This window comes from Mus musculus, chromosome 1 (genome assembly GCF_000001635.26).
Source record: "Mus musculus strain C57BL/6J chromosome 1, GRCm38.p6 C57BL/6J".
NCBI classification, from domain to species: Eukaryota; Metazoa; Chordata; class Mammalia; order Rodentia; family Muridae; genus Mus; species Mus musculus.
Genome location: NC_000067.6, coordinates 131,971,371 through 132,113,644, shown reverse-complemented (window position 1 = coordinate 132,113,644; position 142,274 = coordinate 131,971,371). Strand labels below are relative to the sequence as shown.

Sequence of the window (142,274 nt, the reverse complement as noted above, 5' to 3'; positions counted from 1 at the left end):
AGTCTCATTCAGAAAAGGAGACTGATAGGACAATGCCAGAGACAGAGGACTCTGGGTGTCTGGGTTTGCTGACACATACATACGACCCATTAAAGAGAGTCTGGTCTCTGCACATCTCTGCACCGGCCCTGGGCTGGGGCTAAGGGGATCCTGGTACCCTCCATGCTATACCTGAGGTCATATCAACTCTGGTAAAGGGTACCCAGGGTCATGGGTAAAACAGAAAATGCCTGGGCATCTGTGTCCTGCCCTTGGACCAGGGTGTGTCTGTGGTGACCAATGAGGATAACCCAGAGAGAATCCTGAGGAGGGGCGTGGGTTCTGGTCTCCATGAATCACTCTGCTTTGCTGCCAAAACCACGTGGCTCCTTGGCTCCTTGGGGTGGGAGGGGCACAGAGATACAGAGAGGGCTGGGCCAGGTTTAGTGATGTACACCTTTAATCTCAGCACAAAGGAAGCAGACACCGGTGGGGTTCTCTCTCTCTCTGTCTGTCTCTTTCTCTCTCTCTCCCTCTATCCTGCCTATCTGTCTCTATGTGTGTTTGTGTGTGTCTGTGTCTGTCTCTGTCTCTGTCTCTGTCTCTGCCTCTCTCTGCGTGTTTGTATGTGTGCATGTATGTGTGTCTGTCTCTGTCTTTCTCTCTGGGTGTTTGTGTCTCTGCATGTTTGTGTGTATGTATGTGTGTCTGTCTGTCTTCTATCTTTCTGTCTCTGTGTCTGTCTCTGTATGTGTTTCTCTGTCTCTCTCTGTTTCCCTCTCTGGGGTGGGGGCAAGGGTGGGGATAAGTTGTAAGTTGGTATTGAGGTGGCCATGGCTGGCACAGTGGCGATCGAGCGCAGACCTAACTGGTTCTCGATCACCTCCTGCTGCTCACAGAACACCTCCCTTGTACCTGGCTGTGCCTCCAGCCACAGCTCTTAGAGTGCTGAGAATCCAGCTGTCTCCCAGTGCCCTGCTCACATTTGTTCCGAGACCACACAGACTGCCAAGCCCTCAGGCATGCCTCCTGGACTTACCTGTTCTGTGACCCTGGTACTTGAGGGCGCTCCTGCTTCCTCGACAAAGCAGTGGAAGCTGGAGTGAGCCAGGGCTTGGTCCTTGGCCTCATAGCATTTCCTCATCAAAGCATCAAAGTGTGGAGCCTCTCAGGCAACAACTAGTGATTTCTATAAGGGAAAGGAAACGCACAGGCTGGGATCCAATGAGAAGATGACTGCATGCAGCCTGGACACTAAGTGCCTCCCCTCTGCCCTCTGCCCCTGCCCCCTGCCCCTTGCCCCCTCCCCTCTGCCCAGTGCCCCCTGCCCCTTGCCCTCTGCCTACCTGCAAGGTCTGTACCCATCGCATCAAATCTCCACCACAACCTCTTTCTCCCCGATCTCATGTATAAACACTGGCATCCCCAAGGGCTGAAGTGACTGGTCACATAACAAATTAGAATCCCATGTCTGTTAAGACCTGGGGACATGGCTTGGTGGCATAGGCCTTGCCTACCATCTACAAGTCCCTGAGTTCTGTGAGCCCCAAGTTCCATTCTTAGCACCAGGAAAAAAACAAATCAACAACGACAAAAAACCTTCCCAGAATTCCAGAGCCGTGGGTCTGTGTGCAGCCCAGCCCTCCTTGGCCATTAGGGAGGAGAGGGTAGAGGGAAGGGAACATGTCAGCAGCGAGACCAGGGAAGCAGGAAGGGAGCACAGAGTAGTTTGAAGCTTCCTGCGGGAGCACTGTGAAGGCCAACATTTATTATTAGACTGCGGGCCCACTATGTGCGGACGCTGCTGCATCTTCAGAACCTTGCCGTGCTGCTGTCCTTGTGCTTTGACCTTGGTTGTAGGGATACAGGGAGAGGTGCCTGGGTCACCACTCCACTTAGAATGCCGGTGGCCTGCAGGGGGTGGGTGGGGCAGGGGTTTAGACCCTGAAGGACAGGCTTACTCTGGACTTGCCTGGACCCAGGAGACATGATGGCTCTGGAGAGGAGAGCTGGATGTGGGAGTGAGGCAGGGCTGAGCAACCAGCTATGAGCTGCCAGGGCTGATGAGCTGCAGGAGCCTCTGCTAGTGCCCTAGGGACCAAGCTGAGCCAAAACCCCTGCCTGAGCCCTGGAGCCCTGTTTCCTGGGTACCCAGAAGTCATTTCCTGATAGTGTGCCACTCTCCTAAACAGAAGCCTTTCTGCTGGAGTCCCTGGTGAGCCATTGTCCCCTCTGGCATAACATTTACTGTCCTTGGTGCTGGGTCAGGAGTGCCCAGGGCCCCATCTGACCTTCCTCCATGTCCACTTACAGCTACTGACCAGAAGGCCCTGTTTGTTGATTGCTGCAGAGCAGGGCCCACGCTTCCAGGTACCTAGGGGTTGGTTGGCGCTCCCTGTCCCACTCTTTCAGGTATGGTAGGCTTCTCCTACAGAATCCATCCCCAGGCCCTGTCAGCCTTCAAAGCTAGAAGTTCCTTGGACCTGATGGCTCCTCACAGACTCAGACACCCTTCATATCTCCACGGCCACAGCCCCGGGAAGGTTCTGGAAGGTGCAGGGCCTTCTATACTTTGCCCTGAAGTATGGAGCTGGGGTCAGAGCTGATGCCTGACAAACTCCTTTCTCCCTCCCTCAGAGCAGTTTGGCTGCTTGTGGTCCATTTTTCTTCACCTTTGTTTGGACACTTGCTTCCAATTTGGGACTCCAGAACCCCCCCTCTGAACCCCTCTGTATAGACCAAATCATCAACTTAGACATTGGTCACAGCCTTTGTGCCTGGCCCTGTGCAGGGAGCCAGGACAGGTCAGGTACAAGACACTCCTTCTTGCTTCTGAAAGCTCAGGCCTTCAGGTCAAGGTGGCCTTCTTCAAACAGATTTTTGTCAGGTACTGTGTGCTTGGCTCTCTATACTGCAGAAAGCTAGAAGGGAAACAAATGAGCTTTGCCCAGCTGAACACAGGGCCAGAAGTTCAAGAAGATGAGCTAAGGCTGCACCAGGAGATGTGAAGGCAGGGGTGGGCATGCTGGTTTGGTCAGAGGTCTCTGATAGAGTCAGGGTAAGTAGGTAGGTAAGGGGAGAGCTGGATGGAAGCCAGGAGTAGAATATTCCAGCAGAAGTCCTGAAGACCATGGGCCTGAAACTGCGCATGACACAGAGGCTGGAGCCGAACAAGCCCAACAGTGCCAGAAGGCCACTGTCCCCTGCTCCAACAAGTGGCTCCATCCATCCCTCCCTTCTCTTCCCAACCCTACCACCCCTCACCAGCCTAAAGGGGCAGCAGGACCTGCTCCTGCTCCACCTGTTATGACAGTAGCTGGTGACATTGCTGGTGCTCCTCGCTGGCTAGCTCTAGATGAGTGCGCCAACTTTCCTCATCAGACAGACAGGCCAGGGTGCACTGGTACAGTGATGAGATGTGACACCACTGGCCACTTCCCTCCATATTAGATCTGTTCTTGCCTTCTCTTTGGCCTTCTTCCCCTGCCACTCTGTGGCATCGCACACCCTGTTTTAGCTCCTTTTCCTGTCGCTATAATAAAATATCCTGACAGAAGTAACTCAGGGGAGACACAGCAACAGCTCACAGAGGTACAGTCCCTCACAGCAGGAAAACCGAGGTGGTGGGAGGTTGAGGTGACTGGTCATGTCACATCCCCAAGCAGGAAGCAGAGCTTGATGAGTGCTTGCACCCCTCCCAAACTCGCTTTCTTATCCGGTTCAGCACCCACTTTTAGGATGGCTCCCCCCTCCTTAATTAGTTAACCCATCAGTCACTCTCAGGCCGGCCCAGAGGCTAAGCAGGCATTGCAGGTGTGCCTGGAGGTTTGTCTCCCAGGTCATGCCAGGCTCACCATACCACCACAAGCCTGCCCTTTGTCAAGTTGGCACTCAGACACATCACTTATGTCATAACCTTCCATAATCTCAGGACCATTTTATAATATAACGTCTCCCCCACCACTTAATCCAACTTCAAAAGACCCTAGTCTTTAATAATTTTAACATTTTTTAAATATATGTGCCCTATCTGCATGTACACTTAAATGCCAGAAGAGGGCATCATATTTCTTTCTTTTAAAAAAATTTTTATTCAACCTTTTTTTTTTTTTAAATCCCCTTCCTGGTTCACCCTCTGGTTCCACATCCCATACCTCCTCCCCACCCGACTAGACCTCCCCACTCCCTGGGGCCTCCAGTCTCTTGAGAGTTAGGTGCATCTTCTCTGACTGAACCCAGACAAGGCAGTCCTCTACTGTATATGTGTTGGGGGCCTCATATCAGTTGGTGTTTGCTGCCTGGTTGGTGGTCCAGTGTCTGAGAGATCTAGGGGGTACAGGTTAATTGAGACTGCTGGTCTTCCTACAGGGTCGCCCCCCTCCTCAGCTTCTTCCAGCCTTTCCCTAATTCAACCACAGGGGTCACCAGCTTCTGTCCATTGGTTGGGTGTAAATATCTGCATCTGACAGGTTTCTTTATAGATGGTCTTGGGCCACCATGTGGTTGCTGGAAATTAAACTTAGGACCTCTGGAAGAGCAGTCAGTGTTCCTAACCTATGAGTCGTCTCTCCTTTTAAAAGTTCAAACTTCACTGAGACCCAAGCAATCTCTTATATATGAGTTCTTATAAAATAAAAGTTTCATGCCAGGGACCAGGCTCAGCTTAGAGAGGGGTTCTGAGAAAAGGGATGTCTGGGAGCAGCAGAAACAAATCATGGGTCTGAGCTGGAGGTCTATGTTCTGCTCCAGACAGCTTTCCAGGCCGCTTTTTCTCTGATCTGCGTTCTCTCTGGTGGTCTCCAGATGGCTCTCCCTCTCTGTTTTCTTCTTGAGACAGTTCTGCAAGCAATTCTCTCTTGCTATTCTAAAAAATAAATAAATAAATGTTCTGGATAACTCATCTTTTGCAGACCATAACCCCAGTCCTTTATTTTACATATCAATCCAGTCATTTACTCCAGGTCCCCTTTTTGATCATCCTATGAATCAGCATCCCATGACCCAGCCCCTTCATTCTTAGGAGACAGCAAGCATTTTTTTTTAAGATTTATTTATTAGTACACTGTATCTGTCTTCAGATGCACCAGAAGAGGGCGTCAGATCTCATTACAGATGGTTGTAAGCCACCATGTGGTTGTTGGGATTTGAACTCAAGAACTTTGTTCAAAGATCAGTCGGTGCTCTTAACCACTGAGCCATCTCTCCAACCCACTTTTTTTTTTTTTTAAACATTGCAAAAGAATTCAGAGCTCTGCCTGCCTCAGTTAAGCACAGAGGATAAACTGGCTGAGTGGGACCCTGCCCTGAAATTACCATTTCTACCTTGCCTGTGCCTACCCTTGCTCTGTCCCGGGTCAACCTTGAACTCAAGAATCTGCCTGCCTTTGTAAGCATAAAAAACTTAGCTAGGTGGGATCTCCTGGGACCATCACTCCCTAAATCTCTTTATCTCCTTCCTCGGTATCTTTCTGACAACATGGTTCACAGTGCAGCTGCCTCTGTTCCTTTAGCTCCATGAAACTCCTCATACAATTTATATTACAGCCTTATGTTTTACATAGTTAAGAAATTATATATTTTTGAACTCATGTTTTTAGAGCTCTTTTCCACAGCCTTAAGGGCTGTCCTAAAGGTCTCAGTGTTTACCATTTTGCTAAAACATTATCCACACTCATGCTGTCTCTGATTATCATGGAGTCCTTAACGTTAACAGGGAGGACATTCCTTGAAGGAAGAATGTAAAATATGTACACTATTATACAAGCAAGCCTTATGCCCACAGCAAGCCTTATACCCACAGCAGCCATCGACGCTCGTGGAGGCCCATGCCCTGTCCCAGGGTTGGGAGCCATGTTATACTACCCCTACCAAGTCTATGCCAGACCCTGCAGTTACATACTTCTAATACATGATGGCACAGAATTAATATTCCTATTCCAAAAGAGAAGACCCAGGGAAAATCAAGGAATGATCAGAACAAAGAAAGACCCAAACAATAAACTCTCATTCTATGGGTTTGTGTCTGGGACTTGGGGCTCCTAATCAAATCAGCTGAGCTCCTAAGGGGCTGGGTAGCCCTCCATCCCTCCATATCTGATGCCTGTAGCATAGAATTCTCTCTTGAGTCAGCCCAACTCTGCATCTAGCTTTCCTCAGTGGAAAGTCCACAGTTCTGGCATCTCCAATATTCTGTGATCTCCATAGCAACTTAGGCATCACCTTCACAATTTCACAGCTGACTAGCAGGGACCTGGACTCTGCTACACGTCTCCTGGCCACAGCTGCTCTCTGTAATGATGGAGCAAGATTCCATGGCTTCCCTGATCTTGTACCTTTTGTATTCAAGTTGGGCACAGACCCCTCCATGATTAAGGTTAAGGTTTTTACTGTAGATAAAAGAAGGGAAATAGCCAAAGGCAACTGGAGAATCCAGAGCAGAGAATGACTTAACACAGCCAGCAGACTGGACATGGCCAGGGCTAGGGAAACAAGAAACAATAGTGAAGAGAGCAAGAGAGAACGGGGCATAGCAAGAGAGAATAAGGGGAGAGCGAGCGGGAGACTATAGTAAGAATAGCCTGGCTATAAGAATGAGTAGCTGAGCGTAGAGAAGCCTATGAGCGGGAGGGAGTTTAGGGGACAGGAGGGGGCATGAGAAGGGCTGGGAAGATACACTACACAATGCTACATCATAGCTAGTGTAGACTTTGAAACATGTTAACCTGTACTTGTGAGACTGAGGGAGCCTGGGGCCAGCATGGACTTTGATGTGATCAGCACCACAGGTAGCCAGCCATGTGTCCGAAGTAAGGGCAATGGCTCCTAGTGGCCGGTGGGAACTGGTCCCACAAGTTCCTGAGGAATTCTGGCTTTTATCTAAATGCCAGAAGCTCTGTAGTCCAGCCTGAGCTCATTGCTGGATATACCCGCTGCCTTTTGGAGTTTGGGGAACTGCCCTCAGGACACCTTCCATATTGTCCCATGCAGTACCGAGAAGGTTGCTCTTCAGTAGTTCTGACCTCTAGCGATTATAGCTGCTATCTCTGCACCAGCCTGAGAACTCTCCTGCCTTGAGTTTCTCTGTCAAACATATTGGTCCATCTTTAAATTCAATTTTATTCAAGTTCTCGGGAAACAGGTAAACTGACACCAGATTCTGGGCCAAATATAACTGGATCCTCAGCCCAGCACCTGTTAGTCTTTGACCCTCAGAAACCTCATGAGCCAGGCCTCAATGGCCAGGATTTCTGTTGTCATTCTAGTCTTCCAAGATCCCACAAGAATCACCCAGAAGTTCTGCTTCCTCTGTGCGAGGTCTTTATTAGCCTGAACTTTCAGATGGTTCCACATTCCCTCCACAAACAATTCCAGAGGCTTAAGATCCACACAGGCTCAGGCTGGCTCATCACAGCGTGAGCTCACCTCTCTGGATCAATTTTCTGTCTTAGTTTCTATTTCCATTGCAGTAATAAGATACACACAAGTGCACATCCCACACACCTCTCTCACACAACAACAACAACAATAATAATAACAATTAATAATAACAAATAATAATGATAACAATAATAACAATGATGATAATAAGTACTAATACTTATTTGAAGTACCCTGACAAAGGAAAATCAATGAAGAAAGGATTTAATTCAGACCACAGTTCAATATACAATTCACAATAGTTAATAGTAATCAATCAGTGCTTGTTTAAAGTACCACGACAAAGGAAAATCAACAAAGAAAGAATTTACATGAGCTCACAGTTCAGGGACTGGTCTGACAGAGCAGAAGCCAGAATCAGGTAGGCACACCACAGCCACATGATGAGGGATGCAGCTGATGAGGGATGCAGCTGATGAGGGATGCAGCTGATGAGGGATGCAGCTGATGATGAGGGATGCAGCTGATGAGGGATGTTTATGTTCAGCACGTTTTCTCCCTTACTCAATCCAGGACCCAAGCTCACTTTCAGGCTGGGTCTCCACACCTCGGTCTAATGACAGGCTAAATAATCCCTTGCACATGCACCTGGAGGCGTGTCTCCCTGGTGATTCTAGAACAGTGGTTGTCAACCTTCCTAATGACGCGACCCTTTAATGCAGTTGTGGTGACCCCCAACCATAAAAGTCATTTTTGTTGCTACTTCAAAACTGTAATTTTGCTAATATTGTGAATCATAACTGTTTGGTTTCAGACCCGGGACAAGAAACTGAGGTGCATATTTTAACATTAAAGCAGACCTGGCCTCCAGGATCTCTCAGAATCCCTTGGTCCCTACCTAGCACACTCTGCCCCCATACCCTGAATTTGCAGCCCAGAGGCTGGGCTGCTCTTCTCCCAGAGGCTCTTCAATATATAAGCCAGAAATCATTTTGGTCTCCTTCTCCCTTCAAATCCTCACTTCTTTTCTTTTTCTTCTCCCCCCTCTCCTTCTTTCTCTCCCTCTTTCCATTTTTCTCTTTCTCTCCCTTTCTCCCTCTCTCCTCCCTCTCTGTCTCTGTTTCTCTCTCTACCTTCCCATGGTGACCCTGGCTTCCTTCCTTGGGGCCAGTGAACTCACCCACCCGAGAGCAGCTTCCCAATAAACCTGCATTTAATATATTCTAATCTGTCTTGAGTTGGTTCATTTTTACCGGCGAAGAAATAGTTTAGCAGTAATGTAAATATTTGTGTTTTCAGACAGTCTTAGGTGACCCAGTGAAAGGGTTGTTAGTCCCCCCTGGAAGGGGTCATGACCCACAGGTGGTGAACTGCTGTTCTAGAGGGTGTCAAGATGACAACACCAACCTTCCCAGTGGCAATGTGGCAGCTGGTGCAGTGGCACCTGTTACGGTGCCAACTACTTGACAATTGCAGAGGCAAAATTCAGAGCCAGCCTGGACAACATAGGCCTTGTCGCTAAAATAAATAAATAAATAGCCCAACTCAGGGTCTTCCCCAAGGAAGGAGCCAATAGCCGTACCTCTATTCATCCTGCCTCAAATCCCCAAACCTCAAATGTCAAGTATTTCAGCACCGTGTCCACTTCCTGGTGACGTCAGCAGATGACCTAGTAGGCGCGGGCTGCACGGCCAGAGCCAAGCAGAACACCTGCCCCTGCTCCCCGCTGGACTGGAGATTTAGCATCCAGTGCCTCCTCCTCCCGCAGTGTCTCCCTAGTTCCCTCCTGGTTACCTGCCATGCTGTCCTCTGTGCCACGTGTAATGTAAATGTGACTGACTTAGCCCGGCCTGCTCTCGAGCTCCTCAGTCTGTGGCTTTAGGATGCACCCCGCCTGCTCTCGGGAGCGTCTCCATTCAGTGGCTTTAGGATGCACCCCACCTGTTCTCAGGAGCTTCTCCGTTCAGTGGCTCCATTCTCTGTTCAGTGGCTTTAGGATGCTTTGGCCTCTCCTGAGGTTTCGGTTCTTAGGCGATGAGGCGCTGCCCATTAGTTTTTTTTTCCGAGTCCCTGGCCCAGATGTAGATCACGGATGGAGCAGTTGCTGAGCATGTGTAAAACCCTGGGCTCTACCCCGATCCCACATCCTCTCAGATGCAGTAGTAATTTTTGGTGACGCCTGTATGTTCCCTTGAGGAGGACTTATGGGACACGGAATTGCAAATCTAGGGGGGGTACAACAGATTCAAATCCCCATCCCTGTCTGCAGCTGAGTCACCGTGGGCATGTCACGTGACCTCTCCAGGCCTTCCTTTCTCTCTCTGTGGAACACCTAGTGATGGTGGCGCTCTTCACAGGGTGTCCCCAAGGGGCCTGACACATCCAGGACTCCATGAAGTAGCGGCTTGCTATGGTCTCTATGTATGTTGCTGCCCCTCTCTACACTAGGAACTCCAGCTTGCTCCCTTGCCGGGGATCCCAGCCTAGGAATTAAAATTAGAAACCATGTTTAGTTTTCTTTCATTCTTCACCTGTATGATCTCAGCAAAAAGGTATTAAGTAGAATCGATTGAAAATATCTAGCGAGGCTTTAAAAGACTATGAGCTGAGAGGCTTTCTTTCATTTAAATTTTACTTGATGTGTATGAATGAGTGTTTTGCCTGCATGTATGTCAAGTGCATGTGAAAGTCAGAAGAGGGTACCAGGTCCCCTGGAACTAGAGCTGCCATGTAGGTATCAGGAATGGAACTTGGATCCTATAGAAGGACAGCCATGGTCTTAACCAATGAGCCATCTCGCCAGCCCTGGGGGGCTTGCTTGTTTGTTTGTTTGTCTTGCTTTGTTTCCCCAGCACTTTAAATGTGGCTGAAGTAAACATAGAAAAGGAATTCATGACAAATAGCATCGGGTCAGTGCGGCCTGTCTACCTTCTGAGGGAGTGAACTCCCCATCCGAGCAGGATTGGGGGCCAGTGAAGAGAGAGAGAATTCTGCAGGCACCACTGGCTCCAACAAGTCACAACAGGTTCCTGAGGAAGGCAGCCAGATCCACTCCTAGCCTGACTCTACCTGCCGTGACCCCTTCAGTCACCTGTCCTATGGTAGATGCCCTACTTGGTGAGGGAATCCACAGGCCAGAGTCCCAGCCTGTCTGGATCTGCCAACATGAGGCCTGTACCTCACAAATGCTAGAATTACTCATGGATATTCACCTGTCTCTGCCTTCTGAGTGCTGGGATTAAAGGCGTGGGCCTCCATACTTGCTCATTTTTATTAAAACAAGTGTGTTCCTCATTTCAGGGCTGGGCGTGATGGCACATACCCTTGTCCCAGCATTTGGGAGGCAGAGGCAGGCAGATCTCTCTGAGTTTGAGGCCCGTCTAGACTATAAAGCAGGTTCCAGGACAGCCAGGGCTGGTACACAGAGAAACTCTGTCTGGAAAAAGAAAACAGAAAAAGAGAGCGGATAGGGAGATAGGGAAAGAGAGGGGAAGAGAGGGGGAAAGAGGGAGGGAGGAAGAGAGAGAGAGAGAGAAATCTTTTTACCTGGGCACCTTGCCATTGTCCCAAGTTGAGTTGGGTGGGTCACTTGAACCCAGGGGCTAGCTTGGGCAACACAGTGAGCACTTATCTGAAAAAGGAAAACAAAGAAGAAAAATAACACTCTGAAGAAAAACAAAGCTCTCTGTAAAACACTAGAAGTTAAAAAAAAAAAAAATAAGTACAGGACTCTCTCCTTCTAGAGCCCTGTCTAAGCAGGGGGAAAGCAGCCATTTCAGAAATGCCAAGCACGGCTCAAGTGAGTGTTGCATGTGTGCTTCACAGATGTGAGCAGAGATGTTCACAGAGGGAACCACTATTACAGGGCGTTCAGTCCTGCACGCAGGACCTGCAGGTGTTTCCAGTTTCCCAAACTGAATGGGACTTCCACCTCTAGGCTCAACGGTGCCTGAAAGTCTAAACTAATTAACATAAACAGGAAGCACCTGCTATACTGGGACCCTGTTAGAACCCACCTGCCAGCCAGGCCTCCTCCCAAGTGGCATGCTGGGGCCCCACTCCCATAACTCAGCCTTGGGTCCTGTTTCCCACTCTATACCCACAGGTATTCCTCGCCACAGAGAGGCTCTGGGGAGCTTCAGCACAGGCTGCTGGCTGGCCTGCTGACATCAGTAAGGAGCTGTGCCCACTCCTCAGCTAGGTGCCCTTGGCCTGCCCTTCTTTGCCATGCCCCTCAGGCTTACTAACTAATGGCCCACTTACCCCGAAGGGGCCCCCTTAAGCCTTGCACCCCTTGCTTGGATGCCCTTTCTACCCCTCTGCAACAGCATCTCTATCCCTGGGGCCACTCAATGAGTCTTGCTCAGGCCCCTCATGCTAGAACTCAGTGCTCACATCCCTACCATGAACATGGACGCTAGATGCCTGATGGTTCAGGAAGTGCTAGGGATGGGACCCAAGGCCTTGTTCATGTTGAACATCTGCCCTACCACTAACACAGCATAGAACCCTAGTTCCTGAAACAGGCCCCAGATACTTTCAGAATGCCCCCTTGTCTTGCATATCATACCAACCTATCCCTATACTGGACATGAACCCAGGGACTTGCGGGTGCTAGGTAAGTGTCCTACCACTGTGCCAGTCCCACTTTAATGCTTTTAATTTAATTAGCATGCAAAGTAACAGATTTCCTCATGATATATTCTTTGCATGCATGTGTGGTGTATGCACACGCACGCGTTTGTTTGTGTATGGTGCACGTGTGCTCACCAGATGTCAACAGTGTCTTTGTCTCAATTGATCGCACCTTATGTTTTTGAAGCAGGGTCTCTCCCTGGAGGTGGATGTCTCTGATTGGCTACACTGCCTGGTTAATACACTAGGGATTAGAGTCGCCTGTGGTGGGTGCCTCCCTTACCTTGCTGTCCCCCTCACCTTGTGCCAAGTCACCTTGCGCCAAGTGCTGATCATGGCTTTTTACCTAAGTGCCAGGGATCCCAACTTAGCCTGCATGCTGATGTGGTTGGGGCATCTCTCAAGTCTTCTGTTGTTCTTTTTTAATATTATTTTTGTTTTATGTATATGGTTGTCTAACCTACATGTATGTCTGTGTACCATGCTCATGCAGTGTCTGCAGAGACCAGCAGAAGGCATCAGATTCCCGGGAACTGGAGTCACAGACAGTTGTTAACCGCCATGTGGGTGCTGGGAATCAAACCTAGGTCCTCTGGAAGAGCAGCCAGTGCTCTTACCCGCTGAGCCATCTCTCCGCCCCAAGCCCCTTGGCATTCTCACACACACTTTGTATTAGGTGTTCCCTCCACTTCCTCTCCCCACCTCCCAGCGTCTACCATTCCATCCCCCAGAAGTCTCCCTTTACAGCGCATGTCTTGTATGACTCTCCCCTACCTTAAAGCCTCCCCATACCCTTCATGCCATCTGTTTAGACTTACCTCTACAGAAATACACACACACACACACAGACACACACACACACACACACAGACACACACACACACACACACACACAAAAGAAAATGTGAGTGCTTCACGAGTTCAATGTGTTCATGTGTCATCCTTGCACGAGGGCAGTGCTAATCTTCTCTGTCTCCATCCCCATGTTCACCACAGGGGCTGTCCATCTGAGCACTCAATGTTTTATGAGCTATTTTCCTCTCTTTCTCTCAAACATGTCTCAAACTCTCCTCTACCAGAAAGCCCTCCTTGGTGTTACATCCTCCAGCAATGCTGGCACAAAGGGCATGAGGCCCACTCACTGCCACAAAGACCATCCAAATCTACACAAGTTAAGCACCACAGAGCTTAGGGGAGGGCCCGGGAATCCAGGTTATCTAGAAATTCTATATCTATTGTGGTCTGCCTCTGGTCCTCAGAGTGTCAACATCTGTTGGGTCCCTCTTGGACTGAAGAGGGCACGCTCTTTACTTGGCTGTGAGCTTCCTTGGGTAACCTTTCCCCTGAGGCCTTTATTAGGACAGTAATACTATTTGAGGACCAAGTATCTCCGTTGTAAGTACTGAGGTGTTTTCATGCACGGTAGCCCAGATTTGCATTCCAAGGGCAGAGAAGGCAGATATAATGTCTCCTTTCGGTGAATGTGGAAAGGAACCTGAAGCATGAGCTTCCTGCACGTGGTGAATTAAGACTCCCAGGAACATCCACCAATAGAGACCTGTTCTCCTCACTCATATACTTGCAACTGTTTTGTCTGCCAGCTTAGGTTTTAATCCCATCCAGTGTTGCAACTGTGAGCAGTGGCCCCGGGACTGGCAGGGGAGCCAGAATAAGCAGATTTGACTTCTAATCTGACTCACACATCTGTTCAGAGTGCTGTCAAGTTGGGGAAGTGTAGCTATGTGTCCAGCCTGTGCCTCTCCTGCTTGCTGCCACAAATGCCTCTAGCCCCCGGGTGCACCCCTCCCTTCTCTGGGACCCAAAGTTGGCCACATGGTGAGGGGTATCCCAGGAGGATGGCAGCCTATCGACAGACAGATGTTCTCTCTCCTCCACATTGTTCTGACCCAAGTCTATTGTGTGTGCCAAGAGCAGGCTGTCACCAAGTCTCCTGGCAGGCTCTCGGTAGAGTTGGGGACCATTTCTGGAGAGGCATGGCCCATAATGAATATTGAGGCTTTCAAAAGCTCTGCCATTCTTTCAGGTTGGCTGAGCTTCAAGAGTCCAGAAGGACAGTAATGGGGACTCTGGAATTCCTGGAGGCCAGCTTCCAAGTTGAAGGTTCCAAGGACCTTGACAGACCAAGAATTTCCCCAAAGGGGTCTCCCAGGCTGGGCCTGAAGCCCACGAGGGGCTTGGGAATGGGAAGTGGAGGAGATCTGGCAGGGAGTTGGTGGACAGATAGTGTACAGCTGGGGACACTGGGAGAGCCAGAATTGCATTGTGTTTTACTCACAGTTCCTGACCCCTAACCTGAGGATGGGAAAGGACCTGTCACCTTCAAAAACTCCACCGAACCCATCCCAGAGGAAATGGAAATTCAGAATTGTTTTGGAGCAGCTCGGTGTTTGCCAGTGGGTGAGTAATGCACACTGCTGCTAACTGGCTCATGCTCTCCTCCACCCCCCACCCCCACAAGCAGAGAAAGAAGAATTTATGTCTGTATAACTCTTTCTCATGCTAAGCTGAGGTATGCACTCGAGACAAACAAGGGTGTGTGTGTGTGTCTGTGTGTGTCCGTGTGTCTCTGTGTCTGTGTGTCTCTGTGTCTGTGTGTGTCTGTGTCTGTGTGTGTCTGTGTGTCTCGGTGTCTGTGTGTCTCTGTGTGTCTCTGTGTGTCTGTGTGTCTGTGTGTCTGTGTGTCTGTGTCTGTCTGTGTATCTGTGTGATTAGTCCCACTGTAAGGATTAGCTCACAGCAAGACCAAAAATTGGGAAGTACCCGTTTCTTATAAAAGAGACACACACACACACACACAGAGAGAGAGAGAGAGAGAGAGAGAGAGAGAGAGAGTCCCATTGGAGGTTAAGAATCAATCCAAACCACACAACTACTTTGTGGCAGAGCAGAGATTTGAACCCAAGTCTGCGATCAACACTCCAAAGGGTATGTCCTAAGCAAAGTTATTCAAAGTTCCAGTTTGAAGACACAATTTGATGTCAGCAGAGTATGCAAGGCTTCTGGGCTCTGTTCCCTTGCCCTGGGTCAGGAGAGATCTCTGTTCTCAAGGATGCTGCTGAAGTGATCGCATCACAAGGTAAGAAACTGCTTGGGGGCTCTGTTTCCAGACTTCAGCCGGAAAGCCCATCCTGGTCAGAGAACATGAGAACCCCAGACTGCTGCTAGGTTTCAGACAGGACCTTTGCCCAGAGAGGGTGACCCAGGAGAAACATTTGGTCCTCTGTGCCAGTTTTTTTGTTTTGTTGTCAATTTGACACAAATCTAGACATATCTAGGAACAGGAAATCTCAATTGAAGAACTTCCCCCTCCCCCATGACAGATTGACCTGCAGAAAGCCATGAGGCTTTTTTTTTTTTTTTTTTTTTTTTTGGTTGATGATTGACGTGGAAGGGCCCAGCCCACTGAGGTGGTGCCATATCTGGGCAAGTTGTCCTAGGATGTATAAGAAAGCAAACTGAGTAAACCAATCAATACATTTTCTTGTGGTTTCTGCTTTGGTTCCTGCCCTGACTTCCCTCAGTGCTGGGGTGTGACTTAAGTTGTAAGCTGAAATAAACCCTTTCCTTCCCGAGTTGCTTTTGGTCACAGTGTTTCATCACAGCAGTACAAACCTTAAGACATTCTCAGGACACACATAAGACTGATCATTTCAGCCCCCACCCCCAAGAGAGATGCCTGCACAACAAAATCAAGACTAAAGGGGTGTTCACTCATGAGGAGACTTCTGTTGTGCTGACTGGCTCTCCGCCGTGAGGGAGAACTTGGGACAGAGCCTCTGCAAAGCCCAGGAACAGATTCTTCAGAACCAAGTGTGCAAGACATTCCTACCTCACAGTGTCTGAGGGTATGCTACAAATTTACAGCCCTGGGTCTCACCTTGGGCTCCCAGTGACAGAACCACAGGGAGGGGGGTCTGTAATGCTTTTTTTAAAAAAAGATTTCTCTCCTGGTAATTACAAAATAAATGGAAGCTTGAGAAGAAGAAGAAGCAGGGATGGAATAGCTTTGGGATGTTGTTGAGGATTAAGCATCTCCATAGACCCCAGACGTTCACAGTCCCAGGGAACTCTGTAACCACAGAGTTATCGAAAGCCAACGTGAGAATTCTGTATCCGAGTTCTGCTTGGACACTCGGCAATTCTGGATGACTGAGCCTTACTGGGCCCCAATCCTTCCCACCTTTAATGGGATAAGTTTGCCACCCATATGCATCATTGTGGAATTCTGCAAAGTGGGCAGGCAGTAGTCTCTGAATGAACTAGAAGAGCCTTCTCATGTTTTGAGAAATACCACCAGAGGGCTTCCAGTAGGCTCAATATGGGGAGTTGAGAGCCAGGTGTTTCGTGAGTGGTCAGGTCTCAGAGTCACGACCTGGGATACAGATAGGATGACATGAGCAGAGACAAGGTCAGATGTTAGGTTGTTTTCAGAACTCCGAAGTAGACAGCATAACCCTAGCAGGACAGCTTCATGGGTTAAGGACATAGAGTTCATATCCTTACTGGACAACTAGCTAACTGAGCCACCCTGGTCCTCAGTATCCTATGTGCAAAATATAATAAACGTACTCACTTCCCAACACAGAAAAGGCTTGGCACACATTAAGGGATCAGTAAATGTTAGTCACGATTGCCTATTGACGGAAGATTTTGAGTGTAGGGGGAATCTAAATTAGTCCGGAGTCTCTGTTTGTGTCCTTGCCACATCCAAGGTTAGTCCTTACCACCCAGGCTGCAAGTGAAGGTGATAAAGAAAGCCAGGGATCAGAGTTCCCAGGTTGGGCTTTCTCCTCTTGCTAAACCTCTCTGTGAATACGGGCCAGGAGGAGGCAGCACTGGCTGGATAGGAGGGTATGTCCACCAGTGTCTCTTAAGCCAGGCCTCTGCCTCCTTAGGCTCAGCTTCCAGTGCTGAGTGGTGGGGTATGGGAAGGAGACAGACATGCAGATTGTGGATCCCTGGATCTTTGCATCTGAGGATCTAGGGAAGAAATGGAATTCTCTGCCTGCTCTGTCCTGTGTAAATCTAAGAGGCAGTCATAGTCACCCTCCTCCACGGAAATGCTCCGCTTGGGTGGGACTCCACTCAGATCTCCTTCCTGCTGCTCTGCAGGGACTGGGAAGGTTCCTGGGAAGGTACAGAAGATTCTGGGTCAAGCATCATGACTTAGTCACTTAACACTACAAGAGGCCACATACCCCTGCTCCCCAGCGGACCTGCCATTTTTGGAGAGCCTCTCCCCTCAGCTTTGGCCATGGGAAGAAGAGCGGCATTGACTGTGGAGCCTGAAAGGATCTGACATCCATCTCTGGAAGAAAGAGGGTGGGAAGGAGGGATGGGTGGAAGAAGGAGAGAAGGGAGGAGAGGGAAAGGGAGAAGAAGGAAAAGAGAGATGCCTTCCAGGCAGCAAGGCATCATAGTGAGTGCCTGAAATCCTAGCATTTGGGAAGTGGAACTTGAGGATCAGGAGTTCAAGGCCTGCCTAGGCTACTAGAAACTCTGGAGAGAAGGAGGAGGAGAGGAAGGGAAGAGAAAAAGGCTGTCTTTTTAAAATCAGTATTTACAGGAAGAATTGGGATAACCCAGGGGTAGATGGCTTCCAACACAAAAAAAGGTCTTAGATTCACACCACCACCACCAATAAGAAAATGTCACCAGGTAGAGAGCCCTAGCAATTGGTGAATACAGACTGTAACCACATTAGGCAGAACACCAAGACTGCGCCCTAGACACCAACAGAAAGGAGACACGGAAGTGTGTGAGGACTTCCGGCCAGCTCCACCACTCGCCTGTCTGCTGGTCTGCCAGAAGGTAGAGGCAGCAGTGGGGTCTGGAGTCACGCCCGCTATGGGAATGCTTATCTACATTGTGAGCCAGGGCCTGGCTTGCACAGATGACTCACACTAGCAGAGGAATCCAGGCCAGCAGGAAACAGGTGGCTACCCTGACACAAAGGAGATACTGACTCTGTTGGACGGTGGTACCATTGGAGCCGGACCCTAGGGCTGAGTGCATTTCTGCAGAACCAGGACAAGCACCAAGGTCTCTGCCCAGAAATCGCAAGATCTCCCTGGTGGAGATAAAAGGGAGGACTGGGAAGCAAGCAGGGGTTTCTATTGCACGTGGTTGAGGCCCTGTGTAGCAGTGCAGGCTGAGGGGCGTGACCATTACCTGACTGTTAGAAGCAATACATGTACATTTTTTAAAAAATGGAGCAAAACACAAGCTTGGGTTGCAGCTCAGTTGGTAGAGTTACTGGATAGTGAGAGTAAAGACCTGGGTTTGGGGTTGGTGAGATGGCTCAGCAGGTAAGAGCACTGGCTGCTCTTCCAAAGGGCCCAAGTTCAAATCCCAGCAGCCACATGGTGACATCACAACCACCAGTAATGAGATCTGACTCCCTCTTCTGTGTGTGTCTGAAGATAGCTACAGTGTATCTATTATCTATAGCTACAGTGTATCTATTTATAATAATAAATAAATTTTTGGGCCAGAGTGAATGGTGTTGACCAGAGTGAGCAGAGGTCCTAAAATTCAATTCCCAACAACCACATGAAGGCTCACAACCATCTATACAGCTACAGTGTACTCACATACATAAAATAAATAAATCTTAAAAAATAAAAAAGACCTGGGTTTGACCCCTGGATCACATGAGAGTGTGACCGTGGGCTGTGCACAGATTATACAAGTATGTATCTCTACAGATACCACACATACGCACACATATATAACACATGCATGGAATCAAAACAATATGTCCTATATAGGCAGTATGTATTTTTACTTGTTGTGTTTTGCAGTGCTGGTGATGAACCCAGGACCTCCCACACGAGAGGCCAGTGTTCTATTACTGAGCTGAAACCCCTGATCCTATAGGCATATTAGTGTAACAAAATCCATATTTTATTTATATTCAAGAGTATGCTATACCAGTTGAGCATCCCTAAATTGGTATCCTCAAAATACTTAACAGTCTGGAACTTTGGGAGCATTGATATGACATCACAAATGTATCCACACCTGCCCTCACGTGCCAGGTTGCAGATAAAATGCAAGTGCAATAAAAATGGGCTGGAGAGATGGTTCTGTGGTTAAGAGCACCAACTGAGGGCTGGAGAGATGGCTCAGTAAATGTATCCACACCTGCCCTCACGTGCCAGGTTGCAGATAAAATGCAAGTGCAATAAAAATGGGCTGGAGAGATGGTTCTGTGGTTAAGAGCACCAACTGAGGGCTGGAGAGATGGCTCAGTGGTTAAGAGCACCGACTGCTCTTCCGAAGGTCCTGAGTTCAAATCCCAGCAACCACATGGTGGCTAACAACCATCCGTAATGAGACCTGACGCCCTCTTCTGTGCATCTGAAGACAGCTACAGTGTACTTAGATTTAATAATAAATAAATCTTTAAAAAAAAAAAAAAGCACTGACTGTTCTTCCAGAGGTCCTAAATTCAATTCCTAGCAACCACATGGTGGCTCACAATCAACAGTGATGGGCTCTGATGTCCTCTTCTTGTGTGTCTGAAGACAGCGACAGTGTACTCATATACATTAAATAAATAATATTTTTAAAAAGTTGTGCAAAATTACCTTTAGGCTAGGAATACAGCTCAGTGGTGGAATGTGTGCTCATTGTGTGCAATGCTTTGGGCTCATAATAAATAATAATGATAATAATAGCAATAATGCCGGGCGTGGTGGCACACACCTTTAATCCCAGCACTTGGGAGGCAGAGGCAGGCAAATTTCTGAGTTCGAGGCCAGCCTGGTCTACAGAGTGAGTTCCAGGACAGCCAGGGCTATACAGAGACACCCTGTCTCGGAAAAAGAAAAAATATAATAGCAATAATAATAATAGGAGGAGGAGGATAAAGAGCAACAGCCACCACTGCCTTTAGGCAATGTGTGTAAAGTGTACATTAAACAGAAGTAAGGCAGTAAGTAAGGCCCACCTGCTACCACATATGGATGCGTCATAGACACAGACAGGCCTACTTTCAGCCACACAATGCAGGTTACCCAGAGGCCCTCCAGCCATGTGGTTGGCTCACAGTGGGAGCCACTATAATATGCAAGTATGTGGTGGACAGATGGGAGAGAAAAAGAAGTAGAAAGTTTGAACACTATGAAGAGAGGTGGAACTGCAGATGCAAGTCTGTTAGTTATGAGTAGCCAGCCCCACCACCTGAGGCCATGGTGAAATCCCAGCTGGTGCTGCCACTAAGTGCCATGTTTGGGTCCTTGGTCATGCCGCAGCAGGTGTTGGTGTTGATGTCTGTGGCTCACATTATCGCTAGAGACCATGAGGACACCCCTAGTCTGGTCAGCTGCCTGAGACCGCATAGCTGTCCAAGTGCTGTGCAGAACTGGTGCTATCCCACACTGCCTGAGGTCCTCTGGAGAACTGGCCCCACCTCTCACCGGCTGCAGCACTCAGAAGAGTGGGCCCTGTACCTTGCCTGGGCAGCACAGCAGAGCTGGCCCTGGTATTGAGGGTGCAGGTGAGCTACTCCAACCAAGGGCTAGAGCATAGGATTGCTGGCCCTGCCACTCCTCTGCTGTGACACAGGGCAACAACAGGATAGCCAGGAGAAGTTCTAGTGAGGACTCAGTATTGATGGTGTGGCAGAAGCCAGAGGCCTCGAACCAGACCAATGACTCATTGCAGTGAACATTTGCAAGTAAAGATGTATAGACATGGGGCTGGTGAGATGGCTCAGCTGTTAAGAGCACTGACTGCTCCTCCAAAGGTCCTGAGTTCAAATCCCAGCAACCACATGGTGACTCATAACCATATGTAATGAGATCTGACTCCCTCTTCTGGAGTGTCTGAGGACAGCTACAGTGTACTTACAGATAAATAAATAAATCTAAAAAAAAAAAAAAAAGATGTGTGGCTAAAAGGGTATACTGTGTGATACACTATAGCTTCCATGATGAGATGTTTTCTGTTATTTTCTTGTTCATTTTTTATTTTCTTTTGGGTGGGGAGGTTGCTAAGGCAGAAGTCAGATAGGAGGGCACAGGGAGATGAATGGGACTGGGGTACATGGTGTGAAACTCACAAAGAATCAATATAAGGTTAAAAAAACATAAGCAAGCTGTGATCTCATTTGTAAGACATCTCCTTAGATAGTATGTTGATATTCACATATATCTTAATTTGAAACTCTTCTGGTTCCAAGCATTACCTTTAAGGCATATATTCAACCTGTATTAAAATAGTTTCTGAATTCAGAGCATATGTAGTTTAACACATAAATTATTTAAACATAGTATACTTAGCGGAATATTGTGCTTTTAAATAGTAACTCAGGAAGGGCTGGAGAGGTGGCTCAGCACTGACTCCTTGAAGTGGAAATTTTTGGTTGCATCACGTGATGTTTGGCTGAAGCAGACCCGTGTGAGAACACATGATGTTTAGAGAGAGTGTAAGTAAGGCCCAACAGATAGTGACATGGCGCATACATAGCTAGCTGTGCAATGCTTGTTGGTCTCAGGTCTTTACTGATCTTTACTTCATAGAGAGGCACGGCAGAGACCTTCTTCTGGTGTCCCAGCTGGTTCTGATCGCTTCTGATGCCTCATGCCAATTCGGTGGAGGCCTGGCTATTTCTGCTGGATCATGCAGCTGCTGCTGACTCCTGTGCAGTGACATTTTAAGACTGGACTGTTGATATCTTGACACTAACAAACTGAACTGCTGGTATCCTGACAAGGAAGAGTGAAATCACTTCAAAGAAGTGCTTCTAAAAAGATCTACCTCCCCATTTCCTACTACACATCTTTCTCCCCTACCTTTGGATGGTGTGTTAGAAGGGGGGGGGGGTGAAACAGTTGAAAACCCTTCTTAAAGTAGGTTTTGAAAAATCTAAGCCTTCAAATCCTCTTCCAGAGGACCCCAAGTTCAGTTACCAGCAACATAGGGGTGACTCACAACTCTCTGTGTGATGGTTTGTATATGTTCTGCCCAAGGAGTAGAGTAGTACTATTAGGAGGTATGGCCTTGTTGTGAGTAGGTGTGTCACTGTGGGTGTGGGCTTTAAAACCCTCATCCTAGCTGCCTGGAAGCCAGTATTCTGCTAGCAGCCTTCAGATGAAGATGTAGAAATCTCAGCTCCACCTGCTCCTTGCCTACTTGGACGCTACCATGTTCCCTCCTTGATGATAATGGACTGAACCTCTGAACCCATAAGCCAGCCCCAATTAAATGTTGTCCTTCTAAGAGTTGCCTTGGTCATGGTGTCTGTTCATAGCAGAAAACCCTAACTAAGGCACTCTGTAACTCTAGTTCTAGGGTATCTGATGACCTATTCAGGCCTCCTCAGGCACTGCATGTGTGTGGTACACAGACATATCTGCAAGCAAAACTCACATAGACACATTAAAAAACAACAACTTGGTCCCAGGGTTCTCATTAGAAAGGGCCAGAAAAATGCCTTCAGCATGCTATGAGAGCAGCTGTTTTAAACCAAAGGTATTCAGATGTCCAAATTACCATACAGGCTGGGTCTGGTGACACATACCTATAATCAGCATTCTGGAGGCTGTGCCAGCCAGGCAGCAGCAGTGATATTCAACCTGTGGGCCGCAACCCCTTTGGGGGCTGAATGGCCTTTACACAGGAATTGCACATCAGATATACTGCATACCAGACAGTCACATTATGATTCCTAATAGTAGCAACAAAAATAATTTTATGGTTGGGGGGGGTCACCACAACATGAGAATTAAAGGGTCGAGAACCATTCACTGAGCCAGGGCCATGTGGTGGGTGTGACTGTCAAAAATGAAAGTTAAATTTAAAGATTGCCATTTAGGTGTGAGGGAAAGAGCAACATCGCTTTGAGACAAAATGGACTCAGAAAACCTGCAGACGGCTCAGCCTAAAGATGGCTTGGCAACATGAGATCACGGACAAGATGGACAGAGAAAGAGAGAGAAGGAAGGGGAAGAAGGGGAGCTGGGCCTGAGCATCCGAGAGTGGGGATGTCTCAGCCAAAGTCCAGGGCAGCATTCAGCCTGGAGGAAGCAGAAGGGTGGGGCACTCACTGAGTGATGGGTCAGGAGAGAGGAGCCTGGCTCAGTCCTTAGGCTTAAGTAGCTTGCCTGTGTGGGTGGGACATCTCAGAAGTACTTAGGGCTTCATTCTTGAAAGGATTAATCCAATCACTGAATTAATGGATTAAGGGATTGTCTTAGTCACTCTTCTATTGCTGTGAAGAGACACCACGACCAAGGCAACTCTTATGAAGGAAAGCATTCAATTGGAGGCTTGCTTACAGTTTCAGAGGTTTGGCCCATTATCGTCATGGTAGGGAGCAAAGCAGCATGCAGGCAGGTGCTGGAGCAGTAGCTGCGAGTTATGTCCTGAACCATAGACAGAGAGCAAGACTGAGGTTTTGAAATCTCAAAGCCCACCTCCCAGTGACACACTTCCTCCAACAAGGCCACACCTCCTAATCCTTCTAATCCTATCAGTTTCACTCCCTGGTGACCAAGCATTCAAATATATGATCCTATGGGGACCCTTCTCATTCAAACCTCCACAGGGGCCAATGGGTTAATAGGAAGGGCATCTGATGAGGAAGTCTCCTGTAAGACCTTGTCCAGACGCGTCATGTGCCCTTGTCTTGCCTCACTCTGCACTCTGTTACCTGAGGACTTAGCAGTAGACCACAAACAGGCGCAGCCCTGACCTTGAGCCAGACTGGGAGCCAAAGAAAACTCTTCTATTGTGTGTATAGTCTGTTATTACCAATAAAAATTGCTCTAAGACACGGAGCGAATGGCGGAGGTACACAGTGAAAAGAATAGAAAGGGGCAGGCAAGGATGCTGATTTGGAACTGTGAAACACTGAGGAAACAGAAGAAAGGAAATGGGTGCTAGGCCTACTGGGTGACTTTGCGGGAGTCAATATTTACATAAATACTCAAAAATGTAGCTGATCTGCTGGGTTTAAACTTCTAGAACCAACCCATTAGCAAAGCATGGAAGACCCGATTACGGATAGAAAATTAAAATACAAATGTTACTTAAAAAAAAAATACAGGGAAGGTGGGATGGCTCAGTGGGTACAGAAACTTGTCTGCAAGCCTGACAGTTTAGACAGATCCCAGTGGAGTCTGGGGAACCCAAAAGCAAGAACTGGCTCTTGAAAGTCTCTCTCTCTGTCTCTCTCTGTCTCTCCCTTCCCTGCCCACCTCTCACAAATACATGACATATATAAATTAAAAATGTAAATGTAATTAAAAAATAGGAGTTCACACCTATAGTCCCAGAACCTGAGGGGTGGAGGCAAGTGAATAGCAAGTTCAAAGTTATCCTCAGCTACATAGTGAATTTGAAGCCAGCCTGCACTCTAAGGACCACCCTGTCTCAAAAGAACAAAAAAGAAAAAGAAAGGAAAGGAAAGGAAAGGAAAGGAAAGGAAAAGAGAAGAGAAGAAAAGAAAAGAAAAGAAAAGAAAAGAAAAGAAAAGAAAGAGAATCAAGTGTGTTGCTTGAATCGACAAAAATAATTAACACATATATTTTAATTTTGTTTAGAGTAACTAAATAAAGCAGTTATCTAGTCATATCGGGAGTGGGGCTGCTGTTTGGATGGTGTGTGCAAGCTCACCCTTCAGTTTCCACAGTCATAAGTCAATGCAGAATGTTTAAATTCGAGAAGCCAAGGAACAACAGCAACAGGGGTGTGTTTTAGAGACCTGCAAGTTGCCCCTGGGCAGTGGTTCTCAACCTCCCTAATGCTGCAACTGTTTAATGCAATTCTTCATGCTGTGCTGAACCCAACCATATTATTGTTGCTGTTGCTGCTTCATAACTGTGATTTTTTGCTACTGTTTGAATTATGACACAAAGATCTATGTTTTCTGATGGTCTTAGGAGACCTCGGTGAAAGGGTCATTTGATCCCAAAGGGGTCACGACCCATAAGTTGAGAACCACCACCCTGGAGCAAGTCCCAGGAGTTGAGAGCAGTTGGGTAACAGGGATGGGTGGTGGGCAGAATGGGCATGACTTGTTGTGTGAGCTCTTCTGTTCTGATGTATTTTTAACCAAGTGCATACATGACGTTGATATTGAAATGAAGGAACACTATGAGACAGAGGAGAAGGCGGAGGTGAGAGCTTGGGGCTGTAGCTGAGCCCGGGGGCCAGAATCGGATGCATCACACACCAGACACAGAAAGACCAGGTCAGGCGGAAAAGCAGCTCAAGAGGCCATTAGCCAAGCAAACACTCTGATGAGGACACTGGCCAAGCAAATGCTGTGATTTTTTTTTTTTTTTTAACAAGGAGACAGAAGATATTTCTGGAAACTATAGACCAAGTGGCTCAATATAGAATCCTGGCAAAACTCTTGCACAGATTATTAAACAGATGGCTTGGGAGTGTTTTGGGTTTATTTTTATTTATACTCTGCCTCATTCCAAAAAGAGGGTTTTGCAGTACTTTATAGAGATATGTACAGTACAACAAGACAGAAAAATTAGCAAGGACAGGGGCTCAAAAAAGCTAAACACATGCCTGTGATTATAGCACTGGGGAGGTGAGGCAGGAGGATAGTCATGAGTTCAAATGTGGTCTAGGCTACACAGTGAGAACCTGTATCAAAGAAGGAAAATGGGGGAAGGAAGGAAAGAAGAAAGGAAGGGAGAGAGGGAAGAAGGGAGAGAGGGAGGGAGAGAGGGAAGAAGGGAGGGAGGGAAGAAGGGAGAGAGGGAAGAAGGGAGAGAGGGAAGAAGGGAGAGGGGGAAGAAGGGAGGGAAGAAGGGAGAGAGGGAAGAAGGGAGGGAGGGAGGGAGGGAGGGAGGGAGGGAGGGAGGGAGTGAGGAAGGAAGGAAGGAAGGAAGGAAGGAAGGAAGGAAGGAAGGAAGGAAGAAAGGAAGGAAGGAAGGGTCAAGTGTGGTGTTATATGCCTATAACCAACAGATCATGAGTTCAAAATCATCCTTGGCTAGTGAGTTAGAGGCCAACCTAGGCTACATGAGGCCCTATTTCCAAAAGTTTAAAAAAAATAAGCTGAGCAAGATAAACTGATCCCATTTATGTGAAATTCTCAGAACAGGGAGTGGGAAATGGCTCAGTCAATAAAATGATTTCATCTCAAGCATGAGGCCCTGAGTTCAAATCCCCAGTACCCATGTAGAAAGCCAGATGCTGTAATGCTTACCTGTAATGTCAGCACAGGGACTTATTTGTCAGCCAAGCCTTGCAAATATAATAAAATTCATACTAGATACTTTAAAAGGTGAAGTTTGTGACATGTGAATTATAAAGTCAAAACAAACAAACAAACAAACAAACCTACCACTACAATGGAGGGTGGAGAAGGACAGAAAATAAAGAGGACTAAATTGATAGACAACACATAAATCCTAAACTTCTCTGCTAGTAATAAAGTAACCACGCACAGTTCCTACAAGCTTGGAAAATAGCTTGAGTTAAATAACACACTAACTGGTTGCTCAGAGAATCACAGACTTCTCTGCTCCCAATGCCCAATAGATATCTTTCCATGCACTTTCTTTTATTTTCTTTTTTTTTAGAATTAATGAATTTTTTTATTACGTATTTTCCTCAATTACATTTCCAATGCTATCCCAAAAGTCCCCCCCCCTCCCCTCCCCACCCATTCCCATTTTTTGGCCCTGGCGTGCCCCTGTACTGGGGCATATAAAGTTTGCCTGACCAATGGGCCTCTCTTTCCATTGAAACGACGCATTACAGTAGCATCCTTAGAACTTCAGGCCTCACACAGCTCTGTCCTGGGGACACTCGAGTTAGACATAAATCCCAAGAAGTATAATTCACTGAACACATTTAATAAGGGACTTGCCTCAATGATGTGAGATCCACAAGCAGGTCTCATGACAGGGTCAGAGGCTTAGGTCTATAACCCTAGCAGTGTCTTCTACCAGGGATTCTAGCCTGTGGGTTTCCACCCCTTTGGTGGGTTCTATATCAGATACCCTGCATATCAGATATTTACATTATGATTCATAACAGTAGCAAGATTACAGTTGTGAAGTAGCAATGAAATAATCTTATGGTTGGGGGTCACCACAACATGAGGAACTGTATTAAAGGGTTGCAGCCTTGGAAAGCTGAGAGGCACAGGACCTCAGCCCTTGCGAAGGAGCCTCACAAAGTCTCAAAAGTAACTCCCAAGGAGCCTCCACTGACCGTCACAGTAGAAAGGAAAAGGGTGACTTAGGGCCACTTACTCAGTCTTGAACACTCTCAGGGAAAATGCTGGTGTCATACACAGAAGAGGAGCCATAGTGTCTCTGAGAGAGCTCTAAAGGCCACGCCAGCTGTCAAAGGATCTATTCAGAAAGGAAGGAACAACTGACAAGTTCCCGCAGCTTTCTGCCACAGCTGTGACTTAACCTGCAGCCAGGAGAAGCCTTGATCCAGCATTCCCGGCTCCTCCAGAATGGCTCCCCACAGAACGTGCTATCACGTTGCCATGAGGCTGCTATGTTGAACATTCAATAACACAGATCTGTGAGCAGAGATTTGGCTTCTTATGGAGGTCTACCCATAGGATATAAATGTCAATGTAAGTGTTCTAGACCCCAAACATTGTTATTTTTAAACTGAAGACCATCTGGCATCTTCTCAAACCTTATACATTGTTTTTCCTTAAAGCCAGTCAGCATTGTGAAGATCTCTAGGTGTCCCAAGTCAAGGCCAGATGCCAGGTCCTGGGCGCCATAATAATAAGGCTCCAGCACAATGCCTATACAGTTCAATAGCCAGACAGTCACACAAAGAAAGACAGCGTCATCCAGTTTCCTGTCAAACTGGATATGTGCCTATCCTCCGCAGTATAGTTTATAATACCTCTCCTTATTCTAGGATTAAATGTCTGGCCTCTTTTAAAGTTGTTGTTTTTATATAAATACCAGTGAAGCAATAAAACAAGGAGCCCACAGGCTCTTACAAATACAAGCTAACTCCAAGATAAGAGCAAACTGCCCCACCCGAGGGCACTAGAGCCCCAGAGACAATCAACTTCCTCTATCCCTGGGCTAACTTCACTAACTGTACGGTGGCATTAAAAGCCATAACTGAGGTCCCTGAAGGAAATGAGAATTAAACAAGGCACTGAGTCACTGGCTGGCCTACAGCTCATTAAATCCCTTGGCCCATGTCTAATTTCATTGACAAAACAGAGAAGGTCTGTCTGCTCCTTTTAACTTCCACCTGTTACGACTGGCTGAACACCTCAGGCAGGCAAAGGTTAAAACTGAGGAGAAACACAATGTGCACATAACCACAATGAATCCCACGGAAGCTCTGTGCCAAACAGTGCCCAATTGCTCCTTGTGTCTGCTACTCTGAGAACCATTAGTTCCTGTTCACTAAATAATTTTGCTTCCTGTAAGTTTGGTTGATTTGTGTGTGCATGGTGTATGTGTTTGCATGTGTTAGTGTGTGTGTGTGTGTGTGTGTGTGTGTGTGTGTGTGTGTGTGTGTGTGTGTGTGTGTAGAGGTAGATAGAGGACAGAGGTGCTTTCCTTTTGCCTTTTAAGACAAGGCTAGGGAAACTGAGGCAAGAACTGAAGTAGAGACCATGAAGGAGTGCTGTTTACTGGCTTGCTTCCTTTGGCTTGCTCAGCTTGCCTAGACAGTACAGCCCCACCTGTCTAGGTATGGCACACCCACAGTGCGCTGGGTCCTCATACAGCCATTCATTAGTAATGAAGAAAGTGTCCTCCAGACATGCCCTCAGGCCAATCTGATGGAAGCAATTTCTCACTTTCCAGATGTGTAGGGTTGACAACCAACATTAACCATCACGGGGACCTCTGAGCCCTTAATTCATATTCTCTGATAGGAAGATATGTCCCTCACCTCTCCTGGCCACAATATATGAAACTTCTTCTCTTATCTCAAGGACTAAAGCCTTCCAGAAACAGTATGACGTCATTAGGCATTGGACACTGGGCTGTGTCTTACACAAGAAAACCTTAAAATATAAAGACAGAAATGTCTTAAGATGTCATTCTCATTATTACTAGAAAATGCACAGGACTCCAGACCATCCCAGCAACCCGACACTGGGTCCTGTCTCTTCTGCTGATATGGAGCAGATAGAGGCCTCTCTGACAGACCTGTACTCAAGCCTCTCACACACTCAGAAAAGAAAGAAAAGTGTGATAGGGTCACACTCTGTAGCCTAGGCTAGCCTAGAACTCACTAGGCCTAAAACTTGCAGTGATCCTCCTGCCTCAGCCTGCTGAGCATTGAACCCCCATGTCAAGCCTCCATTTTCATTCCTACTATTACCAGGTTAGAAGGTTCCCTGCCTCCCTGTATCACCAGGGACTTTCAAAACTCCAACACTGGGTCTCACCAAGAGATTGTAGCTAAGTTCTGAGACTCCCAGGCCATAGACAAATGGAGCTCACTCATTAAATCCTCAATAGTGAATGTGGGGCCCATCCTTACTCTGATATGGACAAGGCAGCTGGTCATCACATGGAAGGGCAGTGAGGGAATGGAGGGAACATAGGCAGGCACCAAGGCAGCACTGTGCTGAGGTAGGGGGTCTCAGCTCTTCTGTATCCAAAAATTGGAATTAGGACTATGGTGGTTTGAATATGCTTAGCCCAAGGAGTGGCATTATTAGGAAGTGTGGCCTTGTTGGAGTAGGGGTGGCCTTGTTGTAGGGATGAGCTTTGAGACACTCCTCCTAACTGCCTATAAGACAGTCTGTTCCTGGTTTCCCTTTGATGAAGAGTTAGAACTCTTGGCTCCTCCAGCACCATGTCTGCTCGCACACTGCCATGCTTCTTGCCATGCTGATAATGGACTGAACCTCTGAGAGCCAGCCCCAATTAAATGTTATCTTTTATAAGAGTTGCCTTAGTCACGGTGTTTCTTCACAGCAATGGAAACACTAAGACAGAAGTTGGTACCAGGTATTAACTAGGGTATTGGTGTGATAGGCCTAACCATGTTTTTGTTTGGAAGAATGTGGATTTGGGGACTTTGGATTTGGAAAACAGTAGAATGCTTTAAGTAGGGCTTAATGGGCCATCCTAGTAGGACAGTGGAAGACATTGGTGCTGAGGGTGATTTCAACTGTGGGGGCCTGGCTCAAGAGGTTTCTAAGGAGAAGAATCTTAGTATGTGACCTAAAAACTGTTTGTGGGATATTTTGGTGAAGAATGTGGCTGCTTTTTGCCCTTGTTTGAAAAGTCTACCTGAGGCTAAAGTAAAAAGATTCAGATTAATTGTACTGAAAAGGGAATTCTTTAAAAAGCCTAGTTTAGACTTTATCCTGTGGTACAGACTTACGAAGAACATTTTAATCAAGCATAGCAAGCATAAGAACAAAAAGTACAAAATGTATGGTTCACGTAATAAAGTGCACCAGGAAGTGAAATAGAGCAGAATCCTGTGTTCGAGAAGATAAACAGATTAAGGGAGTGGTGCGCTATGGGCAAGATCCCACTCGGCTAAGCTTATTGTTTGTGTTTACTGTTGAACAATGGTAGTTATATTATTATGACCTGTTTTTTTACTTTTATTTGGGCATACGGAGATATGATTGTGCGTCAAATTACGTGGGATGACACAAGCTTTTGATCTGGATCTTGAAGCATTATCACCATGAATAGCTTAGGTCCAGGCATGGTGATACATGCCTTTGATGCCAGGAGACAGGCAAGCAGATCTTTGAGTTCAAGGCCAGCCTGGTACAGAACAGGTTCCAAGAGAAAAGCTTAAATCCAGGCATGGTGAACCATGCCTTTAATCCCAGCATTCAGGGGACACAGCCATGCAGATCTGCTGAGTTTAAGGTCAGTCTACAGAGCAAGTTCCATGATAGCCAAGCTTAGAGAATGAAGGAGTTGAAAAACAGAAAGCTGATTAATAATGGAATAGAATATGGAGGTTGTGTTCCAGCTCCAACAAGCACCAGAACTCAGAAGCTTCAACCATGTGTCTCTGGCTTTAGAGTTAAGAATAGGAGGGACTACTGGGACACTTGATACTGGCTAGCTGGAGCAAAGAAATTAGAAATGATTAAGATGAGATCAGCATCACTGAGGTAAAATATTCTGGGAAGTATTTTCTGAGAGCAGAACAAAATTGTGTTCCACAAATAGCCAAGGTTGTACCTCACGCTGCAGCTGAATTTGGTAATGTGTAAGAATGACCCAAGTGGTATCGGTTTTGAAAGTATGAAGGGGAAATGGAGAGCATCTGAGGCTTGGTACTGTGAGAGGCCAGGGAAGGCCATTGGTTAAGGTACAGCCTCAGTTGCAGTTGAAGGCCCAGGACTGAAGGGGTCATTGCAAAGGAGTTGAGGCTTGGCACCATGAAGAAAGCCTATGAAAGGCTATTGGTAAAGCCTAGTTGCAGTGGGAGACCCCAGTGTACTGGAGATGCCACTACCATGGGATGACCATGAAGAGCAGCAGTAACAGTGGAGTGGAGTCAGCTAGAACCTAGAGTGCTACAGAGGGCAGAGCTGGAGAAGTGATCCAAGTCCTTTGGAAGAGCCTAGAAGATAGTGTGTGGATCCCAGAGGATGGAACAAGAAGCTAGGAAGTTGAAGTTGCCTTGGAGACCCCAAGATGTTAAAGATGCCAGAGCCATGGGATACCTGTAGAGGAAAACTGCTAACTAGGAGTGGAACCAGCCAAGGAGAAAGAATTGTGTTGCAGTCATCAAAGATGAATGGAGTTGGACATCAGACATGGAGATACAGAGTTTCAAGTTTGCCCAGCTGATGTTTGGTCTTGCTTTGGTCCACTTTGGTCCAATATTTCCTCACTATGACATTTTGGAATGATAATGTATATTCTGTAATGTTGGAAGTATGTGATCTGCTTTTTAATTTTGATTTTATAAGGGATTGCAGCTAAGTGATTAGATGACCACCAAAAGAGACTTTGAACTTTTAACACTGTTGAGACTGTTATAGACAATTGGACTTTTGAAGTTGGACTAAATGTCTTGGCATTATGCTATGGCTAGGTATAGGCCTCATATATCAATAGACTCATTTGTTTGAACAAGCCTATGGGCGGCCAGGGAACGGAATGTAGTGGTTTGAATATGCTTGGCCCAGGGAGTAGCACTGTTAGCAGGTGTGGCCTTCTTGGAGTAGAGGTAGCCTTACTGGAGAAAATGTGTCACTGTAGGGGTGGACTTTGAGACCCTTTTCCTAGCTGCCTATGAGACAGTCTGTTCCTGGCTTCCTTACAATGAAGATGTAGAACTTTTGGCTCCTCCAGCGCCATGTCTGCCTGTACACTACCATGCTTCCTGCCATGATGATAATGGACTGGACCTCTGAAAGTGTAAGCCAGCCCCAATTAAATGTCCCTTATCAGAGTTGCCCTGGTCATGGTGTCTCTTTACAGCCATGGAAACCGTAAGAAAGACAAGGACCAAAGGCAGAGAGAGCAGAGAATGGTATGCTCTGTTCTTTATTTCCTCTCAATTTGGATGAGTAGCAGTTACATCCCCCAGGACTGTAAGGTACCACCCTCACTCCACAGCAACTGGAAGGAACCTGCTGCATGGCTGAACTAGAATCTAGGACACACAGATTATAGATACAAGAAGGTATCTGTAATATGTGTGTCCTGTGAGTTTTAACTGTCAATTTCACAACCTTGAATCACCTGGCAAGGTCCTTAGTGAGGCATTATCTAGATCAGTTGGCCTGTATGCACGTCTTCAGAAAACGGTCTTGATTGTTAATTGATATGGGAAGGCCCAGCCCATTGTGAGTGGCACTATTTCCTAGGCAGGGGTTCCTGAACAGCAAGAGAGGAGAAGACAGCTAAGAGCAAGCAAGCCAGCAGCATTCATAGCTCTAGTTCTCTCTGTTCATGACCGTCAGGGTGCAAATTAGGTTCCTCCTGCTTTGACTTCCCCACATTCAAGGACTTAGAAGCCAATTACACTCCTTCTTGTCTAAGTTGCTTTTTCTCAGAGTATAGTATCACAGTAACAGAAATGAAACTGGAGCAGGTCATTGCTCAGCCCAAGAATGTATCAAAAACTAAATCCTAAGTAGCTGTCAAAGAGACTGGTATTGTTATGATGTGTTTCCTGAAGGTTCATGTATTAAAGGCAGTGTTCAGAGGTGGGGCTTGGGGAAGTGGTTGGATCTCGAGGGCTCTGCCTTTATCAAGGTATTAATCAGTTGATGGACTCAAGATTGAACAGACAGTTGCAAGTGTTGGAAATGTGGAAAATGGCTCACTTCCTGCTCCGATGAGGGGAGCAGCTTCGCTCCTCACAACCTTCAGCCACGATGCTCAGCCACACCAGAGGCTTAGAGCACCAGATCCAGCTGACCACAGGCAGACAGAGATAGACAGACATACAGACAGACAGACACATCCAAATCATGAGCCAGCTGATCACAAAGACCTCCCAAACCGTGAACCAAGAAAAACACTTTCTCTTTGAGATTGTTCTCTTAAATGTTTATCACAGCAACAAAACTACAACTGACACAGATGGTCTAATTTAAAAACTAAGCAAAAATCCCAGCATGGCACTGCACACTGTAATCTGAGTACTTGGATGAGACAGGAGGCTCATGAGTTCAAAGCCACCCAGGGCTACAATGCAAAACCCTGGTTTTTTAATTGGTTTGTTTAAAAAAAATAAACAAAAGTAATTTCTATAAAAATACCAATGATAGTCTTCATATATATGAAAAAAGAAACTCCAAAAATTCATATAACACCACAAAGCCCCCCACCCCCCGATGCTAAACCAGTCCTTAGCAAAGAAAATAAAGGGGAGGGAATCACAAGCCTGGTTTCAAATCATACAACCAAGGACATACCTTTAATAGGAGCATTTAGAAGCTGAAATAGGAGGATGGTTAGTTTGAGGCTATAAAGCAAGACCCTCTTTCAAACACCAAACATCACAAAACAAATTACAAGACTGTAAAACCCAAACAATGTGACCTTGACATAAAAACAGATCTTTCAGTGGGGTGTGGGAGCTCCCACACTCTTATAATCCTGGCCCTTGGGAGGCAGAGACAAGAGGCTTGCCACAAATTCAAGGTGTCTATGGATTACATAGTAGTAAATTCCAGGCTGGCTGGCCAGTGCTACAAAGATAAATGAGACAATGTATCTCAAAATAAAGAAATAAGTTTTTAAAGGTCATGCACAAAAAGAGACAAAGGCACTCCATGGTTTTATACGTAATTGGAGAGCAAAACTGTGCCCCCAGGGCTAGTGGTGACATTCAGTGGTGATGTAGGTCACCTAGGATGGATCCCTAGCAATACAAAAACAAAAGTTAATGTAAAACTACAGAGCAGGACCAGCAAGATGGCTCATGTGGTAAGGACATTGGTGCCCTGGACTTATGTGCTGGAGGGAAATTTGAATGTGATGTAGTATATAATACTTGTAATAGAATTAAACAAGCTCAGAGATAGTATTTAGAGAATAGATTGTTAGCATCTATCAAAAAAAATTTTTTTTTAAAAAATGAACAGAATAGAGAGCTTATAGTCCCTCATGAGGAAAAGCTAGTACCGGAGCTCAACACAGGAGAGTGGAGGTGGGACCTGAAGCAGAGCCATGCAGAACACTGCTTTTGGCTTTCTCAGCCTGCTTGGCTGGCTTGGACCAAGCTGGTCTCAAACTCACCTCTAGATGCCTGCTGCTGCCTCCTAAATGCTGGGATAAAGATATGTATACCTGTGCACAGCCTTCAGCTTGCTTTTGCATCCGACCCAGGACCACCTGCCCAGGGGTGGCATCACCCATAGACTGTCCCCTCGCACAACCTTCATCAGTTAAGAAAATGTCTCGTAGACTTGCCTGCAGACCAGTCTGGTGGAGGGATTTTCTCAGCTGAGGTTCCCTCTTCCCAGATGATCTTAGCTTGTGACAAATAGACCAAAAAAAAAAAAAAATACGGAACACAGTATGTGTGTATTGAAATATCACAGCATATGGCATGGATGTGACAGTTGTGCAGAAGTTGAAGTTGTTCACATGCAGAGATAAAGTCCTTCAGAAGTCATTCAGGAGCACCTCCTAAGAGATAATAAGCATAGAAGGCACTGAGCCATACAGAACACAAGGCAGATGAACATGAAAAGCCCTGAGATACCACTGTTCCCCAATAGGATAGTTAACATTAACATGACCCTAAAGGACAAATGTTGAGAAGGCTGTGGGAACATTAGTAAACCAGGACAATCTTCCCACTAGCACAGCCACTGTGAAAAGGCATGGTGGCATCTGCATAGCATTCTGACCTAGCAACTCCATTTCTGGGCATAGAGTCAAAAAAAATGAGAGCCACCACCCACCAAAAGACAAAACATGGGTGTTCAGAAGAACCTATTTGTTGTGGATTCTATTTGAAAATAGTCTGAATATCTATCAAACTGGGGGCAGGGAACCTCACTCTGAAGACCAGGCTGGCCTTGAACTCTCAGAGATCAGCTCTACATGGTGCGTCCACAGAAGAAGCTATTCCTTGGCAATGAAAAGGAACCAGACACAGACACTCTCTCACAGACATCATTGAACAGGTGTTCTGGTGCTTTTTGGGTGGTCTCTAGAAATATCCTAGACCTTGATCTGATCAGAGGTCACAGGGATGTGTCCACATGTCAAAATTCACAATGTTGGGCTTTTTTTTTTTTTTAATACTTACACATTAAAATGTATGCAAGTTTAACTTCCTTTAAAAAGTAAATAAGCTTAAGTGTGTAACTCTGTGGAAGAGAGCTTGCCAAGTACATACAAGACCCTGGGATCACTGGGTGATGGTCGCACACACCTTTAATCTCAGCACGTAGGAGTCAGAGGCAGGTGGATCTCTGTAAGTTCAGGGCCAGCCTAGTATACAGAATGATTTCCAGGACATCCAGGGCTACACAGAGAAATCCTATCTTGAAAAACAAAACAAAAAACAAGAACAAGTTTTTAGAACAGAATAAGCTTGCTTGTCAGGTGTCTTAGTTAGGGTTTTACTGCTGTGAACAGACACCAAGACAACTCTTATAAAGGACAACATTTAATTGTGGCTGGCTTACAGTTTCAGAGGTTCAGTCCATTATCATCAAGGTGGGAGCACAGCAGCATCCAGGCAGGCATGGAGCAGGAGGAGCTGAGAGTTCTACATCTTGTTCAGAAGGCAGCAAGGAGAAGACTGATTTCCAGGCAGCGAGGAGGAGGGTCTCTCAAAGCCCATCCCCTCTAACAAGGCTGCACCTCCTAATAGTGCCACTCCCTGGGCCAAGCATCTTCAAATCACCACATCAGAATTTCCAGAATAAAGGTAGGAATGGTGATATATGCCTATAATCCCACGACTCTGGAGGCTGAAGCAGGAGGATCTTGAGTTTGAGGCAGTTCTGGGCTACACTACAAAATCTCATCTCAAAAACAAATGAACAAAACCAAAGCCCAGGGGTGGAGATGTCGCTCAGTTGGTCAGTACTGGCCTAGTATGCATGAAACCCTGAATTCCATTCCCAGCACCTTATAACCCCACACACCTATAACCCCAAAACTGGGATCCAGGCCTCTTGCTCAAACAAACAAGCCAAACAAAATAACCATGACAAAACCACCTACACACTAGACTTTCCAGAATAAAAGAGACCATTGTTAGGAGCCCTGAGAGCATCATTTTAGAAGTCACTGGCCATCAGAGCACCCCTCAGAGGTTAGGTGATACAGGACTCTACGGTAAATGAACGGCTGCAGGGTGTGAGAGCTGCCTGAGAATCAGAATCTCTGGTGTTTTCAAAGAGCAATGGGTACTGTTGAGAAGTCTATGGGAGGCAAACTTCCTCCTCATAGCTGCAAACCACTGACTATAAACCCCAGCCACCCCCCAAGCCTCTGAAGGCTGCTTAGACACTGCCACTGAGTCTCATCTTGTTTCTCTCCCAGCAAGACTTAGCATCTACATTTCTAGCAAGTTCTTCAGACATATTTTCGCTGCTAGGCCTCGCTTGTGTTTTGCCAAGCCAGGAGGGCTGTTTGTGTATGGTTGAATTCACGGGGGATTGCTGGAGATTGCTGGGGATGTAGTAGGGCAGAGTGCTAGCCTAGCACACACAAAGCCTTAGGTTCAGTCCTCAGCATTGTTTACACCAAGTTTGGTGGCGCATGCCTGCAACTCTAGTGTTCAGGAGGTGGAAGCCAGAAGGTCAGAAGTTCAAAGTCATTCTCTGTTACCTGTTGGGGAGAAGTGGGAGGGGGAGATAAACACAAACTAGAAGGACTGGCTTCTCACATCCCATCCGAGAAAGGATTTCTGTTCCCTAATGAATGAATATATATATATATTTTTTCTTCATCCCCTCCCCCCCAAAACGAATTTATGGGGACTGGCGCCTATGCTGCCTTCTGTTGACATTTTCTCTCTGTAGGAGTCACAACTCTCGCCATTTTAGGACACTGGGTCTCCATTCCTGCAGATGAGACCCCTCTGGCCACAATCCTGGACACATTCAGGCTGTGACTGCAGGGCTTGGGGTGGAATTCTGCTTTCCAATGGGAGATCACATGGGACAATGTCAGAAGTCCTTTGGACTCTCCAAGCTGGGCTGGCTGCTGCTGGTTTTCACACTGGCACATACTAAGCACCAGTGAAACGCCAGGTCCCGTACAAAGGCTCTCCAGGGTGGTTTCCTTTTCTCTAAGGTAGTTTCCCACTCATCTCTCCTCTTCCCACCCCTCCTGTCCTCCTTGGCACCCGTGGTGACTACACCCTCCCCTTTGCAGGCAGGCTGGGCACGTGGACCTCACGTGGATGTTTTGTAACAGAGGCTCTCTGCGCACGCACCTGTGCAAAGGACCTGCCTCTGCTCTATTCGAGCTCATGTGTGGGAAGGTGGCCCAGCTATCAAGGTAATGCTCTTGGCAAACAAGCTATTTCACCTGCCCTGTGCCAACCCCAACCACCCCTCCCCCCCACAGCCTACCAAAGCTCCACACTGCTGCCACAAGGGCAGTGACGTGGCCGTGGCGATGGCTGTACTGAAGGCGGTGGAGGGGTGACATCATGCTTCAGGTTGCCCACAGGAATGGCAGAGTGTTCTGACTGACCTTGAACTGCAGACTTCTTAGTGCTGTTCCAGGCAGACCTGAGACTCTGCAGGGCTTCGGAGTTGCTTAGGTGATCCCGCCAAGCATAATGGCAGGCCCAAGCCCAGTGACAACCCCCTAAGCTGGGGGCATCAGTTGGTTTCTCCTAGTATATTATTTTACCTTGGAGGTTTTCAATTCTAACCAGATCAAGCTGGACAGTGTGGATTTACACACTAAGGAATCTGGAAGCAATGAGGGGCATAAAGGAGAGTGACAAGGGTGTGGTCAGTTTTCCCCCTCCCACTGACCTCTCCCACCCCTGTGTAAAGGACTGCAGGTTGAAGAAAAACGTTCGGTTATGCTCAGAATTTCAGTATGGTGAAGAACTGGGAGATCCAGGCACTCAGCAAGAACCAAACTCCATGTCCTTGTCCTTGAAGAGCATCAGTGAACAAGAATGATGATAGACCACCAGCCCTGGATAGTCAGGATAGTCAGAGGAGCTTCGGAATCGGTGGCTATTGGAAAAGAACAGGCTAAGCTCCAAGCTAGAACCCCTTCATTCCTGTGTAATATTTTCTCCCAGGTTTTTTACATTTTGGGGAGAGGAATGCCCCAAATACCTCCTTAGAACTTGTAAGAGATGGGAGAGGGTGGCAACTCTCTTCCAATTTTTAAGAAGAAAATCATAGGTGAGGTCTTTAATGAGACCTTTGATGAGACTACAGATGAAACCCGAGACCTTACCCACTTTAGGCACTGCTCTATCAATGAGCTACACCCACTAGTCTTAAGAATGGACATTTAAATACACAACAGAACTGGTGCAGTGGTTTAGCAGGTAAAGGTGCTTGCTGACAAGTCTGAAGACCCGGGTTCTATCCCTGTAGCCCACATGGCAGAAGAAGAAAATTGATCCTTGTTAGTTGTCCCCTGACTTTCGCACATGCACAGCGGCATGTGGCATCCTTCCCCCCTAATCAATTAATATGTTTAAACATACGACATAATGAAAATGTGCAAGTGCTTCTAATCCTCATACTTGAGATGCTGATACAGAACAATTGCTATGAGTTCCATAGCCTCTGAGTCTATCAAAAGAAACCCAGACCTGTCTTAAACAAAACGAGAAAAAGAAGGAAACCCAGAACAGCCTCTGTTCCTAGAGAACTAGTTTTAGTTGAGAGATAAGGTATAGAAATATAAAACCAAAGTTGTAAAGAAGTTGTGCAAATAGCAGCTCCTGGGTGTTTATACAGTTCTCACGGTCCTGTGCACAGGCGCGGCATCCTGGGAAGGGAGGCAGAGAGTCGGGCCAGGAAACTAGAACTTGGGTTACTGCCCTGGAGCCCAAGAACTCAGGGGACAGTTCTGAAGGCTGGAAGCTGCTTGCTCCCTGTGGAGGCCACCGGCAGCAGCAGGACCAGCCCTGGATGAGAGTAGACTCAGAAGATGTGCAGGGCGCAGGGGGAGCTGGCAAAATTTATTTGGGGAAAGTCGCCCGAAGGAGTCTGAGGTTGAAATTACCATGAGACTAGCTTTGGTAGGGCTGCAGGGAGGGCCATTTTGTTTGATGATTTCTATTTAATTTCCCATTTTGTGTAGTTATTTTAGTGTGTTGGGAGTGTGGTCACGTATGTGCCTCTTACAGGAGTCAGTTCTCTTCTCCCACCACCTGTGTCCCAAAACCAACTTCTCAGGCTTGGCAGTAAGTGCCCTCACCCACTGAGCCGTCTCTCCAGCTCCCCAGTTTCTTTCTTTCTTTCTTTCTTTCTTTCTTTCTTTTTTTTTCTTTTTTTTTTTTTTTTTTTTTTTTTTTTTTTTTTTTGGTTTCTTCGAGACAGGGTTTCTCTGTGTAGCCCTGGCTGTCCTGGAACTCACTTTGTTGACCAGGCTGGCCTCGAACTCAGAAATCTCTCTGCCTCCCGAGTGCTGGGATTAAAGGCCTGTGCCACCATGCCCAGCTTGTTTTTCGAGACAGGGTTTCTCTGTATAGCCCTGGCTGTCCTGATACTCACTTTGTAGACCAGGCTGGCCTCGAACTCAGAAATCCGCCTGCCTCTGCCTCCCCGGTGCTGGGATTAAAGGCTTGCGCCACCACACCCGGCGGCTTGTTTCTTTTTTAAAAGACTTTTTAAAATTATTATTTGGTTTTTCAAGACAGGGTTTCTCTGTAAACAGCCCTGGCTCTCCTGGAACTAGCTCTGTAGACCAGGCTGGCCTCGTCGAACTCAAAGGATCCCCAGTGCTGGGACTAAAAGGCATGCACCACCATGCCTGGGTTAATTTATATTGTAGTGTACGGATGTTTTGACTGTATATATGTCTGCACAATGCTTGTGTGCCCACTGTCTGCTGAGGCCAGAAGAGAGGGTGAAACTGGTCCCAGATGGTGGTGAGCTGCCATGTGAGTGCTGGAAAACAAACCCTAGGTCCTCTGGAAGAGCGGCCAGTGCTCTTAACCACTGAACCATCTCTCCAGCACCCCCTCCCCCAAGGGTTTTTATTTTAAATGCACAAAAGGGCACACCTTGACATTCTAAGTGACCATCTCAGCCTAAAACATTTATTATCTTCTTTTTGGAAAAAAAAAGTATTACCATACATTAGTTATATATGATAACGGGCTTCATGATTACATTTTTATAGCTGTACATGATGTGATTTGATCATATTCAGCCTCCATATTATCCTCTCTTGCCCTCCTCTCACTTCCACAGACCCCTTTCTTCTTCCCAATCAGACTTCCGTGTACTTTCATATTGTGTGTGTATATGTGTGCGCGTGTCTGTGTGTGAGTGAGTGCATATGTGTGTGTGTGTGTCTGTGAGTGTGTGTGTATATGTGTGTAAGTGTATCTGTCTGTGTGTGAGTATGTCTGTTTGGGTCTGAGTGTGTGTGTCTGTGTGTGTATTTGTTTATCTGTGAGTGTGTGTCTCTGTGTGTATATGTGTGTGAATGTGCGTGAGTGTATCTGTGAGTGTGTACTTGTGTGTGTATATGTGTGTATGTGAGTGTGTGTCTGTATGTGTATATGTGTGTATGTGAGTATGTGTCTGTGTGTGTGTCTGTGTGTGTCTGTATGTGTATATGTGTGTGTATGTATGTATGTGTGTATGAGTGTGTCTGTGAGTGTATTCTGTGTGTGTATATGTGTGTATGTGTGTATATGAGTATGTGTGTCTCTGTGTGTATATATGTGTGTGTCTATGAGTGTGTGTGTGCATTTGTGTGTCTATGAGTGTGGGACTGAGAGCCTTGAGCTAAGCCAAGACCTCAGAAAGCATTAATGTCTTTTCTTAGATACAGCAGCTATAACTATCTCACAAATGACTAATGAACTTTACACCTGCAAACGGCTCAAGCAAACATGTTGTGTGTGTGTGTGAATGTGTACATATGTGTGTGTGAGTGTGTATGTATATGTGAGTATGTGTGTCTGTGTGTGTATATGAGAATATGTGTGTATGTGTGTGAGTGTGTGTATATGTATATACGTGTATGTATGTGTGTGAGTATGTGTATGTGTGTCTGTGAGTATGTGTATGTATATGTGAGTGTGTGTATCTGTGTGTGTGTGTATCTGTGTATGTGTGTGAATGTGTGTCTGTGTGGGTATGTTAATCCTGTGAATTTAACTAGAGTTTCTTGCAGGACCCCAGGATGAGGGTTATTTATAGGAACATGGGTGACTTACCAAATACCACATCACTGAAGAAAATGTCTCTCTTCCTCCTCCAGCAACCATTAGGGCCTTGTGAGCCTCCTTTCCTCATAAAAACTGGCATTTGAGGAGATTTTAAAATAAAATTGGAGCTGTAAGATGGTTGTGGTGGTACATGTCTTTGATTCTAACTCTTGAGAGGCCTCAAGGCAGGAGGCTCTGATTTGGAGGCCAGCTTGGTCTACAGAACAAATTCTAGGACAGCCAGGGCTGCACAGAGAAGTCCTGTCTCAAAAAAAAAAAAAAAAAGTAAATAAAAAATAAAATGGAGTGAGGGAACTTTAAGGAACTAGTGATCTATGCAAACATTAGGCTGCTGCATAGAAATGTACTGCTTATTTTTTTTAGGTAGGGTTTCATGTAGCATAGCCAACTCTCTATATAGCTGTGGTGACCCGGAACTCCTCCCCCTACCTCTTAAGTGCTGAGACTGTAGGCATGGAACCTCCTGGCTAGGAAGGTAGAAATCTTAAACTGGCCATGAAAATATCATGGGACTGAGAGCCCTGAACTGGGCCAAGACCTCAGAAAAAATTAACGTCTTTAATTGGATACGGCAACTGTAACAATCTCGCAAATGACTAACAAACTTTATACTGCAAACGGCTCAACCAACCGTGTTCAGCCCAGGAGCAGCAGCTTGTCTTTCTGACACTCACCCTCTTCCTAGGGAACTGTGGGGCTCCCTTGTCCTTCGGATCTGTGTGATGGATCTTATTAGTGCACTCACTCATAAGCTGAAGTTCTTAAATCCCCTGCCCCCAAATAAAGTCATCTGGCTTTTACAGCTTCTGAGCTTGAATCCTTCAAAAGGAAGTGGAGAATGTGAGGCTGGCAGACAGAAGCTGTGAAGGAGAGAAGATGAATCTAACCTTCCTATACACCTCTCACCTTCCACATCTGCTTCCCACATCCCCTGTCCTAGATCATCTTGCCAGGCAGAAGCTCCCTCTGGCTTTTCAAGTTGTCCCCTTTGCAGAGTCTACCACATGGCTGTTCCTCTCTCCTCACCTGATGTTTCCACCCAAAACCCCACCCAGTACAGCACCCAACAGTCTCCCTCTGTAAGGGGGCTGAGTACAGATTTGGGGAGCGGGAAGTATTCACCTCATTCTTGCTTGCTTTCCTTTATTACGACTTTATTACGGTATAACCTATACATGATAAAATGCCTACAGCTTAAGTGTGCAGCCCAGTAAACTTTTACAGATGTTTCTAACTGGGTGATGTAGGGGGTCAAGGGAGATTTCCCTCTGTCCTTTGGAAGTTTGTTAGAATAAACCAAGGGGCATTAAATAGGATAAAAGGCTGAACCCCTGTGTGAGTGAAATCACAGGGGTGTGATTACTTACCCAACCAAATGTTACTTGGAAACTTAGGTGTCTCTTTTTCTGTCGAGGAGGAGAGAAAAGATATGTTTACACAATCTTAAGAGCTTTTAAGTGGTTGTCAGGAAGTGACCGGTTCTGGAGACAGTCTCGGAGTCCAAATGAGGGGACAGTTGTTATCTCACATAGAAGTACAACCAGGTGTGTTCTGGTCCCCACTCTTCCTTTATGAGGTGGGTGATGGCTCCTTTTGTAATCTGGCCTTATTGCTGCTAAGGGATTTGCACAGAATCCTCTCCCCATGCTGAGACGAGAAGGGAAAGACAGGGTTCAGGGAAGGCTGGGGATTTAGCTCAGTGACAACATGCATGTAGCATGGAATAGATAATGCCCTGAGTTTGGTCTTTAGAACCAAATGGGAAAACAGACAAACAAACAAACAAAATGGAAAGAAAAAAGGAAGAGAAAGGGAAGGGGTGGAGAGGTAGGGAGAAGAGGGCAAAATACAGATTACTGGGTCTTTATTTTAAACATTTTAAAGCTTTTGGCTTTTATTTAGCACAAATTGCTCAGCTTGCCAAAAAAAAAAGCAATATATTGGAAGTGTCAGTCTCTGAAAGTCAACTATTCAGATCAAACTAGAAACGATTCCCAGGCCAGACTGGGGCTGCATCACTGTTACCAGGCTCATCGCCATTGTGGCCGAGAAGCCAGACAGTAGGGCGATGTTGCTGGTATGCATCATCTAGAAAAATCACAAAGGTTCCAGGTACTCTACCTGGAGACATAAAATCCCTGTGTCCAGATGGCATTGTGAAGTCCCTGCATGCAGATCATGTGGCGGAGGGAGGAGCTAACAGGTGCCGAGTGGGAAGCTCTGGGGAACAGTTACAAGGAGGAACATTTCAGTTTAGTGCAAGACTCATCCTCCCCACAGCTGATGCACAATGGGAGTGGGCCAAGCAGGAGCTGCGGAGATGGCTCAGCAGTTAAAAGCACTGGCTGCTCTTGCAGAGGACACACATTCGATTCCCAGCACCCACATGGTGGCTCACGAATATTTGTAATTCCAGTTTCAGGCAATCTAACCCCATCTTCTGACCTCCATAGGCTCCAGGCATGCCCATGGTGCACAGACATAAATACGGACAGGTGAAGCATACATAAAATAGACAAATCTAAAAACGATGTTTTAAGAAATGAAAAGTAAACGGCAAGCAAGTCTCCATCAACAGAAGAAAGCTATCAAGCTACCTACCACAGGGATAATTGGGAGGAGATAAGGGTCTGAGCCCCAGGTCACCCTTCCCATCTCTGAGCTGCTGTTCCTCTAGAACTTCACAGCAGTGGCTAATGATTATATTTTTTTCAGGTGATAACTTTGTACCTTATTTCATGTACTATAAATCCCACCTTTACTGCCATTAAATTAGTCTATGCCATCACCCATGGAGTAAATGAGCCAGAGGGACTCTTAAACTGGAGCCTTCCTCTGATGCACAGTCCAGGACAGGTATGGGGTAGCACTCTGAGGTAGTGTCCCTGCTCAGGAAATTGATTATCTCCACTTCACGCCAAGGTATCATGGGGTCACCCAGCCAAACACTTCTGTGGGCACGATGTCACAACCTCCAGCACTATTAAGACACTTGGCAAAGGAGACACTGAAGGTCCTTAACTGCTGTGCTCCTAGGTTCTGGTGTGGGCACCGGATCCTAACTCCCTCAGGAGCAGGACCATACACCACTGTCCAGGGCTGTGGGGGTGTCGGGTCGGTATCAGGGTCTTGGAGTGTAAACAACCCCTCCACCCTGTCAAGGCATTTTCAAGTGGGAAGAGAACTCTGCCTGGAGGATCATCTCAGAATTCCTCTGCGAGTCCTGGGGTTCCTGCCCTCCCTCACTGCATTGGGAAGGAGAAATAGAACCCTAAACAGAGCTTGGCCTTACTGCCTTCCTCACCTGTGATGGAACAGGTGCAGGGTGATACCCCCGCACCCCAAAGCATAGAATGGAGAAGACCTAAATTTCTAGGACTGGGGATACTTGCCTAGCATGTTATAGGCCTTGGGGTCAATCCCAGCACCTAAAAGCAGTAAAACGAATGTCCAAGTTTCTGGGAGTGTTTGGTGTTTTTGCTTTTGTTTTTCCAAATGACAGTGTACCGGACCCCTTGAGGTTCCAAATGAAAGCCACAAGAAAGTCATGTACAGATAGGACTGCTTTTAGAGAGTAGGGCATGGGAGGTAGAGAGCCGCGCTGGCAGACCCTCGAAGTCCAACGGCAGCACCCCAAGACCAAGTGATGTGGATTCAGATCGCCAGGCTGAAAGGCTGCGCGGTGTAGGGCGCGAGGAGCCTTTAGCACTAGCTGGCGGGTCGCGCTCCCGGGTGAATTAACCAACGTGGGGCCCCCAGGAACGTGAAGCGAGGCGGGGCGGTCCCGGCGGCGGGACACGTGCGTCCGCGACGCCCCGGACCTCCAGGCGTCCCCGCGCTGGCCGAGGGCGGGGCAGCCGCGCGGCGCTCCCCTCCTCTCCTCTCCTCCCCGCCCGGCCTCCGGTTGGCCGCGGCACTCGGCCCTGGGCTCGCTGCGAGCTGCCGGCCGAGCCATGGGCTGCGACGGCCGGGTGTCTGAGCTGCTCCGCCGCAACCTACAGCCCACGCTCACCTACTGGAGCGTCTTCTTCAGCTTCGGCCTGTGCATCGCCTTCCTGGGGCCCACGCTTCTGGACCTGCGCTGCCAGACGCACAGCTCGTTGCCCCAGATCTCCTGGGTCTTCTTCTCGCAGCAGCTCTGCCTCCTGCTGGGCAGCGCCCTCGGGGGTGTCTTCAAGAGGACGTGAGTGTCGCGCCCCGCACGCCCCTCCACATCCCCGCAGCTGTGACCACCTGCCCAGCTGGGCTGGATCTTAGCCCAGGGGCTGCCTCCCTCCCCCACTACAAGCTCTCCCGGAAAACTCTCTCGGGACTGAAGGTGACATCTGGGCTATGTATTTGTCTCACTCGTCCCGAGAGAGCTCAGAACCCTTTCGCCCTCGCTCACCGAGCCCACCAGCCAAAGAGTGATGGAATGTACAGAGATGCGTAAGACCCTTATTGCTCTGTTCCTCTGAGATTTTGTAGCCTCGGCGCCGGAGGTGGAATTGGCACTGAGGGGAAGACAGTTGGCGGTGCCAGCTCAGGGGACAGTTCTCAGTGACAGGGCTGGCCTGTGGTTTGACTAGGAACCCACTGGTGATTCCACTCATAATAGGTCCACATCAATTGATACAGCTGATCCCTTTACCAAGATGGTGAGGCTCCTGGGATCTCCTAAGGGAGACAGGACTCGGCTGCAGCATTTGCCTGCGGAGGCTGAGCCCTTGGGCCAGGTAGAGAAGTGTAGAGCCTCTCATCCATCCTCTATCTCTAGTACCCAGAATACCCCTAATGTATCCCTCCACCTTGTTACTTCTCCCTGGCTTCTGTCAGGACAGAGCTCTGGTCTATCCCTGGCACTCAGAATATTACCCTTTTGGGTGCCGTGCAGAGCCCCATTTTTCTGGTGTAGGAACCCCTCTGAAGATATTTCTAGAAAGTCAGCAGCCTTCAGTCTCTGTACAGCCAGGAATAGACCTAGAACTGAGACCTAGAGCTGAGGAATGAATGGTTTGCACACCAGAGGCTGCTGTGTGGTCTTCCTTGTTCTACTTCCTAAAGGAGCAATTATCTGGACTGCAAAACCACAATTGGGAGGTCTGTTACAAAACTAGATAGATAGATAGATAGATAGATAGATAGATAGATAGATAGATAGAATAAAAGATCTTGTGCAGAGGCCATTCTAGGCCAAAGGGTGTGCAGCTGTGGGACGATGCAACACAGGTGTCAGTATAAAATGGACCCCAGTCTAAGCAATCCAGAGCCTGCTGCACCTCAGCAATTGGAGAGTGACTATTTTCATTTCCCCTACATCCTTTTGCAAATGCAAGAATTCTCAGACGAAAGTCTCCTTGTGCCTATTAGCACTTTGTGGGTCTGGGATAGAATCGGATATATAGGAATTCTGAAAATATGTTCAGCTAGAAAATTCATGAAAAGGAGGAGGGGGTATCTCTGAATGTCAGAGGAGGGGCCCTGTTGTTGTTTGGAAGTGCTGGGAGGGGGTCCGTTGTTGTTGTTTGTTGTTGTTGTTGTTCAGGGATGCTGGGAATGGAACCCAGGTAAACTCCCTGGTGCTGGACCACACTCCCGACCCTCACAGATAGGCTGGGTTATGCTCACTTTCCTAGAATATTTTAGGAACATATGTAGCTCAAACAGGAAGGCGAATGAGGATCATTCTAAGGGATGGGTTGGCAAGCCCACTTTTCTGAAATGGGAAGCAATATACCCCTAACTGGGCCATCTCTCCCTGGCTTTGGTCCTCCCTCTAGATTTCTTATCCACCAAAGCTCTGAACAGGCAACAGAGAGGGAACCCTGCAGCAGGAAACCGCAACGTCAACAATAGTAACTAACCATTGTGCAAAATGTCTTATATCAACCCATTTGGTTGTCATCACAGCCCTGCAAAGTAATGTTGTTATCTCCGTTTTATACAGGAGGAAGTGGAGACACAGAAGGGTTAAGAGATTTAGCTATGGGCGCTAATCCCAACTCTCTGGGGTCTGAGTCAAGAGAATCTTGAGTTGGAGGTTAGCCTGGGCTACATAGCAAGACCCTATCTCAAGCAGTCAAAAAGAAAGAAAAAGAAAGGCGGGAAGGAGGAGGCAGAGGCACTTTGTCTGATATTGAATAGTTCCAGGTTTGAACGTGGGCATTTGACTATAGTCCCAGATGCCTTGGCAGTGGCTCGTGCCTTATGTGTGTCAACAGCTGCTCTATAACTGAGCTTCATGCAAGAGATGGGTATCCCGTGGGTCTTCATGGGCTGAGTATTCCTGAGCACTGGCAGTGCCTGGGAAGGCCATGTGAGCCTCCTGACCTCTGGTTGGGATCTTCCAGAGCTGGGTAGGGCTCCTGGTGGTTCAAATTTAAATTCTGAGCTTTAGCGCTCACAGCTTCAAGACAAAATGTCACCAAGAACCGTTTTGTTTGATGAAGAGGGAAGCAGGGTTCTGGTGGGAAAGAGGGGAAGTCCCTGAGTGTTAGCAAGGACATCACCCACCTGGTTAACTCTGGTTCATCTCCCCATCCCCACCCCCAACATGAACAGAAGCTCTGCCAGCCCTGATGTGGCCTTGCCTGTCTCTGTTGAAATGCTAATGTCCCTGCAAGGAAGTGCTTTTCAGCTTAAGTGATTACCAGTCAGTGTGCCAGGCTGGCACTGGGAATAGGGGATTGCCTTAACAAATCTCAAGGACCAGCTGTATAGAGATGGTGTGGGAGTGACACACCAGACTGCCTTTCTTTAGAGTTCTGCTTAAGTGCTGTCTACTGCTTAGCCTAATCCGAGAGCTCTGGCCCACAGGGGCCTTCTAGACACCTCTGTGGGGCAGGCTTTGGGGTAGGTCCTTAGGGCAACACCAGTCTTCCTTCCCTACTCTTAGCAGAGACAAAGACTTTGACCTTTAAAGCAGGCCATCTGCAGGACCAGCAGGAGGAAGAGCAGCCACAAGAACCTGAACTAGAGCCTCCCTTGGAAAACTCTTGTTGAGCACAAAGAGGAAATCTCGAGAAGAGACTTAGAAAGCTACCTGTTTGGCAGGGTGGCTAGGCTTGTGGTTTACAAAAGAGGTAATAGGTATTTAGACCAAAAGTTAGGGGTTTTGTTGGTGGTGGGTTTTTTTTTTTTCCTGGTTTTGTGGGACCTGTCTAACCACTCAGGGCAACTGAGAAACCCTCTTATCTCAGGGACATCAATAGATACATGATTTGAGATCTTCTCCAAAGACTCCCAGCCTCTCCATAGCTTCTCACCTATACTAAGTGGTTCTTGATGTCTACATCTGCCAATTGATACCTTCCTTATCTGTTCTTTTAAGTTGAATTCCTTATCTTCAAATCCCATGCTGCCTGGTATCAGCTAAGAATGCCTCTCCTGCAAGCCTTTGTAGCAAACCGAGTCTTCATACCCTTCCTCAAAGCCGGCTCCACAGCCCGGTTGCATCTCACATCACTGGGCCCTTGCAGACCCTGGAACAAAGCACTGACAGTTCTCCTCCCTGGACTGGGCTCTGATTGGCTTCAGTTCTAGACAGCCTCTGCCCCTTCATCAGCTTGTCCACCTTTCAGCCTGCTACAAACCTTGCTAGAAACATGTTAGGTGTGCTGGAGCCCTAAAGGGAATTCAGCACTAGGCAAGTTCTTATTTAGAGACAACTCAAAACCAGTCTCAGTGGTGTATGACTGTAATCCCAGTCCGTGGGAGATGGAGATGGGAGGATCAGGAATACAGAGTTATCCTCCACTACATAAGGAGTTTGAGACCATCCTGGACTAGTTGAGAATTTGTCCCCAGCAACTATCCCCAAGGGAAGTAAAAACATTTGTCCACACAAAAATGTATCCATGGATGTTCATGGCAACATTGCTCATAATAAGCGGAAATAAGGTATATTTTCATAAGCAAATGGCCAGGTAAATAAAATATGGCATGAATAAAGGGTCAGGCAGCCTACGGAGCCATTGTTACAGGGTGTCTCATTCAGCCAAAGTGCTGGGCAGGAACCACCGGTAATGACAGACCACACAGGGTATGAGAGTGTTCACATGAGCTGTCCAGTGCACAGGATCTGGAGTGGAAAAAAAAGCCTTGTAGGAAGTGGTAAGAAGAAGCACACAGGGGTGACTGCTGATGGATATAGGGTTTCTCTCTGAGGTGACAGAAATACTTTAAATTTAAGCTGGACGCAGCAATACATGCCTGTAATCCCAGCACTTGGTATGGTGGGTAGGCAAGGGTCGGGGGAGCTGTTATGGCAGGAGGATTGTGAGTTCTAGGCAAGCCTTGACTATATAATGAGACCCTATCTCACAAGAACAAAATACACAAATCTCAACGCTTAAACTATAGTAACGGGCTCACTACTCACAATAGGAAAAGAAAAGTGAGTTGTATACTTAAATAGTTGGATTTGATAGTATAGAAACCATGTATCAAAGTTTTAATTATAAAACATCTCAGAACTTATCCCACAAATTAGCTGATTCATTCAATAAACACTTCTTAAGTCATACGATGATTCAGGGGTGAGGGCTCCGGACAAGGTCACTGCTCCTGCCAAGTGTCCATTCTGGAGGGCAGTGTGTGACAGTGAACTAGGACAGGGACTATCCTATAACTCTGTATTCCTGATCCTCCCATCTCCATCTCCCACGGACTGGGATTACAGTCATACACCACTGAGACTGGTTTTGAGATGTCTCTAAATAAGAACTTGCCTAGTGCCGAATTCCCTTTAGGGCTCCAGCACACCTAACATATTTCTAGCAAGGTTTGTAGCAGGCTGAAAGGTGGACAAGAGGGCAGAGCTGAGTTATGGCTGCTCCAGCTAGGTGTTCTGGGTAGGCCACTTTGGGGAGGTGACATTAGGAACTGGCTCCTGAGGAACAAACAGGTCAGGCATGTCAGGAAGAGGGTGAGAGGTGTTGTAGGCAGTCAGGCCTAAGGTTGGGTGTAAGGCACTTCTCACATGCCCAGCACCCGGTGAGTCGCAGCCTGAATCAAACAGGCAGTCCTGCCTCCCCAACGTGGGACCGTGAACAGGTCGAAGCATCAGCATGGGGTCCTGAGGAAACTGCGTTATAGGGAACCTTCCTTGCCCCCATTGGCTAAAAGAAAATTGCTCACTGATCCTAGTTCCTGGAAGGATGGGCTCTCTGTCCCCTTGAGGTTGATAGGTGGCCCACTGTGACTTATTCCATTCTGTCCTCCAGCCCTTTCCACGAGAAAGGTGAGACCCTGTCATCTCTGCTGCAGAGAGGGGGTTCCCGAGGAGAATATGCTATCCCAGAGGCAGGCAGAGTGGAGTTGGGGCTCAGCAGCATTCTACCCCATCTGGGGGTGCAGAGGGCAGGAGTAGGCCCTGCCTGTATAGAGCCATGTAGCCCTGCCTCTTTTTTTTTTACAGTACCAGCAAGCCAAGAACAGGTGCCCAAGGCAGGGACACCCCAAGGTGGTCACATGTGTACCTGGCAACCCTTGCTGAAAGGGGGTTAGCAGCCTTCTCAAGGTCACATAGCCAAAGTGGCCCAGCAGGCAACGCCACCATAGTCACAGCCAGCCTGAGGGAGGACGCAGGTCCCTCCTCTCCACTCACATTTACAACTCCGAGTGGAGTCATTAATCAGTAACTTGAGCATTTATCAGGCTTGCTGGCAAGTTTCTTAAGCCTTGGAGGAAAGAGACGCCTTTAACTGACCCAAATTCACATGAGTACCAGGGGAGGACAGGCCAGTGGCACTCTACTGGTCTCTGCCTCGCCTGGGAGTCAAGACCCTGGGCTCAGTTGTATACCACTCTCTTCCCCTCTAGTCCTCAGTTTCCTGATCTTTAAAGTGAGATCTCTCAGGTCCTAGCTGCTGTAGCTCTAGCTGTGCCACTGTGTGGGACCAGGAAGAAGGTGGTTTCCTGGTACACTCCTGCATCACTCCAGGGATCACTCTGAGCACATGGCAGCAGGAACAGAGATAGGTGGGAAGATGCCTAGAGTTGGCACTGGCCCTTGACCTCTTCTTGCTAGCACATAGCCTGGGTCCTGCATTGACTCTGAAGAAGCCCAGGGCTGCAAAGAAGGATTGAGCCCTGGAGAGGAGTTGCCCGAGGCCTTGAGAAGGAGGACTTGCTATCTCCAGTTAGAGTGGAGGAGACTGAAGCTCACAGGTAGTAGTGGTTTGCCACGGGTCGCACCATCCGGCAGAGTTGAGCCTTGAACCCAGTACTTTGACCACACACTCCACCACATCCTTGATGTCAAACAGTTTCAACACGATTACCCTGTAATCCTTAGTGATCCATGTTCCTGGAAGGGGCTATTATTACCTCAGCCATTTAATATCGGCAATGAATATGTTTTAGTCTAAAGGATTTCTGAAATGTCCATGCACAGCCCTAAAGCACCTGAAAAGCTGCTGGCCTACTTTTTGGCCCAAGAACCCAGAACAAATGTGGGGTCAGCCTTCCAGACTCCGGCTGCAAGCCTAGACTCCAATCACAGCTCAAGTCCTGGCAGGAGACACAGGGAAGGGATTTTTCCATGTCTGTTTCCTCCTAGCCTGGGTTCACTCATAGGTCAAATGGGCACAAGCTTCAAGTCCACCTCCTAGTATTCTCAGATGTACTAAGTCTACAGCACCAAACAAACTCCAGTGGCGTTCACGCACACAGTAACACAGCCATTAGCCATCCTTTCCTTCCCCTTCCTCCATGTGGTTTCTTCCTGTCACAGATTGACTGGTCTTAGGTCCCATCCCTCAGGATTTTGCTGCAAGTCTGAGTGCTACATTGAACCACACACAAGCCCCAGCCCTGGGGTACCCGCTAGACACATGCAAGGCACACAGTCTCCCACTGAGCCTCTCTCCCCCACCTCATGCCCAATTGTTTGGTTTCTTTTGTATTTTTGATAAATGATCTTGCTATGTAGCCCAGGCTGGTGCTGATCTCTCCACCTTCCTCCTCCTGCCTCCTAAGTGATGGGATAACAGGTGTACATAGTGTATTAGTTCCTCAGAGAGCCTTTGTACTGGACTTGGTGAGGGAGGTGGTGGTAGTGGGTTGGTGAAGGAACACATAGTCGTGACTTGTGCTATCCCTGAAGCTGGTCCTCAGGAGGTTGCCTATCTGTCTTATACTAGGAAAGGAGCTAGAGGAGGAGAGAGTGGAAAGGAGAGGTCTCCCGTTTCCACCTAGATAGATGTCCCTTCTGTACTGGGTCCAGAGGAAGAGGCAAATGATGTGTGTCACCACAGAGCAGGAAGTAGAAACACAAGCAAGCACCACAGTAGAACCACTAGGTAGTCAGGCTGGGGACTGTCAGAACAGGACCCAAGGGAGAGCTTCGAGCTTCCCTTGCAAGTCTGTCTCCTGCGAACAGATCACCCAAATTGCAGCCACTCCCCCCTCCCCCATCCTATTAAGCCAGGCCTTGAAGCAAGTCTACCCCCAGGTTCCAAGAGGGAACAGACAGGGGTCATGAACAGTAAATCTCCCCCAACCAGATTAGCCTGGAAATGAGAAAAATAACAAAATAACGAACTACTGCTATCAACAGAACTCTTCTGATAAAGGCTTTAATCAGATACAAGGAGATGGGATGGCCATGTGCCGAGGAGACCAGAGTCAAGTGTTGACAAAAGACAGCCTGCCACATCTCTGGGGACGGCCCTCCTTCCCTTCCAGTGTTCTGGAACCTCAGAGGTCGGCTTGCCCCACCTCTCCCTTTTCATAATCTGAGGATGTTCTTCCACAACTTCCAGAACCTTCATGCTGCCCAATTCTGCCCCCAACACAGTACCTTAGCTTGTAAACTGGTCCTAAAACACACAAGTCTTAGATCATTTCTCTGAGCACTTGGTATCAGGCAGAATTCCCTGCCAACAGGACCTTGACATCGATCTCTCATGGGGACAGCTCTCAGCATGCCTGGGGAGGGCTGTTCTGATGTCTGTCTGAACTGGGAACTGCTCAGACTGCTCTTAGTAGGAATAGCCCCTGACCTCTGTCCACTAAATTAACCAAATTCTGTGCTGTGGCTTTGGTCCTGGTAGCCTGGTCTTGCCTGGGAGTACAACTCTCATCAATTCCTGTGGGAAGGGCACGTGTGGCTTACCTTACCCCTACCCTTACCCAGCTGAGGACCAGGCTTAGGCTCATCCTGGTTCCCCAACCTTTATTTATAGATGTATGGCACTGTTCCCTTGAGATGCTCAAAATAGCCTCCCCAAGAGGGACAGGAGTATTATTGCATACAATTGCTTACAGAGAATAAACAACAGAACATGCTAGTTGGCCTGGGTGAGCACCAGTGTGACATTTGGTGTACTCACGGCAGCCGTGAGAAGCCATTGCTGTACTGAGGACCAGAGGCTACTCATCCTTCCTTATAACCCACAGCTCATGAGCAGTTCCCTTTCTGCTGGTAGCAAAGCAATGGCAGGGAGGAGGGGCCTTCCAGGAAGGCTCTGGGCTCCTCTGCTAACTCCAGCTCTCCCCTGCCCAGCCTGGCCCAGTCGTTATGGGCCCTCTTCACCTCTACCCTGGTCATCTCCCTGGTTTTTGCTGTCATCCCCTTCTGCCATGACGTGAAGGTATTGGCCTCGGTCATAGCGCTGGCGGGCCTGGCCATGGGCTGCATCGACACCGTGGCCAACATGCAGTTGGTGAGGATATACCAGAAGGACTCAGCCTTCTTCCTTCAGGTGAGCTACACAACGGGAGGCTGGGTAGTGGGCCAAGTACAGGGAGCTCCCCAGGCCCTCCCCAGCCTGTCCTGATCAGTTACTAGCTGGACCATACACCAACAGTAACCCAATGCCTGGGTTTGGGTTTCCTCATCTCTCCAGGGGTGATCCCTGCCTGCCTTGTCACCTCTCCCAGGAACCTCAGTGTTAACAAAAGTTCTCTAACCAGGCAAGGCAGTGGGGCTGAGGGCTTGCTCAATGGTTCTCTAACTCAGGAAAGGCTGAGTCGGACTGAGGCTCCCAGCTCTCGCCTCTTCTCCTCTCTCTTTCTAGTCATGTAGTGTATGTTACCAGGTACCTCACAAAGCAAGTTAATGAAGGAGAGTTGACTTTGGCTCAAAGTTCAGGGAAATATAGTCCACAATGATGGGGAAGGAATGCTATCGGGAGTGGCTCAGTCCTGGGCACCAACCAGGAAGCAGAAGTTTTCTTTTTCTATTTTACTAAGTCTCAGACCTCAGCTGACAGGATGGTACCACCTATATTTGGTCTGGGTCTTCCCTCAGTAGTTAAGCTTCTGTAGAAATGCCCTCACAAACACACCTAGAGGGGCGCGTTCTTGGTGCCCTAGGTGTTTCCTTCCTTTTCTTCCTTTTCTTCCTTTTCTTCCTTCCTTCCTTCCTTCCTTCCTTCCTCTTCTTTCTTTTAATATTTTTTAAAGATTTATTTATTTTGTATATGTGAGTACACTGTCGCTGTCTTCAGACACACCAGAAGAGGGCATCAGAACCCATTACAGATGGTTGTGAGTCACCATGTGGTTGCTGGGAATTGAACTCAGGACCTCTGGAAGAACAGTCAGTGCTCTTAACCACTGAGCCATCTCTCCAGCCCCCTAGTTGTTTCTTAATCCAATCAAGATGATGAAATTGACCACCATGACAGGAGACAGTCCTAGTGGGAATTAAGGTTGGGGAAATAAAGGGGAGGATTGGCCACAATCACTCCAGTTATCCCAGACATCAAGGGTGGTGAAAGAGGACTTTCCTTGACATTCTTCCTTCTCTCTCCTGCTTCCCAAGTCTTCCTCCTAACTCTAGGGCCAGGCAGGGGACTCCTGGATGGGATATAAGGTAAAGGGGAGGGGAGGTGGTACCCTCTGGATGTGAGTCTTGAGCCAGGCTGAGTGGTGCTCATCCCCTCCTCCCAGGTCCTTCATTTCTTCGTGGGCCTTGGTGCTCTGCTGAGCCCCCTGATTGCGGACCCCTTCCTGTCAGAGGCCAACTGCTTTCCTGCTAATAACACAGCCAATGCCACCTCCAGAAGCCATGGATCCCGGGTCCTGAGCCAACATCACGCAGCAGCCCAGCCTTGGATAAACCAGACGATCCCCAGGCTGCCCCCAAAGGAGGTGACCGAGAACCACGTATCCTATGCCTTCTGGATCATGGCTCTCATCAATGTGAGTGTCACTAGTACAGGTAGGGTTGGGAGCTGGGGGGGGGTGGGGGGGTGGGGACAGCACACACCGCCCAGTTTATGTCGATAGCACAGAATCTTCAGACTTACAGAACATGTCAGGGTTCACTGTGTGCAGACAGGAGGGAGAGATGGCCTGTGGGAATCACATCATATCATATCCCTCACTGGGACTCCATGTTAGCAGTTCTGAAGAAACAAAAGGCTGTGGTCATAACTTACACAGTGAAAAATCAGGGTCAGCTTCCAAGGTCTCTGAGGGCTTGTGGAGAAACAGAACCTTTTCCTCCATGGCCAAGAGGCCAAGGAAGGTGGTGGCTTCTCTAGGATACTTCATCACTGATGGGGTAAACGGGCTCCAGAGTAAACCTGTTCCTTGTGTTCCTGCTACCTTGGAGAGATAAGCCTGTGGTAGAAATGGCAGAGAGACTGTCCTAGTTTGGATCTGTGACTATGATAAAACACTCACCAAAAACAACTTGGGGGGGGGGAGGTTTACTCCTGCTTACACTTTAGAATCCATCACTGAGGGAAACCAGGGCAAGAATGAAAACAGAGGCCAGGGAGGAACACTGCTGACTTCCTCTCTCCCCATGGCTTATCCACCTTGCTTTCTTAAACAGCCCTGGACTACGTTCTACCTGTGGTCTACATCCACTACCTTGTGGGTAACACTACCCACATCAGCCATCATTCAAGAAAATGCCCCACAGACATGCCCTTGGGCCAATCTCATGGGGACGTTGTCTCAGTTTAGGTTCACTGTTTCCAGGTGACACCAGTTTGTGTCAAGTTAACAAGAAACGAGACAGGGCAGAGAGCCCCGACTCTGACCAGCTTAGATCCTCAGGCCCCCTTTGTGCATCTGGCCAAGTCAACATTGACTCTAGCTTCTACCTAGGAACCTCCAGGGCTCTGTAACACAAGAGAATCCCATGAAGCAGGTGAAGCAGAGGGGAGTCTAGGAACCTCCTTACCACCAGGCTTGAGAATAACAGCTCAGACCACCTTAATTGCCTCCTCCTGGCTCTGACCCATCAGGGGGCTGGAAATGAGGATATTCCAGGGGGCCAATAGCCTGGCTGGGGGACAGAGGGTCTGTGTGGCACTTACTTTGACCCAGGGCCTCCCTGTAGTAGGCCTACCTGGTCCTCTAGAGGCAGCTTGCTACTGAGGTGAAATACATACAGTCCTGAAAGGGCCTTAAGCCCCCTCCAGAGTTGTATTAGGCATGTTGAGGGATGTCTCACCTCCCTGAGGTCCTGATAAGGAGCTAGAGAGAGGCTGAGCCTCAGCAGAGGCCCACTGCCTCCAGTCCCACAGCCCTATTCCTAAGTAGGGTTGAGAAGACAGTGAGACCCTCAGCAAGATTTCCCTTTCCCTTTCCTCTGACTCTTTCATGCCAGTGGCCACCATTTTGGATCACGGCAGCTTTGAACCTGGGTCCTCTAAGGGGTTCTTGCTAAGGGAAGGGTCCCAGCTCTTCGGCCTCAATGCTAGGGCTCGGCAAGCAGGAAGCTCTCTCTGCACAGGTCCAGGGTCTGTTCTCCCCACTAAGGCCCAGACTGGAGGGGCTGCTTGCTACAGGATTCCTGGGACTTGCCTTATTTGTTTGCGTCTGACCAGAAGTAGCCCACCACTGAAGGGATCCAGCAGTGAGTGCAGCCGCTTCCTTATGCTCACACATACACACCTGCCCTGCCCCGCATTTGGCTGGCTTTCAGGGTGGCACTGGTGTCCCTGAATGGGATTTCTATAAAAGCTGGGTGTTCCTGCCAGCCAATCTGCTGCGAAGCCTCTCCCTTCACCTACCTCCCTGGAAAGGCCTCCAGTTTCCCCTTGGCCTTCCCTCAGGCTTTCTGTCACTGAAGCCTCTATGTGTGATTCCTGTTCCCCCAGTTACTGGGGGAAGGGCTGAGTCTTCCCCCATAAGGCTTAGACACCCCCTCCCCCCAGTGCAGAGACACAGGTCTCTTGCCATGCAGGGCTCCGTGTGTGGCATCACAGCTACCCAGGGCTGTTTAAACTTGACTCAGTGGTTGTAAACCGTGAAATGGGGCCACACTGTGTTCCCCCCGCCCGGCTGATCTTATGTTCTTGTCTTTTGAGTAGCTGAGACTCCAGGTATGTGGCCCCGCAACTAACTGTGCCCTTGACTGGCTTTGAGTGTGACACAGGGAGGTGACAGCATGGGCTTGGGTGGCTTTCTTAGGGATTTCAAGGGGCTCCTTAAGAGCAATGCACTGCCAGGTTGGGTGTCTGTTTGGCTTCCATTCCTGCCTGGCCCATTTATGGCCACCCTTGAGCACTTCCGGAACTTTCTGGTGGCTCACTGGCCTTCTGCTCCTTTCTAAGCAAAGGAGGCAGGTTACAGCCCAAGCAGGAAGGACAGCAGTTAGATCTGATAAAGAACTTCGTGGCAGTGAAGGTGGTTAGGCCTGGGCAGGGACACCTGAGGGAAGCCTAGTGGCTGCTTCTCCAGGCAACCTCTAAAGTGGGAGGAGTCTTCTGTTGGTCTAAGGAGCACAGTTGGGACTGAGTGGCTCAGTGTGAAGAGCAGAGAGCTGGGCAGGGGGAGGAGGAATAGGCGCTAAATGGTGCCTGTGCTTTCTAGCTTAGTCACTGAGCTCCTACCAGAGCTCAGTACCCTCCAAGGATATACCATCACCTCAGCAGCTCAGAGGTAAGGACATGCAGGCCAGAATGAATGTCAGTGCTAGCTGTGTGGTGGGGACCCTGCACTCTCTGAGTGTCCAGTTTACCTCCCTAGTCTCTTCCAGTTCTAACAGTGTGTTGCTGTATGATAACTTGGAGCCCCATTTGCCCTATCTGAAAAATAGAATTAAAATCTTTTCAGTACCTTTTTTTTCCACCCCTTGGTAGTATTGGAGATAAAATCCGGGGTAGGCAAATCCACTGAACCACATCCTCTGCCTCCTGATTGCATTTTCAAAACTTATATGAGGTGTATAAGTATTTTATTTGCACATAAGTGTACCTTGTGTATGCGTGGTGACTGTATAGGCCAGAAAAGGGTGTTGGATCCCCTGGAACTAGAATTGCAGACAGTTGTGAAACACCACGTGGGTACTGGAAACTGAATCCAGGTCCTCTCTTCAAGAAGAGGAAGTGCTCTTAACTACTGAGCCATCTTTCGAGACACACCCCCCAATCACATTTTATAGAGCTGTGACAGTAGTGTTGGGAAAAAGAGTGGTAGTCACCCAGCACCTGGCCCAAGCAGCAGCAGAAGACCCTTTTGAGTACAGGCTTTGAAAGGCTTCTCTATCACCTGTGGAGAATGGGTGTGGCCAGAGCCAGCAGTGCTCACACCAAGCCTATATGGTATCCACACACCTGGCTTCTGGGCTGGCAAAGACTCTTTGGCGAGGTGGACACCTTGGACTGGGAGCCTGCTGGGAGTATGGACCAAATGTAGCAGGCCAGGCCCTCCTGACCCTCTACTGCCCTCAGCTCCCAGTGCCCCTGGCTGTTCTGTTCCTGCTGTCCAAGGAGCGGCTGCTGACCTGCGCTCAGAGGAAGCCACTGCTCCTGTCTGCGGATGAGCTTGCACTGGAGACCCGGCCTGCTGAGAAGGAAGACACCTCCTCACTTGCCCCCAAGTTTCAGCCACACTCAGGTGCGTGCTCTTGTAATCTATTCTGGCTGCCTTAGTGTCCTAGGACACCCAGAAGATGAACCTAGACCCTAGGGCTAGTGGTGAGAAACAATCTTTGGTCCTGGCAGACTCTGAGGTAAGTGATAGAGCCAGCTGGCCAAAAGAATGAAAAGGGCGTGCAGAGCCTCCATCCTACCCACTCTTCCTGGGTTACCTTTAAGGGGAGGGTCTCTTGATCTCTGTGATCCTTAGTTCCACCAAAAGAGGGCAAAGAACAGTGGCTGTTCCTCACAGGTGCCTGGAAGCTAGAGGAATTGAAGGCAGCAAGCAGCCCCTGCTGGGACTGTCCGGCCTGGGTGAACAGGGGACAGGGAGCAGAGGTTGATTCGGCCCTGCTGTTCTGTGCCTCCTTCAGGGCAGGAGGACCTGTTCAGCTGCTGCCAGAGGAAGAACTTCCGGGGAGCCCCGTGCTCTTTCTTCGCCATCCACATCACGGCAGCTCTGGTCCTGTTCATGACAGACGGGATGATGGTGAGCCTTCCTCCGAAGGCACGCTCTACTGAGAGGCCTCTACCCTGTTACCCAAGTCTGGAATAGCAAGGGGAGAGAAACACATGGAGGTCCGCAGGGACATTGCATTGCACATGAACTTCACTGCAGTGCAGTGAACCAATGTCCCGCCCATCCCCCACAGGGCTCGCAGCCCTAGAGTCAGGACTCCTCTGTCCTTGCCATTGATTTTATTTTGTTGATTCTAGAAAGGGGTCTGTCTGGTGTCTTGTTCCCAATTCTACGTGACCCAAGCTTTTTCAGTTTTGGTTGCTTTGCTTTGTTTGGGTCAGGGTAGAATATAGCCTCGGCTGGCTTTGAACTCTTCGTTCTTCTCCCAAATGCACCATACCCGGCTGTGACCCACGTTTGTTTTGAAAGCTTGCGGCCCTCTTGTTCTGTGAGAGGCCACACTCTATGAACTCTGTGGCACTCGGCTTCTTGGCATAGGGTACAAATGGGGCTTTGCAAGCTAATGTCACAAACAAGCCACACTCCAGGCCAGGTGTCCATTCAGTGGGTGGCCTCTGTTACTCTTTTTAGATTCCTTTCCTGAAGTCTCCTAACTTAGAGCAGTCTTGCATGGCTGAGTGACTGACTGCTGAAGGAGGAACACTCCTAAGAGAAGGCTCTATTCACATGCCCCCAGCTCACAGCAGACCTAGTTCACTTGGACCTGTCTCCTCTGTTTCCTTCATCTGTGAAATAAGAGGTTAAGCTCTTTTCCTCCTAGCCACGCCTGTCTGTTCAGGCCCTGTGGGGAACCCCATGGGGACCAGCGAAATCCCAGGTGCCTCCATGGCAGCCATTCTGTCCTCAGCTTGGGAGTGAGTGTACCATGTGATCTTAGCTCCTGGGGCATCTTGGGCTGAGCCACTAGTGACAGGACTAGTTGGCTTCTGCTGCCCTCCCTACTCCTGCCCTAGCTGAGGCAGTAGTGTTCTGAGTGAGGCTTGCTCTCTCTTCACTCTCCACAGGGCGCTTATTCGGCCTTTGTGTACAGCTATGCTGTGGAGAAGCCGCTCTCTATTGGACACAAGTCAGCTGGTTACCTCCCTAGCCTCTTCTGGGGTTTCATCACTCTGGGCAGGTTCATCTCCATCCCAGTCTCCTCAAGAATGAGGCCAGCCACCATGGTGTTCATCAATGTGGTAAGTGGACAAGTGGCCTCCTTTTCCTTCTTAGAAACAGAATCTGTCATTTGGGCCTTACCACTGCCCAAGACATTTGTTCAGGACCGTATTCTGCCTGAACAGTAAGGAGACAGAAATGGAGCAGTGGGATACTAGCACAGGAAAGATGGAGACCAAGGACGAAGATCCTATTCGTGTAGCCTTGGAAAGGTCCCTTCCCTGTCTGGGCCTTTGATTTTACATCCTTCAAAGCTTGACCAGAAGGGAGCATGGGTGATTACTATGGAGTGGAAAGCAGACCCCAGCTACATCTACAAGGATTAGGAGGGGTGAAGGTCTCAGCTTTGGTTCTCCTGCCTTTCTCAAAGCACCCAGCTGTTTGGAGCCTTGTGGCCAGCGGAGCAAGGTGCTGGCATCAGTGCACCTGGCCTGACTGGAGATTTGCCTTTGGCAGCTCTCCAGGAGATTCTCAGATGGCCAGACTAGCCTGCAGCCAGGCAAAGGAACTGGCTTGGCTGGAAGCAAGGTCTGGGTCAAGCATGGATTAAGATCTGTGTCTGATGTTTGTCTATGTCACTGTGACAAAGGACTCCAGATTACAGAATCCCTCGGGTACACCTAATTCGACCTCCCACCAAGGTTTGGATCACTTCTGTGACATATCCATCAGTGTGTCACTTCTGTGGCACACCCATCAGTGTGTGTTTAAATACCTCCAGGGATTAAGAACTCACTACTTTTCTAGGAAATTCACAGTAAGAAAACACTTCCCAAGTTGAAGAGATGGTCCAATGGTTAAGATCATTGGCTGCACTTCCAGAGGACCTGGGTTCCATTGCTAGCACCCATATGATGGCTCACAACTGTAAATCCAATTCCAGGGTACCTGACACCCTCTTCTATCCTCCTCAGGCATTGTGTGGATGTGGTGCACATATATGCAGGCAAAACACCCATTCACAGGAAAGGGAGGGAGGGGGAAGGGAGGGGGAGGGGGGAGGGAGGGAGGGAGGGAGGGAGGAAGGAAGGAAGGAAGGAAGGAAGGAAGGAAGGAAGGAAGGAAGGAAGGAAGAGAGAGGGAGACTTCTCAGCTAGGTATAATGGCAGTGGGCCCCTACAATCCTAGCACTTGGGGGAAGGGGAGACAGGAGGATTGAGTTCAAGGTCAGCCTGGACTACATAGAATTTGTCTCTAAATAAATAAACAGTAAATAAGTAAATAAAATGCTTCTGGTTTTAGTCAGGGAGACAGTGCAGAATAGTTGAGGCGGGGAGGGGTTTGGATGAGGGCAGAGCTAAACAGAAAGACTCCCTGATGGTTCATGGGTAGTGAGGCCAGGACCTTCCTGGGAAGAGGAACAGGATGCAAGGACCATATCCATCGGTACAGTGACTGCTTAAGGTGATTATAAAGGGAAAAGGGTTACTCTGGCTCTCACTCTGGGGTATTCTAGTCTAAGATCTAGTTATGCAATACTGGATAACAAAGACTGGAGTAGGGCTGGCCATGTCATGAATGTCGTCATAAGCCAGGAAAGAGGACAGAGGGGAAGCAGCACAGTCCCTTCATCAGCATGCCTCCAGTGACCTAAGGATTACACACACACACACACACACACACACACACACACACACACACGGTCCCACAGATAGTTTAAAGCAGCTATGACAAGACCCTTGTCTTAGTTAGGGTTTTACTGCTGTGAACAGACACCATGACCGAGGCATCTTTCATAAGGACAACATTTAATTGGGGCTGGCTTACAGGTTCAGAGGTTCAGTCCATTATCAAGGTGGGAACATGGCAGCATCCAGGCAGGCATGGTGCAGGAGGAGCTGAGAGTTCTACATCTTCATCTGGAGGCTGCTAGGAGAAATCTGCCTTCCAGGCAGCTAGAACAAGGGTATTAAAGGCCAAGCCTACAGTGGCACACCTATTCCAACAAGGCCACACCTCCAAATAGTGCCACTCCCAGTCCAAGCATATACAAACTAAAGACCAAGTCTTTATCTGCAGGTCTTCTGAAATCCAAATGAGGACAGAGAAATGTCCCCCACCCCCCTTAGAGCTGAGTATTTCATCTGCTCACTTCTTGTGCTTAAAAGTCATCTTTGATGACATCTCCAGTCCTCTGAGATTCTTCACACTAGGCCTTGATCAGTGCCCAGCAGCAGCTGAGCACCCTGTGGGTTTCCCCCAGCCCACCAATCACCTCCTTCCTCCTATGTTGTGTCCGACCAGCAGATCACAACCTGGGCTCTAGCCTGGAAAGGCATTTTGGAAACCTGGAAGAGAAGAGGAGCTAGGTGACGAGAGAAAGAAATGCAGCTAAGACAGGCATGCTGATCAAAGCTCAATTTTACTGTTCTGCACGCAGTTATGAAGCAGGGGAAGGGGAGGGGGGGGGCGATTCTCGCCAAATAGTCCCGGGGACCAGTAGCAGGGTGACCACGTGTATGACTCCGAATAGCAAAGCGGCAGGTTCCAGCAGTGGGCGTGGCAGAACGATTGAGCAGGCAAGCTCCATCCAGGTGTAAAGAGTGGAACCCTAAGGCTGGGGGAGGGGAGGCTACACTCCTAGTCATCAGGTTGATGTGCTCTGTCCCAGAGCCTCCACCACCTTGACAAACACAGCTCCTCATAGCTAGGTGGAAGGACACAAGAGGCACTTGGAGCTAGTCAAAGGCTTTCACAGCTTCTGAATTCTGAGTTCCATTGGGCCACCCCTGGGCCGGAATGGTTTTCAGCATCTCTTGTTAAGTGGCATCAATGTCCAGCAGACTCCAGCAACAATACCTGCTTTGTTCCTGAGTTATAGGTGAAGCTGAGTCTTTGGGGTGGGGAGTGGAGTTTGGTGCTGCTAAGGATGTGCTATACCACTGAGCTATATACTGGGCCCTGGAGCCAAGTTCTGAACACAACTGGTGGGCAGCAGAGAAGGGAGGAATGGGATGTACAGCTTGTTAATGGGCAGAGAAAGACACGTAGAGAAAACTCCAAGTTCAGTGTGGATCACACTGTCAGTGGTCCAAGAGACACTGCATCTGCAGAACAGCTTCACATGCCTGTCTGGAGTTCTGGACCAACATCATGGTTTTAAGGACAATAAGCATCCCTAGCATGAAGACAAGTGAATCTTGTGACTATAGTGAATGGGGATGTAGACAGAAAACCTAGGATAGAATTCTGGCCATGCTTCAAAGAGAAAGAAAGAATAAATAGAGCTGTAGGTTCATCTTTGCCAAATAAAAAATATGTTGTATTTGGAACCACAGTTATATCTGTGACTTCTGCTGCTATTATTATTATTATTATTATTATTATTATTATTATTTATTACATTTGTGTGTGTATGTGTGTGAGTGAGAGACGTTAGGGGGCACATATGGACCATGGTATATGTGTGGAGGCAAGAGAACAATGTTGAAGGTTTGTTTGTCCTCCTTCCACTTTTTTGTGGATTCCAGGGCGTCGTGTATGGGTGTTTTGCTTGCATGTTTGTCTGTGCGCCTCTTGCATGCCTGGTGCCCACAGAGGCCAGAAGAGGGCATCAAACCTCCTGATACTGGAGTTATAGATGACTGTGAGCCATCATGTAGGTACTGGGACTCAAACCCACGTCCTCTGAAAGAGCAGCCAGTGCTCTGTCACTGAGTTATTCTCCAGCCCCTGCTTTCCTGGTTTTGTTTGAGGTAAGATCTTACTATACAGCTCAGGCTTCTATTCCTAGGCCTCCTGCCTCAGACGCCTAAGCCCCAGGATTACAGGTGTGCACCGTCATGGCCCACTGCCTTGTATTTTTATTATAAAAGACATCGTTCAAGTTACCTCTCCAGGGAGAAGGGGTGTGTTCATCTTCAGCCACCATTTCTTGGTGACCGTCCTAGGGCAGGAAGGGTGAGTCTGGGGGTGATTCTAGAATGCATCCCTTCTGAGAGATCTTGAGGCAGAGCTACTGAGGTTCTTGTGCTGGAGTCACTAGACTCCCTCTTCCAGTGTGAGCAAAATCCCCCAAGACCTGTGACTCTCTGAAGGTCCCTTTCTTTCAGCCTACCCAGTCCTTGTGGGTTCCTGGACTAATTGTGATGTTTAGGTCTGTGTACATATTTTCCTAGAAACAGATATGCAGATATTTACCTGGAATGTTTTCTGTTTTGTAGCTCTGGGGATCAAACCCAGGGCCTTGGGTGCCCAGGGTAAGTGTTCTAAATCTGACCTACATGCACAGCCCAAACCCAGGAACATTTTCCCTACCAAGCTAGGACTTAGTATAGAGCATGAGGTTTCTATAGAACACAGAGTGCTGGCTGTAGCTCTGTGGTGGAGTACTTACCAAACATGCACCAAGCCTTGGGTTTGTCTCCCAGCCTTTGGAGAATGCTAGAGTAATATACCATTTGTTGGAAATGCAATAGTTTTGAAGTCTCTTGTATCATTTCACCATCAGCCTTGACATCCTCTTGCTAACTGAATGAAAAAGGAAGGAAGGAAGGAAGGAAGGAAGGAAGGAAGGAAGGAAGGAAGGAAGGAAGGAAGGGAGGGATGGGAGGGAGGGAGGGAGAAAGGGAGGGAGGGAGGGAGGAAGGAAGGAAGGAAGGAAGGAAGGAAGGAAGGAAGGAAGGAAAAGGGAAAGAGAAAGGGAAAGGGAAAGGAAAAGGAAAAGGGAAAGGAAGGTGGGCAGGCACTATTCCTAGGTATGGTAGAGGAAAGGTTTATTGTAGATAAAAGGGAGAACATAGCCAGAGGCAGGGACATCTGTGAGAGTCCAGAATGAACATGACCCTGAGCCATGTGAGGGGTTGGGGGAGAGAAGAGAGGAGAGCCAGACCAAGAGGGCAGGAGAGTAAAGGGTAGACCAAAAAGAGACCATGTAACTAAAATGTATGGATTATATAGGAAGAGCAGCTGGGGAGGCCACCCCAGCCCCTGAGCTGGAGAAGTTTAGGGTAGAGAGTAGGGTATGCCAGCCATTTTACTCTATGACAGGCAGGGACTGAGGGATGCTGGGAGAACCTGGTGGTCAGTTCAATTTGATATGTGAAATAAGCACCTCAGAGATTTGTGCCTGGTTTGAGACCTCACAGTAACTACTGGTGTAAAGATAAGAATGTAGAGTTCATGGAGACATCGACTTCAGGGCTCCATGGCTGGGAGGCATGCAGTTAAGACCTGCAGTAGGAGCTGCAGACTCTAAGCCTTGTACAGCTCTGGTTTCTTCCCAGCTGTGGTTTATGTGAAAATCATTCAATGCTTACATTAAAAAAACATTTTTTAAAAAGAGCTTAAAAACTGGGTTGTTTAAGCAAAATTCTGCCTGTGAGGTAGGGACCTTGCTAGGCCACAGAGATCTGAGCAGGCGATCTGAGCTGGTGATTTGTTAGCTCCAGCGCATGGACCACAACCTTCTCCTAGGGTTTTTCCAGTGGGATTTAAGTCAAATCTAAGGAGCCCCAAGCTGGTTGCCATAGCCACTGATCCTCCTGGGTGCTTGTGTTGAATTCCCAGGGAGTAGGAAACCAAGGTCCACCACCCATCCTGCTGGCTCATGGCTTTCTCACTCTGGACACTAGAACTTGGGTGTCAGAGGAAGAGAACCGAAGAGTGGGGTGTTAGACTGCCCATCTCCATCATCGGGAGAGGGAATGTTGATGACCTGGATTCAGAGAAGTCGTTGGGGACCCTCGGTCATTCCCCCAGGGTTTACTGGGTGTTGGGGTGGGAGGGTGCAGCTGCACATAGATAGGTGCTGGGAGGCTCAACTCCCTAGACCTCCTAGATCCCAAACTAGGAACCGTGCAGGTATCAGTGAGACCACACGGTGGCGCATGGACCACACCGTTCTCCCGGGCCAGCAAGGATGCCCCTGCCCGAGTGAGCGTCCCTTTCTCTGAGATGCCCGGAGCCTTGTGCCCTCTCTAATTGCCTCTGCCTCTGCCGTGACAGGTGGGAGTGGTGGTGACCTTCCTGATGCTGCTTATCTTCTCCTACAATGTCATCTTCCTGTTTGTGGGGACCGCAAGCCTGGGGCTGTTTCTCAGTAGCACCTTCCCCAGTATGCTGGCCTACACCGAGGACATCCTCCAGTATAAAGGTAAGTGTCAGAGGAAACACAAGAGCATGCTTCCTGCCGCGGGTAGACACTTCCTCTCCTGCCCCCAGCTTGCTGGAGTGTTCCAGGTCTGGGCTTTCTCTTTACCAGGAAAATCAAAACACCTCCTGGCATGGTTGGGGACAGCCATGTTTGGTCATGGATGCCCTGTCCATGGCTATGTGTCCTACATGTGTCCTCGCAGGCCTCTGGGAAGCCTTGTGGCTTCCTTATCCATTTCCTTCTTTCTTCATGATGTTGCGGTACTGTTTATGGATCTACAACTAACTAATGTTGGCTGTCATGGTATCTGGTCTGTAACTTAGAAGAAAAACAATTCGTGTGGTCAATAAGTCAAAGTACCAAGCGTCTTCAAGTTTCTGGCTCCTGGATCCCCTGAGTGGGTTCAACACACAGCTGAGCTGCATCTCAAACCAGGGAAAATTCGTTTAGCCTATGATTCTGGAGCAGCCCTGGCCATGACGGAAGTGAGGGCAGAAAAAGCATCAGCCAGTGTCAGCACCCATCCTGAGAACACATCTGTGTGCTACTGAGAACATGACATGCCCAGGGGACACAGGAGACATGGTCCCTTCCCTCAGCTCATCCCGGAGGCACTCAGATTTTCAGGAGTCAACTAAGTGAGAAACAGGGTTCTCATGTCAGGGTTGTTTGTTTTGTTTTGTTTTTTAAGATTTATTTATTTTATGTATGTAAGTGCACTGTAGCTGTTTTCAGACACACCAATAGAGGGCATCGGATCCTATTGCAGATGGTTGTGAGCCACCATGTGGTTGCTGGGAGTTGGACTCAAGACCTCTGGAAGAGCCTTCGGTGCTCTTAACCGCTGAACCATCTCTCCAGCCTTCCCCCCCCCCCCACCCCCCATGTCAGTCTTGAGAGAAGAGCTGATGTGCTAGTATGGCAAGTCTGCTGGATGATCACTCAGCTCCATCTTCCTGTCACTCCCCATGGTCTGGGGCTACAGTCAACCTTCCTTTCTCATCATTTACTTGCTTGGCATATTTAACAGTGCTGGACTGTCCAATATCCAGTCCCTTCCTGTGCTTTCATAGGTCTGGACTTGTTTCCCTTCAGTCTTGTCTGACCCACTGAGCATTTATGACCCCCTGTGGTTCCATACCACACCCTGGGCCCAGGCTCCTCTGAGTGGAGAGGTGGCCTGTTCTGATGGGATCTAGGTGTGAGGACGTCACAAGGTCACTCTCCAAGCTGCTGCAGAGGGTCCTCTGAAGCCCAGCTGGCTTCTGCACCAGTAGGGAGCTCCTTTTCTCTAGAGCCTCTCAGAGCTGCAGTCTAGCCACACAACTCCTCGGAGTTCCTTGATGACACAGAAGTTACTCTGAGCCACCATGCTTTGGGCCAGAGCCACACTTGTTCTGGACTGCCTCCAACTACTCCACCACCCCCACCCCCACCCCCACCCCATGCCCTTCCAGGAAGTATCTCTGATCTCCATGGAAAAGGGTGTCCTCTTCTTTGTTCTCCACTGACTAGGCCTGTCCCTGCTATATGACCCATCTCACAGCTTCTGTACCTAGGATATGTCCTCTCCAATACACTCCCAGAAAGGGACAAAGAGTATGTAGGCTCTGAGGTCATCATAAGCACAAGCATACCTCCACATTTGCAGGCCTATGACCCCAAATGACATAATTTCTTCTCATTGAAGCTTGGTTTTCTTTTTTTTAATGAAAATTTATTTATTTTATGTATATGAATACACTGTAGCTCTCTTCAAACACACCAGAAGAGAGCATCAGATCCTATCACAGATGGCTGTGAGCTACCATGTGGTTACTGAGAATTGAACTCAGGACCTCTGGAAGAGCAGTCAGTGCTCTTAACCACTGAGCCACCTCTCCAGCCCCAGAGCCTCAGTTTTCTTGTCTGTCACATTGTGGCTCACACCTGTAATACTAATAACATTTGGGAGGCAGACATAGCCACATCTCCACAAATTCTAGGCCAGCCAGGGCTACATAGTAAGACCTGATCTCAAAAAAGAAGGAAGAGGAGGAAGAAGAAGGAAGAGGAAGATGAAGAAGGAAGAAGAGGAGAAGGTGGGAGAAGGGGGAGGAGAAAGAGGACTTCATGTGGAAGGCTCTGGCTTTGCTCCCTAGCACCACAGAAACAGCCCCAAACCAAATGCTGATCCCGTAGGAACGCTCTGTGTGGGAGAAATGTAAAACTCTGCATTGATTGGCATCTCTGGCAGCTCCACAGGCCTCCCTCCCTCTAAGTTTGTGGCACCATCCCTTATGTACACAGAAGGATCTTGGGGTGTCTCAAAACAACGTACAGAACAGATGGGAGCCCTTGGAATTCAGAGATGGGAGTGGGCAGTGTTCAATCTAGAAATCTGATGAGATGTGAGCTTCCCTGGACTGAGGAAACGGTGGGAAAAGGAGAGCCATAGAGGGAGGATGGAGAGAGAGCCATGGAGGGAGGATGGGAGAGCCTTGGAGGGAGGATGGGGAGAGCTGCTGAGGGAGGCTGGGGAGAGCTGCTGAGGGAGGATGGGGAGAGCTGCTGAGGGAGGCTGGGGAGAGCTGCTGAGGGAGGATGGGGAGAGCTGCTGAGGGAGGATGGGGAGAGAGCCACAGAGGGAGGATGGGGAGAGCCATGGAGGGAGGATGGAGAAAGAGCTGTGGAGGGAGGATGGAGAAAGAGCTGTGGAGGGAGGATAGGGAAAGCTGCTGAGGGAGGATGTGTCAGAGCAAGGGACACAGTGCGAGCACAGGCAGGATAGGGACTGGCTTGAGGGAGACAGAAAGAAGTACAGCCCTCAGTAGGTGTGCAAACTTTGGCCACAGTACTACTGATACGCTCTGGTGTGTGCCAGGGAACCAGGGGGTGGCAGGGACAGTAACCCTCCTAGATTATTGTCTGGTGGAAAAGGAAGGCTGTCAGCTAATGGGGTCAGATTGTGCGGGAACAGCAATAGTTAGGGCTAGAGGAAAAGCTGCATTCCAGGTGTAGGGACTGTGGAAGATGATCCCAAAGGAAATCTAAACTCCACAACACATAAACTGTTGGAAGGAGAATCTTAAGCAGGCTGGTAATGGACCATTCAGAGACAGGCCATGACACAGGCTGTGATCACAGTTTATCCTATCTGAAAGGTAGCTCAGGAGCCAGCAGTGTGAAAGATAAAAAAAGCACATAGAGCATTTAGACTTGTCCTGAAGAACCATCCTGGGTCAGCACGCTAGAGAAGCCACAAGTCATGCCGAAGTGGAAATGGCAAGGGGTGTTATAACTGGCCTTAGATTCCATATCTGATGCTAAGCTTAGGCTCTGAAGGTCTCAGGAGAGCTTTCTGGAAAGGCAGCCCGTGGTCAGACTGAGAAGAGCCCCAAATGCCAGGCTATATAACTATGAATGATTGAAGGTTTAAGAACAAGAGACATATAAACAATAGAATAGAAACAGTCCCAAAGTTGTCACAGATCAAAGTCCAAAATGTCTTAGGATCTCGCAGTGTCATACTGCACCCTGCTTCTCCACCGGGGTGCTCCAAACGCCATTGGCACCCTGTCAGAAGAAGGCAGAACAAAGTCTAAAACCAGTGGTCCACGGTCTGTGCTTTCCTTTGACAGACCAGAGGGGAAATAGCGGATTCTGGGATGAATGCTGAGGTTCCCAGTCTTTTGTGTACCTGGGTGCTGTCGGCATACCACTGGGAGTCAGGAATGGGTACTCGCTCCATGCTTCTCCTCAGAGCATCCACGCACCGGGCAGAAAGGGAAAGGTAGAGTCCGGAACTAGGTCTGATTCAGAGTGAGAGTAAGAAGGGGCTAAGGAGAGACGACCTTCCTCTGGAGTCTAGATGATGCTTTTTTAAGATGAAGGCCTTCCCCACAGACATCTTTAATGAAGGCTTGCTTGTTCATACCGCTTTATTTGACGGTAGATATGAATGTATACACCTTACTCAGGGTGAACCAGGGATTAAATACCTTTTTGGGGGAAGGAATGTCCAGGAAGGGAAGCTCATTGGCTGAACACCCTGGGCTTCTCTAGATACCTCATTAGCACGGAGAACTCCAGGTGTTTATGCTACATGACCCAGTGCCCATGGTCCTCAGTAGAGTGAGGTAGTTACACATTCCAGAGCAGGTAGAGGCAGGGAGGGAACGGCTCCACTCCTGCTGTCTTCAACTCTGAGATTCCCCAGGGTTGGAACTCATTCAGCTTTACCAGTCTTATGCTTGTCTGGTAACAAGGTCCCACATGCCCTACACCACGGTGGTCGCTTACACCTTCCAGAGGCATCCCACAATGCTCTGGACTCTGACAGCTTACTCCTACATCCTCAGCTTGCTCTCACTCAACCTTCCCTTCTCATTTGGCTAGGTTGTGCGACCACAGTGCTGGTGACTGGGGCAGGCATTGGCGAGATGGTCCTGCAGATGCTGGTTGGCTTGGTAGGTGGGGTCCTCTGGGTGTGTGTGTGTGTTGGGGGGGGGGGGTCAGGGAGTACTCCTCTAAGCAGGTGAGAAGATATACCCAGCACCTTTAAGTCTAAGCGGTCACTTCCTGAGTTCCACATAGCTTGAGGAACCCACCAGGCTGAGGCTAGATGCTTCCCTTCCTAAGCCAGCCAGACTCAAAAGCCAGGTCTCTGAAGGTGGGATGTGGAGACCTTAATGACCAAATGCATGAATCTAAAGCAAACAGGGCTGTCTGGGCCTGGGGCCAGGGTGGGCCTATAGGAATGGTGTTGGCTCTCAAAGCCTAGTTGGAGTGCCCTGATGCCGGCAGTGTTCCTAATGCATCCTGCCCAAATCCATGTCTTCCAGTCTGTAGCAATACTACCCAGGACCCCGTTCATGACCAGTGCCTGCCCTGAATACTCCCTAGCTTTCCTTCAACATGACTGTGTTACATTTGTTTCCCAGGAAGTCAAAAGTTAAAACCAGCATTACTTTCCTTGACTACCGCAACACAGATGCCAGTCTTTTCAGAATCCTGAGACATAAATAAATTTAGCAGCTTGTCTTAGGTCAGCTGGCTTTAGTAACAGCCTCCTTTGAATGAAGCAGAGCCTGTGTTGTATTGTCCCCCACAATGCTCTCATAGCCACTGAAGCCTCCTTTCTCTCCTTCCAGCCTGATGGAGAGAGGAAGGGTTACATTCTGGATACATTGAAATGCTCTCTCTGGGGTCTGATATGGTGTACTTGCCTGCTTGCCTCTCTCTCTCTCTCTCTCTCTCTCTCTCTCTCTCTCTCTCACACACACACACACACACACACACACACACACACACACACACACACGCACACGCGCACACACACACACACCTTCCCCAGAGTTCCACTTAGGCTTACAGGTATAGAAACATCTTACATGTTTGAAATGTCAATGATCACATGGTGTCTTCCAGGAAGTTTTAGAACACAGGGCTGAAAGAGTATATGATGTATAGACAGGTTCAACCCTGGTTGACTGCAGGATTTATGTCTTCACCAGATTTGTAACTTTGGGGAGACCTTCCCCACATTCCTGCATCTGGTAGGATGGCCCCAACTTGACAGAGAAGCCGAAAAGGGCCCAAGGCAGCCATTTTTCCCATGCACTGCCAAGTGGGATTTTAATGGCTGCTGTGTTCCTCTCTGGCAGATCTTTCAGGCCCAGGGCAGTTACAGTTTCCTGGTCTGTGGTGTGATCTTTGGCTGCCTGGCTTTTATCTTCTACATCTTGCTCCTGTTTTTCCACAGGATACACCCTGAACTCTCATCAGGTAAGAAGAAATTTTGTTTCTACACAGACGGGGGAAACAGGAGGGCGGGGGAAGAGCGGGATCCTAACGATCGGAAGTGCTGCTCTGCTCCAAATGAAATGCAAGGAAGTGTTTGTTTTCCTACGGCTTCCCTTTCGCCTCTTCCTGATTTCCCTGTGATTGTCCACTGGAGTCTGAAGGCAGCAGAGGGTGAACAGGCTGACTCACGGCTTCTCCATTAGCAGAGGGGCACAGACAGTGAACCCCTTTACAGTGGATCCTAGTGCCAAAGTCTGAACCCGTGAGAAGGGAGAGCCTGCCTCCCTGGCTGGAACCTGGCCCAGTGGCCTAACTAGGCCCTTTCTTACAGTTTAGGGTTTTGACTCTTGTCCAAATTGCTTCTTCAAAAAGGACATTTTTTGGGAGGGGGGGTGGTGGCAAAATAGCAGGGAAGGGTTCCTTCAGGATAGAGATACTCCTAAGGATAGTCTCCATCCTGGAGACCCCAGGTCGGGATCGTACCAAGGCTATTTTTGTAACTGTGTGAGTCTCTTGCCTAGTGACCACAGCCATGCATCAGGCTGTTCTCAGCAAATGAGAGCTAGTGCTGAGCCAGTGCTCTCTCTTTGAAAACAGAATACAAAAAGATGGAAGAATTGCCCACAGCCCTCTCTAAGTAGCCATGTTCACTTTAAATACTAAGTGCATAGTCGGACATGGTGGCACGCGCCTTTGACCCCAAAGGCGGGGTGGATCTCTGTGAGTTTGAGGCAAGCCTGGTCTACTGACTTGAGTTCTAGGTCAGACAGGGTACACAGTGAGACTCCATCTCAACAAAAACACAACATGACAAAAACAAAAATTGGCTACAGCCAGAGAGAAGTCATACCGCCTCTCAGAACAGCCTCTGGGATGGCAGGTGGTAGCTTCTGACTAGCCAGTTCCTTTATAGAGAGCATCGCTTAACATATACAGTCAAGATGGCTCAGCATGCATGGGTGATACTGATACCACCAAGACTGAGTGCAGTCCCTGAGACTCACATGGTGGAAGGAGAGAACTGAGCCCTGTAAGCTGTCCTCTGACTTCTACATGAATCCTGACTGTAGCATGCACACTCCCCCACCACACACATAATAAATATCCCAATAAAGACTGCCCTTGAAGAAAATGAAGAGGAAGAGGGGGAAGAGGAAGAGATGATGATGATGGTGGTGGTGATGATGATGATGATTGTGAATATCAAATGTTCCTTTCTTATGGGAGACAAACAGTTTTTTTCCCCCAGCCCTAGATATCAGTCTCACTGTCTCTATTAGCACTTCACCAGAACTTGATCTTGATCTGACTTCCCACAGTGCCGTGTGTGTATTGTGTGTGTGTGTGTGTGTGTGTGGCGTGTGCTCTTGAGCGCACACACATACATGTGTGCACCTATGAGACTGTGGCTGTACGTGTGCCCTAGTGCACCTAGAGCTAGACTAGCAGAAAAGCATACAGCTTGCTTGCTCTCAAGAGCTAAATGCTGCAGAGGAAGCTGGGGCCGCCCACATTTGCTACCAGTGTTGTTTATGTTTTCTTTTGTAGTTCTTACCCAAGACAAAGCCCTTGGTGTGGAGAACCCTGAGTGCTACCAGAGGTGAAGAGCTGAAGAGCTCAGCTCCTGAGCCACAGGGTGACCAGACTGACACAGGAAGCCAGGGTTGCACAGGAGGCTGCTCTTGCTTGTGTCTTCCTTCCCTGAGTCTTCCCTGGACAAATCGAGCACCTGCCTGACACTTTAGTTATCTTCCTCTCTGGTCCGGACTTGTTGTCCTGACAACCAGACAGGAGGATGAAAGACAGCCCGCACACACCTCTCCACACACCACCCCACGCATGGGCTAAACTCTGGGTTTGAGATCACGTTTAGTTGAAGTTTGAAAAACATGCTAAAATCCTAAGTCATTAACCACTGCTAGGTGTAGATATATTTTAAATCAATCAAGCCCCTCTGGCATGTTAAAAAAGATTTATGTGTTCTTCACTTACCCATGGTCCCAAGTCCCTCACATCCGTCCTGCAGAAATCAGTTTATTTGTGTCCTAAGACAACAAAGGAAATGTTGAATCTTGCTTTGAGACCCTAGTCAGTGTTGCATTGGGCTAACTCAGACAAGCTTTAGAAAGTTGACTGTTAAATTTTCATTTTGAGAGCTAGTAGGCATGACAAAGACTTAAATTATTATTTTTATTATTATTGAGATGGTATTTCTCTGGGTAGCCCCAGCTGTCCCAGAACACATTCTGTAGACCAGGCTATCCTGGAATTCACTCTATAGACCAGGCTAGCCTCAAACTCACAAAGATCCTCCTGCCTCTGCCTCTCAAGTGCTGGGATTAAAGGTGTGTACTGCCACTACCTAGCTTTAAAAAAAAAAAAAAAATTGTAACTAAACAAAGGTAATTCTCCAAACCTCACTTTCTAATTTTACATGGCAGATGCTCCTGAGCCCAAGAAGCAGCTCAGATGCTGCTCAGGAGTGTCCATGGCACCAAGGTGGTGACATTTCTGTGACAGAATACTGCTGGGCTCCTCCTCTCAGATCTCTGTGACAGCCTGCTGGTAGTCCAAGGTCAGCCATGGCCCAGAAATGGTGAAAGCCGTGCCCCTGGGAACAGATGGGTTTCCAGCGTCTTTCTGCTAACGAGCAATGCTAGTTGGTTCAGAAAGTGCAGGGAGAATGAAATGGACAGTCTGTTGTTCTTTACTGAGATCCTCAAGGTACAGAAGAATTTTTTTTAAAAAAATAGCTCATTTGGTATTTTATACCTTTTATAGATGAAAATTTTATACTGTGTCAAGGCCCTCCCTCCCTCCCATATAAATCTAGGACTACTATATAATTCAAGCCATGCAGTATACAGAGAGCAGTGTCAGTATGCAGAAACCAGTGTCTGTCAGGAGTGCCCTCTTCTATACAGAAGGTAGGTTAGTAATCCAGAGAATACAAGAAGGCGGCTCACCAGCCCGGGCAGGGCTGGGTGCAAGGCTTCTGGCATCAGCGACATGACATGATTTGTCTCTGGGAAGTCTCTAGGAGGAACAAATGTCCTGTTACAGTCATTGGTTTAATCTGTACATTCTCTGTGCATATACATGTGTTCATGTGAGCATGGACTCATGGTCCCAAGGGCTGTAGTTCACACACTAGACACCAGCAGAGCAGAGGTGGGCCAGGTTATCAGCCTTCTAGCTGTGACTCCAGAAGCCCCCCATCCCCCACCTCCAGCCTTGCTTGTTTTTACCAGTATGATGGCATTTCTAAAAGCACCCTACCTCACAGGAATTCTGAGAGAACTGAGAGTGTGTGGAGCATCTGCTGCATGCCCTACATGGGACCTGCCTTCCAAATGTTCATGGTTTTACTTCTATTCTTTGTAACACCTCATACGCAGCTTAGACGTCATCTCCATTTGGTACAAACTTTAAGTCAAATTTAACTTTGAAACGCCGATGGCCTAAGCAAATCCTTTTAACTATATTTATAAATTCATTGAAAAGTACCTCATACTAGCCATATTAAAATCTAGCTGGGCAATCTAACTATGGTGACTGACCTGGGCAAAGAGAAAGTGGTTGTATTTTTCTTGTAGTTTTTTTTTCAAGAAAACATCCTTTTTATACAGATCTAGAAAGAAGAATCACTGCTTATACCTACATTGGTGATGATTGATGTGTTAATATAGAAAACTCAAAAGAATCTCATACTTTCCTAAAATAAAATATTTTAAACCTAGTAAGTGTGTTATCCATCTTGAAGGGCAGTCGACCCTTTATACTGAAGATCAAATGGTCTAACGCTCCCCAAAGACAGGTCTCTCTTAGAGGTTCACGTGACGCACATGCACACACTCTTGTGCACACACACACACACAAACACACACACACACACACACACCCAATATAAGATACACACATGACAACTATGTATGTATGTATGTATGTATGTATGTATGTATGTATGTTATGTATGTGTATATGTATGTATGTATATATGTACACCTTTGGAACTTGGGGCAGGGCTAGGGGTGGTACCTGGGGTTTCAAGCATTCTAGGCAAGACTCACCACTAAGCCACACTTCTAGCTATCAAGAGTGTTGTAAAAAAACAAAACAAAACAAAAAAAAATAAATAAAAAAAATAAAAAGAAAAAAAAAAAAAGAAAAAAGCCGGGCAGTGGTGGCGCACGCCTTTAATCCCAGCACTCGGGAGGCAGAGGCAGGCGGATTTCTGAGTTCGAGACCAGCCTGGTCTACAAAGTGAGTTCCAGGACAGCCAGGGCTATACAGAGAAACTCTGTCTCGAAAACAAAACAAAACAAAACAAAACAAGAGTGTTGTGATGTCTCCCTGTTCCCAGATTCCTTCTGCAGACTTGGGGATCTAAGCCACCAGCATACCTTGCACACATTTAAAGGAAGGTATAGTGACACAAAGGGTTCATTTGTTTTGTTGTTATTCATTCGTTTTGTCTTTTTGAAATGGGTTTTACATTGCCCAAGGTAGACTAGATGCCATGTAGTTCAGATGATCTTGGACTCCCGATTTTCCTATTTCCACACCCCAGGTGCTAGGATGACAAGCATGCAGCACCAAGGCCAGCCTGTGTGCACCTGGGGATCCACTTTAGAGTACACCAGGGAGGCAAGCACTCTACCCATGAGCGATAGCCTCAGCTCACAAGTTTCTTACAGAGATTGCGTTTACACATTAAAAAAAAAAAGATCAAACAGCCACCATGTTCAAAGCAGAGGCTCAGGTACAGTTTCAGCAATGAATGAGAAGTCCCTGCCTCACAGAGACTTCAAGGTCAAAGCCATAGAAACAGCAAGTAAATATATAACATGTTATAGGATGATAGAGTACTGTAAGAAGCAGCAGGGGTGGGCGTGGGAACGGCAGATGTTCGGGCTATCTTAACAAGAGGACATGTGCTACACAGGAGAAAGCCAGGCGGGTGGGTACCTGAGAATATTCCTGCCAGGTAGAGGCTACAGCAAGGGGAAGGGCCTTGAACTGGAATGTTCCATAGAATCTGAGGAGCAGCTGGCAGACTGGTCTGGACAAACTGCAAAGCAGGCAGACAGTGGCAAGAAACAGGGTGGCATGAATGTGGATTTTTCTGGGGGATGTGAGCTTACCAACAGACTGTCACATGGCACGGTTCACACATTTAAAACCGTTACTCTGGCTGTTTGAAGACAGTGGGGCTGAGGTAGGCTCAGATACACTGCAGGGCTGGAGAGGTGACAGTGACTTGGACCATGCTGGAAGCAGTGGAAATGGTGAGGGCGAATTCAGTTGGAAGGTCTGTCAGAATTTGCTGATGGACTGAGTATAAGAGAAGGGTGCCAGTCTCAAGCTGAAGGCATCTGACCTATGCCCAGGTGTGAGGCATTTTGAGGTAGGCAAGCACAGGGAAGACTCTACTTGGCTATACATACAGTACTTAACAAGCTGAGACCCTGCCAACATCAGGCTGCACACCCCTTCTTAAATAAAGCAACTGGTAACTCTAACCTGGAGCGCCCTAGCCATCCTTAGTAACTTCCCTTCTGTGGCCAAACACATCCTGAAACACCTTGGGATCTGGAAATGTGGGCTCATCCAGCCTAAACTGGTTTGGGGAACATAGACAATAAGGCAAACTATGCCCTACAAATGAAGTCTTAGGGAAAAACCCTACTTACCACCGTGCCTATGCATGATTGAACGAATATGATGAAGATCAGATGTATCATGGGAAAGGACATGTGAAGTAAACTCAGGTTTATGTAACTCATACATGTTATTCCATGCCTGTAGAGGTCAGGGGACAACTTGAGGTGTTGGCCCCTGCCTTTCCATCTTGTCTGAGAAGAGTTCTTCGCTGCTGCACAGCCAAGCTCACTTCTGGTGGATTCTTCTGTTTCGCCCTCCCATCTTTGGGAAGAGCAGCTGTTCCCAACCTATGGGTACACTGTAGCTCTCTTCAGACACACCAGAAGAGGGCAACAGATCTCATTACAGACGGTTGTGAGCCACCATGTGGTTGCTGGGAATTGAACTCAGGACCTCTGGAAGAGCAGTCAGTGCTCTTAACTGAGCCATCTTGCAAGCCTGAGGCCATATCTTTAAAAAAAACAGTTCTGCACATCAGTATATGATGCTATCCTGGATATCAAGCCAGCTGCTAGACTTGGTAGCCAGAGTTTAAAGAGAAGTTATATAGCTTACAGTGTTCAGAGACAAGGAATGAAATCTCCTAGTTAGTGGTTGCAGGGACTGAGAGATCGAGCCTGGGGGTTCTTCAAAACCTAGGGGTTTAGAAAAAGAACTGATGTAGTAAAAAATTAGAAGCCAGAGGTAGGAACCCATTCAACAGTCAAAGTGGCTTCCTGGAAGGTATGGGAAGAGCATCTTAAGAAGACATCAGTGCTTGTGAGAGATTAACAGGACTAACAAACACTGGGCTAGATGGGAGAGGGGCTTAGGTAAATGACCAGTGTGTTCAAAACATATGGGAACAACACTCACAATCCAGTACCATGGCTGCATCTGCTAGGAACCTCCACAGCTGCTGAAGTCTTTACTTCTGTGACAGTTCTATGACACATCACTGTACTTCTGAGTGACTCCGATGAAGTCACTTCATGATTCCTTCAGTGGCAGGTATACTGTGATGATCAGAGTGTGATCCTGGGACACTCAACATTGTCTCCTACCTAATAAAGCCCAAAGAGCCCAGTGTGAGGATGGTGGCCATTAGACGCCTCTATGAAACACAGATGGAATGGTACCTGCAGTCAGTGCGCTTCGCCAAACTAGTGCCAACAGTTGGAAAGGCCGAAATGGTGGCAGGCTTTTCCACCGAAGGACCTGGAGCTTTGGGTATTCAAAAATGCACTCTGTGACTGCAAAAAGCAAGACCATATTTCTCAGCTCCTCTAAGATTAGTGTTCTTAGGTAATGCATTTGAGCAGATTCCCAGGAAAGCCCTTCATTGGCTCAACGGTGTGGTCAAGCACCAGCCAAAGAGACACTCCCAGGGCCTGTGTCCTGCCACCAGCCATCTGGTATGCTCTTGGTACTTTCATCTGGAATGAGCCTGCGCTCTCTGATGTGATCAGGCCACCCATTAGGCCCACATCCTCCATCATGTTCTAAGCCACTTCTAAAAACACTTCATTTCACTGCTAAATTAACTGGTCCTTTCTTTTCTTCTCCCAAGCTCTCCAAAGAAAGGGGGCTAGGGAGGCCAAGCATTGTGGTATGCATCTGTAACGAGCACTCAGGAAGCTGAGGCAGGAAGACCACAAGGCTATCAAGGTCCAGAGCAGCCAAAACTACACGAGACCCTTTCTGAAAACATAAAAGGGGGCTGAAGTGGAAATGAGCAATGTGTTCATCCCAAAAGCCTCGGTGAACACATCTGATTACAACTAACTGTATGACATTTGCATAAAACACACACACACACATACACACGCTGAGACACACACATTTCAGGGCCAGTAAGATGGCCCACAGAACAAAGGAGATGCCACCAAGCCTTTGACTGAGTCTGATCCCCAGGACACACGTGACATAAGCCAAACACTGATCCCCCAAAGCTGTCCCAATTGCCATGCATGCACTGTGGCAAACCTGCACATACACCCAGACACAACATAAATAAATGTAGTACAACTTTAAAGATTTCACAGTGTTTCCAGCCCATCTGTCCTCTCTCCATTCCTTCCACGCCGACAATCATTTCACCGTCGTCCCCTTCTTCTGAGCTGGCTTTAAGTGTTCCATGAAGACATATCAAGCAGTTGAAGACTGCGTTTCAGGATCCCCACTGAATTCTTTCCTTACCCAGTTAGTGTGGATGAAAATATCACTGACTGGTGAGCGAGGGGAAGGAAATAATCACTCCAAGTCATTTTGTTAAAAATATTTATTTTAAAAAAATACAATTGTTGTCCATATCTAGTTGCACGTCTCTAACGACAGATCTCGACAGCTCTGGACTTGGAGTAAACCCGCCAGAGTGCGTTCTCAGAGCCAGCTTCCCACATACAGGCAAATCCCTCTGTCAGTTCTTACATAGAAGTTTTAAAAACTGCATCATTTTCTTAAAATACACATGATCTTTATAGAAGTTACAACACTTTTACATAAAGCTTAGAAGCAACAGAAGTAAGGTCCCCAGTTGGGCTACTCGGGGCAGTCCCTTGCCACATCTGGAAATGACACCCAGAGGACTGCCATCTTTTCTTTGAACAGCAGTGCATCAGAAAGCCCTCAAAGTGCTCATGCGTCCTTTGCCCCATCACCCTTAACTTCATGACATTTGTCACCCAAAGGCAGAATTCCAGACTCTGCCCTGGCTTCACCAGCCTTAAACCAACATCTCTTTGTCTCTACAAAAGTGCTACTGGGTAGCTAGTTGAGATGACCATTCTGTCCAGCTGTAAGAACAACTAATGTTAATTTTAAGGACTGTTAGCAGTTACCATATTAGTTGCTTTTTCAGAAAAGAACAAAAAGAGATTGGAATACTTTGCAGGTCTCCTTAGAGTAAACTAACCTAACCTGAGACATATCACTAGTGGCGCCCTGACAGTTACTCTTGTGGGCAGGTGTTGCTCGCACCTGTCTAACGACCTCAGTGGTGACACTGAGTAACAGGAGATGCAGTTCAATACAACACACAAGGAGGGCGCACACCCAGACAGCGGCTCCTCTGAGGGGCCGAGCACCCTATCAGTCCTTTTTATCATCCACCCAAACTCATACACAGGAACCCGCTCCCCTCTTCCTGTGCAGACATCGGTGTACAGACACTCAATCACTCCATGGCAGACACATGCTTTTACTAGAGATTAACTGAATGAGAAACAAGAGTTCGTTCTTTAATGTTGTTTACCTTTTAAATCATGTTCGCGCCTTACAGTGCTTCAATTGCCAGGTTCGCTGTGACTCAACCTCCTAGCACACATGTAAAATAACCCATGGTTACTTCCCATTCATCACAATTTTATTTTCATTTTTTTCCCCAAGACTGGGTCTTTTACCTCAGGCTGGCCCTGAACTTGCCAAGGATGACACCTTGAACTTCTTGCTCATCCTGCTTCTACACACCTAGCTGGAGGATACCAGGTTTGAGCCGTACTCCTGGTTTATGTAGTAATGGGACTCAAACCTCGGGCTAGTATGCTAGGCAGGCACTCTACCACCAACCTAAAGAAAGATCCAGTTTAGGAGGCTCTTTTTAAAAAAGAAGTTCTGATAGGACTCATGGGAAATTATTAGGTTGCTCTTAAATGCAAACTTAAGCCAGATGTGGTGGCACGTGCCTGTGGGCCCAGCTAGTAGGCAGGAGGTTGATACCTGAAGAGACTGTTGTAACCAGCAGATTAAAGCTGGTCTGAACAACACAAGACCCACCTCATAAAAACAAAACCTACTTAAAGAAAAAGAAGGGGGAGGGGGTGTCAATTTGATTAATTTGGTGAATGAAGGGAATAATTCTAAAAAACTCGTCTTAACCCAAGATTTTATGTTTAGAATCAGAGATAATCAGTATCAAAATGAACTAAAGCTTTTTTTATTTAAAAAGGAAAGGAAAGGAAAGGAAAGGAAAGGAAAGGAAAGGAAAGGAAAGGAAAGGAAAGGAAAGGAAAGGAAAGGAAAGGAAAGGAAAGGAAAGGAAAGGAAAGGTGGTTTGTGTAGATGATATATGTGCAGATGCCTGTGGTGGGCAGAAGAGGGCACTAGGCCCTTTAGCACTAGAACTGCAGGCAATTTTGAGCCACCTGCCGTGGATGCTGAGAACCAAACTCTGTCCCTCTAAGGAACACCAAGTGCTTTGAACCAGTGAATCTCTTCAATGTCTTTTTAGGCAGGCTCTCATGTAGCTCAGGCTGGCCTCAAACTCACTCTGTAGCAGCCAAGAATGACCGGGAACTCTGTAATCCTCCTTCCTGCACCTTCCAGGCATCAGGACTATGGGCAGACACTACCAGTCCCACAGAGTCTTATGTTTAGTCTTTCCGATCCACAAAGATACAGGGAACTGCCAGAAGCAAAGGGGAGAACCCCAGCCACACCTGGAAGCAGGCCTCTAGCACCAAGGGTCCTGTGTGTATCTTTTGTATATGCATATATAATGCTCAACAGAGAGGCCTGAACCATGCTATTCTCTCTCATATGCAGCAATGGCAGTGGCAAATGTTGTCAGAGTCTACTGGTAATACTGTCCTCAAGCAAACAATGAAATGTCTCAGAAGGGATTGTGTCCCCTGTGTAACAGAAATAAGCAACAAAGGAAAATAACACTAATTGTTAGCTATTGTATACTTTTCAAATTTACAGTGCAATCTATCAACTGCAAATAATCTAAAATTACACATTTCTGCAAAGCACAATAGTAAGAGATCTTAAGCCATTTACATCCTAGCTCAAAGAGGCTGCCTCACAGAGCCTGGAAGGAAGACTCATCAGGTGATCCATTGCTCGCTTCTCCAAACACTAAGTCCCCCAAAACTAGAAATGAGAAAACAGTATTTCCCTGATCGTCAATATCCTGAAGCTGAAATCAAATAAAATAACCATTAAGTGCTTCCAGTTTTTAAGAACAAAAACAGCTGGGCATGGTGATGCACACCTTTAATCCCAGCACTCAGGGGCAGAAGCAGGAAGATCTATGTGAGTTCAAGGCCAGCCTCTTCCATATAGAAAGCTTCTCAGGGCTACACAGTGAGACCCTGTCTCTAAAACCAACCAACAAAAACAGACAGACAGACAAACAAACAGTGCTAATACAGATCCCAAGAAAGTGCAGAGCGATTTTAGTAGCAGTCTCCAGCAGCCCTGGGCCTGATGCTGGCAGAGCAAATGCTTCTATTGACAGGACCTCTGGACCAGCTGCCAGGCACTCTGTATCTCCCCTCATCCTACTGAGAAGACTCCAGGCTGCATGAGCACAGCTCATAATCCCTGCAGGGAGCAGAATCAGTGGGTTTACTAAGATGAGAACAAGGCAAAGACGAGACCATTCTTCCTGACCCTTCCTTGAGGTTTCTGCTAATGCTGCTTATATATGGTTTGAAGGATACATCATGCCAACGAGCCAGGACTCTTACACCCTAGACACCTCCCGGGAACTTCCCAGCCAACCCATTTTATATGAAAGCAAACAGATTGCAAAGAACTTTAGGCAAGATGTCCTAATGCTTAATGTGTGAACAGAAGAGAGGAGGATAAGGTGACTGACTGAAGTATGTCTGAGCACTGGGTCCTACCAAGTCGGTAACTGGTCTTTAAGGCCTGTGATTCCATGCATTTAAAACTGAACTGAACAAGGCACTGTCTTTAAGTGACACCCACACGTGCAGCAGTGATTAGGTTTTCTTTCTTAGGTTTAGAACAAATAGACTAATGGCCATCTTCGGGGATGAATATGCCTCCCTCTGAAAAAGATTCACATACCGTGGGTCACCATGGCAGTATATACACAGAGATGTACTCAGCCAGTACCTCAGGAGTACCTAAGGTGCTCAATTCCAACTTAAGTACTTCATAGACAAGTTAACTTCATGAAACTTCCCCATGTGCATTACACTGAACATTCAAGAGACTGTACTCTCCAGGAATTTCCTGGTTAAAGCTGTCTAAAGTTATGGGAGGGAGTGTTGCTAAGGTGTAATCCAGCGGCAGTCACTTCTTTAATACAAGTGAGGCCCCTCGTCATATTCTCCCCAGCACCATGGGATCAAGTCAAATCACATTAGCAGGCAGCTACTCTCCCACAAGCCACTCGGCATCTCTACCTCTCAAGGGCTAACTACAAACAGCAGCACCTAAGAAACTGCTCGCTTCTCTCTGGCTAGCTGGCTGCTCACCACTTTCTGTTTTAGCCATGCAAAGCAGCTCGAAGCACTGTTAGCTTCAGATGGAACACCTGCTGCTGCGCACTGACAGATGACATCTGCTGTGTTTACAGGTGAAAACATGATTCTGATAGCGGCAAGTTCCACAGAGCGTGAGACGCATCATCACCCGTAAGCATCCCCCTCCAAGATGGAAACTGCACCTTCAGTAAGTAGGTCTGATAATCTAAGAAAAATAATGGGGTGGTCCTAGCTCTGAAAACAGCAGGTCCAGGAGACTAACAAAATGCCTGCCACCGAAGCCAGCCTCTGGGAGCGTTATCACATCTATTCCTTCCCAGCACTGTGTGTTGAACACTCAGCTGCTCAAATCCATTTTAGAAACCCTCAGACAGCAGAGGTCAGTGTCAACAGTTTAGTCTTACTGGTTTGGAAATTCACTCTGAGCCCAGGTTTCTGCGCAGGTCTGCACTTGTCTCTACACCTATCCAAGACAAAGAATGTCACGGTGGCACAACTCCCAGCTTTTAACACAGGCAAATGACACAGATGCAGTAAACAGGGCAGAGTCAGAACAAGCCATCAAATAAACTATTTCATGCTTAAATGTCCCAAATGAAAAACAGAGCGCAGACAGCCCTTTATAATCCAGCAAGAAAGCTGAAGCTGGTATATCCCTTAGTGCAAAGTAACTTGGGGTTATGAAGCTGTTCGTAAATATAACGTAAGGCCAAAGAACTTTGTAAGGAGACTATAAAAATAAAAATGTCACGTGTGTGTAATACAGACATGAAAAGGAACAGGCTGTCAGGGGTTGCAGGAAGTCTAGAAAGCATTTGGGCTTGAATCCCCATGAGAAAGAATTAACGGGAAATTTGAAAAACTGTTAACAAAGCTCCTAGGTGCGGCACTGTGTGCTGGGTTGCAGGAAGGGCTCACCAGGACCAAATGCTGCCCAGCATTTATTTCTCACACTAACCCTTTCCACTCTGTATGTTATAGCAGAGTGTGCATGTCACTTTAATAAAGTGACATAGATCAGTTCTTGAGGGGACTTTCTATGTTGAAAAACTTTCCCTGTGCCAAACACAGCGGGTCACATTCATAATCTCAATGCCAGGGACGCCGAGGCAGGAGGACTGCCAAGAGTGCCAGGGATGCCACGGCAGGAGGACTGCCAAGAGTGCCAGGGATGCCGCGGCAGGAGGACTGCCAAGAGTGCCAGGGATGCCGAGGCAGGAGGACTGCCAAGAGTGCCAGGGATGCCGAGGCAGGAGGACTGCCAAGAGTTTGAGGCCAGCCTAAACTACAGATCCACTCTCAGAAGAGAAAAAAAGAAAAGAAAGAACAACAACAAAACTTTTCCTGATCAAGGTGTGTGCTCTAAAAGATGGCCTGCTCTGCAAATTCACTGAGGGGCTCAATGGACTGTCAGAATGTTAAAATCAGAGGCCACAGTAACAGAGTACTGCAACTCACACAGCCCAAGACCAAGGTGAAGGAAGAAATAGTGGCTCTTATCAACAGGTAGCATTACCCGTGAACGCCAAGCCTCTGGTATGCCAGCCTCTTTTGCCTCTTATCAATTGGTGGCATATGCCACGAACACCAAGCCTCTCTTGCCCTTTTTTGATTTCTAGGATGGTATATAAACCCACAAGGAAGTTTCCAGTTTAAGAAGAAAAGTCTAGAGTATTCCATACAAGATCATGACTTACTTTCTCTATAAATTTGAAGAACAAGCCAGACCTAGTGGCGCACACGGGTAAATGACAGCCTTGGAATTCAGTTTATAGCCAGGTTGGGTGACAGAAAAATCCTATCTCAAAAACAAAACAAAAAAAACACAGTGGAAAAAAATTATACTTATATCCTAACTGTTTAAATATGAAAGAAAGCCGGGCAGTGGTGGCGCATGCCTTTAATCCCAGCACTTGGGAGGCAGAGGCAGGCGGATTTCTGAGTTCGAGGCCAGCCTGGTCTACAGAGTGAGTTCCAGGACAGCCAGGGCTACACAGAGAAACCCTGTCTCGAAAAACCAAAAAAAAAAAAAAAGAAAAAAAGAAAAAAGAAGAAGGAAAATAGAAGGCTTCAAGATTCTATTATATACTTTTTTAGATCAGTAGAAACGTCTACCCTTATTCAAACACACAAACGATGCCACAGGACTGTAACAACACACTACTACTATGAGAAGTCACTGAAAGGTTACTTAAGTTAAACTTGACATTTTAATTTTGTATTTTAAAAACATCGTCACGAGTAAAAGTACAGTTTAAGTGACCCCCTTCCCCCTAGGGATGCAGATACAGGGGTGTGTGGCACTGCTCTGAGCCACGGTGCACAGCCTCCAGACCCACCACAGGGGACCAATGGGCACCCAAGGGAACTGGCAGACCCTCCAACCCAGGCCTTCACAGGACCACCCTGAGACCCCCAACTCTAAACCTTCAGTCACTGAGCTAAGCGGAGATGGTCCGGAGCAGAATTAGAACTACAATGCCTCAGAAGGGGTCTCAAACTCTGACAGGCTGCTCCTCCCTTGCCTCAGGCTACTGATGCCCAACACTGCTTGTCCTAGCAAGGTGACTGGTGATGCACACCAGGGATGAGCTGAAGGGACAGCGTCTCTCCCTGAGTATCTGTTGATGCTAAGAACTCTATGGCTATTCAAACCAACACAAAGCTCAGACTTTTCTAGGAAGGAGGTAGTCTATAGATAGAAATGTCTGCCTCACACACACAGCAAGGTTATATACCAACTTAAAAAAAATAAAGGCCACACGCATGCGCGTCCACAGACCAAGCACGTGCTTCCACAAATTCATTCCAAGGAAGGTCTATCCAACCCCACAAGGCCTCATGGTTTCTTACAAAGTTGTGAGGTTTTTGCTTGTTTTTTTGAGACAGGGTCTCTTGTAGTCTAAGCTAGTCTCGAACTTACTATGTAGCTGAGGCTAGTTCAGACTCTTGATCCTCCAGCTTCCATTTCCCACGTGGTGGGATTACAGGCCTGTGCTACCACACCCAGCCTGAGTTTAAATGGTACCCTCGGACCCAAGGCAGCTCTGTGCTAAGACAGTAAATTACCAAATAGTTCATCTGTAAAAACACACCAATGGCTTTTCTCCTTTAACTCAAGAAGATAAAAATAGTTTTATGTTTTCAGAATTTCAAATATCTAGTTAGGTCGTCTATCAATACTTACTTAGTTTACACAATATTAACCCACTAAATTACTACAAAGTGCTGCTGAGGGAAATTCCAAATATGCATGCAAACTAAATACTGCACCATGAGAAGCAAGCCCATTACAGTACCTGTTCCCACCACTCTGAACACTACTTCTCACACTACTATTGCACATCCTGGGAACAGAGCTCTTAAGATAGCCATAAATGAACCAGTAACAGGTCTCCAGCCACCCCTCTAAAAGGCACCGTGGCCCTCCCCTCCCCAGCCAGCATACTTCTAGTCTCTGCACTGGACAGCCAACGCTATGCAGCTGAAAAGATGCCACCGGATATCAGTGTCATTCTGAGCCCACAAGCCCCTCCTTCGTGCCACTCAGGTCACGGCTAGGGTTTAGTGGGCAGGGGGAAGAACATGTAATTTAATTCTGGACTTTAGAGTCAAAATTTTCAAGATTCCACTGTGAAATTAGCATCAATTCAAGATCAATGTACACATCTGGCTCTGTCTTACCACACAGTATTTTATAATATGCAGGTGAAAGGCCCCTACTTCTCATTACTAACTTAGTAATCAAATTCCTATGTATGAGAATGGTCAGATGCAATCTGATCTTCCATAAGGTAAAACACTTGTGAAAAGAAATAAGCATGCCTGCATCTCCAGCTAACTGCAAGTTTCACTTTGGAGTTCGCCTTCCTGATTACACCTAAACGCTGCTTCATCCTCTGACCTTAGATTTAAAAGGGATCATCATGTTAAGTGCATAGCAGAAGTGGATAAAATTGACAAGAAAGGGGGCCTGTCACTCTGGGGGCCTTCTAGCTGGGAAATATCCCACCTCCTATCTCTGGGTATTTAACTGAACCTTTTTGGTTGCCTGTTTTTAACTTTCAAACTACAACTCTACTCTCCGACAAATCACCATTTGCATGTTGTGTTGCATGGTTACAGAACCACACCACTCAAAGCACACACCAGAGATCTGTGCTCACAGTGGGATCTCCTATCCTCACAGAATGTTCCAAAACCCACATTAAAACTGAGCTTTCAAAATCTTGTGTTAAAATAGCTCAGGGCCTAGTGACAGGTTTAGACATGATCATAGGTATGGATGGCACAGAGATGTGCTCGGGTAAGTGCAAACAAGATGCCTTTCTGTGGAACTGTCATGTCAGAGCTCAGGGCACACCAGAGCCCCAGCATGGTCAATCCGCCTAAGGTTTCTCCCACTCCTGATGAGCCACTCTCTTCAGACACTCAACAGAGAGTACTCGCTACTAAATATACTCCTAGCTTCATTTAAGTAGTATTTGTGTCTTTCTGAGACAGTCTCACTATATATATATAGCCCAGGCTGGCCCTCCATCCTTGGCGTTCTCCTCCCACCTCAGCTTCCCAAGTGCTGAGATCACAGAAGTGGGCCATCATACATAGCTAACAAGTATTTAAGTAACAGATTCTAAGCATACTTTCTCCCCCTGGCCAAAGGGTCCTAACATCCAAGGCCAGTGACTTTGTTCTGTGACTCTCTTGAGAAACACAGCTGCTGAACCCCAATAGACCAATGTTTTTTGCACAAAGCTAAAAAAAAAAAAAAAAAAAAGCAAAAACAACAACAAAAAAACACCTTTTTAAAAAAAGAAGTGAGGTGGAGCTTGGACTCCAATTAAGGCATTTTCTGTACAGAGTCCTCAAGGCCTGGCGACAGGCAGTGGGAAAATCACGAGCACTGCAGACGAGCCCTCATTTCGAACCGAGTCATGGCGGGTGTCTGTTTCCTAGTCCCTTGGTCTCTCAGTCCACAACTGCACTGGTTATGTCTTCTGCAGGTCTGGAGAAAATGGGCCCGGAGTGGAAGGTCCGTCCAGGCCTGACAGAGTGAACGGGCCATGACTGTTGAGTACAGAGGGAAACTGAGAAGGAAACAAATGCAGATTAGCACCCAGTCCTAACCTCTCCTCCACTCCTTCCCTCCTCTCCCCAGGCAGAGCACACAACACTTCAGGACAAAAGCAGTGACTGTTTATGAAGACTGATATATTTCTTGTTTGTTTACACTTATCATGTGTGGTAGGATGGCGGGGTGCGACGCACACAGGTGTGGCTGCAACAGTGTGAGTGAGAGCTCTGTGAAGGCCACTCTCTCCCCACCTTTACGTGGGTTCCGGCCATCAAGCTGTCAGACTCACATTAAGTGCTGTCTTGAAGGCCCAAGATATTATCACAGCAAAAACAAATAAAAATTTGATTGTCTTCTAAGAAGCTATTGGTAGCTGCTGGCAAAGGGAAAATCCGTTTTCTCCATGAACTGTCCCTGGGTGTATCAACCGTACTCCAGGGCTGGCCGCGTGTCCAGGAGTAGCTGGCCAATACAGACAGACTCCATGTTGTTTGTTGTTGTTACTACTGTCCTTTCATTCTGTTGTTCTGTCTTACTGGCTTATTTTTAGTTTGTTTTGATTCTCGTGTATTTGTTCTGTGTTGTTTTAAAGAGGCAGACTGACACACAAACACACACATGTATGTGTATGTGTATGAGAGAGGGAACTTGAAGTTGGATGGGTAGGAAGTGAGGAGGACCTGGGAGGATTTGGGGGAAGAGAAAGAATATGATCAAACTGTATTGTATTAAATTTTTTAAATAAATTTTTTCAAAAAAATGTATTTGTCCTAACAATGTAAATATTAACTTTTTCCAATCTGCCTCAAAGGAACAGAGATGGTTACCTTAATGATGCCCTGGCATACACCCTTAGGTTTAACCTCAGAGGTTTAGAAATTTGATAAATGACAAACTCACGACAGGTGTTGCTCAGTTACAAAGTCAACTGTGAATCCTCAACAGGAAATCCAGAGGCACATGTGCTCCAGCGCCCTCCTCCTAGACAACGGCTGCCCATGCTCCCTGAGAGCACAGGTGCCAGCTCCAGGCTACAATTCTAGGAACATCACTAGGATTGGCTTAAAGTTTCAGAGCACTCTAACACTCCCCACACAGGAAAAAGTAAAAATGTAACAGGGAACTTTCCCAACATCTTGGTGGGGAGATGATACAAAGTCCATTTCCTAAACTTTTTATGTAAAATGCTGACACAGGGCTGGCTCAGCAGGAAAAGGCTGATAAGTGCTAATTATGAGAGATAACTGATAGTCTCAAGACTTCCCTCTTAAGAAAAAAAAAAAATAGGAGATGGAGAGATGGCTCACGGGTTAAGAACACTCTCTGCTATTCCAGAGGTCCTAAGTTCAATTCGCAGCAACCACGTGGTGGCTCACAACCATCTATAATGGGATCTGACTTTTTCTTCTGGCATGCAGGTGTACAACAGACAGAACACTAATATTCAAAAATAAATAAATAAATCCTTTTTTTTAAGGAATTAAAAGAGGAAACCTACAAACAAATATTTAAAGAGAGAAAAGTTATGGGCAGCATCTTCCCCCAACACATATGCATGAGTCAAGCAGTACGCATTTCTGTCAAGGGTCCTAGAAGATAATGAAGTTGAAACTTTCCATCAACAGAACAATCTAAAAACATGATAGCTATCTCCTAGAGTCTTAGTGCAACATTTTCCTTGGGTGTTTGTATAATCTATAGTAGTGCTACTTGTGCAAAAGTACAGCCCATAGAATTGTGTTTAGCACCTACACCCAGTAATGAAAAGCATCACTGGTTTATATATTTACCACTACTACTACTACTACTACTTATTATTATTATTATTATTACTATTATTATTATTGTTATTGTAGAGTGTCCTCTTACAGATCTCCGGTTCCCACACTATTTTTAGACAGGGTCACACTGTAATTTAGGTGGACCTGTAACTATGTAGCTCAAACTCACTGCAATCCTACCCCAGCCTCCCCAGTACTGGGGTGGCAGGTGTTGAGGGGCTATCTCCAGCATTATTCCTCATCTTGCATAACAAGCTAGACCATCATGATTTCTTAAGCACAACATAATGGCATAAAACAAAACTCACTGATTCCTTTCCCAAAAACATGCTCCCATCAACAGTAGAACACATGTGCCACGCAAGTGGGGAAGGGGATACTGAGAATGAAAAAGTTTAATCAAGAAAAGAAGGGAGTGGAGATTAACTAAAATTAAGTATTACAAAATTCTTAATGGAGCCTGACTATCACACACCACTAGTCCCAGCAGTTGGGAGGTAGAGGCAGGAGGATTTCTGAGTTCGAGGCCAGCCTGGTCTACAGAGTGAGTTCCAGGACAGCCAGGGCTACACAGAGAAATCCTGTCTCAAAAAACCAAAAAAAAAAAAAAAAAAAAAGATTATGATTTTTAAAAAGTTTGAATGAAGACACCTTGCATCATGGTGGATAATACTGTTCCCAGAATTCATGAGCGATTGAACAAATTCTAGTGCCAAGCATAGGATACCTCCTTAAGAACTGTTGGTCAAAGAATTCTCAGAGGCCCTCAAAACAATGTAGGCTATTGCTGCCGCTCGTGGTTGCCCACCAGTTGCTAAGACCTCATTCCTAAAGATATCACACACTTTGGTTGCAGGCCAGAGAAACCAAGCACAATGCTAGAACATGGTACATAGGCCACTAGAGGCAGACCATCAGTAGCCCTACCTGGCAATGGATTTCATAATGATGCTGAAGTCCTGACCTGCCAGGCAACACATGCCCACTGGTGCTACTGTCCCATGAGTATTATGGGAGTAACCAACCAGTTTTCTAATTAAGATCTGAAGCCTGATGCATGGAAGGGAACCCATGCCTAGTACTGCAAACCTGGTCAAAAGTCCACAGCTAGGGAGGCCACTGGCCTTAAGGGGACCCCCTGTTATTGTTTTGCTAAACGGACATGCTATATCAAACAGCCTTCTACACACTTAGCTTTACTCAGTGATGAATACAGCTCTTCACCCTTATAAGAGAAGCTTAAAAAAAAAATCCTAAGTGTCTACGTGTATAGGTTGTATAGGTGTGTATAGGTGTGTTCCCAAAAAGGATGATGGGATCTGGACTCTGGTCTCCGGCAAGAGAAGTGCACACTCTTAACCACTGAGCCACTTCTCCAGCTCCAAAGAGGCTTCTTTTCGCAGTGCACAAAGCTTAGTATCGAGACTCACAACTGGTCAAAGTGCAATGAACCAATGTTGGTGGTGTGAACAGCTATTAATGAGACATCTTATCACACATACCCCAAGACTCAGGGGACACTGTGGAAGAGGGGGCAGAAAGAATGTAAGAGCCAGAGGATGGGGACAGTGCTGTGAGATACTGTCTTCTCAAAATGATACGGTCTTGAATTCATACACTCACAGCAGCTGTGGTTACTCACGCAAGATCAAGCAAAATCAGGTAAGTCAACATTCCAGCACGGACGGAGAGGGGAGGAGCGCATGAGGCCCCATCCTAGCTGAGGCGCTGTGACTGTTCATAGCTGATGACTGGGGAGGATTCACTGGTCTTCAGGGGTATAGCCCCATACTCACTCATGCACAGCCAAGTAACCCGGACCTCCACCCCAATATAAGACATCAAAGTAGGAGGGGGGAGTATTGTGAAGTGGGGGGGATGGAGGGTTCTGAAGACAATAGGAGGGGGATAAACAAGGGGAACAGATGTGTGTATGTGTAGGTATGTAATTCTAATTAAAATGCACTAGATGTATCCTCATCATGGCCGTGTGTATGCACACATTAATGTTATGTACACAGACTGTCCGACTTACACAAGCTTAACTTGACAAAGCCACATGCATTCAACAGACACTGTGCCTTGAACATCAGTGTTTTCCTGGGCTAGCAATATGCAGTATGAAAGTTTCTCACTATGCTGGGCAGCAACTGAGAGTGACAGGCTCCAATCACCCACTGCACCAAAAGGAAAAGGACTGTGAAATAGTCATCAAATGGAAGGTGTGTGGCAATGACACGGGGCAGTGGGCTATCAACTCTGCCCATTTCCACACTTAAAACTCCCCCATTACAGGAGGCACATTTTGGGTAACTTACCTGGAAAAGCGTATTAGCACCTTGCAGTCTGGCTGGGCTCAAGGGAGCAAACGGGCTGAGAGTGCTCCAAAAGTGGATGCTGGAGAGCAAGGGGCTCGGAGTCAGCAAGATGGGAGTCTGCAACACACAAGAAGATCGCTCAAGGACTTGCCAGGATTGTGCTTCATCCTCCCAAAGATACAAACAGAATCCATACACTAGATCCTCCCCAACAAATGTCCCTATGGTCGAAATTTTATCAAAATAAAAAGCTCAGAAATCATTTTATAACCTAGAAAAGATAAGGGTCACAATAATAATAATCACTTTATAACCAAACTTTTATAGGGTCTTCCCAAACTAGAAAGCAAACCTAAAGTCAGGTACAATAGAGCACCAGCTGAGTACCTATAATGTCAGACCATCTGGGGAGTCTTATTCAAGAGCTGTCCAAGGTGTGCAAGTTAACACCTAATGTAACTAGGTAAGCTGACGACAAAGGCCACACCATCCCTCCTCTCGAGGGTCTCAGTCCCTTCTGTCTTCTCCTGATGGCAACACACTGAAGGCAAGAGGTAGAACACTGTGAAACTCAATAGTTCTGCTGTATTTAAAGAGGGTCTCACGGAGCACAGGCTAGTCTCAAACTGGCTCTGTTGGCCAGGGATGACCTTTAACCTCTGATCTGCCTGCCTCTACCTCCTGAGTGCTGGGATTCCAGCTGTGCAGACCCCATGCCCGGTTTACACAATGCTGGGGGTGGAACCCAAGGCTCTGTACATACTACAAAGCACCCCACCATCTGAGTTATGTCATTCACCTGAGAACAAGGAATTTTAAAAGATGAAACATCAAATCTCTATTGTTTTGAAGATTCTAATTAAGGTAAGGAAATAAGTTTCCCAGGTTTACATATAATCTTTCTAAGACAAACCTAATTAACAAAAATTGAATCTTGCAGGTATAAATTCTAGATACGGCTTAAAGGGTGAATGGACGCAGTCACAGTTAAGAGAGCAAGCTACCTGTGAAAAGAGTGCTGGTGTAAGAGACGCTGTCGGGAGAGATGGGCTTAGGATCCCCAAGGGGCTGGGGTCACTGCCTGTGACCACAAGGGCGGGTGTCAGTTCTAACCCTTTGGGCTTCTTAGATCTTGATGAGTTATTTGTTTTGTCCTTTTCTGGCAAAGCTGAATCCTCATTTTTAGGCTCCAGTGATAAGTTCTCTGGAAGTTCCATTGGCTGAGAAGCCACTGACTCAATGTCTGTGTCAATGTCTGGGTTAGAACTCAGTGGTGGAGAAGGTGTCCTGGGAGGCTCCTTTAGAGGAAGGGGTGTGGATGGAACCGGAGGAGTGGGGTTAAAGGTGGTAGCCAGAATGGATATGGAGGCTGGGGTTTCCAGGGAAGGTAGTGTGGGAGAGACTAATGTCTCCAAAGCTTGGATAGTTTCTTCAGAAGATGGAGAAAGACTAGGGCTCGTTGCAAAGGCAGCAGCGACAGGCTCGATGGGCGGCTTTTTGGCAGGCGTTGTCACAAATTTGATGACGGACGGTGTTGGCTCCTGGGCTTTCTTCTCTGCTAGTTTTTCCGCTGGATTCTCTATCTTTATTGACTTGAAAAGCTTCTTATTGGAGGTGTTCAGAGAGTTAAGAGTAAATGAAGAATACAAACCAGAGTGTATGTAGTCATTGCGACTAGAGGTCTTGGCTCCAGGCTGAGGTGGCCTCTCCTTTCCTCCATACTCAACATCTTTGGAACTGCTGGTTTCAATGGAATTTAAAGCTTCACAGTCTCCCTCAATCCTGCCTACCGTCAGTGGGTCCATTTTCAAAATCTCTGGATAGGAGACAAACTTGTACACAAACTTCTGACCATTCACTTTTTTAATGATGTTCTGTAGGTAGAGAAGATAAGCATCCTTATACTTCCATATAAATTACCTCTCATAGTTCATGAAAAAAGGGACCTATTTCCCTCCAATAGAGGGAAGTGCTCTATTTGAGAACTAGGCATAGCTTTTAAACAACTTCAAAAGCATCTACATTCATCAATCCAGACCAAACTCAGACCTTGTTCAAGCCTCATTAGCAATCTTAGACGGTCCCACTGGCATAAGCTATGAGCATTCCGAGAAGCTAAAGGGTCTCAGCATGACAGCTGTGAGGTTCCTACTTCCTTCAAGTGGTTTTGACCTTGGGAAAGCTGGCAAGGGCAACTTCTGAAGGTTGCAGGAAACAGACAGCTTGGATTCTTATTCTAAGTCTATACTTTGGAGATGATTATTTTTCTCCAGTGCCCAAGTAAATATTCACAGTCAGAAAACATTAAAAGATATAATTTTGGGTTGAGGAGATGGCTTGACAGGTAAGGGTATCATCTATGTAAGCCTGAAGGATCAAGTTTGACCCCCAGAATGTAAAGAGCTGGATTTTTTAGTATGGCCATGCAATTCTAGCTCTCCTACAGAGATGGGAGGCAGAGGCAGGAGAACTGCCAGGAAACTTGAAAGTCAGCTAGCCTGGAATATGCAGCTCAGCAGCAGAAACAAAAGATTCTGCTTCAACAAGTACAATGGGAAGTGACAGCACACCCTCAAAAGCTATCCTCTGGAGGACTGGAGAGGCAGCTTAACAGATATGATCATTGGCTGCTACAGGACACACCTTTAACCCTGGTATTCGGGAGGTAGAAGCAGGTGGATCTCTATGTTCAAGACCAAATAAATCTACACAAAGAAATTCAGGACAACCAGGATCCTGACTCAAAATGAATGACTGAATGCATGAATGAGTAAGGTACTGGTTGCTCTACCAGAGGACACGGGTTTGATTCTCAGCACCATATGATAGCCTACAACCATCAATAACTTCAGTTCTAAGGAATTTGAAATCCTCTTCTGGCTTCCTCAAGTACTAGGGACACAAGTGTCACATAGACATACATACAGAAAAAACAATAATACATATAAATATATCTTAAAAACACAGGCCGGGCGGTGGTGGCACACACCTTTAATCCCAGCACTTGGGAGGCAGAGACAGGCGGATTTCTGAGTTCGAGGCCAGCCTGGTCTACAAAGTGAGTTCCAGGACAGCCAGGGCGTTACAGAGAAACCCTGTCTCGAAAAACCAAAAAAAAAAAAAAAAAAAAAAAAAAAAAAAACAAAAAAACAAAAAAAAACACAAAACACTTGTCCCAGACCTCCACAGATGTGCCATGGCGTAAGTGTGGACTCTCTCTCTCTCCTTCACACATACATAACATAAATTTTAAAAATTTAAGTATAATTTAAACTAAGAAATCAATTCTAGCCGGGCAGTGGTAGTATATGCCTTTAGTCCCTAAACTTGGGAGGCAGAAGCAGATTTTGAGGCTAGCCTGGTCTATGGAGCTAGTTCCAGGGCAGCTAAGGCTACACAATGAAAGCCTGTCTCAAAAAAAACAAAAAACAAACAAAAAAATAAAACAAAACAAAAAACAAAGAGGAGGAGAAAGAAAAGAGAAAAAGAAAGAAGGGGAGGAGGAAGAAGAGGAAATAATCAACTCAATTTTAAATAGTTCCTTTTGCCAATCTAGAACCCATGGCAATCCTCTTGCCTCAGCCTCTTAAATGCTGAGTTACAGGTAAGTCACCATACCTGGGGCAGGCAGTAGCTATTCTTTAAGGTATTAATTTGTGTCCCTTAGGCCAAACTAAACAAATAATTCAATCTACAAGTATATATGGTGAAATTTTTTGTGTGCATAGGTATATGTGGGTTTTCCCATGTGTGAAGGTAGGTGTGTGTCTGTGTGCATATGGCGGGTCAAAAGCCAACAATAGTTGTTGTCCTTAATTAGGGTTGCTAATTTATACAGACTGGCTAGAAGCCCCAGGATTCTCCTATCTCTCCTGCCCAGCACTAGGGTACAGGCACACTATATTTGGGGTTGTTGTTGTTGTTGTTATTGTTGTTGTATGGTTGCTGGGCAGCAGACTTGTCTGGTCATCATTCTTGTACCACAAGCACTTTAGTAACTGAGCCATCTCCCCAGCTCCTACTGTCTTTTTGTTTTTTGGTTTTTTTTAATGGAGCAGAGCACCCTAGATCTCAGGCTAGCTTCACATTCGTTAAGTCATCAACTTCTGGTCATCACACCTATACCTCCTTAGTGTTAGGATTATGGCTAACACTTTATGCTGTGTTAGAGATTGGGCCCAGTGCTTCATGCATGCCAGCGAGCAGTCTGCCAACTGAACTGCATCCCAAGCTCTCAATGACAATCTTTAAAGTAAATTCTGACAGATATGAGTATTTATTCTCAAGCATCTCCAACTTCCTTCTTTGTATTCCAATCTCATATTTTTCCCTTTAAAGAACATCCAAGGGGCTGGAGACAGGGCTAAGTGGGGAGTGGTTAAGAGCATGAACTTAGCTCAGTTCCCAGCACCCATGTCAGGTGGTTAACAACTGTTTGTAGCTCTAGTTCTGAGGGTGGGGGTGAAGCCCTCTTCTGGCACCTGAAGGCACTGCATGCACAATACACAGAAATCCATACAGGTAAAAGCACCCATACATGTAAAATAAAAATGGGTACATCCAGCGAGGTCACTCAGCAGGTAAAGGTGCCACCAAACCTGACAGCCTGAGTTTGGTCCCTGGAATCCATATGAGAGGAGAGAACCAACTCTCAAGTTGTCCTCTGACTTCCACATGTGCACATGTACCAATGAATACAGCAATAAGAAAACTTTTAAAGAATTTGTAGAAATATAACCAGAGCCACTGAAGCTGTTAAGTAAACTAGACTAAACAAACTACATTAGTACTCAATATCTCAACAGAAACAAAGATTAACTCTCATTATGAGGTTCTCTACACAGCGTCGGGTCAGGGCAGGAATTTACCTTTACGTAGTAGTATCGCAGGGCTCGGCTGAGTTTATCATAATTCATATTAGGCTTGTTCTTGCGAATCCCCCAAAGACGAGCCACCTCCTCCGCCTGCAGAAGCTTGAACTCCCCATTGTTAGATGTCCAGCAGATCATGTGCTCATTCTGAGGCTCCTGCAGGAGCTGGAGAAGGAACTGCCACAGAGTGATGGCACTGTCCATAGCAATGGGCTGAAAGAGGTGAAATATAAGTGTTCAAGGAGCCCTGCACAACACTCCTGCAAGATATACACTATCCCACCATCATCACACACACCAAAATAGGAGATCACTAAAGGGCTAGGTAGCTTGTCCAAGGACACACAGCAAATGCTAACACTGAGACTTATTCCTGTGCCATCTGAATCCAGAGTCCACACTCTCACATTTGCTATACTACCAAGGTTTTGCTTTGACAGTGCTTCCTGTGTGGCCTCAGCTGGCCGAGAACTCACAGTTCTCCTGCCTCAGCCAGCCAAGTACTGAGATTACAACTGTGTACCAGTATAACCAGCTCCCTTAAGGAATCTTTCTTAAGATTTTATTTTTATTTGGAATTATGTGTCTGAGCGTGGATTTGTGGATATGAAAGTGGTAGCCTCAGGGCCACAAGAAGGTGTCATATCACCCAGGCTAGACATGAGTGTTTGGAATCAAACTCGGGTCCCAAGAGCAGTGTAAACTTTAACTGCTGAGCCATTTCTCCAGTCCCCAGCTTCAGAAGTCTGAAGTATGGCGAGTTTGGCTCAGCAGTGAAACACATGTGCATGCCTGAGGACTTGGGTTCCATCTGCAGCATGATGGGGGGAAAATGTTACTTTAAACAGCAAGCAGCTTTCAAAGAAAGTAAAGCTAGTTCCATAAATGATAGGCATGAGCTAAAGACTGGAAGTCAACAGAGGGTCAGTTCTTAACTTGTTTTTTTTTTTTTTAACACATTACTTTTTTAAAAGATTTATTTATTTTTATTTACATGAATACTGCAGCTGTCTTCAGATACACACTAGAAGAGGGCAATTAGATCCCATTACAGACAGTTGTGAGCCACCATGTGGTTGCTGGGAATTGAACTCAGGGCCTCTGGAAGAGCAGCTCTTAACTGCTGAGCCATCTCTCCAGCCGCAGTTTTTTTTTTTTTTAAGATTTATTTATTTATTATATGTAAGTACACTGTAGCTGTCTTCAGACACACCAGAAGAAGGTGCCAGATCTCATTACAGATGGTTGTGAGCCACCATGTGGTTGCTGGGATTTGAACTCAGGACCTTCAGAAGAGCAGTCAGTGCTCTATAACTGCTGAGCCATCTCTCCAGCCCCCAGCCCCAGTTCTTAACTTTTACCTTAAAGTCTTATTATCATCACATTCTCTTAGAAGACCACCAGTTCAATGTACAGCTAAATGAGCCCATTGTGTTTCTCTGACAAGATGTGAGTCTCGGGTGGCCAGGAGGCTGACGTGGAGGGATCAATCTGTTCCTAGTCCAACTTGTACTTCTCCTCCAGACAGTTAAGCGTCATAGCAGGGTAGTTTACATACAAACTGGCAGCCCTGAAAATTCAACAAAATGTTCCCCAATTCAGTCTGCAGCTCTGTTACCGACTCACAGTCTGCCCAGTGTCGTCTTCTGTTTAATTACCGATCAGAACAAGAACAGAAGAAAAATCCTTCAATATTCAAGTCTTCCTGTTCGGGCGAGAGTTTCCCATCCCAATTCTAGCAAGCCTGCCACTAGAACTGCCTAATCCTATGCTGTGGGACTGTCCAGAGCACTGTGTGGTTCAACAGTACCAGCACCCTGGCTACCACCCACTAGACATTAGTACCCTTGCTGCTGAGACTGTCTCTGCAGTCAAATCATCCTAGCTGACAACCCCTCTGCCAGGTGACACACAACAACGCAGTGCTGTCTCAGAGACATTCTCCTCACAGAACTTCATGAGAAGAATTCAAATGGCAGCTCTGACCAAATCAACATGTTTGTAATATGTGACAAAGTGGCTGAACACCTTCCATAAAAAGTAAAATCAGGGCCAGGTGGCAGTGGTGCACACCTTTAGTCCCCAGCATTTGGGAAGCAGATGTAGGCAGATCTCTGTGAGTTCAAGGTCAGCCTGGTTTACAGAGTGAGATCCAGGGCACCTGGGACTGATACACAGAAAAACTCGGTCTTGAAAAGCCAAGATTAATTAATTAATTAAAATCAGAAAACACCTCCTTTCTCTAGGAATGAAATCCCAGTGGGTCACAAGGAGGTCTGAAGGTCAGTCAATTCTGCTAAAACACTACCAAGACAGGCAAACTGGACCGTACCGAAACTTTAAATCGTGCTATGAATATCAGCAAGCAAGAAGACAAATTACCTTGAATGTTCTAATCCCAAAACCCTCTCAAAAACTCATGTGTCATAAAAGGTACTTGCACCTCAAGTAGGTAAATAACTCTTATAGCATAAAAAGGAAAGGCAGGCACAGTTGTCTCTCCAGAGAAAAGCTGGAAATAGTCAAGAAGCACACAGAAAGATCTCCCCATCATTCATAGTAGGGACCAGAACTTGAAAACAAGCAAAAAACACCGCGTGGCTATTTTAAGCAGAAAGAGCAACAACAAGCTGACCAAGACAGAAACTGAAACTCACACATTACTGGTAGAAAATTTAAATGCAATACCTCTATGGTCACATTTACTATGTGACTAGGCACACACCTAGATAATAGAAACATATGTCCATAGAAGAACTGCATGGTGACACATGCCTTTAATTCCAGGACTAGGAGGCAGAGGCAGGCACAATTCTATAAGCTCAATGCCAGCCTGGTCAACATAGCAAGTTCCAAGCCAGTCAGAAATACACTGTAAAACTCTGTCTCAAAACAAAAAACCAAACCAGGAATGTTCATCACAAAATTATCCATAAAACCTAAGAGTGGAATCAATACAAATGTCCAACTTATGAATGGAATATAAACATTCATATAATGGAATACTATTCAGCCATTAAAAGGAATCAAAATGGGCAAAAGATGACTCAGTTATTAAAGCATTGTATAAGCATGAGGACCTTGTTTGAATGCCCAGAATCTACATAAGGCAGTAACAAACACCTGTAACACCAGTGCCCCAGAGAGATGCGAGGTGGCCAGGGGAATCCCCAGCAGCCCAGGGGCAGCTGGCTGCAGCAGAGGAGACCCTGTCTCTAACAAGGTGGAAGGCGAGGACTAACACCCGAGGGCTGTCCTGGCACATCATGCTACACACAAGCCCACACTCCCGAGTGCGTACACACGCACACATTCAGACCATCACGGACACACAAATATCCATCTTTAAAAAAAAAAAAAAAGGAATTAAGTACTGATGCATCACAGATGAACCTTGACTACATGACAAAAGTAAAAGCCTAGCCGCAGCCACAGTCACAAAGGGCCCGTGAGTGGCTCTGGTGACAGGAAATGCTCAGATCTGACTGTCCACAGACTTTTGAGCGGGCTGTGGTAGAGGCATCCAGCAGAAGGAGGAAGAGAGAGAAAACTGGCGAAGGAAAGCAAGGACCATGAGGTTTCTTTTAGGGTGGCTGAAAACATTCTCAGCTAAGACTGTAGTGACTCCACTCTGTACCCATTACAACACACTCAACTGCATGTTCTCAACAGGTGATGTGAGACATCGATGAAGATGTCTAAGATAAACAAACCGAACGTAACCAAGTTACACAACTCGGGCATGAGAAGACTAAGCCTAACAACACACATGACTCAGAGGACAGATCAGTGAGCTGCGGCTAGGAAACTGTTTGGGTTTCTAGAATTTCTCTCAAGCGTGAAAATACCCTCCAGTCATCTTTGGTTACCACTTTTGACACTGTCTGTGGAGACACTGTGATCCAAAAGCAGAGATGGTAAAATAAAAGAGCTGCCTCCCACAGTCAGGCTGATGGTGAAACTGCAGGAAGCCCAGGCAGGCCCCTTCAGTCACCCACTCCTCTACCCAGGAGAGAACTCCTCCTCCGCCCAGCAAGAGTGCTGCCATCATTAAACACCAGAGACTGAGTGACAGCAGTCCACAAAGAGCTCCTCTTGGGCTGGTGAGATGGCTCAGTGGGTAAGAGCACCCGACTGCTCTTCCGAAGGTCCGGAGTTCAAATCCCAGCAACCACATGGTGGCTCACAACCATCCGTAACAAGATCTGACTCCCTCTTCTGGAGTGTCTGAAGACAGCTACAGTGTACTTACATATAATAAATAAATAAATCTAAAAAAAAAAAAAAAAAAAAGAGCTCCTCTTGTCCTGGGTAACCAGCTCACTAGACATCTTCCCCACAGCTTCCCTTAAGCAGAGCTAAAATAATGTTTATCGGCTCCAGTGTGTCGGGGGAGGGGCAGTCCCTGTCATTGTTCTGTTTACCAAACAGATTTTTTTTTCCCTGATGATGTCTATCCTTATGGAGAGTTACTTTTTTATTAGTAGTTTTCCAACCTTGGCAATTACATCCTAGTGCAGCCTGTTAAAACTACTCCAGTAAATAGGAGCCTAAGGGAAGAACACACTTCAGACATCACCTTCACATCAGGAATGTCTGGGAGAGCCTTAGCAGGGAGAGCCTGCCTTTACTGCAAGAGGCAGAGACAGGTAGATCTCTGTGAGTTCAAGCCAGCATGCTCCAGGGCATCCGTCTGTTACAATAAACCTGTATCTCAGCCCTTAGGAAGCAGGTAATCAAGAGATCAAGGCCATTCCAACCTCTATGAGACTATCTCCCCCCACCACCACCAAAAAAAAAAAAAAACACACCACAAAAAATTAGTTGTGCTAAGGATCAACCCATGATTCAATTTCTGTGTTATTCTTTCAAAGAACTCCTACATACACCGTTGAAACTCTTCATTTTAGCTCCTACAAGTGAACCTCAATGAGTTCCTCAACTTCGACAGAGAACATGGTGGCACACACTTTTATCCCAGGACTGAGGCAAAGGAAGTTCGATCTGAGTTCTTGGCCAGCCCAATCCATATAGTAAGTTCCAGGCCAGCTAGGGCTACATGAAATACTAGAGACCCTACCCCAGCCCCAAGTACAGGAACCAAGTAGAAGTGAAACTGTCCTATAACCCAGGCTCTCCTGAGATGAAGCAGGGAGGGCTGTGGGTATGAAGCCCGGGCTACTGACCAACAAAGAGGGAACAAGACAGACAGATTCCATATAGGTACAAAAACAGAGACACTGTCTAAGTACTAACAATTACAGCTTCAAAAGGTTTTTTAGAAGCATAATGGAGGCAGACTTAAATGGACCCAAATCATCGTTGACAGATTAAATGCTGGAAAAGGTTTAACACTCAAAGACTAATCTCTAAGCTACAATGAAACGGGGCTTTAGGAGCTGGAGAGCAGCTCGGTGGCAAAGTGCTTTGTCTTGTCTAGCATGCCTGAGAACACAGGTTAGATGACCAGCACTGCACCTAGGTAGAGAAAATTGCTTTCTCGAAGAAGTGCAATGGAAAAAGAAGAGAACAGGGGCGCCTGGAGTGCAGACCAGCTGATGAACACCTGATGCAGACCCCAGTTTTGATACATAGCACAAGAAGGAAGGAGAGGAGGCTGAAAGCAACGGTGAGAGCCACAAGAGGATATTAAATGTATACTTTTTTTTTACCTTTTTGTGCTGGTGACTGAAGAGTACATCCCCTGCCTCAAATATATAATGGTGTCCCAAAAGTTAAGACAATATTTCCCCCCCAAAAATGTAACAAACTCCACGTAAGCAGTTTCCATTTTAAAATAAAACCAAAGATCAAAGAACAAAGAGTTCCTACAAGGAAAAGTTGAATCATACTCTTTTAAAAACACCACTCCTAGCCGGAAATACAGAAGCCCCACGTTCTGTGCATGGGGGGGAAGAGAGAAGAGCTCTGACCTTAGAACGGCAGCCATTCTACTGAAAGACTCTTACTTAAATGACCTAACCTTCACATTGCAAGGGCTCGAGAAAATGCCAACCGTGTCTTCTGAGTTCACCCAACAAATTCCCCCTTATTTCCTTGCCGATGCCCGTTAAAACTCCTCCCCTCAAAGATGTTTCCAATGCTTTTCCGAGGAAAAGCTTGCCACAGCTGTACAGGAAGCGAGGAGGACTGATGAAAAGTAGAGAAAGAAAAACCTGTGGCCGGATGGACAGCGAGCTTGGGGAAGGGAAGAATGCGGCGTGAGGCCGCGCGCCCCGAGATCAAAGTGCGGGGAGACGCAGACCTCCGGCCCGTGGGCGAGCCAAGAAAGCACTTTCACTTTCCAACTTCCTGCCACTCCGGCAAGTTAAAACCGTTCCCCTCTGCCCCACCCAGGCAACAAAAAACCGCTGCCACCTTCCGCCCAAGGGACTTCTCACGACCCACCGAGGTGCGGGCAAGGCGGAGGGGGCGCTCCGGCGAGCACCTGAGCTCCACCGAGCTGCTCCCCCAAGGAGAGCGCGCCAGCGGGCCCCGCCCACCCACCAGGTCCCACCCTCCCGCCACCAAGCTCCGCCCCTCCCTCCGCCCGGTGCACTTCCTGCCGCGCCCGCAACCTCCGCCCGGCCCGCGCGGAAACCTGGCTGAGGGGCGGTGGTGCGAGACCCCGACGGGGCGTGGGCGTGCTGCTCACCAGGCAGGGCACGGGACTCCTCGGCCTTGAACGCGGTGCGAGACTCTGTCGCCCACCGCTCCTCACACTCGGACCTCAAAGACCGCGCGGCGAACAGTGGCGACCCCCGCGCCGGGGCCCGAGAAAGCGGCGGCCGAGCCGAGCCAGCCGCGTGCCCGCAGCCGCCCGCATCTCCCGCTGCCGCAGGTCTCGAGCCCCGCCCTCGCACACGCGGCCGGGACGGCGAAGTGGCTATAGTTAAGCTGCCACTCGCCGTGCGTGCGCTCGACGTTCTTCACTACGGCCGCCGTCTCCCGTCGTTCCGCGGCCTCCGCCACTCTCAAACCCCCCCCCCCCGGCACTGCCGGGGCCCTTCCTCGACGCCGAAGCAGCGCGAGCGTCACTTCCGGGGGAGGGGCCGGGCCCCAAAGCCAGTGTTTTGTTTCTGGCCCGGGGCTCCCGTACGTACCCTGTTAGTCCGTCCCGTGCACTCGCTCCGGGGACTCCTGCTCTGCCGGACATTCGTACTTCCTCGCAGGCCCAAAGTCCTGCTTAGGGCTCTCGGGGTAGCAATCTGGGCCCAGGGCTGTGGCGGCGGAGCTGACGTGTGAGGACGACGCCCACTGGTTTACATTGCGAGCTACCACCACCACTTGATCAGAATCATTGACGAATGGTCTCTCTAGAATGGGAAAAGCTTTCCCCCTTACCAACTTAGCTTGGTCCAGAGCTTTAACTTTCTTTCTTTCTTTTCTTTTTTCTTTTTCTTTCTTTTTTTTTTTTTTTTTGGTTTAGAAACAGTATTTTAACACGTAGCTCTAGCTGTTCTGAACTCATAGGAGATCCTTCTGCTTCAACTCCTGGCCCCAAGTGGTGGGATTACAGATATTTACAGATGTGCACCACCACGTCCAGTCTAAGTGACTTTACTTAAGAATCCGAAACACCCAATTCATTGCCTGTAAAGTCACTGTGAAAACCTAATTTTCAAAACTTGCAACATCCAAAGAAGGGATGCAGAAATCAACACCCAATTCCAAGGTTCACAAGTGTTCGCAGCTGAGGCAATTGAGCGTTCCATTTTGTCTCCCTGCCCCACTAAACGAATGAGTGTGTTGTTTGTTTACTTAGGCTTTTTGAGACAGTTTCTGTACTTAAAGCTCTCATGGGATTGACTGTGCCACTCAATTTGGGGTTGGACTCTCAGCAACCCTGTCTCAGTATCAACATTATGAGGATGTTAAGCGTAAGCTGGTTCTTACAAATGTGATTTGTGTTTGGAAGCAAGGTCTCATGAAGTCCGAGCTGAGGTTGACTTTGAACTCCTGATCCTGTTTCCTCCACCTCCCAAGTGATGAATTTACAGGCTTTTAACACCAAGCTCAGTTTCATATATATATAGCTATAGATATCTATATAGATATATAGATACAGATATCTATATATATAATTTTTTCTTTGATAATTTCATACATGCATACAATATATTTTAAACATAGTCCCCCTCCCTCACCTTTCTGACTCCTCCCAGATCCCCCTATGTGCCCTCTTTTTCATTGTTTCTTAACCCAGTGAGTCCAGTTAGTATTGCCCATATATGCCTGGATGTGAGACAGTCCACTAGTCCACTAGATCGTGGTCAGGGACCCACCTCTAAAGAAAACTGACTCATTCTGGCACCCATCAAAGGCCAATAGCTCTTCAGCTAGGGGCGGGGCGTCTATGCTCTGTTCACAATGGAATGTCAACTGCTTGCTCTTGTACAGATCTTTAACAGGCAACCATGGCTTCTGTAAATGCATGAGTGTAGTGGTCATGCCCAGAAGAGTCCAGTCACCCCAGACTTCTGGCTCTTAAAAATCCTTCCACCACCTCCTTCTCCTCCTCCTCAGTGTTCCCTGAACCTTGGGTGGTGGTGACATGCTATAAATATTCAACTTATGGTTGAGCACTTCACAGACATTGATTCTTTGCACTTGGACCAGATGTGACTCTGTATTATCTGGCGTCCAAGGCAAAAAGGAGCTTCTCTAGAGAGCACTGAGAGTTGCACTAATCTATTGGTGTGATAACTATTTCAGGGCAGTCTGATGCTATGTCCATTTAACACAATAATAGTAGAATTACTTATGAGCTATGAGCTCCCCAGCAGCTGGATCTTGGCCAGTTATCCTGTAGAGTAGAATTTCAGCCCAACCAGGAAACAGTTGGTTGCTTCCATAATTTTCATGGCACTATTGTACTTGCCAAGCCAGTTGTTACTGTGGCTCATGGAGTTCACATCTGGGTGTTACTTCCCCCAGGAACCTACATAGCACCTTCCAGTATTATGGAAGATAATCAACAAAAAGGAAGGGTCCTGGCCAGTACCTACCTAAGAAGGAGAAGAGTATCAGATCCCAGATCCCCTGGAGCTGGAGTTAGAAGCTGTTGTAAGCCACCCCCGTGAGTGCTGAGAACCCAGCTCAGGTCCTCTGAAGAGCAATGTGCACTCTTAACCACTGAGCCATCTTTCCAGCACTGCATAGCTATAATTCTTAAAGGAAACAAGTCACACTTGGTCTGGGAAAATAATTGAACTAGCAGCCCAAGGAGTGTAGGGCCATTAATAAATTGTGACTGCTGAACAAACCTCTGAAGAAATCAGTTGTCATCTTCTCTTTAACAGGTTGCCAGACAGGTCAGAGTTTGAGTTACTGGTTTTCCCTGATGTTTGCTAGTTGTGTTGCTTTCAATAAGCTGATTAACTTCTCTGATCTTTTTAGTTCACACATATTATCAAACGATGATAATGTATATCATCGGATTAAATGCAGGACATGATTTCTGGATGGTACAAGGTAGACACTTGGTAAATAGTGGTGTCATTTCTTTTTACCTATCACTTCTTCCCTTCCATTGACCTCCTGGTAAAATTAATTGAGCACTCTGCATAAATGCAATCCTGTTATCCGAAAGATAATCATTACTTCCTGTGTCTCCAACCCTCCCCTTAGCATAAGATAACTAAGCCTGTGAAACCACTCTGACTAAAAGCTGTCAATTTTTCAAAACTAACTTTGGAATTGAGTATGGTAGCACATGTCTGTAGTCCTAGCACTCAGGAGGCAGAGGCAGGAGTACCGCCAAATGGAGGCCAGCCTCTTCTGCCTAATGAGTTCCAGAACAGCCAGGGCCACATAGGAAGTCCCTGTTTCAAAACAACAACCAAAAGTAACTCAAAACCTAATTTGGGCAAGCTAGGCATGATGGTGCATGCCTGTAATCCCAGAGGCACAGACAGAAGAAGGACTGCGAGGCTGAGGTAACCCTGAGTTACAGAGAGCGTTCTAGGACACTCTGGGTGACACAGCAAGACTTGTCTAAACAAACCTAAAAATGAAAAAAACAAAATTTCCCAAAGGACAAAGATATTTTCATTCAGAAATAAGTGTTTATGTCTAGAGTGGCCGTACACAGTTGTAAGGTCAACTACCTGGGAACCCGAGGCAGGAAATGTAGTTGAAACATTGTCTCAAAATAAATGTTCTCCAAAGGGAATGTAGCTCAGTGGTACAGCTCATGTTTGACATGTGGAAGGCGGGGAGTTCTTTTCGTGTGTGTGTGTGTGTGTGTGTGTGTGTGTGTGTGTGTGTGTGTCCATGTATTCATCTCCATCTTTACCTCTAGTCTCATATTTTTTCCTACAACTTCTTAGAAGCTAAAGGGGAAAATAAGAATTAGTTTGGATATACCCACTGGAAGCATTCACTTATAAAGAAGCTTGATTTAAGACATTTAAAGCACCATAGCAGGAGCAGTGAAGGAGTGTGGAGACCTGCAGATGTTCCTGTTGTGCCTGAACCAACAGGAAACATCTGTTTCAGCCTGGGGCCAAAATTTGTGTCACAGTCCTTCTACACTGAGCTTATAGTACTATCAATTACAATGTATTTTTGGAAAAAGTCTGCTTTGGGAGTTCTGACATTAGTCATAGCAAGTCTGTCTGCTTTTAAATTGACCTTTTTTTTTTTTTAAATGTTTTTAACTCAGTACGTGTTGACAGCAGAGAAACTAGGGAAAAGTGAATTTCCAATCAGCCAATCAGAGAACTAAAAGTTGGGGAACTCATTATTGTGCCTGGTTTTCCCACTCAGGAGTCTGTAAATAGAAACTCTCCACAATTCCTCACAAGACACATGGGTCTGCTTTGCTAAACCTCATGGTAATTGGTCAACCAAAAATACTGCTGTTTTCTTATCTGTTTTGGTCATTTTCCATCACAGATGCGTGTTCCATCTTACCCTCAGCTGCTCAGGGCCACCTCAGTTCAAATTGTGTATGTTACTAAAACATTAGATGAGTGCCCCAATCTTTCAACTTTGTCATTGCACACTTGTCCCAGCCTAGGAACTTGCCCTTGACTTACCCTTCCTAGCCCAGAAACACCCAGTCAGGATCATTCTCAAGATGGTGTCCCTTTTCTTGTTTCTATTTCACTGCCCCATCCTTACCCCAATTATTTTCCTTCTTGATTCTGACTGACAGAAGTAAACATGGAGACTGGGTGTGGTGGCATGCTCCTGCTCCTTTAATTCCAGCACTCTGAAGTGGAAAGCAGGCGAACCTCTCTGAGTTCAAGGGCAACCTGGTCTACAAAGAACTCCCAAGCCAGCCAGCCCTACACTATAACACTCTTGTCTCAAAAAGCAAAACAACAAAGTAGCCATTTAGTCATCTGCAATGTCTCTTTAAGGCAGAGGGGTACCAATTGCGCCTACAGAGGAGTTCAGAGCAAATTAATTAATCTCTACCTGAACTGCATATAAGATTAAAAACCAGAGATCCCCAGTCTCTCCTTCTGGGGCTCTCTACACTCAGGGTGATCCTCCTGAGAGAATGCTTGTGACATCCTTTCTGAATAGCACTTTCAATTTCTTTAAAAATAAAAGAGACTCAAAACCAGGTGTACTGGCTAGTTTTGTGTCAACTTTACCAAGCTGGAGTTATCACAGAGAAAGGAGCCTCCCTTGAGGAAATGCCTCCAGGGGATCCAGCTGTGAGGCATTTTCTCAATTAGTGATCAAGGGTGGGAGGGCCCATTATGGGTGGTGCCATCCCTGGGGTGGTAGTCTTGGGTTCTATAAGAAAGCAAGCTGAGCAAGCCAGGGGAAGCAAGCCAGTAAGGAGCATCCCTCCATGGCCTCTGCATCAGCTCCTGCTTCCTGACCTGCTTGAGTTCCAGTCCTGACTTCCTTGGTGATGAACAGAAATGTGGAAGTGTAAGCCAAATAAACCCTTTCCTCCCCAACTTGCTTCTTGGTCATGATGTTTTGTGCAGGAATAGAAACCCTGACTAAGAAACCAGGTGTGCTGGTCCAAAACTGTAATGCCAGTACTACTTAGGAGATAGAGGTAGGAGGACCAGAAGTTCAAGGCCAGCATCAGCTAGAGAGTGAGTATGTGGCCAGCCTGGCCATCATTAGATCCTGAAAAGAAAAGGAAGGGAGGGAGGGAGGAAGAGAGTAGAGGCTCAAACCTTTCACTTATCAGTTGTGAAGGTTAGAGTAAAAGAGAAAGTTAATCAAATTGTGCTTTGAGCCCTTATTAAATGAACTTACTGTATGTGTTTGAATCAAAAAGAAAAGTTACTATTGGAAATGAATGCTGAGTGGCTGTAAATTGAGCCTGGTGGGTGGCATCTGGCAACACCATAGCCAGGTCCAAAAACTTGCCAAGTAAAACCAATAAAATGACGTTTAGAGATATCTTTCACCAACAATATTACTCTGGGCAAAGATGTTTCCTCCTCATTAAGATAATTCAGAAAGTATTCAGGGTTCAGAGAAAATCCCCACAGAAAGGTCCTTTAACACAGCCTTTGTGGCCCCTAGACTATGAGGTAAGGCCAGACACCATCTTCCAGCCCACAGTATGCATCATTTGCAGAGGACTTGACAAGACATGCGTTACCGCAGTTACATGCCTGAGGGCGTAGCTATGACCTAAGCCTAATTGCTTCACAAACATAGCTAGGAATAGAGCATCATAAGATGTAAATTTTGGTCTCTACACTCAGTCTGCTTACTTCTTCCTCCAGTATTTTTAACAAAAAAAAATAATTTTGTTACTCTGATAAATGCACTTCTCCGGCCTTATAAAAACCAATGTGGAAGCCGGGCAGTGGTGGCGCACGCCTTTAATCCCAGCACTTGGGAGGCAGAGGCAGGTGGATTTCTGAGTTCGAGGCCAGCCTGGTCTACAGAGTGAGTTCCAGGACAGCCAGGGCTACACAGAGAAACCCTGTCTCAAAAAAACAAAAACAAAAAAAGAAAGAAAGAAAAGATGTTCCTTAGTTGAATTTTAGTATTGGGTCACAGTTGAAGATTCTAGCTAGAGGGTGCAACTCTTTTTTTTTTTTTTTAAGATTTATTTATTATTATATGTAAGTACACTGTAGCTGTCTTCAGACACACCAGAAGAGGGAGTCAGATCTTGTTACAGATGGTTGTGAGCCACCATGTGGTTGTTGGGATTTGAACTCTGGACCTTTGGAAGAGCAGTCGGGTGCTCTTACCCACTGAGCTATCTCACCAGCCTGAGGGTGCAACTCTTGCAGGGTTCACCTTCCTCTGAAGGTTAAGCTAGAGGGGTTTCCCTCTGTAAACTCTTTAGAAAAGATTATTTTACTTTATATGTGAGTGTTTTGCCTGCATGTATGGCCATGCACGGTGTACAATGACTGGTATCCAAGGAAGCCAAAATAAGAGGGTTTTGGATCCCCTGGGACTGGAGTAACAGATGGGTGAACCACCTTGGGGGCTGCTGAGAATTGAACTAAGGTCTTCTGTAAGAACAGCCAATGCTTTTATCCACTGAGCCAGCTCTCATCTTGTATATCTTAAAAGCATTGCCTGTAAAGCTTTTCTTCCTCAATTAGAATTAATTTGAGTAGCTGGAGAGATGGCTCAGCAGTTAAGAACAATTGCTTTCCTTCCAGAGGACCTGAGTTCAGTTCCCAGCATCCAAGGCGGGCAGCTCACAACTTTAAATCTAGCTCTAAATTATCTGACACCTCTGGCCTCCACAGGCACCTGTGCTCACATGTACTTACCTACACACATACACATGATTTAAAATTAACCTAAATAAAAAACATTTTTTAAAAATAAAAGTAATTTGGAGGGCTGGAGAGATAGCTCAGTGGTTAAGAGCACCACCTGCTCTTTCAGAGGTCCTGAGTTCAATTCCCAGCAACCACATGGTGGCTCACAGACATCAGTAGAGAGATCTGGTGCCCTCTTCTGGCCTGCAGGCATTCATGCAGGCAGAATGCTGTATCCATAATAAGTAAATCTAAAAAAAAAAAAAAAGAAAGAAAAAAAAAAAAGTAATTTGAGAGCCACCAAAATAGGGCATTATGCTGTCACCACAGAAGATACTCAGGAGGACCAGTTCTTTATCTAGGACTGTTCCTTCTTGGCCTAGTACCATGAGTATGCTTTGCCAGAAACATAAGCAAACCATGCTGTGTCTTCCCACACTATCAGAATTCATTGAACAACAGTAATTTCACAAGGTCTAGCAGTTGCAATGACAGCATTTGTCACATGATCCACCTGTCTTGGTAGCCTGTCTGAGGTTAATGCAGGGTATTTTATTCCAACCTTTAATTACTAATACCAACCCCCATGTCACACAGCACACAGTAAATACATCTATATATCTATATGCATATGTGTGGGTTACAGAATGAAGACAAGTTAAAAAGGTTGTATCAGAGTTCAAAAGATTTCTGAAGAAGGCTGAGAAAGAGTCTGTACTGATGAGAAAATGAACCAGAGGGTTCAGCTGCTGCTAAAGCTGCTGGAGCCAGGTTTGAGGAGTAAGCTGTGGAATTCGGCTTTGAGGCAAAGTAAGGTAAGGAACAATGTCGTAGTCAGTGTTCTAGTGCTGTGAAAAGACAACATGACCACGGCAACTCATTTACAAACAAACAAACAAACATTTAATTGGGGCTGGCTTAAGTTTAAAAAGTTAGGTGTAGTTCATTATCATCATGTCAGGAAGCATGGCAGCACACAGGCAGACATGGTGCTGGAGAACTAGCTAAGAGTCCTGCATCCAGAGCTGTAGGCAGCTGGAAGAGAGACACCTTTTTCTTTTAAATTTTTTTGATTTATTTATTTATTATATGTAAGTACACTGTAGCTGTCTTCAGACACACCAGAAGAGGGCGTCAGATCTCGTTACAGATGGTTGTGAGCCACCCATGTGGTTGCTGGGATTTGAACTCCGGACCTTTGGAAGAGCAGTCGGTTACTCTTACCCACTGAGCCATCTCACCAGCCCGAAGAGAGACACCTTAGTCATAGCTTGAGCTTTTGAAACCCTAAAGCCCACTCCCAGTGACATACTTTCTCCAAAAAGGCCACACCTACTTCAACAAGGCCACACCTCCTAATCCCTCTCAAGTAGTGCCACTCCCTGATGACCACACATTCAAATATGAGCCTATGGGGGCCAGGGGCGTTCTCATTCAAAACACCACAGTAGGAAACACCAGGTCAGATCCAGGTCTAGACAAGTGAACAAGGTGGACAGATCAGCAGCCAATCCAGCCTTTCAACAGCAGAGGACCTAGCTATGCCAAAACTCCGGGGACAGCTGGGGAGTCCTAGATCCTTGATGTATACAGATGATGAATTGGTCTGGGGGCTATACCATCGTAGCATTAGGTATCTATCACTTGATAGGGTCCAGATGAGGGTGTTACATCCTTTTCTTGGTCCAGAATGTCTATGAAATTCCAGGACCTGGTATGGGGCTCAGCTCTCCCTCTTTCCAAAACTGGAGTCAAAAGCTTAGGTACCCAGTATTCTTTCTTAGTCGTCCTAGCATGGGCAACAGGTCAGCTGAAGATTCAAAGCAGACAAAGGGGCAAACATAGCTTAGACAAGGTGAGTATCACTAGAAAGGCAAGAGAGGGAGGGTCTGGAGAGAGGAAAGTCAGTGCCTCCCACTGCACTAAAGAGCATCTCCTGCCTGGGCGTGGTGGCGCACGCCTTTAATCCCAGCACTCGGGAGGCAGAGGCAGGCGGATTTCTGAGTTCGAGGCCAGCCTGGTCTACAGAGTGAGTTCCAAGAGAGCCAGGGATACACAGAGAAACCCTGTCTGGAAAAAAAAACAAAAAAAATTAAAAATAAAAAGGAAACAAAGCCAGGTGGAGCACTCCTTTAATCCCAGCACTCAGGAGGCAGAGGCAGGTGGATCTCTGAGTTTGAGGCCAGCCTGGTCTACAAAGCGAGTTCCAGGACAGCCAGAGCTATATAGAGAAACCCTGTCTAGAAAAACCAAAAAAAAAAAAAAGAAGAAGAAGAAGAAGAAGAAGAAGAAGAACATCTCCTGAAAGTGGTCTGCAACACTTGCTAGGAGTTCAGAATGCAGAATACTGCGTACCTCCACTTCCCTTCCGTATCGATGGATGCCAGAGAACTTAGCTTGTGACCGTAGACCCAGCTCAGTGGCATAGCCAGACCTTCACACTTAAGGAAGAACTTCTGAAGGCTAAGCTCAGTCTGATAAAACGCCATGACCAGGGCATCTTAGAGAAGGGTTCATTTGGGCTTATGGTTCTAGGGAGCTAGAGTCCACAGTAGTGGGGAAACGTCAGACACGGAGGCTGCTGCTAAGGGCTCAATCTTGAACTGCAAGCATAAGGCAGAAAAATGTGAACTAGAAATGGCACACATTTTGAATTCTCAAAGGCCACACCCCAGTGACATAGATCCCTCAGCAACACCTCCTAAACCTACCCAAACTGTACCACCAACTGGGAACCAAGTGTTCAAATGTCTAAGACTGTGGGAACATTTATCATTCAAACCATTACACCCACAAACCAACATAAAAGTGAAGGAGAAAGTTGACTCCATAAAGTTGTTACACGCTGTGGCATGTGCATGCCCATATGCACAACTCACACACACACACAAATTATAAATGCATAATTAAAAAAATTAACCTCATTGTGGTGCTTCATTTCCTACTCTGGTGATTTGTATATGCTTGGCCCAGGGAGTGGCACTATTTGGAGGTGTGGCCTTGTTGGAGTAGGTGTGGGCTTTAAGATCCTCATCCTAGCTGCCTGGAAGCCAGTATTCTCCTAGCAGCCTTCAGATGAAGATGTAGAACTCTCAGCAACTCCTGCACCATGCCTGCCTGGACACTGCTGTGCTCCTGCCTTGATGATAATGGACTGAACCTCTGAACCTGTAAGCCAGCCCCAATTAAATGTTGTCCTTATAAGAGTTGACTTGGTCATGGTGTCTGTTTACCGCAGTAAAACCTTAACTAAACACACTCTTAATCCATAAATAGAGCAATTTTTTTCTTTGTGTAGTCCTAGGTGTTCTGGAACTCATTCTTATAGACCAGGCTGACCTGGAACTCAGAGATCTGCCAGCTTCTTGCCATCCCAAATGCTGAGATTAAAGGTGTGTGCCACCACTGCCTAGCCAATAGTTCAATTTTATGTATCAATTAAAACCTTAAAAAATGCTCTTATACACAAAGATTCCCTTTGAAGGCTGAATCCCCCAAGCCACACTCCAACAATGCACTCACTCGTACGGCCAAATTTTTTTAGTACAGAACTTGAACATGGGGCCTTAAGCACGAGCAATAGTGCTCCACCACTGAGCTATATCCCTCCCTAATCTGTCTCCACTCTCACTAAATCTCCCTTTTTGGCCTTGAACTTGGGAACTTCCTGTATTAGCTCCTTAGCGGTTAAGACTACAGATGTGAGCTCCCAGGTTCAGCTAATTCAGTGTAATTTGTTTTTATTTATTTATTTATTATATGTAAATACACTGTAGCTGTCCTCAGACACTCCCGAAGAGGGTGTCAGATCTCATTACGGATGGTTGTGAGCCACCATGTGGTTGCTGGGATTTGAACTCAGGACCTTTGGAAGAGCAGTCAGTGCTCTTAACTGCTGAGCCATCTCTCCAGCCCCCGTAATTTGTTTTTAAACAGTATCACTGTGTTGCCTTGGCTGGCCTGGAACTTGCTATGAAGACCAGGGCTGGCCATAAACTCCCAGACATCACCTGCCTCTGCTTCTGGTGTGCCATCGCACCTGGTTTCTGCCTAAATTAAAAGCAAACAGAAACAACAAAAGCAGGCACAACTGATAAACAGCAGCGGCAGCCTCCTAGTCCTACAAACTCTACCAGCTAAGCTGTCCCCACCTTCCAACATGTTATTTTTTTAAATACATTTAGATTTATTTTACATGCATCAGGGTGAGGGTGTCAGATCTGCTGAAACTGGAGTTACAGACAGTTGTGGGCTGCCATGTGGGTGCTGGGGACTGAAGGGAGGTCCTCTGGAAGAGCAGCCAGTCCTTCTAGCTGCTGAGCTGTTATTCCAGCCCCCCCACCCCCCACAAAGTTATTTTTAAGAGGAGGCAGATGCTAATGTAGGAACTCTAGTTTCAGAATGAAGCCCTGAGCCATGTACAACCATTCACTCCCTGAGATGTGTACAGTTTAATGTCCCAGGAACAGCAGAAATATAGACTAGTGCCTGAAGAGAAAAAGAGGAGGCAATAGTTTACTCTGCTTCTCCCTAGCCCAGCTCCCACTATCTCAGGAGCCTCCTTCCTTCTTTTTCAAGGGAGCACCATGGAGTTTACCCATGCACCTTCTGAAAGCCACTGCAGATCCCTGGCTGAGAAAATGAGTCTAGCCTGTGGTACCCCCAAATTATGAGCTCACTGAAATGGCTCTTTATGGCTGGAGGTGTGGCTCTGTGGGAGAAAATTTGTGTGGCATGTGTGAGGTTTGAAGTTCAGTGCTCAGAACTGAAAATCAAAAATTCGAAGGGGAAAACACTTCAACCAGTTGTTTACATTTCTGTAAAAAAGCAATGCCAGCCTATTACCATCCCATGACTGTCCCAGGAATGCGGATGTGTGTGCATCTTCTGACCTGAGGAGGCCAGACAAGGATGTCAGCTATCCTGGAGGTGGAGTTGCAGGTAGTTGTGAGACCCCTGACATGGGTGCTGGGAACTGAACTCAAGTCGTCTCCATAGCTGACAAGCACTCTTAACTGCTGAGCAGTCCCGGCAGCCCTGCAGTTACTGTCTTGACCTCCAAGGAAGGTAAGAAATAAGACTGCTCCAGAGCGTCTGTAATTGAGGTGAGATTCGATTCCAGCTTTAGCATCTATGAGGTCCAGCTTACTTGGTGTTAGTCAGGTCAGGGAGTGGTTCCCTATGTACTACCCAAGTCCTATACCTCCTACACAGCCACATAATCGGTGTTCTCAGAGAAACAGAACTAGTAGGGAAGGTGTGTGTGTGTGTGTGTGTGTGTGTGTGTGTGTGTGTGTGTGTTTGTGGTAGAGATCTCCTATATGCTGGTTGTGGTAGCACGTTCTGTTAACCCACAGCACCGAAGAGGTAAGGAAAGAGGACTGTTGCCATTTCCAGCCACAGTAGCTACACAGTGAAACAATGTTTCAAAACACCAAAAAGAAAGAGCTAGAAGGAGGAAGAAAATTTACAATAAGAATTGGGGGCCGGTGGGGTTGGGATGGGGTGGGGTGGGGTGGCTCAGGGGTTAAGTGCCTTTGCTGCTTTCAAGAAACCCAGGTTTAGTTGTCCCACAATCAATTGTAACTTCAGTTCGAATGGATCTGGTGCCCTCTTCTGGCCCTCATGTGCACTGCATACATGTAGTACACGTATATACATGCAGGCAAAACACACATAAAATAAAAAATAACTAAATTTTAGCTGGGCAGTAGTGTTACGTGCCTTTAATCCCAGCACTCAGGAGTTAGAGGGAGGCAGGTCTCTGAATTTGAGGCTAGCCTGATCTACAGAGCAAGTTTCAGGACAGCCAGGGCTACACAGAGGCCTGTGATGGGGGGAAGATGGAAGGAACTGGACCATTAGGGAGCTGGGAAGATGGCTTGGTTGTTGAACTGTTTGCCATGCTAGCATGAAGACCTGAGTTCAGATGCCTTGCAGTGTATTCAATTAGTATGCCGCAGTGTATGTCTTTAAACCCAGCACAGGAGAGCAGGGTCTGGGTCGCAACAGGCACATCCCTGGAGCTCAGCAGCCAAATCAATGAGTTCCACATTCCAGGAGAGATGCTTACTCAAAAATGAAGATGGAGGGGCTGGTGAGATGGCTCAGTGGGTAAGGGCACCCGACTGCTCTTCCGAAGGTCCGAAGTTCAAATCCCAGCAACCACATGGTGGCTCACAACCACCCGTAATGAGATCTGATGCCCTCTTCTGGTGTATCTGAAGACAACTACAGTGTACTTACATATAATAAATAAATAAATCTTAAAAAAAAAATTAAGATGGAAAGAAATAGATGATAGAGGAAGACAGGACTGTGTTGACATCTGTCCATACATGTTTCATGTACATAGGTACACACAAACACATACACATGGACACAAGTATACATACATTCAGAAAACAGATCACAAAATTAGGGAGGCTGCCAAGTCCTTGAATCTGCATTTTTTTCCCAATGCCGGAGCCTCGGGAGAGCAGTGGTGTAGTCCCAGTGATGTCCCAAGGCATAAGATGCAAGACGTCAATGAGCAGCTTAAGGCTGTGAGTCAGGGGGAATCCCTTTGTATTCAGTGGAAGGCTCGGCCTTTGGGCTCCATTCGTGCCTTTACCTGATTGGCTGAGACTCACATTATGAAGGCAAATCTGCTCTACTTAGCTTGGATAAATCTTAGTCTCGTCCAAAATACCCTCTTGGAAACAGAGAATACTTTTTGACTAAATATCTGGGTATTTCATTCAAACACATAAAATGAATCATCATATTCTTTTGTGTGTGTGCACGCACGCTCACGCTTGCATGCATGTGCATGTTGGTGTGTATATGATGCAGGCATGTGAGTCTTTGGGTGTGGGTATCACTGCCCTGTGTGATAGAGGCCTAAGGAGAACATCAGTTGTCTTTCCTCTGTGGCTCTCTAGGGTCTCTCACGCCTGACGCTTACCGGTTGGATTAGGCTGGCAGGCTAGTGAGTCCTTGTAGCCCTCGTGCTGGGGTTACAGGCATGTGCAGTCATGCCTGGCTTTTCATGCCTGGGACGCACACTCAGGACATCACGCTTAGAGAGCATGTGCTCTTACACACCTAGTTGCCCCCAGCTCACCATAATAGTCTTAGAGGCAGGTGATGATCACTTATGAGGCCCAATCCTGGTTGTGAACAAGAGGGCTGCCAGATGGCTAAGTTCCCAGGACTCTGGGTACAAAGTCAAGGCCGTCTCTGGTATCTGGCTGACGTATCCCAACCCCTGTTCATATCCCATGATTTATTTCTGCTACTCTTCACAACTTTGAAATTTTTTATATTAAAAATGCAAGGCAGTTTCAGAAAAATATTATCCGTATAATTTGTACATATGTCTAAAATAATCAGTTCTTTCTCTAGTATAGAAAAACAAAAGCCACAAGTTCTTTTTCAAAAATGTGAAACCACTTCTGACTCCCATGGCCCGATAATTTCCCCTTCCCCCTGGTTTCGCTTCTGTGGTTTGTTACCCACAGTCACCCACAATTCAAAAATGTGAATGGAATAGTCTAACAGCTGGTGATTCATAAGCCTGCTTTTCTGATGAGTGCGAAGATGTCTTGTTATCCTGCCCCATCTCACCTAACTCACCCTCTATCCAATGTTTCCACAAGGTATATGCTACCTGCCTGTGGGAGCTGAGACCACATCCACACAACTTTTATTATGGATGTAGCTACAGATTGCTCTATTTTATTAGTTACTTTTGTTAATGTCACTGTGCCTAACTTAGGAACTAAACTTCAGATATTAATCATCTGGGAAAAGAGTGTTTATTATACTGGACTGGTTTAGTACTACCTGCAGTTTCAGGAATGCACTGGGGTTTTAGGACACATCCATTGTAAACAGGGCAGCTGTTGTATTACTGAACTCAGGCTAAAGGTCAGGAAAACACACAATAAACTATGTGTCAGGCAAAGGCCAAGGCAGCCTCAGCTTCAGTCTGGGCAGCTGATAGGAGCAGCAGGCTGAGGTAGCCTTCTTGCTCAGCATTTCACCCGGCCACTGTGTTTGTTCAATGGTGCTTTCAGCCAAGAGTGCACATAGTAGGAGTAACACTGAGCTAGGAGCTGGATGTGGATCACACAGCAGTGACCGAGATGCAGGCTTCTCATTGGAAGAGCTTGGTAGGGAGCAGATGGCTGGTTCTGGCTTGGGCGTCCACTCTGTTTTAGCATTACTTCCTCTAGGAAGTCTTCCTGGTGCCCACACGGCATCTCAGGCTGACCTAGATATCATCTATGCACGCGGCTAGCCCTGGGCCGCTGGTACACATTGTCACTCATTCTGTAACAGTGTCTGTGTGCCACAGCCTTGGTTGCAGACCAAAAGGCTAAAGAGGAGTGAGGGGAGGGAGAAGAGTATTGTAACATCTCTTAAAAGTTCTTGACTCAGGCTGGAGAGATGGCTCAGTGGTTAAGAGCACTGACTGCTCTTCCAGAGGTCCCAAGTTCAATTCCCAGCAACCACATGGTGGCTCACAACCATCTGTAATGAGGTCTAATGCCCTCTTCTGCTGTGTCTGAAGACAGCAACAGTGTACTCACATAAAATAAGTAAATAAAGAAATAAACCTTAAAAAAAAAAAAAAAAAAAAACAGGTTCTTGACTCACCATGCTCAACCAGCCCTAAGACGACCCACGTGAGGGATGTGGAATACAAAATCAAGGTCTTGCTATGTGGCCCAGGCTGGCCAGGTGGTTCTTAATTTTTATTTTATGTGTATGGATATTCTGCTTGCATATGTGTCTCTATACAATGTGTATAACTAGTGCCTCACGGGAGCCAGAAGAGGGCATCAGATGCCCTGGAACTGGGTTACAAACCACTGAGAGCCACCATGTGGGTGCTGGGACTGAAACCTGTGCCCCCTGGAAGAGCAGTGGGTGATTTTAACCCCTTGGCCCTCTCTTCAGTCCTCCTGGGCAAGTAGCTTTCCTGCTGCATGAAGGGCTGAGTGGACGTCCACACTGTCAACTGAGGCGCTCGCAGTGTTCACAGCTTATTAAGCAGAATCTTGAGGAAGCTTTAAACTTGTATCTTAGTTTGGGTTTTGTTGCTCTGAAAAGATATCATGACCATGACAGCTTTTTTTTTTTTTTTTTTTTTTTTCCCGAGACAGGGTTTCTCTGTGTAGCCCTGGCTGACCTGGAACTCACTTTGTAGACCAGGCTGGCCTCGAACTCAGAAACCCGCCTGCCTCTCCCTCCCGAGTGCTGGGATTAAAGACGTGCACCACCATGCCCAGCTCCATGACATAACTCATAAAACACTTAATTGGGGCTGGCTTATAGTTCCAAAGGTTCAGTCCATTATCATCATGACAGAAAGCATGGCAGTGTGCAAGCAGATAGACATGGCGCTGGAGGAGCCAAGAGTTCTACATCTTGATCCCAAGGCAGCAGAAGGAGACTGTCTTCAGCACACAGCCAGGAGGAGGGTCTGCTCCGCACTAGGCAGAGCTTGAGCACTAGGAGACCTCAAAGCTCCGCAGTGACAACCTACTTCTCCTAATAGTACCAAGCACACAAACGCATGAGTCTATGAGGGCCAAACCTATTCATAGGACCACAACTTGGTTTTGTTTTTGTTTTTTGAGACAAGGTTTCTTTGTGCAACCCTGGCTGTCCTGGAACTTGCTCTGTAGACCAGGCTGGCCTGGAACTCAGAGATTTGCCTGCCTCTGCCTCTCAAGTGCTTGGGATCAAAGGCATTCGCCACCAATAGCAGCAGGCTCAATTCCTAATTTCTACCCATATCAGGGTGCACAGATGATTGGAATTCTCACAGAGCAAGAACGGCATCTTATGCTGCCCATTTTAGAGCCCACCAGGTTCTCAGAGAGCAGCGATGGCTGGTGGATGGCACTGTGGTCAAACAGGGGGACCTTTTTAAAGGTCCTGTCCACTTATTTAAAAAAAAAAAAACTACCTTCTAATTTTTAAATATTAGCTCTACAGAAAAGGTGTAATATGTTACAGATCTGCTGGAAGCTTGCACTGACCCAGACCTCTCTATCCTCCTGCTTCTACCTCCCAAGTACTAGGATTTTAGGCACGTGCCTTATGCATGACTTGTGGAACCTCTAACCCCATTCAGGATTTTACCCTCATGACTCTTCATGGCTGTGTCGCCTAAGGCCCACCTCCAGTGTACTGGCCTAGGTTTCAACATATCTTCCTGAGCCATCCACACTAGTCAGATGTCACTGCAATCAAATACCAAGAAATGTGTAGCCTGTAGTTTGTGGGATAGCCTTCCCAGAGTCCAGCTGCCTCCACAAACAGGAAGTTGACACTGACCAGGCCAAGGATCACAGAGGAAGTGATAACTGATTTAATTAAAGACTGAAATTCGTGGGGGCTGTAAATTTGCTAAAGTCTATAAAGATGAAGCTGAGCCGAACAACACCGCTTATACACATACGTGGGCATCTGCACAAGGCCTACTTCCAGCAAGAGCACAATGAGGTCAAGCAGTATGTTCCAGGTCATATCAGGCTCCCTCTAAATACACAGAGCGATTTGGTAACAGTATTGGATGTCTGAAAGTCGCAGCTCCAAACAGCTCTCAGCCAACAGTGACCAAACTGCCAGGCTACTGTAATCAACCCTCACCCTGGAAAACAAGAGCTTTTCCCACAGTGGTGAAGGGGGTAACTGGAGACTCTGAAGAGAGGGCTAGAGGGCCAAAAAGACGGGGAGTATATGGAAGATGAGACATCACACACCCAGCAAGGCCCTTCTATGCTTCCCCAAGTCGCTCTGCCCCGTTTGAAACAGGTAGGCCCAACACCCGCAGTCAAAGGAAGCTATGTCAGTCTGGACTTTCCTCCTCCATCCACAAGAATCACTCACTGACTGCCTGACACATCTCTGCAGTAGAGGTATCTCAGCTTCTTCCTCCCCGTCTCCATGAAATGCACCAGCTGGGCCCAGGCCTACAAGTCACAGCAAGGGCCAGTTGGCTCATGTATGAGACCACATCCTACCTGCTTTCCACAGCCCCCTGCCTTCTTCTTCGCTACCCCTTTAGTGCCTTTCCTATTTCTCAGTAAGTTGGGAGTAAGTGCATGTTGTATGAGAAATGTAGTTCAAATCTGCAGAAGACCTTAGTCCCAGTTATTCAGAACTTGTGTTGAAATACTACTCTGTGCCTAAGCTTCCTGCTCCCTAAGGATTCATCCTTTGTAAACCCAGCTGAGAAGGGAGGTCCCCCGAGAGAAGATAATTATTGGCTCTAGGGATCAGGTTCTGAGCTGATGGTCGACCAAGGCAATAACTGAAAGACCAATGATTCTTTTCTTTCTCACGCTACCCTTTACACACACACACACACACACACACACACACACACACACACACACACACACACACACACATACACACACACACACACACACACACCAGCACATGCACTCAGGGCCTCTGGGCCAGGTCTCAGTTCTGTGTCAGTATGGGAAAAATAAGGTTGATGAAATACATGTGTAAATGAAAGTTATCATCTGAACTTGAAACAGAAGTTATGCTATATTTATGTTTAATAAAAGGTTTTTAAGGGCTAGAGATATACCTCCGAGATATCCTTGCCTAGCATGTGAAAGACCCTGGGTTCAATCCCCAATGTTACCAAAAACATTTTTTTAATATATGGGGCTTGATATATTTAGCCATCCATGGTGGCTCCTACTTATAATCCAGAATTTTGAAGGCAGAGGCAGGAGGGTCAAAAGTTCAACGGCAGGGCTGGAGAGAGATGGCTCAGCAGTTAAGAGCACTGACTGCTCTTCCAGAGGTCCTGAGTTCAAATCCCAGCAACCACATGGTGGCTCACAACCATCTGTGATAGAATCTGATTCACTCTTTTGGTGTGTCTGAAGACAGAACACCAGATATTATATATTCTATAAAATATATTGAGTCTCATGTCTTATATACTTCCTTCTATATATCCAAATACTCTAAAATCTAAAAAAAGAAAAAAGAAGAGAAATAACAAACACTTGTGATCCTAAGCATATCAGATAAAGGACACTCAAACTACAATAAGTCTACGTAAAGATGTCTGATTACTAACACTTATATAAAAATATATTTATTATATAAAATAAATAGTTTTAATTTTTAAAAACGAGGGGAAAGTTAGTTCAAGGGCATCCTCGGCTACATAGTTAGACCTGTCCCAAGCAAACAAAACCGGTTTTTTAGCTTTGTGCACTGAAAAGGGCACTAAAACAAAGGCCAATTTCATAGTAAACATCACCAATGCCTGTGGTGATATTTATTGTCCCAATGGCAGCTATAGTCACCATTTCCATGAAAAAAAGAGTTAGCTCATGCCAGGTCTGCCTGTGTGTGGGTGCCAGCCAGCACGTGCTAGAATGCAGTTACATGTCCACAGTCTGCTTGGGACTGTGTCTTACGGGCTATGACACTAACTTGAAGAGGCTCCTATTCGCCTGGAGCTATGAGCATCCTACTACTTGGAGATGAATAAGCTTGTACTTGAATAAGGACCAAGATACAACAAACTGGTTTAACCTATGAAAAGAAAAACATGTCATCCTTCGGGGGTGCTGGGGATCTGGTCTTCCAAATAACTCAGCAATAGTTACCAGGAAGGAGTCCGGCACTTGATGAAGAAAAGACAGGGTGATTGCCCTTCTACCGTCACAGCAAAATACGAGCTGTGTACTTAGAAATAAAAATCAGGTCCCCAGATACAAAACTCGAGAGTGCCAACATGACCCCTCATGTTCACAATGGAAATATGCTATAAAATGACCACCTATGTATAAGGAACATAAGAAACATAAAGATACTTTGTGTTGAGACCCGAGTCTTATCTCTTAATTGTATGTATCCAAATATTCTAAACTCTTAAAAAAAAAAAAAGAGAGAGAGAGAGAGAGAAGAGAAATCAGAAATACTTGTGGTCCCAAGCATACCAGATAAAGGACACTGAAACTACAATAAGTCTACGTAAAGATGTCTGATTACTAACATCCAGTCAGAGAGACAGCCGGGCTGTGGTTCAGACACTGCGTGCTTCCTTTTTTGGAGGCGCAGGAATCTATTCAGCGTTCTCACAAAAGCCACTCAAATCTCATCTAGTCGGACTTAAACACAAGTCTCCAGATAGCACAAGGACAATAAGAACACGTAAGGCTAGCACTGGGGCCGAGGAGCTGGCATGTTTGCCTGGCACATACAAAGCTCCGGGACCGTGTGAGCAGCCCTGGTGACGAACGTCCGCAATCTCAGCATTCACGAGGTGGAAGAGAGGATCAAGAGGATCAGGAATTCATGGTTGGGCTGGCGAAATGGCTCAGTCAGTGAGAGTGCCCGGTGCTAAGCCTGATGACCCAAGGATAGGAGTACTGAGGCAATCCCCACAGATTGTCCTAGAACATACCTCCCCCACTTACACAAAATTAATAAATGTAAAATATAATTCAAAGTCTGAGACTCTGTCTCAAAAACAAATGAAAGTATGAGACACTATGGGAGCGCAGACATCTCCAGCATAAGCCTCCCCGTTTATTTACCAGATTTCAAAGAAAAACAAAACAGCCTAAACTATGAATTGTGAGACTTAAGAAACAGAACCCATTGCAAAATATGAGATTTACTTATGCCCTAGCACAAAATAAAAATATATAAATTTTCTCCAGGGCTAGGGAGATGGCTCAGTGGCTAAGAGCACTTGTTCTGTAAGCATGAGGTCCTGAGTTCAAATCCCTGGCACCCACATAAAAAGCCAGGCATGGCTGCCTGCTTGTGCTTGTCAGTCCAGCATTGGGAAGTGAAGCCAGACAGATGCCAGGAGTTCAGTGGCCAACCAAACTAAGCAAAGTCATGAGATTCAGGTTCAATGAAAGACCCTACTTGAGCCAGGCGGTGGTGGCGCACGCCTCAGGAGTTAGAGGCAAGCTGATCTCTGAGTTTAAGACCAGCCTGGTCTATAGAGTAAGTTCCTAACAGTCACCTGTACAGAGAAAACCTGCCTCAAAAAACAAAACAAAACAAAACAGGGTTTGGGAGGGGGGGCAGCTGAGAACCTGTCTGGAAAAGTCAAACAAATAAACAAAAGACCCTACTTGAAGGCAGTAAGGCAGAGAATGAGAATTCTAGTGGACAACAGCTGATGTGCTGCTCTGGCCTCTTCATGTCAAACTATGGACATTAGCACCTACACACCAATGTGTATACAATGTGTATACACACACACACACACACACATTTTATAATACAAGAAAATACGCCGGGCAGTGGTGGTGCATGCCTTTAATCCCAGCACTTGGGAGGCAGACACAGGCAGATTTCTCAGTTCGAGGCCAGCCTGGTCTACAAAGTAAGTTCCAGGACAGCCAGGGCTACACAGAGAAACCCTGTCTCAAAAAACCAAAAAAAAAAAAAAAAAAAAAAAAAAAAAGAAGAAGAAGATAAAAGAAAAAGAAAATACAGTGGCTAGATATTTGCTTATATTAGTTATTATTTGATAAAGGAAATAGTATCTGTTTATGTATTTATATATTCGTTTGTTTGTTTGTTTATTGGGGTGGGGTAAGATAGTTTCTCTATGTAGTCCTGGCTGTCCTGGAACTCCATCTGTAGACCAGGCTGGCCTCAAACTCAGACTAGAGGTGTATACATCATGCCCAGCTTGGATTTTTTCAGGCAGGGTCTCTTTATGTAGTCCTGGCTGGCCAATAACTGACAGAGGTCTGCCTGCTTCTGCCTCCCACATGCTGGAACTGAAGGCTGTTACTATGCCAACCCTCTATGTGATGTTTTTTAAAATTGTTTTTATATACGTATATATGTATGTCTGCTTTTCTGTATGTTCCCATGCAGTGCCCACAGAAGCCAGAAATAGGAAACTGGAGTTACAGGTGGCCGTTAGCCACCTTGTGTGCATCCTGGGAGCAGAGCATCAGTCCTCTACAAGAGCAGCAAGGGTGCTTGCCTAACCTCTGGGCCATTTCTCCAGACCTTAAGTGAGTTTTCAAAAAGATTCTTGGGCTGGTGAGATGGCTCAGCGGTTAAGAGCACTGACTGCTCTTCCAAAGGTCCTGAGTTCAAATCCCAGCAACCACATGGTGGCTCACAACCATCTGTAATGAGATCTGACACTCTCTTCTGGGGTGTCTGAAGACAACTACAGTGTACTTACATATAATAAATAAACAAGTTAAAAAAAAAAAAAAGATTCTCTCTTTTAGAGATATGCCAGGCAGTGGTAGCACACCCCTTCAATCCCAGCACTAAGGAGGCAGCGGCAGATGGATCTTTGAGCTGGTTTATGGAGCACGATCCTGGCCAGTCAGGGCTATAGAGAGAAGGGGGGGGGGACAAAATATAAGAGTGAAAAATAGAGACAGACACTGAGAGAGGTTGAAGGGTGTAATTTCACATCTGAAGAAACGAGACCCTTGAAGTTGGAGAGATGGCTCAGTGGTTAAGAGCACTGACTGCTCTTCCAGAGGACCTGAGTTCAACTCCCAGCAACCACATGGTGGCTCACAACCATCTGTAATGAAACCTGAAAACCTCTTTGGGGTGTCTGAGGATAGAGACAGTGTACTCATATACATAAAACAAACAAATCTTAGAAAGAAAGAAAAGGGAAAGGTGGGGGCTGGTGAGATGGCTCAGTGGGTAAGAGCACCCGACTGCTCTTCCAAAGGTCCAGAGTTCAAATCCCAGCAACCACATGGTGGCTCACAACCATCCGTAAAGAGATCTGATGCCCTCTTCTGGTGTGTCTGAAGACAGCTACAGTGTACTCACATGTAATAAATAAATCTTTAAAAAAAAAAAAAAAAAAAAAAGAAAAGGGAAAGGAAAGGGAGGGGAGGGGAGGGGAGGGGAGGAGACCTTGGCAATAATCTCCAGTGGCTTAGATGGAAGGTTGGTGGGAAACTCTAAACACACACACACACACACCAGAAAAACAAAACATAGGGCAGGAAGACATTTTATACCTATGAAGGATGCTTACAGAAAGGACCACCTGTGATACAGTCTTACCAAAATAAACCCTGAGTCTAGCCAAGCCTCTATCTTATTGGCAGCCTATGGGGGTGCGGGAGGAGTACCTTAAGGCTGGGGGCATAGCACAGTGATAGAGCACTCACCAGAATACCCAAGGCCCTGGGTTCAATTCCCAGCACCACAAAAAGAAAAAAGAGGACCATCTTAAGCAGACCTGAGGAAACAGCCAGGCCAATATGGAGTGTGGGCAACACTTCAGAAAAATCCCAGGACTCTTAAATGGCAGGCTAAAAATAATAAAAAGGGGGACAGACACCCAGGAATGCAGGAAACAATTTAGCAAAGCAACTAGAGGTAATGTATATAAACTAGGGCCTGTTTTAAACCAACTATCAGTGTTTATTGCTGTGAAGAGACTCCATGACCATAACAACTCTTATAAAGGAAAACATTTAATTGGGGCTGGCTTACAGCTTCAGAGGTTTAGTCCATTATCATCATGGCAGGAAGCATGGCAGCATGCAGGCAGACATAATGATGGAGGAGGAACTGAGAGTTCTACATCTGGATCTGTAGGCAGCAGGAAGAGAACAACACTGGACTTGGCTTGAGCTTTGGAGACCCCAAAGCCCTCCTCACCCCCACCCCCAGTGACACACTTCCTCCAACAAGGCCACACACACCTCCTACTCTTTCCAAGTAGTGCCATTCCATGATGACCAAGCATTTGAGTATATGAGCCTAGAGGGGCCACTCTTATTCAAACCACCACACCAAGCAGCACTGACACTCACTCTCCTTTGGCAGCTAGCTGTACATGACCTGAATAATTAATTACCCTATGCTCCATTAGATAACATGGCATACAGGCAAGTAATTAAACAGTCTTCTTTTAAACTGTGGTGTTTGAGTGTGTGTGTGTGCGTGTGTGTGTGTGTGTGTGTGTGTGCAGAGGCAGAAAGAGGGTGTTCAGCCCCCTAGAGTTGGAATGACAAGAACTTGTGAATGCTGGGCACAGAACTCCGGTTTTCTGGAAGAGCAGCAAATGCTCTTAGCCACTGAGCAATCTCCCCACCCAGAATACTTCTCTTGGAGCTACATACCAAAGTTTTACAAGTGAAATAAAATGGCATAGCAGAGAATTTTAAGAACTAACCCCTGGAAAGGAACCGATTTTTGAGTTGCGAAGCCGGGGTCTGGTTATACCACACATACTGTTTGACAATTTTCACAATAAAGTTAGATAATACAGAGGACTTTGTTTTGTAATATTTTATTGTCATTTATGTGTATGTCTGTATGATGAAGTCTGAGGGTCATCAGATCACTTGGGACTGGAGTTACAGGCAGTTTTGAGCCGCCTGGTACAGGTGCTGGGAGCTGAGCTTGGGTCCTCTGCAAGAATAGTACGCACTGACCATTGAGCCATCTTCTCCAGTCCCATAGAAACCTTTTCAAAAGTAAAACGAGCCCTCGTGTGGGTATTAACTGTGCTGACCACTCTAGAATGTCAGGGGCAGGAATGTCTGGGTTGGAGAGCTCAGAGAGAGGGCAAGGCAGGAAGGACTGAGCTGGACCAGGTGAGGGTATGATGTGAAAGAACGTTGCCATGGCAACTACTGAAATCCTGCCTCCACACGCCAACTGTCCTCACTGTGAACGCTCCATCTTCAGTGACCCCTGGAGAAGCAGAAAACTGCACAGTGTTGCACTTAAGACTCTTCCTGTCTCTACCTTCAGTCCCTATGCCTGTACCTGGCCCATGGCTCCACCTGCTGGCCACACATGGGAACTGACGCTGCCAAAGCTAAGAGTCCCCCAGGAACAGAGTGAGGCTGATTTTAGAATGGCCTCCTCCTCATACAGAAAAGACAAACACATATCAAGTAAACATATACGAAGCTTTTAATTTCATCACCATAAACATTATACTCTGATTTATCACATACGGTATAAAATATTTACTCTGCTAAATAAATAAGACATAGATAACATTATTGCAATCAGCACTGAAATCCCCCTCGACGTGATGAGCTCACTGGCTCTGGCGGGGAGTACTCCTGAGTTTGTGTGAGATTCCCCAGGCTGTGACAGATATGCCCCAGAGGCTGAGATGGGCAGAAGCCTAAGGAACCACATTTGTGCTTAGGATTCAGAAAGCCCCATAGAGAGGTCCTGGAGCCAGGGGACAGACTTGGAAGGGCAATCTCTTCACAGTCCTTTCCCATAGGGAGAAGTGGGCAATCAGGGAACCAAACTGGGTCAAGAGAGAATTGGGATTTGGTATGCTGTGGAGACCTTGGGTCCCAATCCTTGAGCAGGAACATCTTATGGCTCTCAATTAGGATGAAGAGATTGCCCGAGGTACTGGGCTGAGCAGTTTGGGGGACCATATCTATCACCCCAGAAGAGGAGTCTGGCAATATCTAACACAGTGACCAGCTATTTTAGGGGACCCAGTTTTGGGGAATCCCACCCTACTCAACTCCTAGGCACAACATAAAAAGGCTGGGAATGAATTTTCTTCTCATTTGTTAAATAAATAATAAATTAAATATTTAAAGGCCTGTGTCTCTGTGGCCAACAAGCTGAGCCATTTCCTGAAACAAGTGGGGGGTGGGAGACTCAGCAGAAAGGCAGTGCTGTAGATCACGGGGTTTCATCTTGCCTGCTAGGGTTCCTCCTTCCAACTTCCACCCTGCCAAACCCTGTGGAGGAGAGCATCCTACAAGAAACTCCCATGCAAGAGCAACAGTGGCAGAATCTGGTCAAGGGACTTGGAGGGAAGTTTGTTCAGGTCCCCCAAATCCTCCCTCTGGTGACTTAAGCAGGAGGTTAGCTGTTAACCTGGAGCCTTGATACAGGACACCTGAACAGACCACATTTCAATCCCTGCAGAACTTCAGAATGACTTCCATGCGAGAGGCTGCCAGTAGGCCAGCCAGACTCTGAAGCCAGAGCCCCGAAAGCTCTGGCTCCTATCTGTGCAACAATACACCTCACTGCCTTAGGGTGGCAGCAGAGAGCCACTTAGGCGACAAAGACCTGGAGAGGCCAGCTCTGCAGCCCTCTAAGGGCTGAGAACCCATGAGGCAGACCCTCTCTTTGATGCCTTACACAATTCTACACTGAGTATTTGGCCAAGTCGTTCTTGTCAAACACTACCTGTGTAGCAAAGTAAATGGCGACCAGACCCAAGCCTGCAGCTGATACCATATAGGCAGTGACAGAGTGGCTCAGCTGGACAATGGAGCCCATGAACAGGGACGGAGCCACCTGGGACAGCAGAAAGGCACTGTCCAGAATGGCCAGGTCCAGGCAAATGCCCCGTCCCGTAACAACCCTGGCCTCAGGTGGCTCACCCACCACCACTCGCATGGAGACATCGCAGGCAGAGGCCCCACAGAGTGCAGGTGGAGGGGCCAGGATGCCGCTGCTGCCAGAGCCCACGTGTCCATTGGGGAAGAGAGCTCCTGGCTTAGGGCCTGGCAAGAAGCTGGTTGTCTGGCTGTCCTCACCGCTGCTACCTCCAGCGTCCCCTCGGTATTTGGGCAGGAACACCTGAGGGTGGGGATAAAAAGGAAACAAAGACAGGTGTGTATTCAGGTGCGGGGATTCCCGTATATGACAACAGGCCCTCACTGCCTCTAATCAGGGGCTATAGGAAACCAGGCAACTGGCTTTCAGGGGGGGGAAAAAAATCCAAAACCTAAGGAGGTGCTACTTGGTGTGGATTCCAAGCAGACTCTCCACCCCCACCCCCCACCCCCTTAACATGGTTGGGGAAACAGCCTGAAGTCTATTCTAGCTTTTCTTAGAATACACAAGGAGTCAGTCAACTCAGATCCACAGATTGAGAAAAGTGCAGAGCCCTCTAGAAAAGATAGGAAACTGAGACAGAATAGAGACAGAAGAACAGAGGGGGAAACAAAAACAAACAAACAAACAAACAAACAAAGGAGGTGCTTTCGAGGTCCCAAGTTCCACAGGGACTACCTCAACCCCCTGCACACCCTTCCTTCCACTGGGCCATAGGGAAGTCTTCACTGTCCTGCCCCTCTAGGATCCAGGCCTGCTAGAGATAACTGTTCAACACGAGGTCACTGCCTTGGCCTTTGCCTTTGGCCAGGGAGAGCCCAGTAATTGGGCCTACAAAAGGGAGAGGCAGCAGGGAGAACTTTTTTTTTTTCTTGTTGACCTCCACAGCCCAGCTGCCTGACCCTGACATTTTTCAATTTCTTCCTGTAGGCTGCCAGGGACTAGAGAACACATGCCTGTAGGGTCACCACCCCCCTCCACCAACCCTAAGCCCCAATGGCCTGGGGCTTCCTACTGAATAACAAGACAAGGTTTTACCCCATACTGGTCCCTGTGCCAGGCGGTGTCTAACACAGAAGGCTGATGAAGCTGGTTGCAACAGAGAGCTGGAAGCTCCCAGGCAGTACCAGAGAAACCCACAACTCATCAGCTCATCCCATAACTCAGGAAGTGGCAAAGGACAGTTGGACAGTATGCAGGACCAAGCCTGTCCCCAGCTACTGCTATAGACCCTTTTATTCCTGCCTGCCATCCAAGGAAAGGCCACTAAGGCTGGCTACTAGAAAGGTCCCCAGGACAGACATGTTCCTCAGTACAGAGAGGAAGGCTACTCCTGGTATAACCACAGGTGCTCAAGCCTCATCTTTGGACAGCAGCTTTTAAAGCCCCAGCCCAGAGCTCCATAAGAGTCAACAGGGCTGGTGAGATGGCTCAATGGGTAAGAGTACCCGACTGCTCTTCCAAAGATCCAGAGTTCAAATCCCAGCAACCACATGGTGGCTCACAACCATCCATAACGAGATCTGATGCCCTCTTCTGGTGTGTCTGAAGACAGCTACAGTGTACTTACATATAATAAATAAATAAATCTTTAAAAAAAAAAAGAGTCAACAGGAAGGACCAGGTTCCCATTACCAGCCCACCCCCCACCACACCCCTGCAAATTACTGCTGAACAAGCTGTGGGCCAGGGCCAGGTCTTTCCTAACTCTGAAAACTCTAGAAGGGGAAGGCCTGTGGTCTCTTCCCTAAGCTACACCAACTTGTGCTTCTTCTGATGGAGTTCTGAATCCAGGTCCTTAAAGCTCAGGGAGGACAGTGCTGGAGACAGGGTGAGCACGCTGTCTAAGTCAGGAAGCCTGCCAAGGAAGAGGGCCTTCTGCAGGAACTGGTTAGTGTGGATTAAGGTGCCAGCGCCCCGGCCTCTCCTCCCCCTCCCCAGCTTATTAAGCTCAGGTAAACGAAGTTAGTATGTCAGGCTCAGATATGCACTGAAGGGATTGAGGAAAAGGATGGATGCAAAGGAGGAAAGCAGGGAGAGGAGTGGGTGGGTGGGGGACAGAGAGACACAGAGGATTAGAAGGTAAACTAGAAAGAGGGGCAGGAAGAAAGAAGCCTCCGCCATCTTGCAGCAAGCAGGATACAGATCCATCACATTGCCTCTCTTAGCAAAGATTAGCTAAGGCCAGGCCATTTCCACTGCCACCTGCCACAGCCACACGCCAGGGACCCACACTCTACCTCTGGATATAATAATACAGCCCAGAATAAAGGACTTCCGCTGTATGCTTATTGTTCAAGATTCCTAGTGAGGGACTCAGCACTTCCTGCAATCATCCACTCAAGTGCTTTCTAGTTCTAAAGCCAGGAAGTCATTCCTAGAATCTACCCTTCTTCAGCGGCTGTAGCCTCTGGCCCCAGCTGTCCTCTCTGGTCAGAGAGATCCAAGTCTTTTCCAACATCACTTGTCAGACGCCACATACTCAGGCCGCCCCCACCCTGTACTAGCCAATGGGAGTACCTGCTTCTCACGGTGGTAGAGGGAGGCGAGCGTGTAAGGCAGGATCTGCAAGGCCGAGAAGGTGAACCCGGTGAGGGCAGCTGAGGCTGTCACTACCACCACGCTGTGGGACAGGCAGGTGGCAGCGGCAGCCACAGGAAAGGTCATCACACTGGCCAGATAGACTGACCGTGTGCCGAACTTCTGTACCAGCCTGTCCATGACCAGGGAGAAGACCAGGGAGATGGCACACTGCAGGAAGAGCCCCAGGCTGCCCATTCGAATGCCTGGAGGTAGGGAAGAAGTGGGGTAAGGACCCTACACAATCTAGGGGGAGCTAGAGACTAGTAGCCATGGGCATCTGCTCCCTGGGGCCCTCCCCACCTGCCTGCAAGGACGACAGCATCTAGATTGTAATTAGTGAAGGTGACCAGGGCTGTTGACAAAGGGCAGAGGAAGATGTTCCAGGGAAGAAGTACAAGGTATGTAAGGGTGGGGGGATCACAAAACAGCCCCCACACTGGCTCTAAGACAGTTCTGTGGAATGCTGAACTAGAAGGCATGGTGAGTTACTGGAAAGCAAGCAGGGAGCACAGGACCCAATGGAACTGGAGCCACATAGACCTAGAAGCCCTACTGAGTCACCAAGACAGCAGCAGCAGTGTTCATGAGCTACTGCATATAGAGAGATCCTTTTTCCTTTACTGACGGGGAGCTGGGACCCAGGGTAGAGTCACCCAGGGTAGAGTCACCCAGGCTGTGAGCATCTCCCAACCCTGGCCTGTCCTCTGCAGGGCAGCCGCCAATAGCAGCTTCCACTGGTGCTAAAGACTCACCTTCATCATAGTGTCTCCGGGCCTCGGTGCCTGGCTCGGCTCTGGGTACACCCTGGTACAGCCCCTCTCCCACGAAGTCCGTGTAGAACAGTGTGAAAGTCATAAGTGCCATCCAGCTGCACAGCTCAGCCACAAAGAGTCGGCGTAGGGTGCGAGGCATGCGGCAGCACAGCTGCTGCAGCCGGGGAAACAGGGTACCCAGATTCCGGAAAGCCAGGCCAACGTGGCATGGGCAGCATCGGCGCGACACGGCAGAGACCAACAACCCTTCTGCCGGCTCGGGTGGGCCCAGTACTGCCTCCTCCGTCACAAACAGAGTGGCTGCCATGCAGATGAGGAAAATGAGGGTGAGGAGGCCAAAGAGGCATTCTTCCTGAGTACCCAGGTAGGGGGCCAGAACGCTGGTGTCCCAGTCAATGGCAGGTAAGAGGTAGCCCAGGCAGCCCCCAAGGCTGATCATGAAGGCGTAGACAGAGAAGGCTTGGCGGCAGTGGTCTGGGTCCCGGAAGAGGTCGGAGAGTAAGGCCTCCAATGGAGTAAAGCACACCTGGCCACAAAAGTCCAGCAGCCCCACTCCCAAGATCAGCAGGGCCAACTCCAGGGGCCTGGTGTCTGGGTACAGCAGTCCTGCCAGCCAGCCAGCCCTCGGGATGAGAAAGAGGCTTAGCAGGACACCCAGGGACAAAGCCCAGATAAAGGGTCTCCGGCGGCCATAGCGCCCACGCCACTGGTCACTGGCTGAGCCTAGGAGTGGAACAGAAACCAGGCCTAGCACTGGGCCAATGCCTGCAAGGACAAACAGCACAGATCAGTGGCTGGGACAGAGGGACAAGAGGCAAGCCCCCATACAGCATTCACAGAGACTCTGCTCCTCTCAGTGTGGGTGTTATAAACACCTTGTTTTCGGAGGAGGGAATGGCAGAGCCATGCTGCACCTGAGAAGCAATATTTATGCAAAGACTTGGGTCTGCTGCAGGTTAGAAGCAGGGTTTCTGCCCTCTGAGCCACTCCCTGGGCAAGAGGAATGCTGCCTACAACCCAGCCCCAGGCACCAGAGCTGGAAGAAAGGAAGATGAAGTGACTCACCCAACACCATGGTCATGAATTTCTCCTCCACCCCGACTTCCAGCAGAAGGGGTGGCACATAGGTAATGCCGGCAGCCAGGCACACCTCCAGGCCAAAGGTGAGCAGGTTGACCAGCAGGAGCTGAGCTTTCCGGTGCCGTAGCAGACGGCTGGCCCACAGCCTCTGGATCATGATGGACAGGGCAGGTAGGGTTCCAGGGGCTACTCACATACTCCACAGCTGCTTTGAGTCAGCCCTGCCGTGGCTTCTCCTCCTCACTAGCACTAACCTCCTAGGGTGCAGCCAGGTTCCCATTTCTGCCAGCCCTTTAGTGCCAATTCAGCATCTCGTCCCACGCTAAACACGTCACCATCTAGTGCCTTGCTTGATGGGGACACATCTCGTCGGTCAGATCCTAGAAGGGCAGGAGAGTCACAGTCACATGAAATGTCGCATCCACATCCTGGGTACCAGGTCTCCAGGATTTGCATACCCCAAGGCCAAGCAGATGTCATTTACTCTCATTTGAAACATCTCTACAACTACCCCTTTTGGGGGAACTCAAGACTGGCTTTCAAGGTGGCCTGGGACACCCTCTACCAGGCCCCAATTATTTGCTTTGTTCTCCAACTTCCCAAGCTGAGCCAATCCATTCTTGTTAAAAGTGACAGTTCTGGGGCTGAGAGATGGTGGCTCAGTGGGTGTTCAAACGTGAGGCTCTGAGTTTGGATTCCCAGCTGGAATTTAGCTGGATTTAGCTGGGCAATGGTAATTCACGTAATCCTCGAACTCTCAGGGCTGGAAGTTAGAAACACAAGGATTCCAGGGGTAGCCAGCGGATTCGGTGAAGCCCAGCTTCAGCGGAAGATCCAGTCTCAGAAAATGAGGTGGAAAAGCATTGAAGAGGCCATCTGATTACCAATCTCCAGCCTCTGCACACGCAGATATATATACACCCATGAACTGAACATATAGAGTCATTACATACAAACATAAACACAGACACACACAAACATTTCCAGTCAGGGGCAGGGGTAGCTCAGTTGACAAAGTGCCTGATACAAAAAACCCGTAAGGATCTGACCCCCAGCCCCATGAAAAAGCCACTGTGGCTGCACTTGTCTAACCCAGTGCCAGTGGAGCCTGGCAGATGGCTGTAACTCGCGGGCCAGTCAGTCTAGCCAATTGGTAAGCTCCAGGCTCAGTGACAGACTCAAGGAAGACATCCGTGAGTTGACCTCTGGCCTCCGCTCACATTAACAAACACATAAAGCCCATACATAAATATGTGCACAGAACATTTCTAAAAGGAAAACAAAGGGGTACTTCCTATTCTCTGCTTCCTGGCCCTGAGCCACGTCACACAGTAACCCCACACTCCAGGACAGAGACAAGAGGGAAGAAGACAGGGTACAGTTCCCTAAGTGGGGGTTCAACCTGTCACTGGCACAGAGTTCCTCTTGGTGAAGCCTAAACCCAAGCAAGAATCTCTCCCTTGAGTTTTCCCTCAAGTTCACAGGAGGCAGGAAGATCGTCCAACCACCCCCCAAACACACACACACACACACACACACACACACACACATTACAACCAGCTGGGGCCACTCCTCAACCCTAGCCTCACGTGGGACATGACCCAAGATCTCAACAGTTAGATAGTAATTGGTGGCATCTGAGAGGATGCCAACGAGCCCTAAGCTAGTGGGATGCCTAGGTGACCTCTGTCCCCCCCTCCCCCACTCACACAAACAAGCCCACCCAGCATAGCCTCGACAGTCACTGGGTCTGCTGGCTAAGTAACCTCCAGGACTTGCCTCCTGGAGATGGCACCCACCGCTGCTGCCTACTATGCAAATGGTAAAAGTAGGGACCTGGTGGGGGTGGCCCCGCAATTCCAGCACTTGTAATACTGAGGCAGGAGGGTCACTGGTTCAGGGCCAGCCTGGACTACACAGTGAGCCCCCTAGATTAAAGACAGGGCTGGGTGTAATTTAGTGCCTACCATATGTAAAGCCTTGGGTTTAATCCTGTACCACCATAAACACACACACACACACACACACACACACACACACACACACACATATTTCAAATCAGCATCAAAGTGTACTAAGAGACTGGGGGACTGAGGGCAGGCCCTAGTGAGAAAAGCCAAGAGCCTGCTAACCTGCATTTACCCAAAACGAAAAACCAGGAGACAAAACTTGTCACTACACCCCACAGGGACACCTTCCCACTCCTCCCCAATCAACCCCATGAATGTTGCTGAGGAGTGGCTACTCATGAAGGGGAGGCTGAGGAGGCTGCCGCTCCTTCCAGACATCTCCTTTGCTAGCTTCACTAGCTCCTGATAAAAGGCACTTTTATCTTCTCCACTAACACCAGGGCCTACGGGGTCCCGGCACCCTGCGTGTCACAAAAGCATGTCACAGGTGCTAAGCTGAGCCTCAGAGAGACCAGGCACTGTGGACCAACCTGAGTTTGACCTGTCCATTCCATATTGGCCCTCTGGGGCTGGAGAGATGGCTCAGCAGTTAAGAGCACTGGCTGTTCTTCCTTAGGTCCTGAGTTCAAATCCCAGCAACCACATGCTGCTGGCTCACAACCATATTGACTCTCTGAGGCTCTGCTGCCAAAAGACTAGGAAATAAGGGACTGGAGACAAACCTGGGCACCAGAGAACCCCCTCTCCAAAGTTCCTACACTTTGCTAAAAGGGTGAGGCTTATAAAAAGGGTGTCATAAAAAGGAAGACAAAATACTGACCCACAGTCCTGAGGTGGAGGCACCGGACAGACCTCAGTTTTAGCTGGGCTACTCTGGGTTCAACTTGGCTCCTCCCCTTTTTCTAGTGATCCAGAGGGAAAGCTTCCCAGCCTAGAGGAAGTGACGGACTTCTGGGGTGACGGACTTGTAGCCACTCTACTCTCCACCCTCAGTCTGGGAGGAACTGGGCTCTCACCTGCACTGGGTTTAAGGGACCAGGTCCTCCTTGAGCAAATAGAGACTTTGCCAGACCCAACCTCACCCAGAAACCTGCCCTCGTTCTGTAAGTCCTGCGTTCTTCACTAGTCCGGTCACCTCACCTGCCTTCCCTCCCTGCAGGCATCTCTGGCCCAGTCCTCCAGCACTTTTGTGAGGAGGAATGGGGAGCTCACAGGACACAGGACAACAGGAACACAAGTATTCCATCTCCATCCTCTTACAACCCAGGCAGCTTCTGAGCTACAGTGCTTCTCTCCACCCATAGAGATGTTCTACCTGGTATCTGGGGTCTGGACCAGGGGCACACACAACTCATAGATACGAGTGGGGCGGAAGGTAGGCAGGTCCCAGATGCCTATATTTCAAGTCCGCCCTCCCTCTTTTCATATCTACTCAGCTCTGGAGATGCAGGTACTCCTGAGAGCCCAGCTTTTCTGAGACCAGAATTACACAAGGAATTCCAACCCCCTCCCCAAAGAACATTGTTCTCCTTCTTTCTTGTCTTCAATGTCCCACTCTCTTCAACTGACCCCCTGCTCCCTCCAACTATGCCAACCCTCCATTGCAGACACACAGACACACAGACACACACACACACTGCACTGACTCCAGCTGACAGAATTACCCACAGGGCCCTTTGCTCTGGATAACAAGACAGAAGCCCAGGGCTATTCTGGCAGCCGTGTCGGAGTGTGTTCTCTCATCAAAGTTAAAGAGAGACAGATCACGGTGGCCCCTTCCAGTCTGGACTCCCCCATCGTCTTGGAGTTAATGAACACTGGTAAGGCGACAGGGACCTTCTAGCCTCAGAGACTTTCTGATGATTCTCTTCCCTCACTACTTCTGGAGCACTTGATCTGGCAAACAGAAGATCAACCAGCGAGCCAGCCTCAGACTGCTCACCTGGAGAGGAGGGAGCAGGGAGAGGGAGGACAGGAAGAGGAGGGCAGAGGAAGGCTGACCAGGTCACGGGAGGAAGGACAAGCATGGGCAGCCTTGCGGGTACGGAAGTCCTTCTCAAGCTTCAAGCTTCTCCCCTCCTCTGTGGGTCTCCACTGCCCAGCTAGAAGGCCAGAGAGACTGTGTGGACCTTTCAGATCCTTCCGGGGATCAGAACTAAAGCCTGGAAAGTCAGGGCGAGGAGTGTCAGTGAACCTGGACTCTAATACAGTTCTGTGAACCTTGCGATGTAACACACCACACCTCAGGGCAGGCAACTCTGACACCCACCCAGCAGACTAGGAACCTGGGAGAGGTGTATGCAAAGAATGAAGGGGTAGATGCGGCGGAGGGGGGTGCTTAAGGGAGGGAAAGCTTAGGTCTTCTTCCCAACAGACCTAAGAGATGCCTAGCCAGAACCCCGGTGAGGGGACCAGATAGATCCGAGTGGCCCAGAATGCTTCCATGCTCACCCCCAGCAGGCAGCCTAGGGAAGTGAAATCGTCACAGGAACAAACTTGGCCTGAACTTTGTCCAAAACTCAAAAGACAGAGTGGAGGCCAGCACAGGAAAGTGACCCCAGTGAGCAAAGCCCTTCATAGCTCGGTAAGGGGAGGGAGGATCAGAAGACACATAAAGAGGCCTTTGAGGGCTTTCAAAGGGGCTCCTGCCACCCCACAAGGCTGAGGTGGAGCAGGGGGAGCAGATACCCTCTGCTGACAAGAGGCCACAGGCAGCAGCAGAGTCTGGGGACAGGCCCCGCCCCACCACTGTCACACAGCAATTCTATGGCCTCTTTATGCATGCCAGAGTCCCCCACACCCCGCCCGGGCACATCAAACGGCCTCAGCCCCCACCCTGACCCCGCAGGCTCTGCGACCCTGTGTCCTCCTCCCTTCACACTCACAAAGAGAACTGCTTTCTCACAGGCTGGGTTCCTCTGCAAGCTAAAAGCATACTTGCCTATCCTTCACTACAAGCCACTGTCCTTTCCAGAGCAAGAAACCTGGTAAGGGGTGGGGGGTCGTCTTGCATCAAGGCATGGCCAGAGAAAGAGGTTGATCGCTACAGTTCAACTTCCCTGGCCCACTCCAGACAAGGCTAGAGAGAAAGGGTATGGGACCCCTGCTACTCCAAAGTGGCCTGGAGTCAGTGCTTTGTTGCAAGCTGAGCTGACCCTCTAGGCCAGCGGCAGAAAGGATGACCCTCAGAGGTGCGAGTGTTTCCCAGTGCGGCACCCTTACTGCCCATACCTTTGCCTCAATCCCAGGAGACCAATGTCATGAGCCTTGCCTAATAAAACCTGGCATGCTGAACTACCAAAGTACAGCTCGATCCTCATGGTAGCATCTTAAGGAAACTTGGGAACACCTGAAAAAACAGACGAAAACCGAACCGGTCCCTATGAGGTATTGAGCTTGCTGTTTTACAACCCTCTCTTGTTGCAGACCTTGCACAGGTACTCTGGAAACGTCTACCTGGGCTTCTGGGAGAGGGGGAGATGCAGTGTGGGACCACTAAGCTTTGATACCTTTCAACCCACTACTCAGCCTTTGAGTTTCTGAGGCCAATTATTTCCAAACACGGAGGGCCTCTGTTTATCCCGTCCTGCTGGAGAAAAACTCAACAGTAACTACACAAACCGCAGTAACTACACTCACAGGCATCTCAGGACCCCCTCACAACACTAGGAGGGAAGACTAACAAAGAGCAAGGCTGGGCAGAGGGAAGGGGGACCCAGTCCCACCCCGGGGCAGGTTCCCTAGCTCCTGCCTCCCCCGTGGCTGGGAGGCCAGGGATTTAGAGTTCACCCTGCTGAGCTGCCTTTTCTTCCCTCAG

General features: G+C 47.4%; 4 protein-coding genes and 2 long non-coding RNA genes across 24 annotated transcripts in view; 2 read left to right on the top strand and 4 right to left on the bottom strand.

The window, feature by feature from the left end:
• The window catches only part of Cdk18 (cyclin-dependent kinase 18), a 26,152-nt gene extending 26,054 nt beyond the window's left edge, over positions 1–98 (top strand). Inside the window, exon 16 of the mRNA NM_008795.2 lies at positions 1–98. This exon is cut by the window's left edge and continues 1,326 nt beyond it. The gene's annotated coding sequence lies outside the window, so the exon portion shown is untranslated.
• Positions 99–7,273: 7,175 nt separating this feature from the next.
• Positions 7,274–11,048, bottom strand: Gm37120 (predicted gene, 37120). The gene is made up of 2 exons (NR_166119.1): positions 10,903–11,048; positions 7,274–9,839 (listed from the first exon to the last, which is right to left on the bottom strand). It is a non-coding gene; the product is annotated as a predicted gene, 37120 (long non-coding RNA).
• A 22,420-nt stretch (positions 11,049–33,468) lies between these two features.
• Positions 33,469–36,118, bottom strand: 4833413N01Rik. Its single transcript, XR_878526.3, has 2 exons — positions 36,083–36,118; positions 33,469–35,072 (listed from the first exon to the last, which is right to left on the bottom strand). It is a non-coding gene; the product is annotated as an RIKEN cDNA 4833413N01 gene (long non-coding RNA).
• Positions 36,119–43,986: 7,868 nt separating this feature from the next.
• On the top strand, positions 43,987–90,839 carry Mfsd4a (major facilitator superfamily domain containing 4A). Of its 9 annotated transcripts, none has more exons than XM_006529344.4 (11): positions 43,987–45,982; positions 54,287–54,485; positions 55,678–55,929; positions 59,421–59,586; positions 59,981–60,096; positions 61,092–61,265; positions 67,192–67,339; positions 71,717–71,787; positions 72,985–73,105; positions 85,098–85,192; positions 90,164–90,839. In XM_006529344.4, exons 1-10 carry the CDS (start codon positions 45,753–45,755, stop codon positions 85,157–85,159), a joined length of 1,539 nt encoding a protein of 512 aa, XP_006529407.1. In that variant the 5' UTR covers positions 43,987–45,752; the 3' UTR covers positions 85,160–85,192; positions 90,164–90,839. The 9 variants fall into 9 exon arrangements, 7 of the variants coding, with proteins under 7 accessions (XP_006529407.1, XP_017175139.1, XP_030108604.1 ...); NM_172510.4 differs by lacking the exon at positions 90,164–90,839 and adding an exon at positions 86,105–87,024 and having other exon boundaries at positions 45,583–45,982; XR_001783717.2 differs by lacking the exon at positions 59,981–60,096.
• On the bottom strand, positions 87,197–106,068 carry Elk4 (ELK4, member of ETS oncogene family). 8 transcript variants are annotated; one of them, NM_001376957.1, is made up of 6 exons: positions 105,705–106,025; positions 100,411–100,619; positions 99,047–99,262; positions 95,183–96,052; positions 94,179–94,295; positions 87,197–90,092 (listed from the first exon to the last, which is right to left on the bottom strand). In NM_001376957.1, exons 3-6 carry the CDS (start codon positions 99,251–99,253, stop codon positions 89,994–89,996), a joined length of 1,293 nt encoding a protein of 430 aa, NP_001363886.1. In that variant the 5' UTR covers positions 99,254–99,262; positions 100,411–100,619; positions 105,705–106,025; the 3' UTR covers positions 87,197–89,993. The 8 variants fall into 8 exon arrangements, with proteins under 8 accessions (NP_001363886.1, NP_001363887.1, NP_031949.2 ...); NM_001376958.1 differs by lacking the exon at positions 105,705–106,025 and adding an exon at positions 105,458–105,543; NM_007923.3 differs by lacking the exon at positions 100,411–100,619.
• A 24,604-nt stretch (positions 106,069–130,672) lies between these two features.
• The window catches only part of Slc45a3 (solute carrier family 45, member 3), a 20,058-nt gene continuing 8,456 nt past the window's right edge, over positions 130,673–142,274 (bottom strand). For 2 of the 4 annotated variants that reach the window (NM_001177628.2, NM_145977.2), the window contains exons 2-5: positions 136,533–136,927; positions 135,447–136,232; positions 134,632–134,897; positions 130,673–132,354 (exon numbers count right to left, since the gene is read on the bottom strand). In NM_001177628.2, the coding sequence (NP_001171099.1) occupies positions 131,917–132,354; positions 134,632–134,897; positions 135,447–136,232; positions 136,533–136,704 (1,662 nt within the window). In that variant the 5' untranslated portion in view covers positions 136,705–136,927 and the 3' untranslated portion in view covers positions 130,673–131,916. Of the gene's footprint in view, positions 132,355–134,631; positions 134,898–135,446; positions 136,233–136,532; positions 136,928–139,277; positions 139,357–142,274 lie in introns of those variants that run through there. The other 2 variants (XM_006529342.3, XM_006529341.3) reach the window with 2 other exon arrangements.

Bases quoted from the DNA above. Each gene is read 5' to 3' on its own strand.
- Elk4 (NM_001376957.1), bottom strand. From the start codon at position 99,253: ATGGACAGTGCCATCACTCTGTGGCAGTTCCTTCTCCAGCTCCTGCAG. The intron at 96,053-99,046 runs GTAAATTCCTGC...CTCTACCTACAG, and splicing joins TGCGATACTACTACGTAAAG to AACATCATTAAAAAAGTGAA. The intron at 90,093-94,178 runs GTAAGTTACCCA...TTTCCTTCTCAG, and splicing joins GTGCTAATACGCTTTTCCAG to TTTCCCTCTGTACTCAACAG.
- Mfsd4a (XM_006529344.4), top strand. From the start codon at position 45,753: ATGGGCTGCGACGGCCGGGTGTCTGAGCTGCTCCGCCGCAACCTACAG. The intron at 59,587-59,980 runs GTGCGTGCTCTT...TGCCTCCTTCAG, and splicing joins CAAGTTTCAGCCACACTCAG to GGCAGGAGGACCTGTTCAGC. The intron at 61,266-67,191 runs GTAAGTGGACAA...CTGCCGTGACAG, and splicing joins CCATGGTGTTCATCAATGTG to GTGGGAGTGGTGGTGACCTT.